At 44.6% G+C, this 104,703-nt stretch overlaps 1 protein-coding gene across 1 annotated transcript; it reads left to right on the forward strand.

The window, feature by feature from the left end:
• Window positions 1-22,234: 22,234 nt before the first annotated feature.
• On the forward strand, window positions 22,235-102,974 carry LOC136659095 (aldehyde oxidase 3-like). The gene is made up of 35 exons (XM_066636154.1): window positions 22,235-22,288; window positions 24,840-24,897; window positions 30,667-30,763; window positions 31,549-31,657; window positions 32,457-32,583; window positions 34,108-34,169; window positions 35,234-35,350; window positions 36,579-36,659; window positions 38,165-38,309; window positions 39,646-39,738; window positions 42,298-42,449; window positions 44,385-44,478; window positions 46,229-46,338; window positions 47,582-47,766; window positions 49,126-49,288; window positions 51,043-51,135; window positions 54,366-54,535; window positions 55,764-55,878; window positions 57,917-58,036; window positions 62,871-62,967; window positions 64,075-64,199; window positions 66,031-66,164; window positions 68,301-68,388; window positions 69,484-69,570; window positions 72,171-72,362; window positions 75,240-75,467; window positions 77,527-77,622; window positions 77,908-78,036; window positions 83,508-83,582; window positions 89,639-89,691; window positions 90,873-90,987; window positions 94,412-94,477; window positions 95,043-95,231; window positions 100,542-100,709; window positions 102,807-102,974. Exons 1-35 carry the CDS (start codon window positions 22,235-22,237, stop codon window positions 102,858-102,860), a joined length of 4,041 nt encoding a protein of 1,346 aa, XP_066492251.1. The 3' UTR covers window positions 102,861-102,974.
• Window positions 102,975-104,703: the final 1,729 nt, after the last annotated feature.

Genomic DNA, 104,703 nt, shown 5'->3' on the forward strand with positions numbered 1-104,703 from the left:
CTGAACTGTACATTTCAATAAATTTATATCTCTGTCTGTATCTATAGAAAATGCTATAAACTTATTGTTATCTACAAGAAACAACAATTGACGGAGATGCTATGATTGTTATGGAATGTTCTTACTCTTGAGGGTGAATACATCAACAATAGAACGTTGACAAGTAGTTCTGCTTCTGTGGGAGAACTCAATGGTGAACTTGGATGGGAGAAAAATTCTTCCTGGTTCTTCTGATGAGGGATAGAAAAAGCTCAGTGGTGTTGGTAAGACCACCACCACCCCGACTCGGGGGGTCATATACAGGGATTCTGCGCAGGAAGAAATGACTAGCGTGAAATTTTAGTTGGTGGGATGAATACCAAGCCTCCAAGGCTCATGGAAGGCCCATGAAGCCAGCAGCATCCCCCAATGGTGTCACTGGGGGTGCGGAGGGTGAGGACTGACTGCATCAGGTGACACACTCAGGGGGTATGACACCACTACTGACCAAAAATGTGAAATTTTGGTATTTTTTTAATAATACTATCATGTTATATATCATTTGATGCAGAATTCCATGAAGAATACAATGAAAAAACTTTGTTTAAATATATGTATTCAATCAAACAATATGCTCAAATAACCAGAAAGGAAAACACAACCGTCTTATATAACAAAGTGGATTTTCTTAGCTCAAAACCGACCAATGAGATTGCTATGATAGCCAATGAGGTGTTGTTATGACACAGCAGGGTGTTTGGCCCTTTTTGTTGCAATAATTTCAGATGCATCTCATGTGTGGTATCTTGCTGGAAGCTGAAAACAGCCAACTGCAGAAAGTGGCAAGCACAGGCATGGGGTGGAGCTTCTAGTGTAGCATTTGTAGTCAGGAACAATAATTGTTTTCAACAAATGTATGATTTTTTTCAGGTGAATGCGGACACTTAGCAAAACAAATGAGTTCATTTAAAAGCTCTGTCTATTTTATGTAATTACTCTCTTCTGTCTGCTGCAGATGTACACATGCGCTAATGCAGTGAAGCCCTGCATCCATTACATTGTCTTTCACCAATAAAAATTGATTAGATCAACAGGTCTTAAAGCATTTTTAGAAGGTTGTTGTAAGTAACTATATATGACCTTTTGTCATCTAAAATATGGGTATCAACAGAGACAGTGGTGTAACTAACGATCCTGTTGCCCATTGCAGAGCGCAAAATGATGCCCCTGAAATGACATAACTTCCGGGTTTTGAATTCATGCCCACTTTTCAAAAAGTGAGAAATAAAAACTGTGCCATGTTCCCCAAGCACCAGCACCTCCCCCAGCACTCAACCCCTACTACTGTCTGTCTAAGGCAAGCCCTGTATGTGTGTGGGGGGGGGAGGAAGCTGGGGCATATTCCCCTCCCCACGCCAAGAAACTGTTTTGGTTGGCAGGCAGAGCTCAAGTCCTGCAGCTGCCTCGTGGGGGGGGGGGAAGAGGCTGCAGAAAAGTGGCCAGCCCACTTGCTGGCTCACAGTGGCTGGGGGGAGTAGGACTCGGGGCAGGTAGGTGGGAGGAAGCTGCACCTGACTGACTGAGGCTCCAACCCTATCCGCACTTACCTGGGAGTAAGCCCCATTGACTATAATGGGACTTACTTCTGAGTAGACAGGCTGGGGCTCTGAGGCTGCACTCCTGTCTACCCTTTCCTGGGAGTAAGCCCCAATGACTCTAAGGGACTAACTTCTGAGTAGACATGCCTAGGATAGGCTTTGAGTGAGTTCATGCAGGAGGCAGTGGCAGCATGTGCCTCCCTCTTCTTCCTTCCTGCTGCTACAAGGAGCAAGGTGGAGGCTGTTGCAGCCCCGCAGAGGAAGCTCCCTTGCCTCAGCGCCCCTCGGTGGGGCGGCTGTTGGTTCTTGGGTGGGGGGGCTGCAGCGCCAGAACAGAGGCAGCCTACAAAGAACTCCCCCAGCCCCGCCAAGGTCTAGGGTGAAGCGGAGCTGGCTCTTCTGGCTGGGATCTTTCCCCACTCAGCTTCTGCCTGCCGTCACTGCCTCAACTGCCTTTCCAGCTCTGCCAAGGGTGGACAGGTGAGTGACCTGCCCCACACTCCCTTCACTTTCCCTTCCTGCCCAAGTGAGGGCAGCCCAGCTGGGGCTTCCCCAACCCCCTCCGAGGTACTTCCCTGCTCCCTCACAGTCCCAGCTGCTGGAGGGGGGGCAACAGTGTAGATAGTTGCCATGCCTGTGACTTATACTTGGCTGCACACGGCAATCACAGAGGACAACTGTTGCCCCCATAGTTGTTGCCCCTCCAGCCTCTGATGTTTCCCCTCCAGCAGCTGTAGCCTGGTGCATCTGCTACCCTCTGCACCCCCTTAGCTATGCCACTGCATAGAGAGATATAACCTACCCACAACCATGGTTAACCCCTGCTAACTGGTTAAGAGGCGCTTTTTCAAGTGGGTACTCCTCTTTTATTTAGCAGGGGGAGAGTAACTGGCCCACCTCACCCCAGCAGTGTCTTTTCTAGTGGCTGTCTGCTGGTGTTGCATCTTTTTAGATTGTGAGCCCTTTTGAGACAGGGAGCCATTAGATATATGATTTTCTTTGTAAATAGCTTTGTGAACTTTTTGTTGAAAATCGGTATATAAATACTGTTGTTGTTGTTGTTGTTGTTGTTGTCGTTGTCGTTGTCATCAGCCACCATCTCTTAGCCTCAGTTTCCATTCCCTTTCCACCGTGGAGATAACCACACAAGCCTACACTAAAAGGTTGTCATCATAAACCACCCTGTCAATATCGTGTCCTGCCAACTAGCAATATGGGGATAATGAAAGCTACAGAAATACCTGGGTATGGGATTGGAGGTGATTTTCATTGGATCTGGGCTTAGCCCATATCAGGAGGAGAGAAATGCATGTAGTTGAGGAGGGACCTTCATGTCTCCTGACCCGTCTCTGTTAGATGACAATAGGCATATGTTAGATCACCTTGGGGGAGCAGCTCTTTGTAGTGGGAAGAGGTCAGCCAAGTCAGTTGAGATGTGCTTCCATGGAGCCTGGTGGCTGGAAAATACCATCTCCAGACTAGCAAGTTTTGGAAATGTAAATTTTTATTTATAAGCATTGTCTACATTTTCTATATCTCTAAGATTCTACAGACTGTGAACCTGGGGTCCCGCAAGAAATGTTTCCAATTCGGCCCCACGGTTCCTGAGGCATGCCTCTGAGCACTCCCAGAGCAGAAAACCAGTAGTGGGTTGCAATCTTTATTTTTATATTTTCCGAAGCTTGGGGAGTACTGTGGAGGCTTCTGCAGGGCTCCCCACACTCCTGGGAGACTGCTGCTGCTGCTAAGCAGCATGAAGCCCCTGTTGCCCCTGGCAGCGGCGAGATCCTGGGGATCGCATTGCTGTGTTCCCCCCCTCTCCCACAAAGACTTACTGAGGCTCCCAAATTCCCAGAGAGTTGGTGTACCCACTGGCATACGTACATGCTAGGCAAGCCTAAATATTAAGTGCTTAATAGCACTTAAGGGCATTGTCAGGGCTGGAGACAGCAGTAATCTTTTTGGACATCCCCACATTAAGTGTTTCCATAAGGGAGTAGCACTGTTGAATCCCCCCACTATATATAGGTTTCTCAGTTGGGATTTAAATAATACATTGTTGATCTTCACAGGTCCACCGTTTTGAACCCCTTGCAAGGTTTGCAGGTCCCTTTGAAGCTCTTTCTCATTGGCATCACGTCAGCAATATGGTGTTGGGATTGGGGACTCTGTCCTAAATGCAGAATTGTGCCTTTTCCATAAGAACAAGATGATGCTGAGGCCTGATCCAGCTTTCATGCTGAAGGCAAACTCAGTTTCCATCATACACATTCCCTTCATTATATTCTTCCATGCATCCCAAAAAAGGGGGGGGGGAGACAGAACAATAACCTAAAAACTGCCCCAGTTTAGATGTGTCTAACAACAACTCACTGTGCAGAAGTGTAAACGTTCTTGAGGAATAACATGGGATCTAAAACATGGTAGAGGTGGGGGGATGTAGTTGTGAATGAACATTATGTCAAGAGTGGGAATTGTGCCACTTTTAAGAAAGTTAATAGAACTTTAAAGAAATTACAAAAACAACAACATACAGTTGGACTTCGGTAACTGTAGATACTTTAATCTACAGATGGTCATGTCTGGGAGGTGCTATGAGGCATGTGGAGACCACACATGGCCTCCCTGAGAAGGCCTGCTGGAGGCATTTTGCAGTGGTGGGGCTGGAGGGGGGCAGGGGGCAAATGCCCCAACTGCTGTGTCCATGCAGCGTTCTATACTCCACAGGAAGCCTTCTGAGGCTTCCGCCGTGACCTTAAGCAGTACTTCTGGTTTCTCGGAAGTTAAAGAATGTGGGGAAGTCTCAAAAGGTTTTCCTAGTTGTCTCCAACATTGTGCAAGCCTCTGGTGTGTTGGGTAAGCAGTGGGGGCGGCATTGCGGACCTTTGCCCTGGGGCATGTAGAGGGTCAGGTCTGTTACTGGCCTTTTGAGGCATTTGAAGGCCTCCTAGGGGCCTTAGAAAGGCACTTCCTGGAGGCCTTAGAAAGGTGCAGCCTCCCCGGGCCTCAGAAAGACTCCTAGACATGACAGGAAAACACTTTCAATCAGGTCCAGGAGGTCAAGTTAGGCTCTCCAGTTCATGTTTGGAACCCATGTTGAGTCAAATCCGTGGGTTTCGAACCCACAAAGATGGCCCACCTGTATATTACAAAAAGGAATTCCCTATACTTCAAATTTAATCTGTCATACTTTTTGATAGTATCATCCTGGTATGTTGGATTATTGTATTCTGTTCCATCATTTCTATGCCTTAGAATAGCTTTCCTACAGTACTGTGATTTCATGCCAGTCTCCAAAGTGACTGATCCTCTTTATGAAAATTAAATGCGCTTCTTTAAATGCTTTGCTCCAGCACAGTATTTTCTCCTGACTAATTACTTCTATTAACTGGGGCTGCCTTACAAAACATTAGCTGCTCAAGAACATTTATTTTAAAATTACTTTTCCCTGGATTGCAGCCATCAGCTCTAGGTGTTTCGTGTGTCTTTATCTGCAAGATCAACATAGAAACTGTATTACTCTTATTCATTAATTTTACCCACACAGTGAAATTTAAGAAGGTGAGAACTCACCTGCTCAGATTTAGTAAAGACAAACTTTCCTCAAGGGTTCTAGGATCCAGTGGCATAGCTAGGTCATTTGACACCCGGGACCCATAAATTTTTTTCACCCCATACGACATAATTAATTAATTAATTAGTAATTATATTATTTATTAATTAATTCACATTTTTATACCACCCTTCCTCTAAGCAGCTCAGGGTGGTGTACATGATTCCTCCCCTTATTTTGTCCTCACAACAACCCTGTGAGGTAGGTGAGACAGAGATAGTAATAGTCATGACGTGAAATAAATGATAATAATGGCCAGAAAATAAATGCAGTGAATATTTCCCCACAAGGAATGGATGAAATTTTGCAACAAATGGTATATAACATGATGGTATTATTCCTAAAAACCACAATTTTTGTCACTAGGTTGTCACTCCCCCCCCCCCAGGATGTCTCATTGGTTTCTTTTGAGTTAAGGCAGTGGTTCTCAAACCTTTAGCACCAGGACTCACTTTTTAGAATAACAATCTGTCGGGGACCCACCAGAGGTGATGTCATGGCTGGAAGTGACATCATCAAGCAAAATAAAATAAATAATTAAATTAAAATAAAACAATTAAATAATGGGAAGCCAGCCCTTCTCCACCAAGTGAATTGCCTCTGTAGCCTGCCTGCAATACACCCCCCAATAAATAAATCAGTGAGATTTTCAGCCCTCCTCAGTGCCCACCTTACCAGCTCAAGCCTCTGTTTTATTCTTAGGGTGGTGCTGCCTTCTGAAGCAGTTGTTGAGCTCCATTTTCATCAGATCGGGACCATGCAGCCAGCCTTGCATTCCCCTTTGCCTGACTTGACCAGCAGCCAAGGCACGTTTGCTTACTCGTGAGTAAACGTGACCATGTGGCTTACTTTCACTTTCCATAAGGCTCAATACATTTGTCTGCGTGTCCCTCAAAACGGCCACGGTGCCAGAAGATTGGAGGATAGCAAATGTCACGCCTATCTTTAAAAAGGGAAAGAGGGGGGACCCGGGAAACTATAGGCCGGTCAGCCTAACATCCATACCGGGTAAGATGGTGGAATGCCTCATCAAAGATAGGATCTCAAAACACATAGACGAACAGGCCTTGCTGAGGGAGAATCAGCATGGCTTCTGTAAGGGTAAGTCTTGCCTCACAAACCTTATAGAATTCTTTGAAAAGGTCAACAGGCATGTGGATGTGGGAGAATCCGTGGACATTATATATCTGGACTTTCAGAAGGCATTTGACATGGTCCCTCACCAAAGGCTACTGAAAAAAACTCCACAGTTTAGTGTCGACCCAATGTGCGGCAACAGTGAAGAAGGCCAATTCTATGCTTGGGATCATTAGGAAGGGTATTGAGAACAAAACAGCTAACATTATAATACCGTTGTACAAATCTATGGTAAGGCCACACCTGGAGTATTGTGTCCAGTTCTGGTCACCGCATCTCAAAAAAGACATAGTGGAAATGGAAAAGGTGCAAAAGAGAGCGACTAAGATGATTACGGGGCTGGGGCACCTTCCTTATGAGGAAAGGCTATGGCGTTTGGGCCTCTTCAGCCTAGAAAAGAGACGCCTGAGGGGGGACATGATTGAGACATACAAAATTATGCAGGGGATGGACAGAGTGGATAGGGAGATGCTCTTTACACTCTCACATAACACCAGAACCAGGGGACATCCACTAAAATTGAGTGTTGGGAGTGTTAGAACAGACAAAAGAAAATATTTTTTTACTCAGCGTGTGGTCGGTCTGTGGAACTCCTTTCCACAGGATGTGGTGATGGCATCTAGCCTGGACGCCTTTAAAAGGGGATTGGACAAGTTTCTGGAGGAAAAATCCATTGCGGGTTACAAGACATGATGTGTATGCGCAACCTCCTGATTTTAGAAATGGGCTATGTCAGAATGCCAATGCAAGCGAGGGCACCAGGATGAGGTCTCTTGTTATCAGGTGTGCTCCCTGGGGCATTTGGTGGGCCGCTGTGAGATACAGGAAGCTGGACTAGATGGGCCTATGGCCTGATCCAGTGGGGCTGTTCTTATGTTCTTATGAGGGAGGGACCTCCTTCTTGGGTGTTTTTTGGGGGCTGCTTTCATTGGATAGGAACCGGTCTGGTGCTTTGGATTCTTTTCAGCCTGCCCTTTCCGACGGACTAAGGGAAGTTCACCTACTTGCGAGTAAACGTCCGATAAGGCTCTGTTTCACCTTCCATAGGGCTCCATGCATTTTTTGGTTTCCGATTTCTTTGGCCATATCTTTTGATGGAAAGGAGATATTTTACTCCAGTTTTTTTTCGTTGCATTCTGCTGGAAATTCTACATCCAACAGTATATAGCATGATGGGGTTCTTCGTAACATCTGCAAGGTTAGCAATGTTGGGTCATTTGTGGTGTCATCCCCCCCGGCTGGTACCTGGGGCGGACCTCTCACTAGCTGCGCCACTGCTAGGATCACTAAAGCCAGATTATCACTAAAGCCAGAGCATCTTTTATCATTAAGAAAAAGTACTTTTGGAGTTGTAAGCATATGGATCATTCCTCATCTGAGACATGCTTATAGCTTAATCAGGAATTACATTCTGCAATAGTGGGGCCTCCTGTATTATATAGACAGGGTGACAAGATGTCATAACTGCAAAAGACATGGCATCCCAAAATGTAGGACATAAGATAATAAAAGCTAAAAACAATTTTATATTCATTTCATGTGGTTAATTTAAACACTATATTACTTATTAATACATTTAAAACTATATTACACATAATTTGTTACATATAATTTATTAATTACAAGAAGGTTGTGTGCTGCCCACAGGGGCCACTTACAGGGAAAAGAAGAAATTTAAATTATTTCCCAGGATACAATGCTAAAAATGAGGACATACTGGAAATAGAGGCTGTCTGGTCACCCTGTATATAGATAAATGAGGATTGCATGTGTCTGGGAAAACCCAGTGTGGCTTGACTTGAGTCGAGTCGCCAAGTCACTGTCCACCACAACTTGACTCAAAGCGAGTCATAACAGGGGCACTGTCTGAGTCATCATATCACCCTTTAGTGAGTCGATAGGACTCGAGTTGAGTTGCCCCCCTTTAAGAAGCCCGCCGTGACTCCGTTGAAAAAAACGGGACTGCTGCCGTGTGTGTGTGTGTGTGTGTGTGTGTGTGTGTGTGTGTGTGTGTGTGTGAAGTTCACTTTAAACACTCCATTGATGTCCCTGCCCATCTGTAAAGTGGGCAGGAGGGGTGGAAAGGATGGTGAGAGAGCAGGGACAGAAGCGGCAAGAGGGAGGAGGGTCACACACAGCAACTGCAAGGCTTACAGGGATGACCCAATCCTTGGCAGCTCTACTTAGAAATAGTTCCACTGCAGCCGGTCATTCAATGAAGCTTCCCCCTTCCAAATAACCATGGAGCTCAGTTTACAGCAGCCAACCTTGCAGTGGAAAGCACGATTGATGCTGTTAACCTCCCCCTTTCCCCTCCTCCTTTCTCTTCCTCCCTGGGCTTCTGCAGCCAATAAGGCAAGAATGGCCTTGGCTCCTCCTCCTGCCCTATTTCAGCCAAAGACAATATGAGAACACCCATCCTTCGTCCATTGATAATCCGTTTCTTTCTTCCTATCAAAGACAGCAAAAAGCCCGCTCCTGCCTCCCTTCCTCCCGCTCAGCTGGGAATGGAATCATTAGCCCTTCCCTGCTTTGTGGCTAGGACTCCCTGCTGCTTGCCCAGTCTGAATGCTGGCCCCACGAGGTTTTTCACATGATGAAAACAGTAAGCAAGCACACCCAGACACAGACTCGAGTCAACATGCATGGGGACGAGTGTCAAGTCAGGGGTGTCCTGACTTGAGTCTTTTTCAGAGTCTTCCGCATGCGTGATTCACAAGTTGCTGAGTCACCTCTGCCAGAACTATTCGTGCCAACTACCTGGGGGAAATAGCGGTAGATTGTAAAGGAGATTCCTTAATATGATGGGTGTAGGTGCCTTTTGTGCTTGATTTTGACCTAATTTTATCATTTTATCATTGTTTGTATCTTTGATGTATTTTTGGATTTACATGTTTTATCTTATTGTGATGGCTATTAGCTAATACAATAAACAATCTTTGACTTTGAGTCACCCAAAATCATACATTTTCACGACTTGAGTTTGAGTCACTGACTCGAGTTCCCAACCCTGTGGGGTAGACCAAAGCTATTCTATGTCATCTTGCTGTTGAGATCGGAGACTCTCTGGGATTGAGAGACAAAATTTCCCTTAGAGTTTCATCTAACGCCTGCTGTTCAGTAGAGGAGACAGAAACTTCAAATGTTTCTGTTTGCTAAAACTGCTAAAACCAAAGATTTGTTAGAATACACTCTCTTGTATAATACATAGTACTACCAAGTTTATAAAGCTCGTTCCCCAAAAGATTCACAGAAGTAGATGGACTTAAGAATTCACAATAATCAGAAATAGAACCAAGTACAAAATGGTTCCCAGTCTGTAAGAGGTATTATCTCAGGGGTGTCAAACTCATTTCATACAGTGGGATAAATAGCATTCATGATGAAGTTAAAAGTTCTTTTGGAATTTTTGACTACATTTAATGTTTCAACCTCACATATGTAGGGCATTGTCAAAAGGTGAATGGACAATGGGAGGGCGAAGCATTAGGAGAATCTAAACTTGCTGAATGTGGTCAAAAATCCAGAAAGAACTCTTTACTTCAGGATAATCCCAACCACAAAAGCCTCACAGCCCAATCCTAAACAGCCTGTTGCACCGGAACAGGGCAGACACCAGTGGCTTCTCAGGGGAAGGGGACATTTGTTCCCTTCCCCCAGGTAAAACAAGTAGCCCAACAATGGGGCTACTAAATTCTGCGGCAACCCTTGGGCTGCTGTAGAATCAAGAACTCTGTGTTGGGCCCAAAGCCCAACACGGAGGATCTGGATGCAGTGGAGTAGAGCTCCTCTGGTCCCTTCTCCCTTCCACCCCTCTCCTTCCCCAGCACGCCTACTCCCTGCCTCTCCTCAAGCTCCCACCTACCTCTCCAACACCCAGCGGTTCAAGCAGCCATGAAGTGGTGGAGCAGTCGTGATCCACTGGTGCTGAGCTAGCACCAGTGCTGAGGGCTGCAGATGTGCCTAATGGCACATTTGCAACACTTAGCACTGGCTGAGGACTGGTGGTAAGAGCTCCGGTTTGGGCTCTCAGTTCCTATAGCATTTGTGATGCCAGCTAGGACTGGAAGTGATGTCATTAAGCACCAAAGTGTGTCATTATTTCTGGTCATGACCAGAAATAAGCTCTTTTTTCCCCACTTAGGAACTCAGCTGCAAATTACAGAAGAGAAAATACGCAAACCTTGAGCATATTTTCAAGATACGGGAGAGATCAATTATCATGCAGCCTGGCCTTTCAGCAGTAACACCTCAGCCCAGCTCAGCAGCTAAGAGAGCAGCAGATGGTGGTGCTGGAAGAGCATGAGCACCAGATAAGTAGGTTCTGCGGGCCGCATCTGGCCCATGTAGGCCTTATGTGTAACACCCCTGAATAATCTGATTATCATAAGAACATAACATAAGAACAGCCCCATTGGATCAGGCCATAGGCCCATCTAGTCCAGCTTCCTGTATCTCACAGTGGCCCACAGCGGCCCACTATCTGCCCACTGTCTGAGAACATTTTTGAACAGAAGAAATTCCTGTGCTTTTAGAGCGGTTCAACTTGCTCCTGAGCTAACTAGACGTTGAGTTCTTATCTCCTTTATACAGTGGCGTTGCTAGGGGGTGCAGGTGGTGCGGGTAGTGCGGGCTGCACCGGGTGACAAGCACAGGTATGTGATGCACACTGGGGGGAGGGGTGACATGCTAAAATTTTGCTGGTTAGGAGTAATATTGTCATGTTATATACCATTGGATGTGGAATTTCCAGCGGGATGCAATGCAAAAAACCAGAGTGAAATGTCTCCTTTCTATCAAAAGTTATGACCAAAAAGCCGGAGAACAAAAAATGCATGGAGCCTTAGGGAAAGTGAAACTGAGCTGTATCACGCGTTTACTCATGAGTAGGCAACCTTGTCTTAGTCTTTCGGACAGGGCAGGCTGAGAGGAATTCAAGGACATCAGAATGGTCCTGATCCAATGAATGCAGCTCCTAAAAACACCTGAGAAGGAAGTCCCTCCCTCCAAGCAGACAAATGTATTGAGCCTATGGAAAGCTAAACTAAGCCTCGCATTCATGTTACTTGTGAGTAAGCAAACGTGCCTTGGCTGGTGGTCAGGCCAGGCAAAGGAGAATGTGAAATCACCTGAACAAATGGAGCTGAACAAATGCTCCAGAAGGCAGTCTCCAGAAGGCAGTCTCCTCCCCCCAACTAAAAAGGATCAAAACAGGGGCTTCAGCTGATAAGGTGAACTTTTTGATGCTTGCAAAGCCAGGTGGATCCTGACAGTGATCTGGTTAAATTGAATAGGACACTGGGTAGGGCTGAAAATCTTACTGATTTTGGAGGGGGGGGGCTATTGCAGGCAGACTACAGAGGAAATTCACTTGGTGGAACAGGGCTGGCTTCTGCTTATTTAATTACTTGTTTTACTTTAATTATTTTTACTGATTTATTTTAATTTGCCTGATGATGTCACTTCCACCATGATATCACTGCCGGTGGGTCTTAGACAAATTGTCATTCTAAAAAGTGGGTCCCAGTGCTAAAAGTTTGAGAACTGCTGCAATAAGGTGTCAGTAAGTTGACACCCTGGGGGTGTGTATGACACCACTAGTGACCAAAATCACTAAAATCACAGTTTGGAGGAATAATACCATCATGTTGTATATCAATCAATGCGTAATTTCATTGCAGAATGTGTTCTATCTTTGTTCTATTAAAAGGTACAGCCAAAAAACCAGTGGGGGCAGAGTGATGGTACATCACCATGCCCACCACCCGGAGTGTTGCTCCACCCACTGCATGGGTTTGGGCCATGAGGACCTCCAGAGACAATTGGAAGTGCTGCATGCAAATGCCAAATGCAAGGTGAAAAGAAAACACCTGACCTAAGCCTGCCCAGTGAGTTCATGACAGAGGTAGTTTTTCTTGGAGTTGGTGGCAACTCCATCTGCTGTCCAGAGGGGGCAGGATGCTGTCCAGAAGGGGTCAAGCTATGGCCCAGTGATTCTACTCTTTTTTTAGCTGTTCCCTCTGTGTTCCTTGTCGGGGGGGGGGTGGCCCTAACCCTTTTCTTCTGAGCACTCTCTCTCTTGTCCTCTGACCACTGACCTATTAAGACGGCACATAGCAGGGCTCTGATGTGTGCGCCATCTTGAGCACATGGCATACAGGGCAAGGCAGCTCTAGGGCTATTCAGTAATAGCTGAACCTCTGATCCTAACCAGATGCTGTAAATATACACTCAATGGGTTTATGCCAATAAAGGTCTTACTGAACTGAACTGAACACTCAATGGAACTGTAAGTAAATAACTTTTTTTTGCAACTTTAACAAGCCATTGCCTCTTTGTCTTTTTTCATTGAATAGCAGTCAGTTGGGTGAGGAGGTTCCCTGGGATGATACCCAAAAAGGGGGGGTTCACTGCTTAAGCTACTCTGCTTCCCCCCAAAGAGGAAACTACTTTTAATTTCCTCCAACAGTTTTGAGCTTACAGCTCCCTAGATCACAGCTCAGGTGCCAGTCACACAGTAGAAGAGAACATTTGATGCACCCTTGGTTTCTATTCCCTTTTGCTGTTTTTCCCCCAAAGGCATAAAGCCATTATCTTGAGTGTTCATTAGCAGTCTGTCCAACACAAGAATAAATGAAATTTGCCTGCTGTGATGCCTACTGGGAACCCAAGACATGAGCTAGCTCAATTGCCTTGCACAAAAATGCTGATCTCTGTTTGATTTCATTAGAGGTTCACACATAAAATGCTTGCCATGTAGAAGGTCCCTTTCATGCCCAAACAGATTATTCTTCACTGAGACTCAAATCTGATTCTGCCTGCAGCTTTTTCTGTGAAATATTGCAGACACAAGCCAATCCATAATTATCAGACACAAGACAAACTGTAATTATCAGCTTAACTCTTACCCTGCATGCACTGCTGGCCTGACCCAAGGGGAAATGGCTCTTGAAATGCAGCATCATTGTGCTTTCCCAGTAACGTGACAGGGTTTTTGATCTGCTGGTATATTCTAGTTCTTCTAGGGTTTCTCTTGCCCTACAGGAGTTAAGCACAAGACAATGATTTTCCAGCAAAAGATTTTCCCTTTTGGCCAACAGCATAAATTTTGACTCATTCATTGGCATCCTTCAGTCTCGGAAGACTATGGTATTGCCCTCTGAAAAGTGGTTCTGGAACAGCGTCTAGTGTGGCTGAAAAGGCCAATTCAGGAGTGACAATCCATATTCCAGTTTTATACACTCAGTTTTTTTTACTAACTCATGCACCTGATTACAATTGGGGTAGTGAAATTACCTTCATCTTCCAAGATGGTTCCTGTTACCTTCCAACCCAGAGGACTGATTGCCCCATCGCTTTCAGTTCCAAGGGCCTTTTTGATGGTGTCTTTGGTGCCTCCTCTGGTGACCTCAAATGTGCTTTTCCCCCTGCCAGCTTCCTATAACACATTTCTGCTTCTAGCAACGCTACCTGCTTCTTTTATTCCAGTTCTGCATTCCTGCTCCACCTACTTTGGTACCAGTTCCAGACCTTGCTTTGGTGCTAGTCCCCACACACGTACAGTACAATGATGGAAAGAGGGTTATAAAGCAAGCCCTTCATCTGCAAGGGAGGTAGTAGCCTCGAAGGTAGTTGAACTGTCTTTCACCCCCAAAGGGGAAGGGAGGAGGCAAGGGCCGTTAAAGAGAGCCGCAAGCCAGGGAAGTTGGCTGAGCAGCCGACACTGGTGCAGTAATGTCTTTAAAAATAGCTTTGCAAATTCAACTTTTTACTAATATAAGAGTCATAATAAAAGTATGTGTATGTGGTACTTATACACATACAGGCACACAGTTTAGGGAAAACATGTGACTACATTTTGCACAATTGTTGGCGATCCAGTCTCATTGATCCTTGGTTTCCATGTATGTAATGCCAAGCAATAAAGATATATAACATAAAATTTGCATTTAGATTCACTATGCTTGTTACTTGTGGTGTTGGATAGACAATTACCATTGTCTAATTATCACAATTAAACAAAATACAGTAAGTCACAATAGTTGAAAAGATGTTTATAATCAGAATGCAACTGGTTGTTGATAACAAACATTAATAATTTCCAATTATAGTGTCCAATTTCTTATAAACACAATTAGTTTTTGTTGTTTTTTCATGGTGATATATATGACTATGGGCACAATCCTATCCTGCGCCGGAACAGGCAAGCCAAGAGGCTTGCGCTATATCCGGCGCAGGATAGTGGCCATAAGCGACTGAGCCAGAGGCAAGGGGAAACATTTCCCCTTACTTCTAGGTAAGGGCCAATGGCACCTATGGGTCTCCTTGGACTGGCACCACCTTCCTACCCACCCATCCCTGGGCCGCCCACTACCCACCCTCCCGCTGCCCAGGAACGCCTCCCTCCCATATCCTCCCTGCCTCTCTGCCCCCCCGCCTACCTTTCATCCTTGTGTCGGCACATCCAAGCTGATGCAAGGTGCTGGGAGGAAGCCGGCGCAGAGACTTCGGTCAGCCTCCACAGGCCGGCAATTCTCGGAGCGTCCATCTGACTTCCTCCTGAGGAGGTGCAAACATGCCTTATGGCACGTTTGCAACCCTCCTGGACTGGCACAAGGGACTTGCGCCAGCCCAAGTCAAGGGCAGAATTGCACCCTATGTAAATGTTAGTGCCTTCATTCAAATAGGTAAGAAGAAATGGCAGAAAATCTAGCTGCAGAGAATATCCTATAAGCCTTGCTAATTGGGTAAGAGGCACTTTTTCAAGTGGGTGCTCCTCTTTTATTTAGCGGGGGAGAGTAACCAGCCCTCCTCACCCCAGCAGTGTCTTTTTTAGTGGCTGCCTGCTGGTGTTTTGCATCTTTTAGATTGTGAGCCCTTTTGGGACAGGGAGCCATTAGTTATTTGATTTTTCTCTGTAAACCATTTTGTGAACTTTTGTTGAAGAGCGGTATATAAATACTATTAATGATAATAATACTATTTTTCTCATTATTGTGTCCCCTATTTTCTAAAAATATTTGCTGAAGTAAAGCTTCATCACAATCTGACACATTAGTCATTTCCAGATTAGCCAACAGTAATGTGCTTAATCAAGTCTGCTCCGGAAAAATCTCCATAAGCACAAAACATAAGAACATAAGAACAGCCCCACTGGATCAGGCCATAGGCCCATCTAGTCCAGCTTCCTGTATCTCACAGCGGCCCACCAAATGCCCCAGGGAGCACACCAGATAACAAGAGACCTCATCCTGGTGCTCTCCCCTACATCTGGCATTCTGACTTAACCCATTTCTAAAAACAGGAGGTTGCGCATACACATCATGGCTTGTACCCCATAATGGATTTTTCCTCCAGAAACTTGTCCAATCCCCTTTTAAAGGCGTCTAGGCTAGACGCCAGCACCACATCCTGTGGCAAGGAGTTCCACAGGCCGACCACACGCTGAGTAAAGAAATATTTTCTTTTGTCTGTCCTAACCCGCCCAACACTCAATTTTAGTGGATGTCCCCTGGTTCTGGTATTATGTGAGAGTGTAAAGAGCATCTCCCTATCCACTCTGTCCATTCCCTGCATAATTTTGTATGTCTCAATCATGTCCCCCCTCAAGCGTCTCTTTTCTAGGCTGAAGAGGCCCAAACGCCGTAGCCTTTCCTCATAAGGAAGGTGCCCCAGCCCCGTAATCATCTTAGTTGCTCTCTTTTGCACCTTTTCCATTTCCACTATGTCTTTTTTGAGATGCGGCGACCAGAACTGGACACAATACTCCAGGTGTGGCCTTACCATCGATTTGTACAACGGCATTATAATACTAGCCGTTTTGTTCTCAATACCCTTCCTAATGATCCCAAGCATAGAATTGGCCTTCTTCACTGCCGCCGCACATTGGGTCGACACTTTCATCGACCTGTCCACCACCACCCCAAGATCTCTCTCCTGATCTGTCACAGACAGCTCAGAACCCATCAGCCTATATCTAAAGTTTTGATTTTTTGCCCCAATGTGCATGACTTTACACTTACTGACATTGAAGCGCATTTGCCATTTTGCTGCCCATTCTGCCAGTCTGGAGAGATCCTTCTGGAGCTCCTCACAATCACTTCTGGTCTTTACCACTCGGAAAAGTTTGGTGTCGTCTGCAAACTTAGCCACTTCACTGCTCAACCCTGTCTCCAGGTCATTTATGAAGAGGTTGAAAAGCACCGGTCCCAGGACAGATCCTTGGGGGACACTGCTTTTCACCTCTCTCCATTGTGAAAATTGCCCATTGACACCTACTCTCTGCTTCCTGGCCTCCAACCAGTTCTCAGTACATGAGAGGACCTGTCCTCTAATTCCCTGACTGTGGAGTTTTTTCAGTAGCCTTTGGTGAGGGACCGTGTCAAACGCCTTCTGAAAGTCCAGATATATAATGTCCACGGGTTCTCCCGCATCCACATGCCTGTTGACCTTTTCAAAGAATTCTATAAGGTTTGTGAGGCAAGACTTACCCTTACAGAAGCCATGCTGATTCTCCCTCAGCAAGGCCTGTTCGTCTATGTGTTTTGAGATCCTATCTTTGATGAGGCATTCCACCATCTTACCCGGTATGGATGTTAGGCTGACCGGCCTATAGTTTCCCGGGTCCCCCCTCTTTCCTTTTTTAAAAATAGGCGTGACATTTGCTATCCTCCAATCTTCTGGCACCATGGCCGTTTTGAGGGACAAGTTGCATACCTTAGTCAAGAGATCTGCAACTTCATTCTTCAATTCCTTAATAACCCTTGGGTGGATGCCATTAGGGCCCGGTGACTTATTGATCTTTAATTTATCAATGAGGTCTGAAACATCACATCTGAAACATCTGAAACGCAACAGCAAGGCTAATGATGGGAGCCCAGTCTCATTACCATATTACACCATTGTTTTATCATCTGCACCTGCTCCTGCTTTGTTTCTGGGCCCATGTCAAGGTGCCAGTTCTTACATGATAAAATCCTAAAATGGTTCAGGAGCTGTTTACTTAGGGGCCTGTCTCCTTGTGCATAAATCCACCCACATGCTGAGAGCATTAAGAGAGATCATTTTTGCATCCCCTCCTTTCTGAAGTGAAGTAGACAAGGATATATAATTGGGCCTTCTCACCAGCAGCACCCAGAGTGTAGAATTCTCTGACCCAGGAGGTTTTGTTCTATCCCCCTCTCCCTTCTTCAGTACATTCATTTGGAGAGTGAAGACCTATTTGAATGTGCTTTTCATGATTTTGTCTGAGGTTTGATGTTTGCTGATTTTCTGACTTTTTGTCTATTTTTGTGTTCAATTGATTTATTCTTCTTATTGTTGTCAGGTGTTCTGAGGACCCAACTGGAAAGGAAGATACACTACAGAAATGATTTAAAAGAACAATACAATTGTTCAACAGTTATAGTTTTTATTTATTTCTCTTTATATTCATAAGGGACTGTACTATCTAGTAAGCATTTTGTAGCAATTTTCTTTGCTGTCATTTTTAAAGGAAAGGTGTGGCGTGTTACTTAATCCCATATTTGTCAGCAGCTAAAACCTGCTGACAGCAAATTGCAATTTAGGTAATTGCTAAAAGTTGACTCAGTCAGCACACAACTTATGTAAGTTGCTTCTTTTCTTCAGTTATTTTTCGGGGGCGGGCACAATTTCAAACTTTCAAACTACCAACAATGTGTACTACACAAATATCCAAGCCCACTGAGATGGTGAACTTAAAAGGACAACAATTAATCAGCTGTGAAAACACACCTGTTGCCCTTAGTGTCTATAATTGGGTTGTGTTTTTTTTGTTCTGTAGCACACCTTGTTGTTCTTTTTATTTAATTCTTTTAATTATGAAGAAGTGTTCGATATGCTTTTATGTTGAATTATCATATGATGTGGATTCTTATTGCATTTTAATAAGAGCAGTGTAAGGTGCATGGGGAGTCTCATGTAAATGCCTCTTCCTTTTCTTAAATTGAAGGTGCCCTTGTTCAAGATGTTTGACTTTACTCAAGAGAAGAACTCAAATACTCCCCAGAGGGTGTCCTTTGCATCCAGGACCCAGATCAGTATAAAATCCCTGCAGTTTGTGACATCCAGGAACATGTCAGTGTCTCCTTGCTGGCAATTTCCCAAAGCACATCAGCAATCTATTCATTCAAGGTAAGGGTCTTCTGTCTCTCCATCTCTCTCTCTCAGCTATGAGTGAATTGTTCACATTAGTGAATCACAAAAGTGTCGGGAGAAAACCATTATGAGAGCATAAATAGTTAAAATTTCAAGCTCTGACTATCCTATAACTATATAGTTAAATGTTTAATCATATCATATATCAGAACCTTTATTGGAATAATAAATTTACATAGAAAACACAGCATATTAATAAATAATAATAATAATAATAATAATAATAATAATAATAATAATAATAATAATAATAATAATAATAATAAACTTTATTTGTATCCCGCCCTTCTCCCTGAAAGGGACCCAGGGCAGCTTACAACATATAAAAACAATTTTTAAAAGCATGATTTAACACAGATAAAAACATATTGAAAACACATTAACAGAGGCCATAAAAACAGTAGTCAGAATAAAGTCAGAATAAAAAGAGTATAAAACAGCAAATCATAGAGGAATCCAGCCTGTCAAAAAGAAACTAAAAGATGTATAAAAGTGTTAAAAAGGCCATGGAATCAAAAGGCTTGTTTAAAGAGCAGGGTCTTCAGGCCTCGCCGAAAAAACTCAAGAGAGGGAGCCATTCTCAAGTCAAGGGGAAGGGAGTTCCACAATGTTGGTGCCACTACTGAGAAGGCCCTATTTCTTGCCGCCGCCGCACAAACCTCCTTGGGCGGTGGCACTTGTAAAAAGGCCTTCTCTGATGACCTGAGTGGGTAGTGAAAGCTGCATCGTCGGCAAAGAGGAAGTCACGCAGACATTTCAGCTGGACTTTGGATTTTGCTCTCAGTCTGGAGAGGTTGAAGAGCTTTCCGTCTGATCTGGTCCGGAGATAGATGCCTTCTGTTGCAGTTCCAAAGGCCTGCTTCAGCAGGACAGCGAAGAAAATCCCAAACAAGGTTGGTGCAAGAACACAGCCCTGCTTCACTCCGCTTCGGATGTCAAAAGGGTCTGATGTGGAGCCATCGAAGACAACAGTGCCCTTCATGTCCTTGTGGAAAGATCTGATGATGCTGAGGAGCCTGGGTGGACATCCAATCTTGGGGAGAATCTTGAAGAGGCCGTCTCTGCTGACCAGGTCGAAAGCCTTTGTGAGATCTATGAAGGCTATAAAGAGTGGCTGTCGTTGTTCCCTGCATTTCTCCTGCAGTTGTCTAAGGGAGAATACCATATCAGTGGTGGACCTGTTGGCTCGGAATCCACACTGCGATTCTGGATAGACGCTCTCTGCAAGTACCTGGAGCCTCTTTAGTACAACTCGGGCAAACAGCTTTCCTACAACGCTAAGGAGAGAGATGCCGCGGTAGTTGTTGCAGTCACCCCTGTCACCTTTGTTCTTGTACAGCGTGATGATGTTTGCATCCCTCATGTCTTGAAGTACTCCACCTTCTCTCCAGCAGAGACAGAGGATTTCATGCAGCTCAGTGACGATGATCTCTTTGCAGCATTTTAGGACTTCAGCAGGGATGCTGTCTTTTCCAGGTGCCTTGCCAAAGGCAAGGGAGTCCAGGGCCACGTGAAGTTCTTCTAGGGTTGGTTCACTGTCAAGCTCTTCCAGCACAGGCAGGCACTCAATGTTGTTCAGTGCTTCTTCGGTGACTACATTTTCTCTGGAATATAGCTCAGAGTAGTGCTGCACCCAGCGTTCCATCTGCTGCGCCCGATCCTGGATGACCTCGCCTGTGGCAGACTTCAGAGGGGCAATTTTCTTCTGTGTCGGACCTAGGGCCTGCTTGATACCATCATACATCCCCTTGATGTTGCCCGTGTCAGCTGCTATCTGTATCTCGGAACAGAGCTGGAGCCAGTAGTCGTTAGCACATCTCCTGGCAGTCTGTTGGACTTTGCTGCGAGCAGTTCGGAGGACCTGCAGGTTGCGCTCACTGGGACAGGCCTTGTATGCTGCCAAAGATCTCTGCCAAAGATCTCCAGCAGCTCATGGATCGTTTTAGCAAGGCCTGCCAAGATTTTGGACTGACAATCAGCCTGAAGAAAACACAGGTCATGGTTCAGGATGTGGATTCACCTCCCTGCATTACAATTTCTGAGCATGAACTGGAGGTTGTCCATGACTTTGTGTACCTTGGCTCAACGATCTCCGACACTCATTCTCTCGATACCGAGCTAAACAAGCGCATCGGTAAAGCAGCTACCACGTTTTCCAGACTCACAAAGAGAGTCTGGTCCAACAAGAAGCTGACGGAACAAACCAAGATCCAGGTCTACAGAGCTTTTGTCCTGAGTACACTTCTGTACTGCAGTGAGTCATGGACTCTTCGCTCACAACAGGAGAGGAAACTGAGCGCTTTCCACATGCGCTGCCTCCGACGCATCCTCGGCATCACCTGGCAGGACAAAGGACAAAGTTCCAAACAACACAGTCCTGGAACGTGCTGGAATCCCTAGCATGTATTCACTGCTGAAACAGAGACGCCTGCGTTGGCTTGGTCATGTCGTGTCATGTCGTTGGCTTGGTCATGTCGTGAGAATGGATGATGGCCGGATCCCAAAGGATCTCCTCTATGGAGAACTCGTGCAAGGAAAGCGCCCTACAGGTAGACCACAGCTGCGATACAAGGACATCTGCAAGAGGGATCTGAAGGCCTTAGGGATGGACCTCAACAAGTGGGAAACCCTGGCCTCTGAGCGGCCCGCTTGGAGGCAGGCTGTGCAGCATGGCCTTTCCCAGTTTGAAGAGACACTTTGCCAACAGTCTGAGGCTAAGAGGCAAAGAAGGAAGGCCCATAGCCAGGGAGACAGACCAGGGACAGACTGCACTTGCTCCCGGTGTGGAAGGGATTGTCACTCCCGGATTGGCCTTTTCAGCCACACTAGACGCTGTGCCAGAACCACCTTTCAGAGCGCGATACCATAGTCTTTCGAGACTGAAGGTTGCCAATACAATACTGATGACCTGAGAGGATGAGCCGGATTGTACGGGAGTAGGCGATCTCTAAGATAGCCTGGCCCAGAGCAGTATAGGGCTTTAAAGGTCAAAACCAGCACCTTGAATTGGGCCCGGAAACAAATGGGCAGCCAATGTAGTCCCCGGAGAAGCGGACTGACCGAGTCAAACTGCCTAGCTCCAGTGACCACACGGGCCGCCACATTCTTATATTCCACAATTAACTAACCTGATCCACGATTCACCAATCATATGTTAAAATCAAGTATCATGTCAGAATCTCAACAGTTGAGAACCACTGTTGAGGTGTGTCTCTTTATGATCAGCTTCATATACTTGGCCACCACCTCTGATAAACCTGCATCCACCCCCTAAGAATATATTGAGTTTTAACCAAGTCATTCCAGAACAAACGGGTGTCCAGACTTAGAATAACAAACAAAAAAACCAATGCAGCTCCTGAGGGTTTGGAAATGAGAAGGCATAAAAGAGACAGTGTTGGGAGGAAGACCTGGAGAGGAAAGGAGTCTTGTCATAATATGAGAATTCTTCTTTTCATCTTTGGTATATGATTTATACTCACCTCAGGGCAGGCTTCAGTTCTTCCAAGACAATCCCACATATGCTTGCAGGGGAAGAGACAATAATCCGGCAGGAGGATATTTCAGCTGACTTCATCCAGGCTCCTCCTCCATACCTGTCTCCTTTTTATCTGGTTCTGGGAAAGACTGAAAATTGAATTAGGTGTTGAAACTAATATAGAAGTTCTAATTCTTTGCTGGTGTTTAATATCTTCTTTGACATCTTTCAAAGTTGTTTTTATATGGAAGAATGGCTTGTCCCCAGCAATCAGATGAGCTCATATTTTTTGTGAATGGCAGGAAGGTAAGCATTTAAAAAAAAAACTTATTTGGGGTACTCCCTTTTTTAATCCGGAGAAACCAGGAAAACTTCTCATATATACAAAAAAGGTAGTGATGTAATATGGAGTTTATTCCTGAAGAGGGTCATTACAAATTGATAGTTTTTGAACATGTTTTCCCTGGAGTCTTTTGACATTTCAGAATATAGCTTCTTACTTGTTTTTTGCCTGCTTAATAGTCATATAGTTGATTATTCCAGGTTAAATAAAATCATACTGTTGTTTTTGTTATTTACTTAGGCTAAGATAGAAGAACAGGGCATTTTCTCTAGTGTTTGAATGCACAAATTCAATTAAAATGAATAGAAATGGAACATCCAGTTATGTCACATCCACATTAGTTGGAAAAAAAAAAAAAGCTCAGCTGTTGCAGAAATAATTTTGTCTGGTGTAATAACAGGTTGCCTTATTATGTTTATGAACAAAAAGAAAAAGAAAAGAAATAGAGTAGGAGTTTACTATGGTCATAAATGAATCAACAGTGCAAGCCTGAGTTTAACGGAATTTTACCAGGTAAGTGTGTATAGGACTGCAGCCCAAATCAGAGCAATGCAATAATGGAATTTTCAAGTAAATTTATCTACAGCTCTCCCATATTCTCCCATTTATCTGCCAGTTCTCCCATATCCTTCCACTCATAAAGCAAGCCAACTGGAAATTTCAAATACCTGTACTTGACTAACAGCCCAATTCTGAGCTGCCCGGGGCGCACGGTTGCAGCAGCGCTGAAAATGGCTTCTGCTGCACCCAAGGCAGCCGCTGGCGGCACCTCAAGAGAAGGGGACTTTCATCCCCTTCCCCTGGGTAAGCACAGTAACCCTACAATGGGGCTACTTGATTCACTGCCAACCCAAAGGTGGGTGGTGAATCAAGAGCCTCCATGTAAGGTGGCGAGCCCTACACAAAGGCTTTGGATCCAGTGGAGCTTCGCCCCCGCCTCCTTCCTTCTCCGCTCCCTCCCTCCCTGATCCCTCCCCTGGCATGCCTCCCCCCTCTCCCCGCCTCCCGCCTCCCCAACAACCCCCTGCCTGCCCTCCACCCGCCCTCCACTTTCCTCCCCCCTCCCCAGAATGCCTTCTTTCCGCCTCCCCTACACCCCAACTTACCTCTCTGCTGCTCAGTGGTGCGCGAGACCACTGAGCGGTGGAGTCAGGCATCTGCCTGGCAGTAGCCTGGCGCCGGCCAGCACTAAGCTACCACTGGCACTCGCAGGGCAGTATGACCCGCAAACGTGCCTTACGGCATGTTTGTGACAGTGCATGTCAGCACTGAGCTGACACACCGAGCCCAAGATTGGGCTCTAAGATTTAACATTTACCCTTCACAATGAAAGTAATTGGTAGAATGGTACATAGTACTTTTTTTGGTAAATAATTGTGATGAATAAGGTTCTTATGAACAAGGAATAAATTGAAATACAAAAAAAAAAAAAGCAATATGACATTTAAAAAAATTAACAACTTTTGTTAGCAGTCTGGTTTTATCTTCATCGAACAGTGGTGTCAAAGTGACAGAGAGATGTGGAAAAAAATGGACAAACCATTAATTTCAAAGTACTATGACTCCATACTGCTGTATTCCTTAACCTTTTCTGAACATACTAGTATAGAAGGCAGATCTAGGTCTGTGTGTTTTTGCCAGTGGTTATCAACAGTGATGGCATCAGGTTGCTGGTGGCCTGAGGAAAGAAACCTGCACTGGGGCCCCATTGGTGCCCCTGATGGCACACTGGATGCTACCTCCACCACCAGTAGGTAGGTTCAGGGATTGGTCTAACCAGGTGGACTCTGACTGGTGTGAGTCAATGCCCAGTCTAGCCAACCTCTGGTTTTGCACCTGGTTAGCCATTTTCAGTGTAGGTTTATCCGTTCAGAGCAGCTTCTTCACACATGCCTTATCATGCAGGCAAAATTGTGATTGCTTGTTTGCCAGAATGACATACTCATAATCTGAAAACCAAAGGAACCATGCAGGATCTCCACATTAGTATGTCATTAGGTCTACTTTTACACAGTGAGAATGCACAACTCCTGAGAAGGTGGTGACGACAAAATGTTTTGCTCCTTCTATCACATCCTTGTGATTAAAATCTGAAGCAATCGCATGGGATTTGTAGCTCAGTGTATTTCTGAGATGATGAACAGGCCTGCCACCATTCACCAGAAGTTCTGCTCTTGTTTTACACTACCTCTGCTAGGATGCTACATATGTTTTGAATGAGTGGAGGCTCTGTGTGAAGGGACCTTGTTTTCATTCACTGGTTTCCTGTTCCCTTCTAACACTCTGGTTGTATCACTGTACCATTATAGTATCTGTGGCATATAGTAGCTTCCACTTGCATTGCTCTACTTCCTGGTTACTCAACTCAACTGATTTCTCTGATGCCTGTGAAATCTCATGTGTTTGTAATGCTGAGTAAGAGCAATAGTAACTGAAGGAAAACATTGAAAGCATAACCAATCAGCTCGTGAAGATGCATTTTATCTTGAGACTCTCCTTTCTTTTCTGATGCAGATGACAGAGTGGTATCCTGACCCTGAAGAATTGCTGCTTAATTACCTAAGAAAGGGGCGTATCCTTTGATGCATTTTTGGGTGACTATTGATTCAAAATGAAAGTTTATATTAGTTACAAAAACAACATCATTTGTGAAAATAAAGCTTTTATTCATTTTTGGGAGCTGTCATACAAAGCTAGTTTAAATGTGCTGAGTTTTGCTTTGGTGCTTTTGTAGTAATGACAGAGGAGGACAGCTCTCTTGTACCTTTTAATCGTTAGTACAGAAGAGAGAATCCTGGCTGGTGCAGCTTTTCTCATCTTGCACAAGTTGCAACTGTCCTAAATTCCTTCTTCTAATCTGCTTAAAATATAGGAGCCTCAAGGCGCAATCCTATGGGCGAACTGCTACTCAAAATGTGCTTTATGGTCGTTGTGAAAGAAGACATGCCATAGAATGCAGCTAGGCTGCTGCTGCAAGCAGCAAGTGACCACAGTTGTCCACCAGTGGCCCCAGGAAAAGCCCTGACACAGAGTGTGGGTGTAACAGGGCAAGGAGGGGATGGAGAAGAGTGTATTGAAACCAGGAAGGGGTGGTCTCGGCAGCCCTGGCTCCACTGATATCCTATACTCCTTCCCAGCCTTGATTCTCCTTCCTAAGTCCACTCAGACTTGCGTCAGCAAAATCACTGGAGAAGGTCTGAGTAGTCCCATTTGAGCACTGTTCAAAAGTTCCATTACTTGGAGAGACCTCCAAGACTGTTCCCCCTGCAGGATGCAGAGTGTACTCAGGTGGCATGGCTGCATTGGCAGGGGGGGGGCAGATTAGATAGGATTGAACTGTTTATCTTGTCATCTTAATTTATATCTTGGATTTTGGGGTTTTATGATTGCAGTTGTACGCTAATTTACTTGAGAGTAAATCCCATTGAAATCTGTAGGTCTTCCTTCTGACTGAACAACAACAGGATTGCACTGTGTGGGGCCTAATTCAGGGCCCAATCCTATGCAACTTTCCAGAGTTTATGCAGCTGTAGTACAGCCCCATGGTAAGGGAACAAATATTCCTTTGCTTTGAGGAGTCCTCTGTGACTTCCTCCCCCACAGCAGGATGCAGCACACACCCTGTTGGCATGGCTGCAACAAAGTTGCAGAATTGGATAGGATTGGGCCCACATTTAAACAAAACCAATTATGGATCAGGTCTGTAGCTTCAGGAGGATTTTGACAGACTGAACCTGATACAATTATTTTGTTCTGCTGAAATAGATATATATACTCTCCTAATTTTTATTTTTATTTATTTTTAATTATTATTCTCCTGCTATCATTAATATTTATATTGTGCCATCACTGTTCATGGTGCATTATATGCCCCATGAGGCCTACAATCTAGGATCAAACAACAGAGGGGAGGGAATGAGATTTACCCCTGCTAATTGGGTAAGGCACTTTTTCAAGTGGGTGCTCCTTTTTTTAGCAGGGGGAGAGTAACTGGCCCACCTCACCCCAGCACTGTCTGTTCTAGTGGCTGTCTGCTGGTATTCCTTGGCATCTTTTTAGATTGTGAACCCTTTTGGGACAGGGAGCCATTTAGTTATTTGATTTTTCTCTGTAAACCGCTTTGTGAACTTTTAGTTGAAAAGTGGTATATAAATACTGTTAATAATAATAATCATAATCATAATAATAATCATAATCATCATCATCATCATCATCATCATCATAATAATAATAATAATGGGACTGAGACAAAATTAAACAGGATTAAAATTGAATATACAATTATTTCACTTTCACATGCTGCAACTTAGTTAAAGTCACAGTGTTGACAAATAACAAATGCAAACATTTTAGGAACTGTAAAATGACAAAATTTAGAAAATATTTTATTAAGGCTAGAAAACACCCTAGGATAAAAGCTACTGGGGTGTATTCCAAGGCATAGTTCTAAGATCTGAAGAACTTTGATGTAAGAGGGGAGGGGCAATTTTCACCCCCCCCCCATACTTCTGCAGCACCCTGTACACATACCCAGATCTGCTCTGGAGGTTTGTGAGATCCACTGGACTAGGATATGAGGTTACATAAAAGGTTGTACAGGGAAGAGGGATTTCCCAAAAATCACCCCTTGGGGGGGGGGGTGACACCACAAATGACCCAACATCGCTAACATCGCGAAGGCTAGGAGTAACATCATCATGCCAGACACAGTTGGATGTGGAATTTCCAGCGGAATGCAATGCAAAAAACCAGAGTGAAATATCTCCTTCCCATCAAAAGGTATGGCCAAAAAACAGGAAACCCAAAAATGCATGGAGCCCTATGGAAAGTGAAACCGAGCATATCACTCATTTACTTGCGAATAGGCGGACTTGCCTTAGTCCGTCGGAAAGGGCAGGATGAGAGGAATCCAATGACACCAGAATGGTTCCTGTTCAATGAAAGCAGCCCCCAAAAAATGCCCAAGAAGGAAGTCCCTCCATCCAAGCTGAGGAATGTATTGAGCCCTATGGAAAGCAAAAGGAAGCCACATGGTTGCGTTTACTCCTGAGTAGGCAAACATGCCTTGGTTCCTGGTCAAGTTGGGCACAGGGGAGTGCAAGGCTAGCTGCACGGTCCCAATCTGATGAAAGTGGGAGCTCCACTAATGCTCCAGAAGGCTTCCCCCCCCCCCCAAGAATAAAACTGAGGCTTCAGCTGTAAGGTGAATTTTTACTTGTTTTTAGACTTGCAAAGCTGGGTGAGTCCTGATAGTGATATGCTTACTCTTCCCCCCTCCAAGCCTGGATCCCCCACAATCTACCTAGTGACAAAAATTGTAGAAATTGTGGCTTTTAGGAATAATACCATCATGTTATATACCATTTTATGCAGAATTTCATCCATTGCTTGTGGGGAAATATTCACTGCATATATTTTCTGGCCATTATTATTATGCATTTCATCTCATGACTCTTATTATTTCTGTCTCACCTACCTCACAGGGTTGTTGTGAGGACAAAATAAGGAGAAGAACCATATACAAAACCCTAAGCTGCTTATAGGAAAGGTAGTATAAAAATGTGATTTAATAAATAAATAAATAAATAAAATTACATCGTATGGGGTGACAAAATTTTATGGGCCCTGGGTGTCAAATGACCTAGCTACGCTTCTGCCCCCTCCCCCTTGGACATATGGAACTTCTTCAGTTGGTTGAACTATACCTTACATTTGCTGAACTTCCAATCATTTACATGTATCTTTCTTGTTTAAAAATTTATTTTAGGAAACTGAAAAGCTGACAAAAATTAGCAAACAATGTTATTTGGACTGGGAAGCACCCTGCCTGTAAAGCTGTTACAGTTCATTACAGAAGTCAGTTTCTAAAAGAAGATTTACAACACATCACAACAACCGATTTACAACACAACAACAATTTACAGTGTCTACTCAGAAATAAGTTGCATTTAGTATAATGGGACATGTTCCCAGGTAAATGTGTATAAGATTGCAATCTTACAGTGCAATCTTATACCTGCTTACTCAGAACTAAATCCAACTGTTTTCAGTGAGGCTCACTCCCAAGAAAGTGTGCATCAGATTGCAGCTTTAAACAGTTTTAATAAGACAGGCCAGTTTTATTACTTCAGATAATGGATAGTGAACCAAGAAAAGAATGGCAGAGTACAAGTTAGCACAACTGAAGGTTTCAACACCCTTAGGCGTTACTGTATGACTGGGAATAGACCATAGAGAGTATTTTGCAATAAGAATGTCCTTGCTAACTACTGAAATCAAGAGATAATAGCGATGAAGTTTTTGAGTATTTCCCATGGCATTAGTTTTAAGTTGATGCAACTGAAAAACAAATATTTTTTTCTATTTACCCATGCCTCTACCCACTTCTCTTTTACTCCTTTGTGTAAATTTCTAGATTGTGTGTCCTTTGGGCAAGGAGCTATCTTTTCACAACGTAAAATGCCATTATGCAGGGGATGGACAGAGTGGATAGAGAGATGCTCTTTACACCCTCACATAACACCAGAACCAGGGGACATCCACTAAAATTGAGTGTTGGGAGAGTTAGAACAGACAAAAGAAAATATTTATTTACTCAGCGTGTGGTTGGTCTGTGGAAGTCCTTGTCACAGGATGTGCTGATGGCATCTGGCCTGGATGCCTTTAAAAGGGGATTGGACAAGTTTCTGGAGGAAAAATCTATTACGGGTTACAGGCCATGATATGTATGTGCAACCTCCTGATTTTAGAAATGGGCTATGTCAGAATGCCAGTGCAAGGGAGGGCACCAGGATGAGGTCTCTTGTTATCTGGTGTGCTCCCTGGGGCATTTGGTGGGCCACTGTGAGATACAGGAAGCTGGACTAGATGGGCCTATGGCCTGATCCAGTGGGGCTGTTCTTATGTTCTTATGCCGTGAACATTGATGCTGTTATATAAATGCAAACAATACAAACAATAATATAAGGTTTATATTGGTAGTTCCCTCTTGGTTTCTCAAAAAAAAGATTAAGGGCCCAATCCTATCCAACTTTCCAGCACCGGTGCAACCACAATGCAGCCCCAGGGTAAGGTAACAAATGCTCCCATTCCTTGAGGAGGCCACTGTGACTGCACCCCAAACACAGGAAGCAGTGCATACCCCATTGGCACAGCAGCACCGGCACTGGAAAATTGGATAGGATTGAACTCTAAGGGTGCAATCCTAACCAACTCTCCAGCACCGAGGTAAGGGGAATGCAACTCCAAGGTAAGGATTGTGACTGTCCCCCAACTGCAAGATGCAGCACATGCCCCACTGGCACAGCTATGCCAGTGCTGGAAAGTTGGTGAAGACTGCACCCTAAGCCATTCTTATACTGCCAAGACTTAGGAGAACAGATCTGTGGCTTTCAATTGTTTTTATGTATCTCATTTTAGGAATTATGCCTTAAATATTTGTATTTTGCTATTTGTATTTGCTATTTGTGTCGTGCTTTTGTATGAATTTTATTATTGTGAGCCACCTTGTGGATAAAAAGGTGAGATGAGTGAATAACTACAACATCACAGCTAGAGCAAAAGATCATAATTCCAAACAATAAAATAACTTTAGGCAGCTCAAGCATCACAGATGATCTGCAAATATGAATTTTAGCAGGAAACGCAACCGAACAAAATCTAGTCTACTTAAGATGTTCAAATAGAAATATTCACTCTGTGATGGCAGGGGTGCCCAAACCCTGGCCCCACTTGCGGCCCTCGAGGCCTCTCAATGCGGCCCTCAGAGAGCCCCCAGTCTCCAATAAGCCTCTGGTCCTCTGGAGATTTGTTGGAGCCCGCACTGGCCCGACGCAACTGCTTTCAGGATGAGGGCGACTGTTTGACCTCTCGCGTGAGCTGTGGGATGAGGGCTCCCTCCACTACTTGCTATTTCATGTCTGTGATGCAGTAGTGGCAGCAAAGGAAAGGCCAGCCTTGCTTTGTGCAAGGCCTTTTATAGGCCTTGAGCTACTGCAAGACCTTCATTCATTCATATAAGTTCATCTTTAATATATTTATTTATGTAAACTTATGTAAATTTATTCAAATTTTAAATGTAAATTAATTCTTTTTTCCCCAGACTCAGTGTCAGAGAGATGATGTGGCCCTCCTGCCAAAAACTTTGGACACCCCAATCTATAGACATGTGAAGTGCCTCCCTGAATTTAGCTACTAACTAGTAACAAGCCTTTGCTTTATTTTCCTCTTTTCTTGTTTTTCCTCTCAGTGGGGAAAAATGATACAAAGGATTTCTGATTTTTTTTTTTTAAATATTCAACAAGAAATATTGTTTGTTTTCCTTAACAATATGTTGTGTGAGTCCGCCTTACAGGAACTAAGTATGGCTGTGGAATAGGAGGATGTGGAGCCTGCACTGTGATGATATCTACATACAACCCAGATACTAAGGAGATACGGTATCCTTAAGAAAGGGAAAGATATTGGGCATATCTAGTAGACTATCTAAATTATCTACAACTTTACGTCATTTTTATATGCGTTAGGTGATGCCACTTTCACCCAAAATATCCTGGAAATTGTAGTTTGGTGCTTAAGTGCTACTAATTCTCTCTCAAAGACAAAATGGCTCACTCACTCTTTGGATGCACTTTTCCTTAGTATTGAGCCATTTCAAACCTGACAATAGTACTGACCTCCTTATAGAGTGCTGGCAATTGTGGGTGATGAGGGCAAGATCTTGAGGCTGTGGGAGCCTCTGTAGTTATAAATTAATGGGGAGGGGAGCTGTATGAATACCAGGTTTCTTTTCAGAGCATCAAGGACTGGTTGAAGGTATATTGCTGCCCTAAACAAAATTAATGTTCCTTCTTCATCCTATCGTGTTGTCTCTATATGTGAGGGCAAGTTTTAACCCTCCTCAGTGCTTTTCCTGATTGTAGCTGTTTTCTCCCAATTTTTAACTGTATGAATAAAGGGCTTCAATTTGGAAAATTACGGGTGGCAGCCCACACTTGCCTGTCTGGGCCCAGACCCAAGGTGCTGGTCAGTGGTGGTGGGTGACAACTGTGTTCTTCTCAGTGAGTTTTCCAAGGTAGCTAGTGTCTTTTACATTCTGGTAGCCGAGGGTACATCCTGTACACTCTCTTAGATTGGGTTTGACCTAAGGGCATGCAAGCAGAGCTGAAGCTGACTTTGGCAAACACCATACTCTGGAATCCGAATTCTCCTTAACCTTTCAAAGGCATTACCCAGCCAACTCCTGTCTGCTTCCATTGTGCTCATTGTATGGTGCTGCAGTAACCACCGTGGAAGGAGTGGGAAGCACGAAAACCAAGCTGAATCCCATTCAGGTGAGAGTAAAAGATATGGAATGACCATCTGGGAGGCTGCCACTGGGTCTGGTCCAGAAATGTAACTAGTGAAACTTGATATGAAAATGAAATGATGGGAAAAGTTGCCCCTGCTCAATTTCTGTATGGCAGGCTGCTGCCAAAATTCCCAGGATCAGGGCCAGAAAAATAAAATTGATACATAGGAATCAAGTGATATGCACCAAAGGCTTGTGCAAGTGTTGTGCCTTTTTGACATTTTAAATTGTGCCCCAGATTTAGCACACAACAGCATCAGTGTTCAGTGTTCATCACCAAATATCCCAGGAAAAAGACAAACGTTAAAGTTCACAATTCTCTGGTCTCTGCCACTGTTTCCCAAACTGTGGGTTGCAACCTGATTGTTAATGAGTCCTGAAACTGACAAGCTGATAGCAGACAGAAAAATGTATTGAGCCCTATGGAAAGTTAAACTGAGCCACCCATGCATGTTTACTTGAAAGTAGGTGACTGTGCCTCAGACTACTTTGGAGGAATTTTTGGAGGCTGAGAGGAATACAGTGCAACCAGAATGGTCCTGAACCGATGAACACAGGCCCCAAAAAACACTTCAGAAGGAAGTCCTTTCCTCCAAGCCAACAAGAAAAATGTATTGAGCTCTAGGAAAGCAAAACTGAGCCGAACATGCATGTTTACTCAGTCTCCATTTTGGGTCCAACAAAGAAGATAGGCCCAAGATAGGTCCAAAGCAGGAGGTAGCATTTCTGAATGGCCCCTCAGTTGAGATGTGTTTCAAGAGACGAGTTTGTTTTTGTTCCAGCAAAGACTTGCAGAATGCCATGGTTCCCAGTGCGGCTTTTGCACTCCTGGAATGGTCATGTCTATGTATTCGCTGCTTAGGAATCGCCCTGAACCCACCATGGAGCAGATATCGGCAGCTCTGGATGGTAGGCTGATTTTCTCCAAAAATTTTCTTAGAACTTCATAGCAATGGTATATACAGTACAAAGAATGGGTGGGGCCTATCTGTGAGCAGAGTTTCTTGAATGTTCCTTCAGTCATCTTCAGTTCCTCTGTCGCCTTGTGGGTTGCATTTTCTGGTAGCTGTCACTTTACAGCAGGGGTCTCCAAACCCTAGCCCAGGGGCCAGATGCGGTCTGTGGAGAGCCTGTATCTGGCCTGCAGCCAGCCTCTGTTCCTCTGAGAGCCTGGTCAGCTGACCTAGCTGACCAAACACAACCAGAATTATGCTTGTGGGGTGGGGGAATGGGGGTCCATTTAAGTGTGTGCTTTATAACTTGGGCTGTGTTGGTGCTTGGAGAAATCCTGGACATTCGAGCCCATTCATTCATTCATTCATCTAAATTCCATCTCTAATGTATTTATTTAAATTTTATATTTAATTTTTTCCCCTCGACACTGTGCCAGATATTTGATATGGCCCTTTGGCCAAAAACTTTAGAGGCCCCTGCTTTACAGGAACATAGGAGGCTAAGGGCCTAATCCCATCCAATTTTCCAGTGCTGTTGCAACCATGCCAATGGGACATGCACTGCATCCTGTGGTGGGAAGGCAGTTAGAGAGGGCTCCTCAAAGTAAGGGAGCATTTGTTCCCTTAGCTCGGGGCTGCAATGTGGCTGCACCAGTGTTGGAAAGTGGGATAGGATTGGGCCCTAAGACTCTCCTTGGTGTGTATGCATTGAATGGGAGATTGCTTTGGAGTTTGCAGATGCAGTGGGCAAGTACTGGCCTTGGATGAACCTGCCTGTAATTCCATCATCTCTCACTGTGAAAGAAATAAGGAACAGTAATGGATGCAATGGCCACTCCTGTATTACTTCTTTACTTTTGTATATTCTTGTTCATCTATGTTGTTGTATCAACTAAAACTAGACAACATACTTTTTTAGAAGTTAAAAGTCTTTAAAAAAACACAAAAATGCCCAACACACACATATACACACAGAGAGAGAATTGTATGCATTCTTACTTTGGGAGTATGTCCCATTGAGCACAGTGTTCAAGACTAAGTAAATGTTCAAGATTTTGTTGCTTGAGTTTGGAATATGTTGAATCCAAACATTCATACCCTTCTAACTTCCACCAAAAAAATCATGCCAACATGAGTTAACAGTCAAATTTATACAGTATTCATAGAGGCATTTTTTCCCCTGCTTATTAAAAAGTCAGATGGAGATATAAAGATGAAACTAGCTCATCATCTAAATTTTGGGACTGTTCATTCTAAGGTTGAATAGTCCAGTTCTGATAATTTAGAAGATAGTAGTTCTCCAGTGATGCCATGGCAGGGTCAATCCTTGCAAGTGTGAAGTTCCTCTTCTCAGTCAGGCAGGTCAGCTGATCAAGTCTTCGTGAGGGGAGGGGCTCTCAGAATTCCCAGACTGGCCTTGCCTCCGAAGGCAAATAAATGTTTATCTCCGTGTTCTCATGTATTTGATCACTTCTTGCAGGTAATTTGTGCCGTTGCACGGGGTACAGGCCTATAATCGACAGCTTCAGTGCTTTTTCTCCGGTAAGCTACATTAATGAATATATCACTATTCTTTATCTAATTCATGAACACTTGACAATGTGCAAGTAGGATCACATTTGCAAATATGATTATCACCCGTCCCTAAGGGTAGCGTGTATCTGAAAATAGAAATAAAAATGTGCTACAATGGCAGAAAATGGTTGCAACGGTGCATATTTTGTCTTAAAAAGCAAAATTCTGCCCCTTCATGAAAACCAGAATTCTTTTAAAAATGGGGTGCTCAGTGAAAAACCTTGCTCTCTATGCATGAAATCTGGACTTTTGGATCAATCAGGCATTCTGTTGCATGTTGAATGCTTTGATCCTAACATTTTTGAATATCAGGTTGAGATATATTTTGAATATCAGGTTGAGAAAGGTGCATAGTTTGAAATACTGATGGCAGCTAGAATCCAGCTGATCTAGATGTAGCTCCCCATACTTCCCTATCACTATGGGAGCACTGTGCTTGGCTGTGTCCAGTCCAGGCTTGGTGCAGCTGCCTCATTTGGGATAGGAGAGGGGCTGTAGTTAAGTTACTGTGAAGGGGACTGAGCCTTTAGCCTAGAAGTCTTGGGCTGTGGATGGAGAATGTTCTAGCAGGCTGCATCTTCTCTTGAGACTAAAACAAGGGACAGTGATCCATGCATGACAAAACAGTTTTCTTCTTATCCAAGCTACACAATCTTGGTTGAACAGAGAGCATGGACATTGTTTGAAAAATGTTGTGTGTGCCTGTTCCTCTGCTAGAGGCCTGTGTAGGAGCTAAAGAAACAGTCATCATGGTTTAGAAAGTGAATAGATAGTAAGTATCATAAACTGCATATGATTTTCTTGCCCTGTATTAGTGTGTAGGATGATTGATTTGTCTGATCATGTGAGGTTTTGCTCTTTGTATTTTCTTCTGATGTAACATTTTGCAATAAGGACTGTTCAAATCTATGGAAAACTCTTAAACCTGAATAAGGTTTTGATGATAAGCAGGAGAATAGGCAAATGTACTTTTGAAAACCCCAACAGATTTCTGTGAAGCGGCAACAACAGCATTGCATTGTTTATTTTAGGAATGCTGTCCGCTTGCAGGCAGTGGGAAATGTTGCTTGGATAAAGGAGGAGAAGATGAGGAGGAGAAAGAAGGTGAAAGAGAAGAGCCATCGTTGTGTTCTAAGAAGGGAAACCGGGTGAGCTACTCCTCTGTCATTCCATATTTCTAATGAATGATCATTTGTAACCTTTTGCAAGTGCCAGTGACCTGATAGTGTCGACCATGAGCCCTCAGGACTAGTGACAGTGCCCGTTGCAGCATCATGAGGCAGGCATGGGGGTGCTGCAGAGGCCTGGGGCAGGATTATACCCCAGGGCCACAGCAATCTGGCACTTTTATTGCTCCTATCTGGTGGGATGTTGCTACAAACTAGGAGAAATGGATTGATTTACAGCTGCACTCAGTTGCACTCAGCTTGTCTAATATACTACCTAACCCTATCTAATTCACCAGGTGGCACCAACATGGCATCCACTGTATCCCGCAGGGGAGTTTTAGCAGGTTAAGGCTTCCTCAGGGGAAGGGAGCATTTGTTTTCCTCCCCCAGCGTAAGCCCCAGCTGCCACAATGGGTCAACTTGGACTTGGGCCAGCGATAATGGTGGTGCAAATCCATGTTGAATAGTGAAGGCAAATCAGGCCTGGGAAGGGAGTTTGGATTTGGAATGCATTACTGTTGCCAAAGCCGCCCCTTCCCAGGCTCGCTCGATCTTCCTTCCAGTTCTGCCCTTCCCCCGCCACCCAGCACAGCACTTACTTCCCTTGGTGTGGTTGGGAGGGGATGCAGTGCCAGTGGTATGGCACAGACCACTTCCCACTGGCGCCACTTCCTCTCTGGGTGTTGAAAAGCACTTTACAGCACTTTTACAACATCCAGAGCTGCTGCAGTGGTTGCTGCACCAGCCCTCGCCTTCAGTAGGATTGGGCAGCCCATCTAGAACATATTTAGGCATGTCCCTGGAAAAGCTACTGTTATATGTGGAATTTAGCATGTATCAGCAACATATGGAGTTCTGGAAGTTTATGGTATCTGCACATCAGTACAGACTTAATGGCAACTACATAGACTTTTACAATAGGCTAAAAGTGCTCAATGAACTGACTCCAAGGTATGAATGCTGCTGGGCCATTCCAAAGAATAAGCTGCATTCAGCAAAAAGCTAAAAGTACATTTTATCTGAAAACCACATCTGCTTGAAGGGAGGGAGGGAAGGAGGGAGGGAGGGAGGTCAGACGGACGGACGCGTCTCTAGGAGAGTCACCTGTGCATGCATCTGTACATCTGGATGGACAATGGTCACTCTTGGAATACAGATGCTGCTTTTCCACTTTCCAGAGTATTAAGCATGAATTTCTTCCCCACAGATGTGTTCAGGTCTATGCAAGCCGGAAGAATTCCAGCCCAAGGACCCAACCCAAGATTATATATTTCCTCCTGAACTAATGGTAGGAAAGAAACCTGTTACCTGTGCTTATTGTAATGGTTCTTTAAAAGACTAGCAACAAAAAAGAGAGAGAGAGATGACACCACATAGCATATTCATTTGGGGAGGGCGTGGATAGAATTCCTTGTTACTCTGACAAAAAATTTTGTCCTTATCTTAAGACTTTTAGTTAATATAAATGCAGACAGATGGTTGAACTTCCAGAGAGAGATCAGCAGACAGGATGGATTCCTGCCCATTCCTCTCTAAAAATACCCTGCCTTTCCCATCTCAGAGAATTGGGCAGGGTGTGGGATACTTGAAAGTGAGAATGCACAGATTGAGGAATGTTTGAATATCCCATCTTACTGACTGATTCTACCCAGAAAATACTTCCCAGGCAATAGCGTTTTGAGAGCATAACAGCGTTGAATATCCATATCTACCTCAACACATGCAATTCCACTCTGTGTTCCTGTTTTGCTGCTATCTTCCTACCTTGACCTCTTAACCAGAACATTTATTTATTTATCACATTTTTGTACCAACCTTCCTTGAAGTAGCTCAGGATGGTGTACATATTTCCTCCCCTCTTTTTGTCCTCACAACAACCCTGTAAGGTAGGTTGAGGCAGGGTGTTGTAGTGGTTTGGGAGGTGGACCTAGACCTGGAAGATCCATGTTCGAATCCCCCCTCAGCCACAAAACCTCCTGGGTGACCTTGGGCCTGTCACTTTCTCTCAGCCTCACCTACCTCACCTACCTCACCTTGTTGTGAGGACAAAAGGAGGGGAGCAGCTGTGTACACCGCCCTGAGCTCTTTGGAGAGAGGAAGGGCGGTATAAAAATGTGAAAAATAAAAATAAATAATAAAATAAGCCAAGAGATAGTGACGTTTCCAAGGTCTCTCAGGAAGCTTCATGGCTGAGCAGGAATTTGAACCTGGATCTTACATGTTTAAGTCCAACTCCCAAGCCACCACTAAACCATCCTGCAGATGGTTCAAACACAGAACCATCCTGCAGATCCTCAAACACAGAAATGTAGGGCTTCCAGTGTTATTTACTGGGACCGTGTGGACACAGGACCTCCTTTAATCACATGGCCCCTCTAAATTAGTGGTCTTCAACCTGAGGGTCATGACCTCAATGGGTAGCAGAGCCTCATTTGGGGGGTTGCGGCAACCTTTCAAAGCCTGTGCAAGAGAGGGCATGGATCAAATCCAATAGCGGTACTGCCTGATCAAAACCAAGTTCTTGGTATAATCCTGCACAGTCTCTTCTCACTGTCTTGCCCTGCAGCTCTTAAGGCTGGCCCTGCTCAGGCTGCTACCTCATAGGGTTGTGAAGACACAAAAGGTAGAGGGAAATGGGGTGGGGGTGGGTCTCGGGAAGTTGATTGGGTCTTGAGAAGGGGATCAGCAATAGGTCCCTAGTATCGACCTGTATGTAGGTTGGGTGGATGGGAAATTGCAACTGCTGTTGAGCTGGAGGTTTGTTGGAGGGTCTGATGTATTGTTCCTTCACAGAGAATGGCTATGGAGGATCAAGGAAGAACTCTGGTTTTCAAAGGAGAGAGGACTACATGGATTTCTCCTGCGTCACTACAAGAACTTCTTAACCTGAAGGCCAACTACCCCAATGCACCTCTTGTTGTTGGAAATACAAGCGTAGGTGTGTAAAGCTCTGCTGTGACTGAGCTCAGTATACAGCAGTCTCTCTACAGCCGATGAAAGCTGTAGGTGAAAAGAAGTTCTCAGCTGGGTCCCAACACTTATAAATAGTGTATGTTACATGTACACACACACCTTGGCAAGTGGCCCTGATTCATTAATTCCACTGGAAGCCTGACAAAGCAGTCATCAGTTGTTCATTTGTCATACAAAACACCTTAGACTAACTTCAATTAAAGCCAGAACCACTCTTTCAGTGAAATGAAGTGGTAAAGTCCTGATGTGCATTAAAATGGACTGTACCACTTCAGACAGCAAATATGGAATATTTTGAATGCTCTTTTACACTTTAAAAAACAACAACCAAGCAACCTCCCTATTAACAGAAATCTAACACACTGGGGAAAAGTCAATAGGCCAGTCCTCTCCTGCTGTGCTTGTTTTCAACCTGGTGGGGAAGTATTACAAAGGGAGAGTATCAAAAATATGACTATTCGATTTGAGGCATAACTAGACATGACAGCAGATTGCATTGTTAAATGGATTATTTGGGCAGCTCAGTCTTGTGAAATACTGCTGTAAGTCCTGGTATGGCATTGCTAAAGGCACACAGTTGTTGTGTGCTACAGGACTGCTGGTGTAAATGGCTGGAGGCCCTGAGCGCACACCAAGAGTCCATGCTAGAGCAGGTAAGGTGGCAGTGGGGGCAGTTGTAGGCAGTTTGTGGAAAGAGCAGAGTGGACAGAAAGCGGTTTGAGGGTGCGAGGGGGTGGATTTGGTCGTCAGTCGTGCAACCAGTATCCTATCCCCGCTCCCAACCCAATATCACTACTGAGGCTCCTTGGACCCATGCCAGCTATACAGCTGGCATAGCTCCAAGGAGACCCATTGGTGACCAGGTGGCTTATGGGGAGGCAAGCAAAAAACATTTTTACATATCTCTCTGAGGCTCTTTGGTTGCTCCACCCATAGAGAGCATGTGCTCTGGTGGTGCTGTTGCATTGTGTAGACTGGAGGGGGATAGGACTGGAGCAACAGGTGTGCAAAATTTATATAATCATGCTAGCAGTTCTAAAAATCAATGATATCTAGACGTGGCTGCTGCAGACCCACATCTCCAAGTGAAGCAGGCAGATGCTGGTGGGGTAGCTGGGGAGAAAGCAGTGGCAAAAGAATGGTTTGACACCCTCTGCCTGCTGCTTTTCCACCTGAAATCCCTGCTAGCCCCAATTTTAGAGCTCTTCAGTGAGACCACATATGAAGATTCTTTTCTGCTGTCCTGAATCTAGTTCTGCTCTAACCTTTCTGATGTTTCATTCTGATTTTGTCCCCTTTAGGACTCGATATTAAAATTTTGGGTGCTTATTATCCAGTTTTCCTTTATCCCGCAAGGGTTCCAGAGCTGCATATTGCCTCCATTGGAGACCGTGGTAAGTCTCTTGAATGTACCCAAGAGGCAAAAGGTTGTCTTGACTAAATCCTGGTGAAACTAATGGAACATGTTTGTTGTGACTTAATTTGGCTTCAGCAGTCTTAGGGCCCAATCCTATCCAATTTTCCAACACCAGTGCAGTCGCAATGCTGCCCCAAGGTAACAGAACAAATGTTCCCATACCTTAAGGAGGCCTCTGTGACTGCCCCACCACAAGATGCAGTGCATGCCCCATTGGCACAGATGCACTGGCACTGGAAAATTGGATAGGATTGGGCTGCCAGTCAGAACTAACTTTAGCGAGACCGAGGCCCTTGTGGGTAGGTAATTGTAATACAGTAGAACCTCCAAAGTTGACCACCTCTCTATAATGACCACCTCCTTAAGTTGACTTAATTTTCACAGTATGGACAGACACTGCATATACATTATGGGAGACCAACCTCTCTATATTGACCACCTCCGTAAGTTGTATCTTGACCACATCAACCATTGCACGGAGTATTAATTTACCCTCAGTAAGTTGCCCACTGAACGCAATACTGTGGGCCTGTGTTTTGTCTGGTTTGTCCCAACTTGGAAAAGCAAGACGCCACGCAACAAACCCTCCCCTACGCCTGCTAGCATGTGTACGAAAGGGTTTTTATAGGTGGACACACTGCACATAGCCAGTTAGTGAATCTGAGGAGATCCAGTGAAGGCCAGGCAGCCTAAGTAAAAAAGTGGTTTTTTTGTTTGTTTTTAGCTGTTGGGGCTATGTAACATGCTACATACAGTAACATGTGGACTGGCAAGGGATAGCATTGGTCTGCCTGTCTGCTATGAAACCAAGTATTTTTTTTAACTTACAATTTTTTTTTAAGCTTATGAATTTTTAGGGGTTTTTTAAAACACTGATTGTGGGTTGTTTATTCTCTGTCTCTTGATATAGATGATATAACTAGTAAGCATCACTAGAGGATCAATTCTCATTGATATTTGCAATAAAACGTTTTAAAAATCCAATCTAAATAATAACTTGGCCTTGCATTTGTTGTCCTGAGAGCTAAACACGATAATATTTAAATGCCTTTTTGCCTGTATGTTGACCACCTCCCTATGTTGACCAATTTCCTCCAGTCCCTTGAGTGATCAACTTAAAGAGGTTCTACTGTAATTGTATGCTGGTTTTTCAACAAAAACATTGCCTACAAAATCTAAGCCTCTTGTGGTGAGGCCACACTGGTGGTGCACCAACACTAGTGCCTCGAGGGCTATATGCCCAACCTGTCCTGGCAAAGCAACACTGATGCAGCCCTCAGTAAATGCCCAGCATCCATGGAAACACCAACATAGCCTGTTATTCTTTGAGAGGCATCCTGGTGTCATCATTGGTGCCACAGCAGTGTACCATTGCCATGGTATTGGCACATAATTAGTGTGACATCTATGTGTCATCACTGTGATGTCCAAGGAGCCCATCACCACATCCAACGAGCCCCAATATTGATGGTCAGAGAAGCATTTCCAGGGTGAACTAAGCAGAGGCTGGGGGAAGGCACAGGAGGCACAAACACTGCATCTGAAAGAGAAACACGCATAGCTGGGATTGCAGCCTGTCTCCTCCCAGTGGAGCTGTTGTGCTAGCTTTGTGGATGAAAAGGCTTTCCCCTGTGGTGGAGTAGAGGTTCCAATTGAGTGTTTGTGAAGAATACCTGCAGTCAAAATTCTGAGGATACAAATGTTAACGTAATAGCTTGCTGTATATGTTTTGAGGGGCAAGTAGTTATATGTGCAAAGTCCTCCCTTTGTGCACCAAGTGCCCCTTTGTCACGGTTCCCACCTCCAAAGTTCCCCTTTGAGAGATCAGAGAGCTATAGCCCTGTGCCACACATACGATCATCTGAACTGTAGTCTCCCTGCAGTTGGTTTAACACTAGAGTTGATTTATTATTGTGGTCAAATGTAGACTGTATCCTATGCTCCGCTGTAGGAAAGTGAGCAGAATAGGGGGTGGCAGGAGGTGCAATTTGCTGATGTTTTTCCCTTCCCCATTGTTCTTTATGGGGCTCCTCCTACCTATACCAACTCTGTCATTGGTTTAGCATTTTTCTTGCTTTGGGGACATGTCTGCTGTCCGGGGGGGGGGGGGGTAAGGATATGGTGTACGTTTATTCCTTCTTGTCCCTTCTACATCACACCCCACTCTCTGCTCCCTGTTTTGACTTGCTTGCCAGCAGAATTGCACTGGCATCTGGGTGATATCCAACCTATGTCAGCGTGGCATTTTTCTGGTGTTGCACCAACTTCTGTGGTGCATCCATTGGTGGACAGACTTCTATCCCAATAGCGCTGTCATTTCTCAAGGAAAGATATCGTCAGTCATTTCTGGTTGTTTGCACCCCAGTTTTGTAGTGAATGTGTTGCATATTACTTAGATATCTAACGGATTACATGCATGGTAGGCTGATCCTTGCTGTCTCTCTAGCAAATACCAGTTCTAATGCAAATTGGGTTCATAGATCGTAACTACTCAAAATGTCATATTTTTCCTCTGCTCAAAATCTTTTGGTTCCAGGGATATTGATAGGTGCAGCAACTCGCTTGGCGCAGCTGAGAGAAATCCTGTTAGACGTGGTTGCAGAACTCTCAGAGGAGAAGACAAAGATTTACTGTGCTCTGCTGAAGCAGCTGAAAACACTTGCTGGAGAACAGATCAGGAATTTGGCTGTAGGTTTTTCATGCTGTTTCCATTCACCTTGTATGTCCTTGACCTAATTTCTGGTAGCAATAACAGGTGAAGACAGACTTTTAAAGAAGGTCTGCTTGGCCCTGAGTCTTGTTCATGAAATGTATTGAGTCTTCTCTGTTACCCAGGGCCAGTTATTGGTTCATCAAATGCCCCACATGGATGTTTGAATTCTCATGTCTGCCCTCCACTCCAGATCCCAAGTGTTGCTTTACTCTCTTTCTATTCCCCACTCTTCCACTTGGTTTGGACATGCAGCTTAGTGGGACAAAACTTGGTAGATCTAGTCTGCTGCCACCAGCCCAAGGGAACTGGTACCCTGAAGGATTCCCTTGGCAAGGCCCGTCCTCAAGAATAGTATTCAGGGTTGCTATTACCCTCACCCTGACAGTAGTACCTGTAGAGTGGGGAGGCTGAAAAATCCACTGATCCCAGAACATGGCAGAGGCTTTAAACAAAGAGGTTTCATTAACAAATGGATCAACAGAAGGGAAAAACAGCGTAGCAGTGCAATCCTATCTTGTGCTGGAACAGGCAGGCCAGGAGGTTTGCCCTGTATCCAGCACTAAATAGGGCACCAGAGTAGCTCAGCTGAAGATAAAGGGAAACTCTTCCCCTTACCCCTGGATAAGCCACTGCAGCCTCTATGGGTCTCCTTGGACTTGCGCCCCCCTCTGAGGTGGCACAAGTCCATGGAGAGCAGAGCAACTTGAAGCTGCTGCTTGGGAACAGGGGTTGGGATCCGGCATAAGAGTCGGGTTTCAGCCCTGCCTCCCACTTCCCAACAGCCTGCCCCTGGGACCACCCTTTGCCTGCCCTCCCCTTGCCCTGGAAGGCCTTCCTTCCACCTCCTCCTCCCTCCCCACCCCAGAGCCTTGTGTCAGCCAAGCTTGGCCGATGCAAGACTCCCCCATGAATTTGGCGCGGAGTCTGGATTCAGCCTCTGCTGACCGGCATGCATCCTTGCGCCAGCCCAGCCAACTCATGAAGAGGTGCAAACATGCAAAAGGGACTTGCTCTGGCCCAAGGGTGACTCAGGATTGCGCCCTAAACAGGCTTGGTTGCTTACAGATAAAAGTCCCTCTAAATGGGGCTGGCTCTGCAGGAAAGCAAGCCCTGCTGGACTCTGGGCCAAGAATCTGGATCCCAGCTCAACCTAGCCTGAGCTGAGGGAACTAAGAGTTTCCTAACATCTGGAGGAGGACAGATCAATGTAAACATAGACTAATGGTCACTGGCTATTACTTGGTCACTTTCTATGTCCTTGGGGCTCTCTCCAGCAGCCTTCCTCTCAGATCCCCAGAGAGTGGGCTATCCCTGCCTTGCTCATTCAGAAGGAGAGAGAGAGAGAGAGCGCCAGCCAGCCAGCCAGTGGGAGAGAGAGAGCAGAGAGCCAGTGGTCACCAGAAAGAAAAAGTCACCAGGCCTGAAGAGGGAGGGAGGGTCCCTCCCTCCCTCTTCAGGCCTGGTGACTTTTTCTTTCTGGTGACCACTGGCTCTCTGCTTGGCTAGCTCCCTTGGAACCTGAAGCACCTCAGAATTGGAGGGAAATTCCTCCTCAATGAACCACAACTGTTTCATCATACCTTCAAACTATATTTGAGCAAATTTGTTCCACTTATTTGACAAAGTACGCAAAAAATGGAAAACTAAATGCTCAATCCTCTCCAACTTTCCAGTGTCAATGCAGCTGCAATGCACCCCCTGAGGTAATGTTCCCTTACCTTGAGGAGAACTCCGTCACTGCCCCACCACTGCAGGATGCAGCACATGCCCCATTGGCAAGGCTGCTTTGGCACTGGAAAATTGGTTAGGATGGGCCCTCAGACATTTACCAATGTGGTTGTGTTTTAAATCTGTACAGTATGTGCGAGAGTGGCAGTCGATTATGATAAAATCTTATTGTTCATCCGCAGTCCTTAGGAGGACACATTGTGAGCAGAGGGTCAACCTGGGATCTGAACCCTGTCCTAGCGGCTGGGAAAGCTATTCTCAACCTGGCATCAATAGGTAAAAGCAAAGGTTCCCATTCTGTACATTTCTGCATTGTGTACTGTAGACCATCAGCATTTGCAATGATACAAACAGATACAAATTATGAGAATAATAAAACCTGACAGTCCCATGAAATTAATATTCTGGAGGTCTCCTAATCTTAAAATCTGTTAATAAGTCTTGATTTAGACCCAGTGACAATGACATTTCTTTTGTAATTTCTTGGCTGACAACAATAGTATGTTTAGTGACTAGCACAGTGATTTTCAACCAGCGTGCCACATCATATTGGTGTGCCGCGAATGGTCCACAGGTGTGCAACAGGAAATTGGGGCAGGATCATTTATTAGTAGGGCCATTGAGGGATGTGAGCTCCCCATTGACAGCACAGTGTGCCTTGTCAATTGTCAAAAAAACTGATGGTGTGCCTTGAACATTTTCAAGCCTTGTCAGTGTGCTGTGAAATGAAAAAGGTTGAAAATCACTGGACTAGCAGGTTCCCCTGAGCCAATTTCAGACCAGAGAAGGTCAGTTTGGCCCCCTATCTCATCCCTGTCCAAGTTTGCATATTGACCTAGTATTGAGCACCAGACTTGCTAAATCACAACAATATTTTCTTGCAAGGTGCCACAAAATGGGGGACTTGAAGTGGTATGCAATTGAATCAGCTCTTCCCATTTACACCAATACTCTAAGTCCAAATTGGTCTACATATGGGGGTTTCTCTCTGTCCCCAGTAGAGCTTGCTTCATTGTGCTGACCACTGCCCAAAACTATGGACAGAAGCAATCGTGACATAAATTAGGGCAAATTGACATGAGCATGTTGATTGAATCTATGCACAGTTTAGCCTGTACTGAAGAGGGCTTATAGTTTTTCCATTTTAGCCCAACTCACAGTTCCATCCACATTTATACATCATTGCATAGCTGTCCATAGCCATTTGGGCATACAGGGAGAGTTTGTTTGTTTGTTTGTTTGTTTGTTTGTTTGTTTGTTTGTTTGTTTGTTTGTTTGTTTGTTTTGATTTGATTTATACTCCGCCTTTCTCCCTGAAGGGCACCCAAGGGATTGCATTGTGAGCTGGGAGAATGCTGTTGCACAAGCACAAGCATCACCAGACTCCTTTTACATGTTACCACTGTAACAAATACAAGATGCTGCCCAGATCTGATCAAGCTGTACTGTCAATACGTACATTTGGTTGTGTGAATTACTTCTTATAGAACCAGAAGTGCTCCATGACTGAATCCTTCTCAAACTCAGGCCTACCAAGTATTGGAGGCCACTTGGTAACATTCTAACCCTAACTGACTGCATTTAAATCAGGTAGGACAAAGAGCAATGGTGCTGCCCAATATTGTAGATTACACTCCTTCAGCCGACCCCTCAACCTGTACTAAGGTGAGAGAGAGAATCTGGGGAGCCTAAAGGGAGGAAGTTGGATTGGAGGAACTGCCAGGTTTTCTCATCACAGCCGCACATTTCTCTGACTGCTGCAGTGGCTGCAGTTAAGAGGCCTGTGCAGGTTGTACTCTCAACTGCTGTGAGCACACTGCCTTGATTTCAATGGGAATAGAGCTCACCTACAATGTTCAGAATGATTAATTGCCAACAGCCTTCTTACAAAGTTTATGTTTATAATTCATTGTTTCAATAGGTGCAGTGGGGGGCTCATGTTCTGCTTTCTCTTTCATTCATGGAATGGCTAAGATCAGTTTCTTTAAATAGCATATTCTCTGAAGATGGTTATTTTCTGTATCAGATGGAAGACGGCAGATTCCGCTGAATGGTGAATTCCTTGCACGGTTGCCACAGGCGGACCTTTTGCCAAGAGAGGTCATTGTCTCTGTTTTTATTCCATTCTCAAAGGAAGTAAGTACTTTTGTGTCCACATGCTTTCTGCATCCTGGTATGCTTTCCCTGGCAAAATTCTTGTATCCAAGCTGCTTTGCAGGGAAGGTTGATTAGTAGTGAGGACACGGCAGGCCCTGCTTCCTACTGTTTCTCCACTCCCACTCACTTTCTGTGGAAGCTGGTCTTCTGTTACAAAGGGGCTGTCAGGAGACAATTATATTTGTTTGCAAATAGTGTGTTGTTTGGTCCTGACACATCAAAAAGAAGTGTGAGGCTCAGGTGGCTATTTTGTGTAGCTGAATGGACTTAGTGTGACTAAGTGCATTCAAATAATTACTGTCAAATAATTATTTATTTGACGTTAAATAATTACTGTCCAGTCATATCCATGTCGGAATGCAGCTGCTGGCAATCAGGCTGAACTGACTCAACAGGTGAGCAAGAGACAGAAGGAAAGAGCAGCCTACCTGAGAAGCAGGGACAGGAAGTATGGACAGGAGGCAAGAACATAGAGTAGGTCTGAGGAAGAATCACAGAATCAAGAATACAGCTCCCAGGTAGCTCGAACAAATTCCTGAACCAGAGTTCTTATAAGAGTTCTTATAGTTCTTTATTGACCTTACTGCCTGACCTGGGTGCTACTGCCCTTAAGGTGGGTGGAAATATTACATGGGTAGCATCATAACCTAGAGTTTTGCACTTTATTGCCATTCAGTTGCTTCCTGATGGCGCTGCTGTCATCTTTGTTGAGAGGGACCAGGAGATGATGCTATAGGTAGATGGTGCGACAGTCCTTTGAGAAGTTCAGGCGACTTTCATAGGGGCGCTTTGCTACTAGGGCTTGGTTTGGTGTCAGCCACTAGGTTTTCTTCAGTATCGGAGCCTAGAACTTAAGCAAACAAAAATGAGTAAATTCATACACGGGAGGTCCTTCTGTGGAAAAATAATGAGCAAAGTGCAGGACAGTATGTCTAACAATCAAATGTGTATTTTGTCCTATACATGTATGAGTTGGGAAAGGAAGCACTGGCCACATTATTTAGTGAATGTACACTGGGAGAATATGTTGGACAATTCACAATGTTTTATCCTCGTGAAATTGTTCACCATTTCCTAAATAGACGTGTCTTCCAAATAGGAATTCTTTCACATGAGAAAAGGCAGTAGGGCTACCTCGATATTTATGTAAAAACAATTCAGGGACAGCAGTACTTGTATGGAAGTGAAATAACCACATTTCTCCATGTTGTGTTCTTTCCAGGATGAGTTTATATCAGCATTCAGACAGGCTGAGCGTCGCAGAAATGCTTTGTCAGTGACAAATTCCTCAATGCAAGTCCTTTTCCAGCCAGGCACTGATGTCATTGAGGACCTGACTATTTTATACGGAGGCATTGACTGTACAACAGTGAGTGCAAGGCAGTCCTGTCAAGCACTCATAGGAAGGTAGTATTTGGAGTAATTGCTTCTTAGTTACAGAGATGAAGCAAGAAATATTTCCATTCTAACCGTCTTCCACCCAAGCCAGGAAGATGAAATTCTCTGTACTTTGCATTTGTTTATAGGTTGTATTGAGAAACTTCTGATTTATTTGTTCTAAGTTGGCAAATGTCTTCCTCACTTCAGAATGTTGTTCTCTAAAACAGTGGTTCCCAAATTCCTACAAGGGAGTTGGGAGCAGTGTAAGTTGTTGTGGGGCAGGGGGGAAGGCAACAATGTGATCTCCAGGATCGCACTGCTGATGCGGATGAAAGTGCTTTTTTTTTTTTTTAACATATTTGCAGCCAATGCTGCTGTCTTGGGGATCTGGGAAGCCCTCCTCGGGGCTCGCCGTGCCTGCAAAAGTGTAAAAAAAGACCCCAGAAAAGGGCACTTCCCATTTTTGTCATGAAACCGAAAGTTTGCTTTTTTCAATTTTTAAACTTTTGCAGAGATGGGAAGCCCTGCAGAGGGTTCCCTGAACCCCCCCCCCCCAAATCCCCTGCCCCCCCCAGGACTGCAGCACTGGCTGCAGGTAAGGAATAAAAAAGCCTTCCCATCCCCAGCAGCAGTGCAATCTAGGGGATCGCATTGCTGCCTTCCCCTCTCCCCACCTTCCCTGTCTGGTGGGTCACAACCCACTAGTTTGGGAATCATTGCTCTAACACATTTTCACCAAATCACTTTGAGGTGGGAACGAGGAAAAAAATTGCATATGAATATGGAATAAAATTTAAGACTTCAAAACTTTGTTTGCTAGACAACTGATTTTTAAAACAATATTTTCTTCTTCAATCCTTCACTGGCATTTGGAGAGTAGGTTGTTCTTATTTTGTAAACTAGGAAATTAGAAGACTAGAATGAATGCCATATAATTCATGTCAAATAATTCTGACCCAGTTGGTGTTTCTATGGCCACAAGGACAGGGGAGGTGCATAGTCCAAAAAACTACAGATGTAGTAGTAACTGGAAATTTCCTATCATCCTAATCATTAATAATAAGAAAAGAACATTTATATACTGTTTTTTAACAAGATCACTAACATGGATGATTTCACACTAGTACCTCTTTTTGCCAATAAGATTGTAATGTCATGGGAAGCTCTATAACCCACAAAATAAACGAAAGGAAACTAAAGGAACTAGCCCTGGATCCTGTGACAGTTACCTGAATTGGCCTTGACTTTGACACTGGGAAGGCTATAGTGCGACCAGGCCAGCTTTTCTAACCTGTAAATAGGAAATCTTGGGAATTCAGCATGTGCTTTTTGAGGGGTTTTTCTGTATCTACACATCAGTGAAAGTGTCTACAATTTCTTCTCCAGAAACTGGAACGAGCAGATGCTTGAAGAAGCTTGCAGGCTCATTCTTGGAGAAATTATACTCTCTCTCTCAGCAATCGGTGGAAAAGTGGAGTACAGACGAACTCTGCTGGTCAGCTTCTTCTTCAGATTCTATCTGGAAGTGCTACAAGGTCTAAAGAACATGGTAAGTAGCCGACATCCTAATGTGTGGGTGAAAAGGCTTTTGTGGTTGTTTATTTTACAGAACTTGGATTGTCCTTGCTGAGGGCAATTCCTACAATCATCCCCTCAACCCTCACAAGCAACATGACTTGGGAAGCTATTCTGTGGACAAGCCAATTGTGATGTGGATGAGCTGGTGGACTAGCAACATCTGTTAACTAGTTCACATTCCTCACAGAGGTGCTGTTCAGAGCTAGTCACACAAGAGACTTTTCCACATGTGAGGAATCCCAGAGGTTCTTTGGTACTAGCATTACTAGTTCTTCACCAGCTTCTACAGGCCTTCAGTTACTGTTTCAGAAACATCTCCAATTGGTCAGCAAAAAAAAAAAGCACAGGTGTTATTTTGAATGTGAGAATTGATGGTGTTAAATTACTAAAATGAGGTGGTAAGAAAATAATATATGTGTGACGATCTAGGTATAGAATGCAAGATTGGCAGCTCAATCCTACCTAACTCCTCCTGCGCTCATGCAGCTGTGATAGTGGATCACACTGCAGCCTTCGGGGGAGTTTCAGGTCCCAAAGTTCTCCTCAAGGTAAGGGAACATTTGTTCCATTGCCTGGGGGTAGGTCTTTGTCACCTGCATTGGTCTACTTGGATCTGCATCTGCTACTTTGCTGGCTCAAGTCCAAGCGGAGCTGGGAAGGCAGATTAAAGCTGGGAAGGGGAATAGGATATCGGCAGTGCTGCTGCTACTGGTACAGCTTCCTTCCTGGCTTTAATCCACCCCACTCAGTGCCCTCCCCTTTCCACCTTCTCCCCTTCCTGTTCCACCCAAGCCTCACCTTTGTTGGGCTTACCTGTCTGGGTCTGGAGTGGTCCTCCTTAGAAGTGGCAATGCTCCTAAAATGGTCACCAGTGACCTGCTGCATGTGCTGCTGGAAGCCATTTTACAAGAGTGGAACTATGTTCTGCTGTTGTAAACTGCTCTGCACACTGTCCCAATTCTGGATTGAAAGGTCATTCATGTAAATACAGATCAAGATTGCTTGCCACATACATTTTTTACTTTCAACATTGAGGTGTAAACTGCTTGCCACCTAACTTTTCTGTTTTCAGCACTGAGGTGTAGGGCATTATGCAGTTGTACGCTTTCAACTACATTACTGTCGTACTTCATACTATTTTTTCCCTCACAACTCAGTAACAAAGGAGTTGTCTGAACTTTAATTAAGAAGTGGACGACTGGGCCTGGGATTCAATGAAAAAATGCTTTGTGGAGCCTTTAGTGATGGCTCAACATGCAGATATTAATAACTGATACATTTACCTCCATGGTGTGAAAAAACATCCCCTCCTGAGGTTTGCAGGACAAGCTGATGTTAAAGCAGCTTTGAATGCTCATTAGGGAGATAAAGCGGGGTATAAATAAGTAAGTAAATACCTGAATGAATGAATGAATGAATGCACAAGAATAAGCCAGGCTTACTGTCACAGGAAGTATTAGGATGTCACAGGTTGAGATCTTCCGACAGTAAGATTCTACCATAAGACAACTTCACATGAAATTTGTGAGGAAAGAGCAAAGTAAAAATGGGCAGAGGTTTCAGGGCTTATTCCCAACACCCCAATTGTTTTTTGATTTGTTTGTTTGTTTTGATGACTCTTATCATTACTGAAAAGCAGGCTAACATCCTGTGTTAACTTGTGCTTGTTCTCTCCAAAATCCAGCTTTGCAAATGTGGTAATGTTCTTAAATTGTCTTACTGTAGTATCCATCCAAGTATCCTGACTTGCCAGAGAAATACAGGAGCGCCTTGGGAGAGTTCCATGACAGACCGCCTCAAGGCATGCAAATATACCAGGTCAGTGCGGTCGTTTTCATAGCAATACTGTACATCCATAGATAGGGATGATACTATCCTTTTTAAGTATCTTTAATTTTGGTAACATTGTAATAAATCACCCTTTTCCTAGTACAGTGATCTACAGCTTTTCAAATGACAGGGGCTAGCAGCATTATGTACCGGTAAAGTCAGGAAATGTTCACATGAGTGATATACATTGTTTCAAGTCTAATCATGATAAAGAGCCTATGTCAGGGCTGTCCAACTTTTCATACCAAGTGGGCTGCAAAGATTAACAGGGGGGCCAACCCGTGGGCCATACACTGAATTAAATTTTCATATCACAATGTGTTTGCAATATATTAAATATACACAATTAATGTATTTGATTAAAATATATAGTTACACAACTAATAGATTTAATATATTTATTAAACAAATTTAATATGCAAACAGATGTTCACAAACACGAAAGCACTCCCAGTTGACCCCTGGCCCCTCCTTTGCTTCTCCCTCTCCTGCCCTACCCTGCCTCTGTTAAGCCTATGGGGTTATTCCCAGCACTGCAGCCTGCTCAGCAGTGCCGCACTGGGGGAGGGAGTGCTTGCCCCTTGCATGGGACCAGCTGTGGCTGAAAGACAGTGAAGCGGGCACCATCACGAGCGTTGCTCTTAAAGATATGCCCCAGCATGCCCACATCACTTGGGCCAGCAAGTGAACTTCTCTGTCACTCCTGGGTGGCGGCTGGGAGTTCAGAGTGCCTGACAAAGACACTAAGAGAGCTGTGGGATGTGCCATCAGTAGGGTAAGGCTGAGTTGGACCCAGGCAAATGCTTTTTCTTGATTGTTACCAAGGGCTGCCAAAAATGGCCTCAGAGGTTGGGTCACTCTGGCTTATGTAATTCAGTCATAGAGAGCACTCAGATAGAATGGAAATAGGTAGAAGTACAGCTTCTGGGCTTATACTGACAATAATGTAATTAAGGATCTAGTTAGATATGAGCCTATAGCCAATCCTATCTCCCCCTGCTTTCAGGCAAAAGTGACTTTCTGCCAGAGGAAGGAGGAGGATGCTGGCGGAACATCACCACTGCTGGCAAGGATACCAAGCCTGCCAGCATAATAGCTGGCAGTTGGGTACACTGACTGGTGGAGAAGACTCAGTCTGCCAGCACAAGATGGTTGGTGGTGGAAAGGACAGTGAAGGAAGTAGGAACAGGGAGGAAGGGAGTGGGATTGGCGGCACTCGTGTGCCTCCAGATTTTATCCCTCTCCCTTTCTGCTGCTATTATACTTCTTGGATATGCACCAGCAAAATAGCTGGAGCAGGACTGAGGAGACCCATAAGGAAAGCAGAGACTTTCCTCAAGGCAATGGAACAAAGGTCACCTTACCCTGAGGAGCCCTCTGCAACTGCTCCCCACCCTAGAATACAGCACACTCTCCATTAGTACACCTGCATTGGCAGGGGAGGAGTTGGGTAGGATTGCAGTATTAATTGCACAACTAGCCCAAATCAAGACTTAGATTTAATTATAATTAGGAAGTGGGGAGTTGCAAAATGAGGCAAAAACTACAGCAGGGGAGTGTAGAAGGTCTTTAGAAGTTTGCCCCCAACACAGTTTTCATCTGAATTGCATTCCCACACCATTTGTAAATGGGGGAAAAAAACCTTCTGCTGAAGCTCAGTGAAGTTGTTTTTTATTTAAAAATGGTGCATGGGGAAGGCATAATAGGGATGAAAACTGCAGTGGGAGCAATTACTAATCCTCCCTACTTCCCTACCATGATTTTGTCCCATTTCACAGCCCCCCAAATTCCTATTTATAATTAAATTAAACCCCAACTAGGGAACCTTGCACAATGAATCTCATATCTAGCTAGACCCTAAGTTCCCATGTTGTTGAGAAACAGCAGGAGGGAAGATCAGTGAAACTTTGTGAGCGGAAACCTGGAGGAGAATGTTTGGATTAGAATAAAGCAAGCAACTGTCAACATTCATTATGATGACACTGTATAGGGTGCTGTCAATAGCCCTCAGGGAGTGGTTAATAAGTCAATGCCAAACATGCCTTCTTTGAAAAAGAAACATGTTACAGTAATACCTCTCAAAGCACTGACTCCTTTAACTTTAATTTGCTATGGTGCTCTTCATCCCAAGTTGATTGGCAGCTGTTGTAGCCAATGGGAGCAGTGCATTCTGGGTAGGGTCAGCCAATACATTCTCTTTTCCTCCAATTCTGTGTCCTGTAGCTCTATTTCATACAGTGCTCTGCTTTCCAGAAACAGATCCCTGGAAAGATATTACTGGAAGTATTACTGGAGATATTAATGGAGATATTACTATATTTTTTAAATAGGTGAAATACCAGCATTTGTATAAGGGAGTTCCTTGAGTTTGCAAGGTATGGGATAATGGTCAGTTTGTTACTAAATGTTATAGTGCAGTAGTTCTCACTCCTTTAGCACCAGGACCCACTTTTTAGAATGAGAATCTGTCGGGACCCACCAAAAGTGATGTCATGACCAGAAGCGTCAGTATCAAGCAGGAAAATTTTTGACAGTCCCAGGGAGGATAGGATTGGGCTGTAAATTCTTTTATTTGGAAGTAAGCTTGAATGAAATCAATAGAAAAAAATGCTTCTTTGTAAATATTTTTAGGATCACAGACAAAGGAAAACTGCCACACAACTAGATGTCAGCAATCATTAAAGAACTAAGTGGTATCATTATAATCAGAGTAGAACTCCTGTGCTATGTGATAGAGAGTTTGCATGACCATGTTTTCTCACATACAAATGATGGTAAAAGAATACCACTACTGTATATAGATAACCAAGAAGATGTAATTGCCGTGGCCAAGTGTCAGTACCAGAAATAAAGTTAGTCAACAAGTGAAACAGAAATGAGACTGAAACAATCAATGCTAAATATCCATGAGTAATCAAAGAAATAAGAAATATAGACCAAGATGTAGAACCAGCCAAACAAGCAACAAAAATGGCACTATAACCATTAAAGTACAAAATCCTACCAACTACTGAACACTTGGACATATAAGACACATTTCATCTGGCACCTAGTAGATAACAGAGGTGATACCAAGCAAACCTGCCTAGCAAGGACATTCCATTTTCAGCCAGCACAGGCGAAAATCCAACTTCTTATTGTGACCATATGAATTCTGTAGGCATATTCCCCAGTAATCTAACAAACTATATAGTAAATGATTTCTTGTCATGATTCAGGATGTAAACCCTGATCAGCCTCCTCAGGACCCAGTGGGTCGTCCCATCATCCTCCAGTCTGCATTTAAGCACCCCACTGGTGAAGCTGTCTATGTTGACGACATTGCTCCAGCAGATGGGCAGCTCTACATGGCTGTGGTAAAAAGCACACATGCCCATGCAAGGATTGTGTAAGTAACAAAAAAAAGTAACACACTTCACTTCTGTGACACGTGAAGAAGCAATGACTGTATGAAAACACAGGGACACATTATAACAGATTCAGGACATATTTTAACTGCATTTACTTGTTTGCGTTTCATCAGTAGAGGGCTAGGACAAGGCTGAAGGAGTGGTGATACACATGATGTGGGTCAAAAGAGGAAAGCTCAGTTCTTTTAAATAAGGCAGAACACAGTTTGGAAGTTCAATGTGCCGGTTCAATGCATCAAACTCCCACAAGGCTTCTTTGCTCCAGCAGGCCATAATTCCTGCATGTACCTGTTGCAGTCAGTTTGCTAAATTCAGGTCCTGGGTAAGAAAATACAAATAGGATTTCCATTTCAGGGAATGGGCTATGTGTCACATAGCGATGCAGAATCATATCCCACACAATAGCTGGCAAAAAGTTCATATTTATTTTGTTTCTTTTTTAAATCATAAAGAGTTACACAAGTAGGGGAATCTGAGAGGAATTTTATCAGAGGTATGAAGTTTCTCTTGGACTCCTTTGCAAAAGGGGAGGGGTGAAATAGGGTGAGGGAGGGTGGAGACAGCTGGACAAGTGTTTGGAGCCCAGGTCTACCCATCCATGTGGTATCAGCAGCTAGATACAGTAATATGGAAAACCAAACACACTCCTAAGTCTCTCTAAAATCTTTTAAATATAGAAAATCATGCAGAAAATTAGCATCATCATATTTAGGCTCAGACTAGAATGGAAAGTGTACCAAAATTTGCTTCTGCAGCAGCTGTAGTCTTGCAGCTGTGTCCCTGAACTCCTTTGCACTCCTTCATAGTAAGCAGATCCACAAGCCAAAGAGCTACGGTAGCAGGCCAGTTTCCTCCCACATTTGACATCTGTGTTAAGGAGTGTCGTGTATGCGTTCCTTGGCCCAGCATATAAGGCTTGCCAATAGCTGTACTAGCTGCAGCTGCAAGCTCATGATAGTAACCCCAGCATCCCGTGCCGGCAACAAGTCTGAATAGGTAGGAAAATGTAATATTTCAGGAAATTTCTGGGCCGCCTCCATCAGTTCCTGGGCCCCCCTTTTGATCCTGGGCCCAGGTACAAATTACCCCCTTTACCCCCCTCACCTTGGCCTGTACACAAGTTTAAGGGTTCACCTTACCCACTTGTCATTTAATTGATACCAAGTTGGCACTGGAATTGGGTTTCTACTTCTGTATCTTCTCCAGATCCCTGGATGTATCAGAGGCCTTGGAAGTACCAGGAGTCGTTGCTGTGGTAACAGCTGATGACATTCCAGGGAAAAATGGCGATGGGAAAGAAAAGGTGTTTGCTGGAGATGAGGTATTTGGGGGGGGGGGTTGCCTTCAAAATATATTTTCCCCCACCACCAAAAATGCAGATTTACACACAACGTGCTTATTTAACACCACTAAACCACTTTTAAGAAACAAGCTAGCATGAAAGTTTTATAGAAGGAGAAATAATCACTAGCTATAAGTTCACTTCTCCCATTATTGCAGTGGGAAAAGTCACGTGGTTAACATTTAAGTTTCAGGCAAATATAAAATCATAGAATCCTAAAGTTGGAAGTTGCCTAAAACTTTTAGTTCGACCCCTGCATGTAGCAGGAAATCCTCCTAGAGCATCTCCAGCAGGTGTTTGTCAAGCCTCTGCTTGAAGATCTCCAGTGAGGGAGAATCCACCACCTCCTTGTCAATCTATTCCGTTGCCGAACCGCCTTTACCATCAGGAATTTTTTCCTGATGTCCAATCAAAATCCTTCCCATGCAGTTTCTACCCATTGGATCTAATTCTACTTTCAGAGGCAGTTGAGAACAAATTTATTATTACTATTACACTATTACTATTAACATTAACAGTATTTATATACCGCTTTTCAAAGTTCAAAGTTCAAAGTTCAAAGTTCACAAAGCTGTTACAGAGAAAAATCAAATAACTAATGGCTCCCTGTCCCACAAGGGCTCACAATCTAAAAAGATGCAAAGCACCAGCAGACAGCCACTAGAAAAGACGCTACTGGGGTAAGGAGGGTCAGTTACTTTCCTCCTACCTACAGCCCAATCCTATGAGAGCAGCACCAAAACAGCTACCACTGTATCCAGGCTCTGCGAAGCCACCAGGAGTTTCCCAAGGTAAGCCCCAGCCCCAGCAATGAGTCTCTTCTCATCTACGTCGGCTATTTTGCTGGTGCAGATGCAAGAGCCTCTGTATTGGGCTTTCCAGCCTTCCAGCCCAATACAGACTTCCAGATCCAGTGAAGCAGGGCTTCACTGGTCCCACCCCTCCCGCCCCCGTTCCTTCCCGCCCTCCCCTGCCCCGTTCTACCCACATCCCACCCTGAAACTACTTGACACTGGCTGGTGGTGCTGGAGCACTGGCTGGCCCTCCAGCACTGAGGTCCAGTGTCGGCGGTCCCTCCTCTCTGGGTGCCACGGACATGCCTTACGGTACATTTGTAACACCCAGCACCACTGGAGCTCAGCACTGGCGGATTCAGGATTGGACCCCTAGTCTGCACCACTTTGCACACACAATGCACAAGCAAACTGCCAGGAAGAGAATATGGTTCCTGCCTTGTAGATCCAAAGTCATAAACCCTTCAGCCAGGAGCTCAATTATCCTGGCAGCCTAAACACAACTATCAACTGAAAGAGAAAGGACTATTTCCCAAACACAGTTTGAAAGCTATTACCATAGAATAAAATCTATTGGAATACAGGTTGAGATTCATTATTCGAAAGGTTTCTGTTCCCAGAACTCACCTGGATAGCAAAAATTGCATTTAAAAAAATCCATTTAAAAAACAAAGTCCCTTTGCTAAGTCATTTAAAAACAGCCTTGCTGATCTTTGTGATGTAAAACAAAGTCATTAGGCAGACAATCCATCAATCAGTCTCTCTCCAGGCGATTCACTAGCAACCCCTCCCTTCACCCAGAGCAAAGTGATTTTCTTTCACTGCTCAGGGGGAAGGGAGAAGTCACTTGCTTTGAATTGAAGCTGCCCTCTCTCACTTTAAGGAGCCTATTGTTAAACTGTTTTCCTTTAATTTAAAGGGCTCTTCTCATTGAGCTGAGATAGAAAAATCCGTGGATAATTAGGTTATACCTGTAATCACTTGCATGACTATCTCTCTACAATAGTATGAAAAGCAGTTTTTTTTTAAACTGTGGTTTTAAAGGGATGCATTTTCCCCCTTCTCCAGGGATCAGCACATTCCTTCTCATTTGCAGTGGCCATTTGTGTTGAGTCAAATTCGTGTATTAAAAAAATCCGTGTATAACAAGGTTGAACCTGTAGTTCAGTCTGTTCACTATCCTATATAAAGAAGCCACTTTCCTTATGTTGGTTCTCATGCAGGTAACATACATTGGTCACATTATCTGTGGTATAGTAGCAGAGACCTATGAGTGCGCAAAAGAAGCCACGTGCAGAGTGAAGATAGAATACGAAGATCTGGAACTGATTCTGACAATTGAGGTAAAAATCAGCTTCTTGTTCTGTGTAATGTCAAGATAGCAGGAATCAGAGAGGGAGGCTGAGGTTGCTGCCGCACCGCCTCTTGTCTCTCCCTGTATTGTAACAGGCATGGTGCCTGTTACTATACAGGGAGAGACCAGAAGTGCAGCAGAGATTATGTCAGCTCTTTTGTTGCTGGGACGCTGTGCAGTGGCTTACAGCTTAGCTCAGCAGTTTGGTGGGGAAGGAAGGAGGAGGAGAAGGTGAAGGTCCAACCAGCAAACTTTTATTATGGGGGAAACTACAAATGCAGAGAAAGAGAATCAAAATAAAAACAATTTAATTTTAAAAAATAAACCCACCCACACCACTCACATAGGAGGAAAGTATAGAGGTGCTATGCATGTTGTGAGACCTCACATGAGACCAGAAAAGATGGAGGGGGTTTTGTGAGTAGATGGCAAGGCTGCGCTGAGGACCAAGACGTTTTGTGGACCAAGATGTTTTTACTGTTTTGTGTGCACTATGTTGATTTAGTTGCATGCTGTTGAACTCCTGTTCAAAATCAGGGTATAAAAATTTGGAAAAGTCTGTGAAGCAAGCCCAGAGGCTAAACTATAGCTGTATTTGTTTGAGAAGGGAAGCAGGGAAAAGGGCTGAACCTGCTTTCTCTGGGGAAGAGGTGTGTTGCAAAGTGGGCCCACAAAGGATAGCTGTCCAGCCTGTGTTCACACATGATGTTTGGTTTTTTGGCTGAGAAGGAAAAGGGGAAAAGATTGGAAAGGAAATGGACAGTTATCGGTCCTGGGTGTCGACTTTGCACAGTGGTTCTAGGAGTGCGGATGCTTCACACAGCACTGGCGGATCAGAGCAACAAATATAGTGGCAGGAAGGAAAGTGAGTGTGTGAGGGATGGAAGACACGAATGTTGGTGAACCATACTCCTTCTTATCAAATCCTGTGGGATCTTCTGTGGGGTGAGCTTAACAAGGGATATTCTTTTGTGGTTTGATGGCCCCTTGATAGCTAGCCCTAGCCCTAAATAGGTGTTGCTGTTGTTTTGTAACTTACCAAGAGTGCAACAAAAACTTTATGACAATCTCTGGAGGCCAGTTGCATCATTGGCATGAACTTCTGCATTGAATTAAAGGAAAGAGGAACTCTAGAAGGAGAGTGCTGCTGCTGTGAGCCTCTTCCAGTTTGTTCCCAAAAAGTGAAGCAGCAGCTTAGAGATGGCAACTGTCAGATGGGCTGGGGTGGTCTGTTTGCCACCCCTCCAAGAGATGACCATTCCAGGTTGCTTCATCATGGTAAGGCTGGCCCTTTGTTGAGGCTGGTCTTTTGTGTGGCTCATGACACAAGTCAGGGAGCTCCCAGGATGTGACTTTTGTTCTCAGGATCAAATGTGCTGTGCAGATAAGGTGCAGTTTCTCACATAATTTCCTAGAACAGAAATTGGGCAAGGCTTCTTCCAAGTCAGCCTGATAGTGTTTTGGGGGGGGGGGGTGCTCTGGCAATTATAAGCACAGCCTTCCTCTAGGCCTGTGGGATTTGAGGCCTCTTGCCATCCGTCTGTTTTCAAAAACACTGTACTGGTCTGGGTTGGACTCTTCTGGGAGGCACTCACTGCCATGTACACATACTTTCTTCACACTTTGAATAAAGGAAATAAAATTGCTTTCAGGCAGCATAAATCTAGTGTCAATCAAATCAAATCAACCTTTATTGGCATACAAACAAATTACTCCCTCCAGGTAGGAGTTAACCATACAGACAATTTACTGAGATCTAGCTCGGAACTTCTGTTCCACTAGCCAAGGAAATTTCACCACTAGCCCAATGACCTGAGGAGCCATCACTGAGGAGAAAAAGCAGTTTCTCTTTGTCTGAGAGCCCTAGTTTATTCTCAGCCATTTTCAACCTTTTTCAGCTCACGGCACACTGACAAGGCACTAAAATTGTCAAGGCACACTACCAGTTTTTTACTTACATTAAATTACTACATTACAGTTAATCTTGAATTAATAAAATTAATACGGTTAAATCATTACATGACAAAAAAAAATTGACAAGAAGCATGGAGAGGGAAGTATATGTGGTTTCTGAAAAGGAGGAAAAATTCTATGTTCAAATTCTTATCAAAAGTGCCAGAAAGTGTTGGCAAAGACAGGGCAGGTTGATCACATAGTGGAGACTGGGGGTGAGGGGCAGTGAGGAGACATGATTGAAACAAGTGCAGGATTAAACTGGGGGTGGGGGAGGGAGAGAGAGAATGGGAGGCAGTGATTCTGTATCTTTCGAAGGTGCTGACAAGTGAGGGGAGGGACAGTAGGAGAGTTGCTAACTGTGATTGTGAGATTTGGGGGGGAATATTCATGGGGAAGGGGGTGGGGTGGGGGAGAAGAGGAGAGAGAAGTGCCAATTGCCAGCTTGTGTATTTGAAAAAAAAAGAGTGCAACCAAAAGCCCAATCCTATGCATGCCTGCTCAGAAGTAAGCCCCATTATAGTCAATGGGCTTACTTCCAGGAAAGTGTGGATGGGATAGTACCCCCAGAGCCCAATCCTATGCATGCCTGCTCAGAAGAAAGCCCCATTGTAGTCAATGGGGCTTACTCCCAGGTAAGTGTGGATAGGATAGCACCCCCAGAGCCCAATCCTATGCATGCCTGCTCAGAAGAAAGCCCCATTGTAGTCAATGGGGCTTACTCCCAGGAAAGTGTGGATGGGATAGCACCCCCAGAGCCCAATCCCTTGCATGCCTGCTCAGAAGAAAGCCCACTGTAGTCAATGGGGCATACTCCCAGGAAAGTGTAGATAGGATTGTGGCCCAGTGCCCTTCCTCTAAAAGCCCCAAAGTGCAGGGAGGATCACTTTGGGGAGTTGCAGGCAAACTGGCAAGGAAAAGGGACTTTCAGGGACCCTGAAACCTTAGGTTGGGGGCCTCAGCAGACTCGCTCGCTATGTACCTGCTTGCCTGCTTCTGGCTCCCTCTTCTCACTCACTCCACAGCTCCCACCTCCTGGCTCCTCCAGGCTTCTCTTGTTGGCCGATCAGCATGCAGGCAGGCAACAACCTCCCTATGCCCAACCCTATGCATGTCTACTCAGAAGTAAGCCCCATAGTAGCCAACGGGGCTTACTCCCAGGAAAGTGAGGATCAGGTTGCAGCCTGAGTCGTGCTCAGTAGCAGGAGCAAGCTGTAAGCGGACTCTTCAGCTGTTGTGTGGGATGCAAAGGCTGCTCCCTTGCTTGTGCTGCCTGCTGTGGGAGGCTCAAAGCAGCCACTTCTCTTGCACGTGGGCACGCAGCTGCTGCCTGCCTCCTCTGATCCTGCGGCACACCTGAGGCAGCCTCGTGGCACACCAGTGTGCCATGTCACAGTGGTTGAAAACCGCTGCTCTAGGGCATAATCCAAATAGATGGCCTGAGAATCCTCAAGGTTTACACAGTAAAAGCAGATATGGGCTAAAGTCTTCACAGTGCCCAAGTTACAAGGGAGATAACGGCCCAATAATGGAATCTTACAGTATCTTCCCAGTGAAACTTGGGAGGGAGTGACATTAAATCTGACGCAAGAAGCTGCTTGGTGCTTCCTTGGGTCTGTTAAGAAGGACAAATAGAGGGCTAACTGACCAAAGGGCAATGGAAAATGGAAATATAAGGGGGATCAGAGCTTGGAAGCAGTAAAGAGTTTGAAACTCAATATCAAGGAGTCCTTGGTTCAGTATCTCAACCCTTCCAGCTCCGGGAGCATAATTAAGGCATCCAGGAAGAAACCCAGTTGTCTTACCTTCTCACACACTAAATTTAGCCTGTTGTCACGGTGTCTGATAACATTTGGAAAATAAGACTTACCGGGCACGTGTGGAAGCAAACATGCAACCAGTATTTGGATCTTGCTCACCATACTCTGGTCACCACCAGTGACTGGCCTAATTCCAGGTGAATTGCAGCATTAGAGGCACATCTAGGGAGATCCATCAGCTTCCTAAAGAACACGACTCAAAGGCATGGTCAACTGGTTCCATCCAAACCAGGGAGCCATAAAGGAGTTGTGGGATCACTTTCACTTTAAAAACCTTGAACATGTCCAGGATAAAACAGTGACACTGCTTGAAGAAAAAGTGAAGTGAAGAAACCAGATGGCCTGGAGAGGTAAATAAAAAACTTCTTTACTATGTCTCTAGGTTGCCTGGTCTGTGATGGGTTTCCTTGGACCTACACCAGCTCTTTTGCTGTCGTAAGTCTGATGAGACTCCTAGGGATGGGTACAGGGCAGGAATGGGGGATGGGATCTTGGATTGCATTGCTGCTGCCAAGATCCTCCCCCTCCAGACCCTAGGCTGGCCCGATCCCCGCCCCAACCCTCCCCAATCAGCTCCTGCTCAGAGCGCGATACCATAGTCTTTCGAGACTGAAGGTTGCCAAGGACGTACTTGACATGCTCCAGTGGGGCATCTTTTGAGTCTCAGCCATGGTTCTCTAGGTAAGTTCACAGCCTGTAGGTACTTTAGTGGTTACAGGATTCCACAAATTCTCTCTTTGCTTGAGTTTTATACCACCACATCCCAGTGTGATGATGGGCATATTTTGAGAAGCCAGACTTGCCAAGATTCTTTTTATTTATTTACTTAGTTTCTGAAGAGATTTTGTATTCATCCAACCTCTCGTTCATCATCACAAATATGTTGTCTCATTCATATTAGACACAGGCCAACACCTTTGCTGGAATTAGACATGTTCCTGAGAAAAAATATTGATAAGAACTGCAAAAGAACGAGGACAGCGGCAGTGGCGATATTTTTTGTGCTCTTCTGGGACTGAATTTTATGTTCTGCTTTCCCTTAAAATACAGGATGCAATTAGACATAATTCATACTTTGGAGAGGAAAAGAAAATAGAACAAGGAAATATTACAGAAGCTTTTCAGACGGTTGATAATGTCATTGAAGGCAAGTGGCTGTGAGCACTGGGTGGGATCTTAGAGTCAAACTAGGCATTATACAGAATGCATAACATGGAATGGTGGGTTTGGGGTTCTTTTTGGAGTGTTGGGGGGGCCATAAAACAGGAGGAGAGAAGGGGAGGGGGCAGGACTGGCGGAGCTCAGCTCAGCCAGATCAAAAGCTCCGTGTTGGGCCTCCTGAACTGACACAGGTCTTCTTTACTCTGCATCAGCTATTTAGCCGATGCAGAGTCGAGTAGCCCCATTGCGGGGCCACTTCCCTTACTCAGGGGAAGGGGATAAATGTCCCCTTCCCACAAGAAGGCATTGGAAACCACCAGCGGCTGCCCAAACTGCCATAGGATGCAGCGGCAGTCATTTTGGCACCGCTGCAGACTTGGGCATCAGGCAGCTCAGGACTGGGCTGCCCTTCAGTCTGTCCATTTACATTGCACTTAAACTTACCATAGCTGAGCTTTCCTGCAAGGGTTCATTCGTTTTGCATTTGATGAAAAGCTTGCCATTGGATAAAATTTATTCATTTAAAATATTTTTATATTGCCTTTCCCCTCCCCATCAGGAGTGCCCAGTGCAGCTTACAGTATTCTTTTTCCCCAATATTTTAATGGTAGTAGTAGAAGTTATAATAGCACACATGGAAGGAAAAGGTATCTGTTTGAATTCCTCGCTTGGTCTGTCTGCCTATAAGCTTGGCTGAATTGAAGATTTAAACACAATCAAGGCATTACAGTGGGGGGCGGGGGGAATAATGCAAAGAGAAAGCAATAAAAAAAGGAAGTATGTTTTGTTACAGTGGATTAAAGAGATCTCTGCCCAATGTACTGTATTAAGGTACAATTGTATAAGATGCAGTGCAGCTTTGTCCCGACATAAAAGGTACAATGCACAAACATTTAGTTTATTTAATGAGGCACCTCCTGACTTTCATGCTAAGAAGCCTGGAAACAAAGCACCCGGACATATTATGGGATGAAGTGTGGATTGCACAAGCAATGCACAGTATGTTCAGGTACAAATCTGGGGTAGTCATACTTACCTAGAAAAGTGGTCAAGATTAGCTTCAACCAGTTCCCTTTTGATTTGATCCTAACAGGTGAATTCCACGCTGGAGGTCAAAAACATTTTTACATGGAAACAAACAGTGTATTTGTCATTCCGAGGAAAGAGGATGGGGAAATGGATGTATATGTAGCTACTCAGGATAATTCAAAAGTACAGGTAATTAAAGGAATTGGTAGTCCACTCCCCATTGATACAAAAAGGTTTGGGTGAATTAACCCTTGAACTGGATGTAATTATTTTACAGTAACACATCTAACTAAAGAGGGGAATACCATCCATCCGTAGCTGCTGCTCAGTTTGTAATCATGATAAGCTGTGACAGCTTATGTAGCATTATGTGCAGGTTAAATTGAGAAATCCTTACCTTCCCACTTCCCCCATTCATACCAGCGTGAGCTTGAGATTGGAACCAAGTAACAGTTTGGAGTTGTCGTCCCCCAAATTTTAAAGGAGGTATGAGACAAGCATCATTGCTCTTTTCTGGTGAATCAGCTTTGCAGATTCTATAGCGTTCCAAAAATCTAAAACCGCTATGACAAAAGACAATAGTGAAACAAAAGACATGTGCACATACACCACCAGCAACAATGCCTCTATCGTGTTACTGTACTTTCAGGTCTTTTAAAAATGATCACTCAGATCCAATCTAGCTGTATGCTGTTTGGGAAAGGAAAAATAGGAATAGTGTAAATAATGATGCATCCAACCTTTTAATGATACTTCTGTGCATGTGATCATTTCTACTGTACAGCTTGCTATATGATTGTTTCTGTTTCGTGCTCTACTTAGGGTTGGTGGGGAAGGAGGAATGATATGTGAAAGCCTGGGTTTAATGCGTTTCAATAGTCATTTGGTAATTCATTGCGTTTCTATGGCCCTTTGCAAGGAACTGATGCTTTGGAAGGAAGCCTTTCTCTGCCATTGTTACAGTATGTCCCTCATTAAAGAGTCACAAACCTAAATGTGATTGGTCTAGAAAGACAGAAGTCTCCCAGTGTCTCTTTTTCTGAACTTTGCCCTAAAGCCTCACTCATGCACACATACATACCCACACTTTTTTATCTGCAAAGTGCTTTGCAAACATGTCGCAGCAGACAACCGTGTGCTCCTCCTGGTCTATTGGAGGGTTCTGATGGAGTAGGCTTTGCACAACACTGAACAGTTCTACTGGATGGCTCCTTAAAGATGCAATGGTAGCAGAGAAGAAAGTATGCTTCGCTGCTATCACTGCCACAGAATAGGCTCTATAATGAGCTCTAATCCATGTTTGGTTGGACTCAGCATGAGTTTTCTGCCACTGTCGCTCAAGATGTCTACCCAGTTGCTTCATCATTTTCAGCTCCTCAGTAAACCAAGGATCAGCTCTGAGTCTGCAACATAGCAGAGGTCGTTCAGGAGCAACCTCATCCATTGCCCTGGCTATTTCCCTATTCCAGAGGTCAGCCAGGATTTCAGATGAGTCATCAGCCTTGGCAGCTGCAAAATCCCCCAGAAAACCTTCAGGATCCATTAGACTTCGGAGGCCAACCATGCAATGCAGTCCCCCATCCCTCTGAGATGGTAGGAGGCTATAATAAGCCTAAACCTTACCAGGAAGTTATCTGAATGGTAATGGAGTGGTCTTAGTGTCCTCCAAATCCAGAACACTACTTCCTTGTTCAGCTATAAACATCAGGTCCAGAACAGGTCCCGCCTTATGGCTCAGGGCCAAGATCTTTCAGGACAGGCCCATGGTTATCCTGGCAGCCATGAAATCCTGAGCCGCTACAACCTCAGAGGCCTACATGAACATTGAAGTCCCCCAGCACTACAGGTCGGACCTAGGTATCTGTTTCTAGAAACCTTCGCCTGTGGATACTGAACCTGCAGATACCGAGTTCCAAGCCTATGCCTACAAAAGGTTCTGAGAGGAGATAGCATATATGTGCAGTGAATGCAGGCAATGAAATGCAAAAAATGCTGATAAACTGGAAATGTTTTCTTACAGGAATTAGTGGCTGCAGTGTTAAATGTCCCGGCCAATAGGATCATGAGCCACACAAGACGAGTTGGTGGAGCTTTTGGGGGGAAAATTACAAAGCCTCCATTTTTTGCTGCAGCAGCAGCAGTGGCAGCTCACAAGTAAGTGTTGTGTGTGTCTATGATCTCACTGGAACAAAGTACAGTTACAATGTTCACTGCATATTCTGCCAAACCAGGGCTTTGGGAGTGGGAGGAGGCTGTGGGATTTACTCATGCCTCTCTTCTGTGTAAATTCATTGGATTTCATCAGGGTTCATCAAATGAATGTATGAATCTGGTTACATTTTAATCCAGTAACTGCCATGCATAAAACCAGAACTGGGTACAACTGAAACTGAAGCTATGGACTGCATGTACAATTTCTCCTTAATGTCTTATGTGTCCCATAATTTCCTTTGTTCTTTCTCCACTCCCCGTTCCCAATTTTTTCCCCAATACTGCCACAGTAGTGGACTGTAGACTGGTAGATTCTTTAGAAGCTTTAGAAGCTTCTTTAGAAGCTAGAAAATAAAGAGAGTAGAAGAGTATATACAGGTGTTCAAGAACTGGCTGTCTTTTAATGGCAGTTTTCCCACAGCATTGCCTTTTGGCATTTAGCTTGGTAGACACTTGATTGGTGTCAGAGTGGGGACTTGTCTTGTATGCACAGGAAGTGTGGTAATAGACACTTGGTTTATGAATTTTGGTATCCTATATCCCAGCAGCGTGTGAATGACATACTGCATTTTAATCTTTCTATTGTTCTAAATCAGAGATGGACAAATTGGCTTGATTCAAGTCAAGTCAGGAGTCTCCACACCCTTTAACTCAACTTGAAAACTAATGTTAATGGGAGGACTTTCTGAGTCACCAAGACTGTTTTGGGGACTCTAAATCAGGGGTGTCCAAAGTTTTTGGCAGGAGGGCCACATCTTATCTCTGACACTGTGTCATGGGCTGGGGAAAGCAAGAATTAATTTACATTTAAAATTTGAATAAATTTACATAAGTTTACATAAATGAATATATTAAAGATGAACTTATATGAATGAATGAAGGTCTTGCAATAGCTCAAGGCCTATAAAAGGCCTTGCACAAAGCAAGGCTGGCCTTTCCTTTGCTGCCTCTGGTGCATCACAGACATGAAACTGCAAGCAATGGCAGGAGCCCTCATCCCACAGCTCATGCAAGAGGTCAAACAGTTGCCCTCATGCTAAGAGCAGCTGCGTCGGGCCAGTGGGGACTCCAACAAATCTCCGGAGGGCCAGAGGCTCATTGGAGACTGGGGGCTACCCGCGGGCCGGATTGGGAGTCCTCGAGGGCCACAAGTGGCCCCAGGGCCAGGGTTTGGGCACCCCTGCTCTAAATGACTCAAGTCCCAAGTCTTTTCCATTAAAGAGAAAAAAATGAAGCTGCTGCTGGACTGTATGTGTGGGAGTCATCTTTAAACACTCCCCTGATGTCCCCGCCCATCCCATCAGTAAACAAAAGCCATGCTGTTCTTCAAGTGAAGGCAGCAGAGCAGAACACGCCAATCCTGAGTAGAATAAAGCGCCCCTCCACCAAAAAAAGGAAGGCTGAGGCAGGCAGGCTTGCTTCAAAAGTATATCCCAAAATGCACCTGCCCTGCCTGTTTGTTCAACCAAAAGGAATGCTGCCTGGGTGCTGGGAACGCAGAAGAGAGAGAGCTTGTAGACCCACTGTTGCAGCATGGGAGCAAGTGATGTAATGAGCACGTGAGCCATGGGTGGCCGTGGGTTTTCTATCATTCCAGGAACCGCCTCACCTGGCTTCCCCCCATCTCCTCCTGTCCCTCCCTGCTTGCAAAATCCCACTTGTCTCTATGGCCCAAACTCACTTCCTCCCATCCTTGAGGCTCCTTCTCTCTCCCCTCTCTCCCTGAGACACAAAATCAGGACACATCCTCTGTCCAATGGATAGACCAGGGGACAAGAAGAAGCACCTTCCTCCCCTGTGTTCTGGACACATGCAGCACCCAGATAGTTACCGTTGATACTTGCCTACAGGGCGACAAATTGTTGCCAAGTAATCAAGTTTAAATTATCACCTCGCCTTATCTCCAAAGTCGATCAGAGGGCAGACCTTTTCAACTCTGACACAATCAATATCAGAGAGATTATTTGACTCTCCTACCAAAATGTTTACTCACCTTTGAACTGGCACCTGACCTTTGTTCTCCTAGCAGCATACCGTGATATTAGCATAATTTTTTGTTTGTTTTGTTGACTGGCTTAGAACTGGCTGTCCGGTACGTTTTGTCCTGGAACGAGCTGATGACATGATAATAACTGGAGGTCGACATCCACTTCTGGTAAAATACAAAGTGAGTAATACTGATTCTAGTGAGGTCTGTTGAGGTGACATACAAAGAACTCTCCCATGAGAGCCTGTCCTGAGCCAGAATTTTCATATCCACTGGGCTATGTCCTTGAGATATCTGTTTCTCACTCTTCTTTCCTCAAGGATTATTTTGTTCTAGAACTACGTAATGGATGGCAAACAGCGTTTAGCTATAGGAGTGCATGGTCCAGAGTAGTCTAACTAGCAGTGGTTCTCCAAGTCTTCTCACCCTCACTACCTGAGCCATGCTTGGGAGGGGTGAACCTTCTACATATGAAGCATACATCTGACCACTGAGCTATGAGTCATCCCTCCTTTGGTAATAGGTTGCATTGGAATCAGGCAATACTCATTAGCTTTACTGTTCATTGATGTAATTTCAGTTCAGCTGTACTTTAATTAAAAGATCCTTAAAATATAAGGATTGATATTATATGTCTGTATTAAATAGTTAGTTCTTTTGTATGCTTACCAAAATTAGATGCAGCAGTATTGACTTTTGTTCTTTTTATACATTTTATACAAAGGACTGGTTCCTTTTTTGTTATATGGTATCATTCAAGTTATGCAGTAGCTGGGAAAAATTCCCTGCTAAAAAGTATTGGGTGGGGAAAATACTTGCCCCTAAAAGTAATGGGTCTCTTGTATTTAGCCCCCAATTCACCAGTATAGCACTGTTTTCCCCTGACTATTTGCTGGTACCTCCCATTTGTCTTTTCTGTAGACTATGAATCCTTTTGAGACAGGGACCATATTTTAAAATTTCTTTAGCTGTGTAAAATGCTTTGTGAAATTTTTTTTAAAGAAAAGTTATATAAATATTCACCATCATTATCCTTACCTTGGTTGTAACATGCTGTGAGGAAAGGAACTCAGTAGAACAGTACTGTCACTAAAATATCGCATTGTTCCCTTTTGAATCTAGAAAAAAAAACTTGTGATAAAAATGACATTTTTAAATGTAGCAAAATCTGACTCCTTCGTTGTTGTAGTCCATGGGAAAAATTCCCCTACGCTTCAGAAGATTAGGAAGGGTTTAAAAATTTCTCATTACTACAATATGCTATTGTATGTTTAGGTGGGATTCATGAATGATGGTAAAATTACAGCTGTTGACCTTCAGTCCTACATAAATAATGGGTCTACCCCAGACCAATATGAACTGGTAAGTTTCTTACTATCCAAACCTATCCCCCCCCCCCCCACTAATGCAGCAGGTTTGCATCCTGCTGCATTCTGCTGTTTATCCTGAGGGGTGGACAGATCGAGAGGCTTGGGAAAATATTTTCCCTTACCTCTGGGTAAGCTCCTGCTAAAAAATGAGTCTCCTTGAATGTACCTCAGCTCTTGAGCTGCTACAAGTCTGAGAAGAGAAAGGGGGTATGTTGGGAGACCAGAAGGGGGATAGCAGGTGACACAGGTCGTGCGCACCAGTACACACCCCCTTCCGCCTCTGTCATGTGACCTGCCTTCTCCTCATTCTGCACCCACCACTACCTTTCCTGGTCTGGCAGGCCCTGCCACCTGTTACGGCAGCACTTGCAAAATGGCTGCAGACGGAGTGCTCTGTTGCCTTCCATTTTATGACAGCAGTAGTGTTTTCCACTGTTATAAAAGGCTCCATTCAACATGTTGTAAGAGGCTCCCATTCCTGCATAGTTTTGGGCTGTTACTAGAGCACATTCATAGGTGGAAAATGGAGTTATGTCCTGTTTAGTGGGGGAGAAGTAAATTCTTGGGTTTTACTTTTTGAAGCAGAATTGCAACCTTTAATGAGCCATTGTTAGAGCTGACATACTGACCATTTAAGCCAGACCTGCAAATCTTGTGATTGACCGTGCAAAATGCAATGTAAGTCATGCATGGTGTTCTTCAAAGGATTGATAAACCTCCTGGGTTTACTTGCCTGTCTGGAATTGCAAAATCAGGATAGATGTTAAGCATCAGACAACAGTTACAATACATGACTGATGGGCTATGTTTGGATTTGTAGATCTCAAACTGAGCAGGCTTAACTTAAGCCTAACTAGTAAATACCTAATTTCATCCCATTAGAAAAAATTGAATTAGTAAAGCTAAGGGCGAGTTAGTCTTTGGATTCCATTTTAACATCCTACATGCAGTAGGGCAGGGGAATGTGTTTTGGCTCTTGTGTGCATGTTCCACTATAGATAAGAAGAAATGGGCAACTTCTATGTACGTGCAAGGAGTATACACACACCATGTATTTTCTGCTTCCTTTTTCTCCTTTTTTTGGACAAACAGCCCAGTCCTGAGCTGCCCAGTGTACAGGGCTGCTGCAGCGCCAAAAATGGCTGCTGTGGCATCCTGAGTGCAACCAGGCAGCTGCCAGCAGCTCCTTGGGAGAAGGGGACATTTGTCCCCTTCAGCCAGCACAGTATCAAGAGAAGCCTCATGTCAGGCCTCATAACCCAACACAGGTCTCCGAATCTGGCCGAGCTGAGCTCCTTGGGGTTCCACCCCCTCCTGCCCTGCTCAATCCTCCACCATGCTTTCAACCTTTGCTCCGCCCTCCCCGGAATGCCTCCTCCCTGCCTCCTTCCACACCCCAACTTACCTCTCTACCAGCAGGTGCTTCGCACAAAGTGCCTGCCAGCAGATTGCCAGCCTCTGACCAGTGCTGTCCCAGCGCAAGCTCACGCTGGGCCAGCTCCAATGCTGGGTCAGTGCTAAACTCCACAAACTTGCACTGTTTGCAACAGTGCATGCTGATGGTGTGCTGGCACGCACTGCATAGGTTTGGGTCCAAATTCTATAAGATGCAACTCATACTGTAAGATGCAACTATTATTTAGATAATAAATTACAGGAATGGGAACTCAAGTCAGTGACTCAGACTCGAGTCACGAAAATGAGCATTTTTCGTTGACACGTTGACTTGTGAGTCATGCACATGGAAGACTCTGAAAAACACTCGAGTCAGGGGCATCCCCATGCATGCTGACTCGAGTCTACTTCTGTCTGGGCGTGCTTGCTTACTATTTTCGTGGCATGAAAAACCTCAGACCGGGCGAGCAGCAGGGAGGTTCCAGCCATGAGGCAGGGAAGGGTTAATAATGCATCTGAGCAGGAGGGGAGAGGCGGGAGAACGCTCTTTTACTCATCTCCCTTAGGAAGGAAAGAACCAATGATCATTGAACAAAGAATGGGTGTTCTGATACTTTGTTTGGCTAAGCCCAAGGGGGTTCTTGATTGGCTGCAGAAGCTCAGGGAGAGGGAGGAGGCAGGGAAGGGGGGGAAGCAGTTCACAGCAATCACACTTTTCACTGCATGGCTGTTGGGGAGGAGTAACCCTCATTGAATGACCAGCTGCGGTGGGACTACTTCTGAGTAGAGCTGCCAAGGATCAAGTTGTCCTGGTAAGCCTCACATTGCTGCATGTGACCGTCCTTCCTCTTGCAGCTTCTGTCCCCGCTCCCTCGCAGTTCCTCTCAACCCTCCCATCCTGTTTACAAATCAGCAGGGATAGCAGGGGAGTGTTTAAAGAGAACTCTGACACACACATAAACACACCCTGGCAGCAGCCCCATTTTTCACGGCTGGCTTTTTAAAGGGTATGGGTCAACTCAAGTCCTTTAGTGTTACAAAAGAGTGACCCAACAACTTGAAAAGTGCCCACATTATGACTCATTTTCTAGTCAAGTCACAGGGGTGGTGATTCTCTACTCAACTCGAGTCAAGCCACTCTGAGTTTTCCCATCCCTGATAAATAATATGTATTCATTATATATCCCAACTCACTAGATACTGAGCTTTGTTGTGCTGAGAAGTTTTAATGCTTATGACATCCCCAACTTCCGATGCCGTGGACGTGCCTGTAAGACTTATTTGCCATCAAACACTTCATGTCGAGCAGTTGGTTTCGCAAACACAGGCATTGCTGCAGAAACATGGGTGTCAATTGTGGCAGACTACCTTGACTTGCCGCCTGACAAGGTAAATAAAGGAATGATATGGAGACAAGTTGGGGGCCTCTGTTGTGATCTGGGGTGGAATTACTATGGGCCATCTCACATATTAATGTTACCAAATTCATATTTGCAGAGATAATGCAAATGTGATTCTCTGCTTGCTGGGGACAATTGGTGGGAGGGATAAGTGCTTAACCCCTTCTGTGTCTGCTGGACCTTCTCTGTGAACAGATGTTTCTGTCCTGCGGCCAGGGTTACTTCTCGATCAGTTTTGGAATGTTGCTGGGGAAAAAGTTAAAATGTTTGGGAGGGAGGTGATGCAGCAGAGGATCACTGGCAGAAAAAAGAGTTTGAAACATTTGGCTCTCAGGGCTAATTCTTCCCTGCAAATCCCATTCCCCTCATTAGCGTTACAAGGGTTGAGAACCATGAGATATCCTTTCCCTCATAAACTATAGATGCATCCAGTGGTATAGGAAATGGGCAGGTGGGCAGGCCTTTAACATCTCATGATGGTGTGCCACGTGAGGCACATCCAATATGTCACCGGCAGTGGGAGCAGGCAGCAGCACCACCAGGTATGTAGAGGGCATCACTGCCTCCTCATGTGTTGGTGGCTTTGTGACATAGCTATCCTGTTCTTGGAAGCTTAGCCTCCAAAGGAGAAGGAATGGGGCAGCAGTGAGAGTCACCACACGAGTCCACTGAAGCAGTAGTGACACCGCTGGTTGTATTCCCAGTATAACCTCAAACACACAGCCCCCAAGCTTATGACAGATATTAAAATAAGCTGAAAATAAGCATCATCATATATAAACCCGTATATTACAGGTTTGCAATTTAACCCTGGGTAGGTTTTTATTATTCTTATATTATTCTGTAATTCTTCTGTTATTTTCTTTTTCCTAAGCAGCCTGTCTGCTTAGGATAAAATGCAATCCTCTGAGTTAAAAGGTTATGCAAATGCTCCCCCAGGTGGTAAAAGCATGTGTTGCAGGTACTCCAGTGTCTGTAGTCCATAGTTCCATCACGTTCTTTCAACTGTCCTTTTTCAACCTATTGTGGCAAGTTTTTATGGTCCCAATCCAAAAAGTTGGCTTCAAAGCAAAGGGGTAAAAGTCAACCAGTTTTTTTCTGGATCAGTGACATTTAGGCTGAATTCTAGAATGATTTTTTTTGGGAAAGCAAAAGAACCAAAGGCCATTGTTAGGGAGCAAGGATTGTTAGGCTGTAACAAGACATTCCTGGAAGGAGTTAAAAAAAAAACAAAAACCTGCAAGCTTTTAAAAACATGTAAATCAAATTGAGACAATATTCTACTATACAGTCCAGTAATTGTTTGACAATTAATTTTTCATGAAATTCGGCTGCAATATATACACATTTTCCTGGGAGTAAACCCCATTGAACACTATGGGACTTACTTCTGAGTAAACATACATAGGCTTGTGCTGCTGTCCAACTTTTCTGCTCAAACTGATGGGAAGGTAGTGGGGAAAAGTGTTGGAATGGTGCTATTCCTTTCCCTTGAAGACATTTCTGGAGCCACTGTATTTCGAAAGACCCATTAGAAAACTGAATTTTTAAGCTCATCCTTCATGTTCTCAGGAAAGAGCTGGGAGCTGCATTTTGCTTCTGCACAACTGGATAACAGTGTTGACCTTCTGCTGCAAAAAACCCCGCAACATTCAAATGAGAACTCCCAGTGGGGAACAGAGAGTTGTTAAGAGAATGAAAATCAAGAGAGGGATAGGATAAGAGGGTTTTTCTTCCACCTTCTCCTGAGATGCTAAGGAATGTGTTCTCATTTGCACAGCTGATTCTGCAATCATTCTCTGTTGATGGGTCACTCTAAATCCATGTTTACAGATACTTTTCCAACCAAGTGGTAGGACTGCCATCATTTTGTTCTTGCAGGACTCCTTGCATGCTGTAGTATAACTTATCTTTCCATAGAGATGCAATACAGGGGTATGTGGGAGAGTCACCTGTTGGACCAGTGCCTTCCATGCAGCAGTTCAAGGTCAGAATAGTCTCTAGTGGTTCTGAAATCAAACTCTTTTGACTGAAAGCTACCTCCAGCAGGAGAAGGGAGCAATAAGATCATAAGAACAGCCCCACTGGATCAGGCCATAGGCCAATCTAGTCCAGCTTCCTCTATCTCACAGTGGCCCACCAAATGCCCCAGGGAGCACCCCAGATAACAAGAGACCTCGTCCTGGTGCCCTCCCTTGCATTGGCATTCTGACATAGCCCATTTCTAAAATCAGGAGGTTGCACATACACATCATGGCTTGTAACCCGTAATGGATTTTGCCTCCAGAAACTTGTCCAATTCCCTTTTAAAGGTGTCCAGGCCAGATGCCATCACCACATCCTGTGGCAAGGAGTTCCACAGACCAACCACACACTGAGTAAAGAAATATTTTCTTTTGTCTGTTCTAACTCTCCCAACACTCAATTTTAGTGGATGTCCCCTGGTTCTGGTGTTATGTGAGTGGGAAAAGAGTATCTCTCTATCCACTCTGTCCATCCCCTGCATAATTTTGTATGTCTCAATCATGTCCCCTCTCAGGTTCCTCTTTTCTAGGCTGAAGAGGCCCAAATGCCATAGCCTTTCCTCATAAGGAAGGTGCCCCAGCCCAGTAATCATCTTAGTTGCTCTCTTTTGCACCTTTTCCATTTCCACTATGTCTTTTTGAGATACGGCGACCAGAACTGGACACAATACTCCAGGTGTGGCCTTACCATCGATTTGTACAATGGCATATTTATCATAATGTCATAAATATTTCATAAAACTTTGTATTTATCATAACTTCACAAATGTGTGCCAAGGCATAAATGGTGCTTGGTAGGTGTTTGGTGCAAATAACAGGATCTTGCATGTCTTCTTTTGAAGGTAAGGGAGATGAACATGTTCAAAACACCTTCCTTAACTCCCTATAAAGAAGAGGTTGATCCCAGAAATTTGGTCCTTTGTTGGAAAGAATGCCTGAAGAAGTCTGATTACTACAACAGGAGAAAAGCTGCAGAAGAATTTAACAGCCAAAACTACTGGAAAAAGAAAGGAATTGCCATTGTTCCCATGATGTATACACCTGGAGCTAATCATACATATTATAACCAGGCAAGCTTTTAACATTCTAGAGATCTTCCCTTCTAAAAATAAAGCAGAATGATCAGAGGTTCCAGTATAACTAAAGTTAATCATCTTATCTAAATCCCATTGAGAACAGTGTGAGTTCAGTTAGTTAACCAAGTAACCTGTTGGTTGCCATATGATATGTGGCATTAGGCTGTGGTTCTAACAGCATTTTATAGAAAATAAGCCACATTTATGTCAGTGGGTCTTATTTTTGTGCAAATGTGAATAGGATTCAGCTAGAAAAGACTTACAGCCCAATTTGAACCAACTTTCCAGAGCTATTGAGCTGCCTCAATGCAGCCCTGAGGTAAGGGAACAAACATTCCCTTAACTTGAGGAGGCCTCTGTGTCTGACCGCCCCATCACCCCATTGGCACAGCTGCATCAGCACTAGAAAGGTAGTTGGGATTGCACTGTTTCACTTGCCCTTCTGCCTACCTACTCACCAGTACCAACAAAATGCCATATAACCTCCACAACAAGAAATTGTGTGGCACAGGATAATCAAGTACTTAAGTTATTAGAGGTGGGGCCTCTTTATCCACAGATTCTGCATCCACAGATTTGCCCCACTGCAAATGCAGAACCCCCAGATTCCCCCCCCCCCCCACAGAACTCCCAGACTGGGAAGTTTTCTGAGCCTTGGAGAGGCCACACACCACCACGTGCAGCCTTTCTGAGGCTCAGAATGGCTCCTGGAGTAGTTTTCGGACAACTTCCAGAACGGAGCGGTTTTACATATTCCGGTTTTACTGGAAATCTTAATAAAAAACACTCCAGGCACCATTCTGAGCCTTAGAAAGGCCACACATGGATGCACAGAACAGCTCCGGGCATGACTGGGGCAAAGCCCTGATCACGTTTGGAGCAAAGGTGGGCATTTGTTATCTGCGGTTTTTGGTATCTGTGGCAGGTCCGGGAATGGTATGGTTTGGAGAAAGCAGGCACAAAGCACTTCTGTTTTGCAGGAAGTGCTTTGTTCCCACTTTTAGTGAACATTTCAAGCCTCAGGGATGTTCCCCGCACCTCCTGCAGCCTGCTGCAGCCCTGCATTCTTGAAGTAAGTGCAAAGCACCCTCCCTCACCCCCCCTTAGCGATCCTGGGGATTGCGTCACTGCCCTAGCCCCTCCCCTGCAAGAACTTACTGAGGGAGTAAAGCTCCCTCAAAGTTTGAGAACCTCTGCACTAGGGGTTCTGGAACGAAACCCCAGTGGATAATGATGGATGACCGGTACATAGGAGTGAACATAAGAACAGCCCCACTGGATCAGGCCGTGGGCCCATCTAGTACAGCTTACTGTATCTCACAGCGGCCCACCAAATGCCCCAGTGGATAAAAATCTCTAATGACAGGAAGATAAAACCACAGAAGCAGCACCACACAGATCCTATAAAAATGATTAAAGAAAGGTGTCACCAGGAGAGTCATCCCTCCTTAAAAGCCAGTCCTAACTAACTCCCCACCTGGTGATGCAGCAGTCCCAGCATGGCACCTGCTACAAGCCATGGAGGAGTTTTGACCTCCAAGGACCTCCTCCGAGTAAGCCCATGGTGCATGGTCTACTTGGACCTGTGCTAGCTCCATAGCAGGCATAAATCCAGGTGGACTCTGGTTGGAGAATCAAGGTCAGATAGGTGGTTAGGGTTTGGTGGATGCCTCTGCTGCCAAACCCACCCCCTTCCCAGTCCTGGTCTGCTCTTGTCCCTGCCCCCATTGCTGCCCTGCTTCACCCACACACTCCTACCTCATCTCACCCCGGGTCACACTTACCTTTGCCAGCAGGTGTCCTGTGGCCACAGGTGTGTGGAGCCAGCCATGAGCTCTGGTGTATTTCCCTTTGCAACAGCCAGAAAGTGCTGTATGCCACTGGAGCAACAAGTGTTGCTGGAGCACTTGTTCTGGCAGCATGCAGTGCCTATAGGATTGGGCTGCAAGCGAAATAAATGTCTTTTTAAACCTTGCCAGAAACCACATTGAGAGGGGGCAGGATTTTTATTCATGAATTAAGATTATGGTAATCATTTTCTGCTTTTCTATAGGCTTCTGCTCTGGTCAATATCTATCTAGATGGATCAGTGCTGGTATCCCATGGTGGGTGTGAACTGGGACAAGGAATATTCACTAAGACGTTACAGGTAAGACCACCGTCTAATGCCTGTATTTAGAATAAAACTAAAACATGAACACTAGTTGCCTGTATACTTTTGCATACATGTTCAAGTTTTAAATGCAAAAATAGAATAGCTAAATAAGTTCCGGTGTATTGCAGTTTTTGAGCAAATCATAAATTTTCCAGCTACAGCGACTGGTTTATATATTATGTGTCAAACTCTAATCACAAATGTTGTTTTCTGCTCAGTTTGAAACTCTGTTGCAATTTTTGGCAAAAATTGTAATATCTTTTTCTTCTAAAAATAAAGGTTGCCAGCCATGAATTAAAGATACCCATGTCTTACGTACACCCATATGAAAGAACGACACTCACAATCCCTGAAGCAATTCCCACTGGAGGATCAGTTGCCACAGAAATCAATGGGAAAGCAGTCCAGGTTAGAATGTGGTTATACTTATAAGTTTGTATAAATAAGATTTCTGAGTATTGGAATCTCCTGAAGTAGAATTTAAGAACTTTTGCTATGCATTGGTGTAGTCCCTCATTGTCCTGAAGAGCCACACAGCTCACACTGGGCTGTTCTGACTAAGGAGCACAGGGTAGAATAGAGAAGGGTACTGGCAGGAGAAGAGGAAAGACTATGAGAAGAAGGTGAAGAGGGATTGGGGGAGATGAAGGAAAGAAAGTCTGAAACAGAAGCAGGGAACAGGGAACAAAGTATGCAGAAAGTTTACTAGAAGATAAAGAGGCAGGACGAGGGGAAGACAGAAGGACAGGCAAAACTCTGCTGGACACAAACCCAGGCGATAGACTCCTCCTCAGGGGTAGAGGGGCAAAGCTTTAGGCTGCAAGCTCCAAAAATTTCCACATTTGTGACCCTAAAGGGAATGCCCTGCTTGGCCCAGCCATTCTTCCCAGGCAATGTAAAGTGGTTCCATGTGTGCAGCCACCCTTGAGGAACTAACAGGAACAAGAACTAAGAGGTTCTGGGACAAGACTTTTGGCCTGGTGTATGGCGCAAACAATAATAAAATGTTGCAGACAGCATGTCTAGGTACAGTGTCTTGGGGATGGAACCCAGTCTGCTTATTCTGCCCCCTTGATGTTAAGCCTGCTCTGTGGAAGTGGTCAAGGGGGCAGGGGCTCTGACAACAATGTCAGTACTTTCTGAACATATACAGACCCTAGTCCAAAGGTCATTAGCTGCCTCACGGTGATACTGATGGTGGAATTTAATTTGTCCTGTTGACTTCCGTGATATTACCAAAGAGCTGGTTTTAGGGGAATTAAATACTCAACTCTATTGGAACAGAGATCAAAGACTGGATAAAAAACCAGGGTATTGCAGAGATCCCCTTCCATTAAGAAATAAATTGAGAGAGATGACTTTCACAGTTTTATTATTTAAAAAATGGAAGATATAAATATTGCATCATAAAGATACATTTGTTCGCCCTAATATTATGCTTGTTGTTGCTTGTCATGTAGAGTGTATTTGGTTCATCCAAAGAAATCAGGGCAAAGGACCACTTTAAAGGAAAGAATTTTTAGGTGCCCCTTCTTTTCTATCCCAGCTGCCAGCCACTAGGGTCAGGGAGAGAGAAAGGAAAAGGGGGGTGGCAAAGAGGCAAAGTAAAAGCACAATTTAGCTACCTGAGTTCCTGAAGGGGAATTTGGAGTTGCCTCACAGGGATCCAGAGGGTCTGAGCTGCATGGAATGACTGGCCAGTTGCAGCACACACACAAGGGATGGTTGCACGCAGGAAGAGTAACCGTTTGCTGCTCAAGATCCTGCTGTATTTAAGAAGTTTTGAGTTGCTGCTAAGTGCAGCTCTGGGAATAAGCTAATTAACTATACCCATTTCCCAAACTTTTTAGCACCAGGACTCACTTTTTAAAATGGTTGGTCTGTGGAACTCCTTGCCACAGGATGTGGTGCTGGCGTCTAGCCTAGACACCTTTAAAAGGGGATTGGACAAGTTTCTGTAGGAAAAATCCATTACGGGGTACAAGCCATGATGTGTATGTGCAACCTCCTGATTTTAGAAATGGGTTATGTCAGAATGCCAGATGCAAGGGAGGGCACCAGGATGAGGTCTCTTGTTATCTGGTGTGCTCCCTGGGGCATTTGGTGGGCCGCTGTGAGATAGAAGAAGCTGGACTAGATGGGCCTATGGCCTGATCCAGTGGGGCTGTTCTTATGTTCTTATGACACTCTATTGGAACCCACCTAGCTTTATATGGCCTATATATATGTATATCCAGTTTCACCTTATCTGCTGCTTGAGCCTTGAGGATAAATTTTTATCCTTTTTACTATGGTGGGGGGGACCGCCTTCTGTAGCATTTGAGGAGCTTCACATTCATCAGATCAGTACCATTCTGGTGGCCTTGTGTTCCCTTTTGTCTGGCGTTTGAAAAGAGCTGAGGAATGTTTGCCTCCTCATGAGTAAACATACACATGTGGCTCAGTTTCGCTTTCCACAGGGCTCAATACATTTTCCTTGTCAGCTTGGAGGGAGACTTCCTTCTTGAATTTTTTTAAAGGTCTGTCATAGGATCAGGACCTATCTGGTGGCGTTGCGTTCCTCTCAGCCTGCCCTTCAAAATGGACTCAGGCACAGTCACCTGCTCATGAGTAAACATACACATGCAGCTCAGTTTCACTTCCATAGGGCTCACACTGAACTATACTATCAGGAAGGAAGAATGGGGCCCTGAGTACCCTGTTTTAGTGTGCAAATGTGTGACTCAGTAACTGAATGGGTTTGGGCTGAGGGCTTATGTGCCTGTTCCTAGCCCACAAATAAAAGAGGATGTGGGAAGGACAGGGGATGTTGCCCAAGGCAACATCTGGGAGTAGCTAAATGCCAACCTATATGGATGGCAGCCTGGCATAGTGAACTGTTTCACCCAGAACACATACAGACAAAATGGACACTGCCTTTCAGAGCTATAGGCTAAATTCTGGAATCTTGGGAGCTAGAAAGAACTAAAATACTGGGAGTAGCTAAATGCAAATTCTCCTATACCAGAGGGATGTATGGGGATAGGATGGCATCACAGCAAAAGCAGATAGGAGCAGGAGATTACCTTGTGACATTTTGGGTGCAATCGAAACTGCGCCCTATGCTGGCCTAAGTCCCTTGAGCTGGCCTGGGAGGGTCGCAAATGTGCCGTAAAGCACATTTGTGCCTCCTTGGAAGGAAGCCAGGCTAGCACTCTGAGAAGTGCCAGTCTGCGGGGGCTGATGGAAGCCTCCGCGCCAGCTTCCCCCCAGCTCCTTGCGTCAGCTCGGATGAGCACCCTTAAACAGATAAAATGCTGATACACAGAGAAGCAGGATGTCACCTCCCATTATGGCTGAAAAGAGTGACCTGCTTGTGTCTGCCTGAATTTAGCTTCTCCTCCTGCAGCTACAGCGGGGCAGAGTCTCCGTCCATTATGGTGCCAGTTCTCAACATCAGCAAGTTACCTCCACTGCAGAAAGTAACTCAGCAGTGTATTGGGTGTCCCTCCTCAACCTGCAGATTTAACAGGCTTTTGATTTCACTCCATCCCCCCCCAAAGGAGTCACAAGGTGGGTGCCCCAACCCCATTTCCCAACACCATCTAAATATGGAAATTATATTATGTGTTTAAAATTTGTGTGGTGTGTGTTTGAAGAATACATGCATACTCTTTGAAGCTTTGTGTTCTCTGAGCTAAAAGAAGAGTCTGCATAAAGAGTCCTTGAATTGAACCCCTGCGGATAACAGGAGCCCACCTGTACTTGAGTCTTTAACTGGAGGCATCATAGAGACAAAACTGCATTGTCTTTCTATTATGCCTGCTTCAGGAAAAAAGTAAGACCGAGATAACCATCCTTGGTTTTCCTCACCAGCCATATGGCACTTGGAGGTACACTGCCTCTAAATCTAGAGGATCTGTTTCTAGCTGGTGGAGGTAATCTAGGGCTATCCCCTTATGTCTCCAATCCTTATTAATAATCTATATATAATGACCGTACAGTGGGCCCCTGCAATGAACATTCCTTAGAAATTCCCCAGATTAATTGAAGAAGTCAAAGTTGATTTTGTTGTTGTTTTATCCTAGTAAGTTGGTACATGGCTATGGAAGGCATTATGAAATGCTCCTGCACTTCACCGTTTACCACTATACCACTACTTCGCCATGATGTCCATGTCCCTTCTGTCATCTGGCTTGCAATCTTAATGTCAAACCCTACTGCTAGCAGACATTTCTTGCAGGGCTTTTGTGCCTTTCACAGTTGTATGTTAGGCAGAAATTCAGTTAGTGGAGTTTTTCTCTATCCAAGTATCATAAATATCACCGGAAATATCTCTCCAGGCTTCTTCTATTTGCTTCTTTTTTATGTCACCTTTAAGTAGAAAGCAGCTACAAAAGATCAATCTCTTTTGGACCAGTCATTAGTTATGCAGCCTAGTTCTTTTTCTCATAAACATAACCCAAACCTCTTTCATAATATATGGGCATTGGGCAGGGTCTATTATAGTAAATCTTTTTGTCACTTGTGATAGTACAGCACTTTTGGCATTATTACAGCTGGGGAAAATGTTACCTGTTTAATTTGTGCCTGTTGTGCAGCTGTTAAAGGCACAGGTGTTACCAAAAGGGCTGTTTTGTTTAGGGGAATTATTACACTGCCCTTTTTGGAACATTAGGATCATAGGCTGGATGACAAAACAGCGTAATGCAGAGAAATTCCCTTTTGCTTCAAGAGGAGACTGAGAGAAAGATAACTTTCAATAAAAGATTATAGTTTTATTACAAAAGCACAAAGGTAAACATAATGCACATGGAGAAATGGTAAGTGTATGTTTCTTGGTCCTAATACTTGAATTCAATGTACCTAGCTTTCATGGTGGTTGCGTGTGAAGTGTATTTGGTGCATCCGAGAAAATCAGAAAAAGGAAGGGTTGTAGGGAAGGATTTTAGGGGTCTCTGTTATGCCAATCCCAGATGATAACTAAAGATGGGGAGAGAAGGGGAGGAAAAGGGGGTGAAGAAGGGAAAACGTTCCAGGCACAAGATAGTTACCTGCTTGTAGAGCCAGTTGGAGGGGGGGGGGCCTGTGGAGAGGACCCTCTGACACAACACAAATGTGTTGGGCCTTGGAGAGTGAGAGAGCATGTGAGAGGAAGCCCTCTCTTACAAGAGGTTGGGAGACAGTGCTGAGCTGGATGGTAGCTTGATTGCTAACACAAGGCTGGGTGCTTGGAGTATGTATACATTTGAATGGGGATCAGTTATCAGCAAAATTCAATGAGGTCAATGGCTGGCTTCCTAGAAGGGGGAACTTAACAAATACTGAGTGGAAACAATACAATGACTCAGCAACACAAGAAGGCAGTTCAAGTTTGCATACAGTAATGTAGGAGATGCTTAAAGAGTGATTGGATTAAAACACAAGACTTCCTCCCTTAATGTGTGACGGGGGGGGGGGGGCGGGTTGTGTAACCATGAGCTTCTGTGTAGGTACAGTACAATGAATCAGTAACACCAAAATTATTTGCATACAGTAATGTAGGAGACACTTAAACCGTGATTGGATTAAGACACAAGACTTCCTCGCATAATGTGTGACTATGGGGTGGTGGTGGTTGTAACCATGAGCTTGTGGCTTGACCAGAGTCCTGGAAATGTGGCCTGTATGCTGGGAGAACAGTTTAGCTTGCATGTTTAGCTTATAACCAGATATATAGAAAATCGCAGCTAAAAGGCAAAAGGGGATTTTCACGTAACACAGGAATCTTGTTAGGTAAAAGAGGCAGTCTTATAGTATCCTAATTTTTATGCTTGCAAAAATAATTAAAAGAATATTAGAAGATAAAAATTTGATGTTGTTGTTGCTGAATTTGTCCTCTTTGCCACCTGTTTCCCCAGAATGCTTGTCAAATTCTCCGGAAGCGCCTAGAGCCAATAATAAAAAAAAACCCAGAAGGCAAATGGGAAGACTGGGTAAGCACCATTTTGTACTTTTAAAACTGAATGAAGTACCTGCTCATATCACATGTTCAGGAGGACAATCACTGTTCCAGTTGCTGCTAGTCTAGACCAAGGGTGTCAAAACATAAGGCCCATGAACCAGATGCGGCCTCTGGAAACAATTTATCTGCTCTCTCTCCCCCGCCCCCATCATTAGGCGCTCCCATGGTAATAACACAGGCCTACAAAATTGAGGGTCAGAAATGTTTTTCCCAAACATTATGGTGGTTTGATATGAATTTGGGGTGCCAATTCCAAAAATGGCATCCGTTTTGCCCTATCACATCTAGTTTTGGAGACACGGCATAGCCTCATTAGTGAATGGCTCAAGCAGCTTCCTCATGATAGGGCAAAACAGATGCCATTTTTGGAATCGGCACCCCAAATATACCCAGGAATTGGTGTAATGTTTAAGGAAGCAAAATGTGTGTTGGCCTGTGTAATTGGACTCTGTCATTTACCATGCACTCCCCAAATAAATACAGCCGACAACCGGTATGGAATTAAAATGGGCCACTTTTATTAAAATACCAAACATTGTAACAGGGCAACAAAAGGGGTTAAACAAACCCATCCCAAGTGCGGGGTTCTAGGCGGGGGAACACTTGCGTGGCCAGTAACCTGATCATCACAAACACATCACCCCATCCGAAACAGGACTGGGTGCAAACACGATCCAGGCCAGAGCCTGGTCAACAGGGATCCTTATAGACCAAAGACGGCACCTACACATCGCAACAATGTGGCGCAGAACCTTGGGGTAAATGCAACTGCAGAATAACTACCCCCCAGGCTCCCCAGAGTGTCGCAGCCTATACTAACAGGCCTAGTGTTAATGAATGTAGTATTTAAATGCACCAGAGCACCATCTGCAGATGCACTTGATGTCCTGGGGCGAAAAACCAATGCGAGCCGCTGCTGATGCTGCCCCAATTCTAAACAAATGAAGCCCATATAGTTCTGTCCCCAAACCCAAGTGAGCCAATGCCCTTTTAAGAATGGCCCGAAACTGATAAATTGTGAGGGGGGAACGATCCAAATGTTGAAATAGCGGGCCCGCTCCTGAAGGAGCCAACAAGGAATACTGTTCCGTGGCAGATACAGGGCAAAGGTACCACATAGGAGCCCGTTTAAGCTGAATTCACTGCCCATGCCCCGTCTGGTCAGTCTTGGACACCCTCAAATGAAGGGACAAAATCCCCCCCCACACTCTCAAGGAATAGAGGCAGAGCACCCATTAGGTGGGTTAATAATTGCAAAGACACTAGCCTTGGCAAAGGCCTTCACATTGGTGCCTATCTGCACAGGGCTACTGCACCTGGTAAATGTGCAGCAGCACTGCCATACCTGTTAAGCAGGTTACTAAGGGCATCTCCCCACTTATGAGGAGTAGGGACAGCACACCCGTTAGGCATGGTTGGTAACAGAACAAAAGCCCACACTCTCAAGGAATAGAGGCAGGGCATCCATTAGGTGGGTTAATAATTGCAAAGACACTAGCCTTGGCAAAGGCCTTCACATTGGTGCCTATCTGCACAGGGCTACTGCACCTGGTAAATGTGCAGCAGCACTGCCATACCTGTTAAGCAGGTTACTAAGGGCATCTCCCCACTTATGAGGAGTAAGGACAGCACACCCGTTAGGCATGGTTGGTAACAGAAAAAAAGCCCACACTCTCAAGGAATAGAGGCAGGGCATCCATTAGGTGGGTTAATAATTGCAAAGACACTAGCCTTGGCAAAGGCCATTACATCTGTGCCTATCTGCACAGGGCTACAGCATCTGGTAAATGTGCAACTGCACTGCCATGCCTGTTAAGCAGGTTACTAAAAGACCTCACCCCAGCCTCAAAGAGTAAGGGGAGCAAGCCCCTTAATCAGATTATTGACAGGACCTCCTGCCCACTCTCAAAGAGTAGAGGCAGCTCACCCACTAAGTGGGTTAATAACTGCACAGACTCTAGCCTCAACCAAAGCCCATGCATCCCTGCCTATCTGCACAGGGCTACCATACCTGGCATTAAACATGTAGCAACACCTCGCTGGGGGAGATGCCTCCCTCTAAAGGGTGCTAAGACACTGTGTAAGCAGTGGAGCCATGAAAGCCAAGGGACAAACTAACCAAACTTCATGGTAATCCCTTGTACATGATACTGGGCAATAAGCCCGTGGCGATCAACCACCATAGGGGCAGCTTTAATAAATTCCCCTTGGCACATTAATTTGAAAAACCCCTGGTGAAGTCCTGGCATCCTGATGCTCCCTACTGGCAGGAACTGATGGCCTGTGTCAGAGACCAGTGACAGTGGGTAGAAGTCCAAGTGCCAATGTGCAGCTATTAGACAAAAGGCTGACCTGGCATGGACTAGGCCACTATACTGATAGGGAATACCACCCTCAACTGTCACCTGGGCCTCCTTTGGTCAGTCTGACATCTGGAGGTGTCAGGGTAGAATATTAGAGCCCACGTGGAATTAATATAGCGCAGTGGCACCCCCAACTTTAGCATCAAGACTCACTAAAATTAAGGCTATGCCAACCACTCAAGCCTCCGTGGTTATAATGGTTATTTGCTCCTCCCCAAATAGTGGTTTGTTTCAATTTTAATGCATATAGCCTAGCCACTTGACAGTTTTATGACCCATCAAAATTGGGTTGGGACCTATTGCGGGTCATGAAGTCAGTTTGTGAACCATAGTTAAAGAATATTAGTGACTAACCTGAAATAGACCTTATAGAGCATTAATGCCCAGCCTGCAACCATTGTTGCAACGCAAGTCAGGCAGGCGCTGATCCATAGGAGCATCTTTCCTCAATCCTTCAAACAACTTGCAAATCCAAACATCCACGGTGCAGCCTCTCCACCCTAAAGTTGCAAGCAGAAGGATGTGGCAGCCAGGTGGGCGCTATTTGACCTAACCGCCAGCCCCCCTTTTACCTCGCTCAAGTAGGAATGACAATGGTCTGAGGGGGTTAAAGCCCCCTTTTCCGGGAGGGAAGTGGACTTTCAAAATGTGCTGAAGTCACAGATTCCTTCAGGTAGCTGACTCAGGTGAATGCAACTTGAAATGCCCAGGTAGCATCTAGATTCTGTTCAGGCCATGATCCGAGAGCCATAAAGGCATGCACTCAGACCTCTTGTGGGCTTCTGTAGCTACCAACTAAAAATGCTCCTCCTGAAGGTGTTGGCATTGCTGTTGTGTATTCCCAGAACAAGCCAGGTTGAAACATTTAAGACTATAGCCAGGTACCAGGAGTAACAAAGCTTGGACCAGATTCCCAACCTGGGGCGACCCAGAAGTCTGGTGATTAATAACATGAACCATCGCCTAGTTGCTGCACTAGCAGTGGGCTGAATTTGGCGAGTTCATCAACGTGAGGGCAATCACCATAGGAAAAAACTCCCAGAAGGTCATGTTTGTGATACCCTCTTTTTCGTGGTTGGGTGACCAGGGAGCTGCACAACCAGCCCTATATACACTAAAAACAGACACCACCTGCAATACTAGAATGCCCGCTAGATAACTAGATAGCTAGATACTAGATAGCTCCGCTATCCCCGAGACAGACGCTCTCCTAAAATGTTATGCCATTGAGATTTGAGCAAGTCAAAACACCTGTGTCTGTCCTCCCACATCACAACTGTCACCCTATGGGAGGGGCAATGCAGGAGCCTTGTCAAGCTGCAGATTGGTAAATTATGGGAAAACAAGGTTCCCGGTATTTCTTGAGGGAGGAAATTACTCTTGAGCGCTCATTAACCCTTCTGAGCCAAATCTGTGGGGGGAGGAGGGGGGGTTATAGGTGATGCCTGGACACAGGCTACCTGCAGCCTAACTCCCTCCCTGTGATTTCTCCTGCTGTTAGGCTTCAAAAACGAGTAAGAGATGCTCTCAAAGCCCTGAGGCTGCAAATATCCCCACCCTTTACTGGGAGCAAGCCTCATCAACCAAAACAGAGCTTACTTCTGAGTAAGCTACTTCTGAGCCTCATCCACCAAAACAGAGCATACTTCTGAGTATACCTGCAAGGATTTGGCTCTAAGTTCCTCCTCAGCTGAGGAAATGGGGGATGAAGGGGAAGGTAAAAGGGGGGGTGGCCACACCACTCCCACCTGCCCTCCTTCCATTGTGCTACAGTCCCTCAAAAAGATGTGCTACTGCAGAGCCTGCCTCCCCCATACCAGTGTTCTAGTTTTAACAGCTAGGATACAGAGTCCTGATGGGCTGCCAGGCCAAAGGCCACGGCTGTGCTCAGGTCCTTAATGCTTCTGCCAGGCTGTGGTGCTGTCAATGTAAGCAGCAGGTTATTTGCTGGTCGGAGGCAGGAGCTTGCACCCAGGCTCCAGCACAAATGCAAGGTGGGCTGGATCCCGCAAGCCTGCACCTGACAAAATGCCGCAGGCTGGGCGCTGCTCAATGAGCAACTTCACGGTCTTCTCACCCATAGCCTAACCTGGGAATGAAAACATGTAATGAGGGGCCCCCACCCCCAGAGCTCTTGCTTTAACAGGTAGGATACAACTGCCCCTTAAGGTGCAGGGTGGCCTCTGGCAGCTTGGATCTCTTCTCAGCCGGCCACTCTCCAGCGCTTAGGCACAAGCAGGGCAGCCTGCATCTCTGGAGAGATGGGAGGGTGGCAGAGGAGTCAGCTCCTAAGCCCCCAGCTGGTGCACTCATCCACCCAAAGGGGGGAACCCAAAGGGGGGGAGTGGTTTCCCGATGCACCCCTGCCTGGCACTGTGCCTGGAGAATGGGGGAGGGGGTGGCTGTCCAATCCTGCCCCCACTCCAAGGCACAACCCCCCTGAGCCTCAGAGGGGGGGAAATGGCACTGGGCGCTAGTGCCATGAGGTGCCACAAGGCCAAAATGGCCGCACGCTCATAAGCGCTCTCCCCGCTCAGCCGCCCGCCACGGCGACAGGAGGCTGAGGGGAAAGGGGCCCGCTCCACAAGCGGCTGCTGGACCCCATCAGAGACAGAGAGAGCGAGCGCCTTGCACTCCATCGCCAAGCAGCCTCCTGCTCCCCGCTCCCGGCAAGCGTCTGACTTGGTCGCTTGTCAGGAGCAGACTGAGCAGGCCCTTGCCCACGTGCACCTGGGCTGCTCTCCCATACCACCCCCTTCAACCAGCCAGCCAATCAGCTGGCAGCAAACACCTGCTGCCCGTTGATAGGGGGGAAAGCCTGGCAATCACTGCCAGCGCTCCAGGGAGGCGCGCTAACAGCCCTTCTTGAAATTATGAACAGGATTTGTACATTTTGTCTTCTCTCATTTGCAGCTAATGAGTTTCTGTGCAAGAACCAAGCACTTATTTCTAGCCATCATCTGCTTAATGATGTCACTTCCTGGTTAATGATGTCGCCTCCGGCCCCCAGCAGATGCCATTAATTATATTCAGCCCACTATATGAAATGAGTTTGACACCCCTGGTCTAGACAGACCATCAGGATGGTCACAGTAGGCCAAAGCAGTGTTACATCCAAACCTACACAACAGGAAGTACAACTTCTAAATAGCACTTCCTATTGCTGTTTGTGTCTGGGTAGTGCCCATGGGCCTACATAATATTAGCAATGAGTCTGCTGAGAAGCTGCATTCACCATATTTTGGGCACATATGCTATTTTCTTCCTGGGACCAGACTCTGGGGAAACACACTTTTGTTTGCAGAAGGTGCAAGTTTCATACAGTGCTGATTGGCCTACCCTTGTGTTAGTCACATAGCAACACATCATGCTATTTGAAGCAGCTTTAAAATGTTTAAAAACCATTCGAAATTAAAGCACTGAACAAACACTGAACCTGATTAACTTGCAAGGGGACCACATGCATTGTGGGACCAAAGCAGACTGTTCCCACTGTGGCCATGTGGCTGTTTACAGGGGAAAGACCTGCTTGCCTTTTCCTGAGAAGCTTCTCATATCAAGGGCATAGGAAGCCACTGTGTAGTCTGTGCCTCTGGAAAAAAACATCTCTGTTAGATTTGTATCTCTCTGTTAGAAATGTCATTTAATCATGTGCCTCTTGTAGATTAAAAAGGCTTTTGAGGAAAGCATCAGTCTCTCAGCTACTGGTTTCTTCAAGTAAGTAGTTTATTATCATTTCCTAATTGTTGTCTTTGGGTATCACAAGCACAGCGATATATAGTCAGTACCAAACCCAGATCCTGCAGTTAATGCCAAATGCATATATTTTGGAACCAGGAGTGATGTTGCTTTACTCAGAGCCCAAGAGGTGTGCAATCAGAAGAGAAGTTATCAGAGATTGTCTCCTGATGTCCTGTTCATAGTTAGCAAATGGACACATCTGGGGCTCAAACGTGCAGTAGGTCAGCTGGGCCAGATCTTGTAGAGTGCAAGTGGTAAAAAAATTGAATCAAAGAGGCATCAGGAACTGGGATGTGCTGAAAAATCCACTGTCATAATTTAAAAAGTAGGCAAAGGAGATATTAACAGTTGTATCATGACTTGTGCAAGCAAAAGGATGCTTGGCACAAGGGCTTCCCCACCCCTCCTCCCCAAGGGAGGTAAAACTTTACCTAATGGTCAGGAGAACAGGTAAGATGGGACACAGGCAGGGATGTTGTGAGGAGGACGGAGCAAGGAAATCCCCTTGCACAAATTTCCTTCTACAAATGCAAGCCAAGAGACAAGTTTATGATTACATATCATTCCCAGGATGTATTTACAACATTATTATATTGATTTTTTTTTTTACATTTCTGTGTTTTCTGCCTTGACATTCAAGGAGGTTTACAATTTTAAAATACTGTATTAAATCAAGAAGAAACATTGCATAAAATTGACACAGTTGTCTTAGATCGGTGGTGCTTTCTTCAAGACCTGAAGGCATGAGCTGCCTCTGCCTGAGCTCTTTTCTTCTTTCTTTTTATCAAAACACACAGATCTTAAGTAGCCTCTGGGACAGTGGGAGAGGGAGAGTGCAATGTAATAGATTAATACACAGTATGTAGAAAGGACAACATCTGGCTCATACCAGCTGTAGTGCATATTTGGGCCAGGCACTGGGGTAAATCAGATATAACTCCAGCAACAGCCATTACTCGGTTGAATCCTTCTATGGGGCACAGCAGGAAGTCCGTGACCTGACAAGTTTCTGTTCTCTATTTCACAATCAATGCTGGAGCAGCACAGAACACTCCCATGATCTGGTATATTCACATTGTTTCTGTGTTCTGTTGAGGCTGTTATTGCAAAAGTGAATATTCAACATCTAAAAGTCTCCATTTTTCCTCACCTATCAGAGGATATGTCACCAATATGGACTGGGAGACAGGAGAAGGCCATGCTTTTGCATACCAGATTTTTAGTGCAGCTTGTTCTGAGGTTGAGATTGACTGCCTCACAGGTGATCATAAGGTAAGAAGTGTGCATTTCTATCTGGCAGTTTATAGATAGATGCAGGGCTTTTTTTCTAATGGAACGCGGGGGACGGAGTTCTGGCACCTTTTTGCAGGGGCCCCTCCCCTTTGGAGGCATTCCAGGGGGGAGCAAAACAGAGGCATTAGCTGGGTGGGTGCTGGGGGGTGCAGGGTGGGTGGGTGCCTGGCCCCTGCCTGACCACACAATGCCCCCTCCTGCCCCCATCTCCAAGCTCTCGCCTGAGCCCAGCCCCCCTCCCCCCCCGCGCTCTGCTTCCCCGCGCAGCTTCCAAGCTGGTGGAGGGTGCGGGGGACACGTGCCGACGCCGAGGAGGAGGATGGACAGCCAGCCAGCCAGCCAGGGAGACGGGCTGAGGCACCCATGGAACGCCCAGGTACTGGCTTGGCAAAGGAGGAGGGAAAGGAAGCTGGCTGGTGCAGCCCCCGTGCCAATCTGCAGCACGAGCCTAGGTGTGTCTACTCAGAAGTAAGTCTCATTGTGCTCAAGGGGTTTGCTCCTGGGAAAGGGTGCATAGCCTTGCAGCCTGAGAGCCCAAGCCTATGGATGTCTACTCAGAAGTAAGTTCCATTGTGTTCAATGGGGCTTACTCCCGGGGAAAGTGTCATAGCCTTGCAACCTGAGTAGACAGGCAGAAGAAGGGCTCTGAGGCTGCAGTCCTCTCCACACTTTCCTGGGAGAAAGCCCCACTGCCTCTAGTGGGACTGACTTCTGAGTAGACAGCCATAGGCTTGGGCTCTCAGGCTGCAGTCCTCTCCACACCTTCCTGGGAGGAAGCCCCATTGACTCTAATGGGACTGACTTCTGAGGAGACAGGCACAGGATTGGGCTCTGAGGCTGCCATCCTATCCACAGTAAGCCCCATTCACTAAAGTGGACTTCTGAGTAGACATGCATAGGATTGGGCTCTTAGGCTGCAATCCTAGGAACTTTCCTGGGAGTAAGCTCCATTGACTAGAATGAGACTTACTTCAGAGTAGACATACCTAGGATTGTGCTCTTAATCCTGGCAGAGATATATATCTGCACCCGTTTTCACATGCTAAGGGCAGGTGAAAAGGGATTCTACGTGTGTACAAGGTGCTGTCCAGCCTTGCCAGAGATCCTCCTCATCCTTCCCCCACAAGCATGCCCTCCGCCACCCAGCGTTTGCAGCTCCTCTCCAGCAATGCACAGCAGCTGCTCAGGGCAGCACATACAATTGCATGCCAAGCGCCTTCCCAAAGACACAGAGTATTCTGATACCTGAATTAAACCATATTTAATCGCTTGTTTGCAAACGTGGCTGTTTCTATGTGCACCTAAGGACACCTCTCTTGTAAGAATTCCTTTTTTGTTCTTACTCCCACAGTTGCTTAGAGTAATTTTACTACATGGAACTCATGTAAGCCATTTTTCAGAATCCATTCACTGCTTCCTCTCCTCGAAGCAGTGCCACACTACATACTACACGCTACAAGTGCACCTGTACAGTATTTTTCCCCATGTGTAGAAAAAGTAGCTAGGGGGAAGGGGATGTGGAGATTGACAGCCCAATCCTATGCATGTCTACTCAGAAGTAAGTTCATCTTTAGTGGGGAAACACATAAAAAATATTTTATTTCTCCAATAAAAATGGTTTAAAAATAAACAAACAAATAAATAAATAAAAGATTAACAAGTTGTGAGTTCCTGCACCTTTTTTCTTACAAAAAAAGCACTGGATAGATGCATGATTGAATAGCTCCCCTTCATTCTGTGTTCGGTTATGTACTATTTGTGCATCTGGGGAATTTTCCCTTACCAGACATTTTGAGGGCTGACAATATGGCTGAATTTTTTAAAGGACCAAACAGTGGACACTTGGACATGGGAAACATCAAAGGGGATCAGCTTAGAGAGTCAGATCAAAGCATGCTTCTACTTATGATACTTATAGGCATATCCTCAAGGACAGCTGATCCCAAACCTTTTTAGCACCATGATGAGCTCACCCTCTGCGGTGGGTCACAACCCAATGCTCCTTGTAGTATGGCAAAGCATTATTGGGATCTCGCAGAGGCCACTTTCGGGTTGTGTCAGGAAGTTGCTTCCAGTCGCTTCCATGGGGCATTCTGGAACCTATGATGGTCAACGGTGTGGTGGACCTGGTGTGATTTGGAAGTGGCCTCCAGAGGATCCCAATAATGTTTTACGATGCTACAGGGAGTGTTGGATCGTGACCCATTGCACATCAGGTTGCGACACACAGTTTGGGAAATGCTGCTCTAGGGGATTAGAATTAAGTACAGCCTAGAGCAGTGCTTCCCAAACTTTGTAGCATTGGGACCCACTTTTTAAAATGACCCACTTTTTAAAATGAACCACATAGCTTCACTAGAAAAAAAGTATTAAAAAAGAAATATTTTATTTATTAATAATAAGCTAATTAATTAATTAATAATTGGGGTTCTATGTTCCCAAGACTTCTAGATACCTTACATATATTATGCATGTGTAGACATTTGCTAGACTCTCCCTAGAAATGGAGTTCAAGGACTTCCCTCAAATCTTTACAGACATTCCAGGGTACCCAGAAGGCTGGAAAGCAAGAAGTGCCGTTAGAGACTTCCAAGCCAGACAAAAGACTGAAACTGGGTTCACATAAGGTCTACATCATGCCAATTACTAGAGAAAATTTGAAAATGTTACATTTCAATTTGGGGTATGAAGATTATCTCATACATCAGTTTAGCATCCCAGCTGCGAGAGCAGTCTCTTCATCTGTACTACCCGCTGCTGCAATTGTCTTCTGCAAACTGGGTGAGAGGGCTTGCAAAGTTTTTTTTATATTTCAGAAACTTTTCATGACCCACCAAAAATTGACTCGCTACCCACTGGTGGGCCCTGACCCACAGTTTGGGAAACACTGGCCTAGAGCATTCTGTTTATACCCCAACTTGTTATAACACCCTTTAACTGGAATGGTCTTAATAGTGCCCTAGATGATCCATTGGTTGCATTAGAGTATGGCTTGTTTTTGTGCAATGCTGCTTGGAAATGGATTCATCCTATGTTCTTTGACACAATAGACCCTCAAGGTTCCAAAGCTATGAAACAGAGAAGTACAGTAACTCCACATTCAGATCAAAATATCAAACATAACTTTTTCTACTGCTTGCTCCCATCATCAGGGGAACTCAGCTGATAACCATTTTCAGAGACTTACAAGGGCAAGCACAAAAGGACTTCCATCTCAGGACTCTTAAAGTGTGTGTGTGTGTGTGTGTGTGTGTGTGTGAGAAACAGAGAGAGAATCAATTTTTAGAATTTGTATGGATATTACAAACTTTATAATTACATTATGTGTTAGAGGGCCAAATGTCTTCAACCATTTCTTAGATGTTTATAAAAATACATACTGATGATATTTTGTTTTAAATAGAACATCCGAACAGACATTGTCATGGATGGTGGTTTCAGCATCAATCCAGCTATTGACATAGGGCAGGTATGTACCAGGAGTTTCAGCTTGTACATCGATACTTTTCTGAATGATCGTACCAAATGATTGCCTTACCTTGAGGAAGCTTCTGTGACCTTCCCCCCCTGCCCCGCCCCCCCCACAGGATGCAGCACACATCTTGTTGACATGGCTGCATAGGAAGGTGGGATAGGAATAGGCCCTGAGTCTTATAGTCTGTACAAAACTAGTTTTAATACTGTGCAGTGAGCGGAGAAAGTTTATGACTAGATAGACAATTTTAGATAAACAATAAATATTATAATGACAAATGAAGTAACATCTGCATGGATAATGTCTTTTTTTTCCTCTAGCCGTTGTTTTAAAAAAAATTTTTTTTAAGAATGCATGTTGTAACCAAAGGCCATTACCCTGATGTGTAACCTGTGTAGTCCTATCCCTAAGTCCATCCCATTTCCCTGTCCTGTATCTGTAATAAATAAACATTTAAAAAAGAGAAAGTTGAGTTTAAATTGTGATTACAAAAACTTAATCTCCTAATAGATGTTATATTGAGATACATTTAAAAATGCAATGTCTTTTTAATCCTCAGGTTGAAGGTGGTTTTATTCAGGGACTCGGACTTTGCACAATGGAAGAAATAAAATTCTCCCCAGAGGGACAGCAGTACACGCTGGGACCAGATACGTACAAAATTCCTGCTGTTTGTGATGTGCCAGAACAGTTTAGAACCTACTTGTTGCCCAATGCAAGAAACCCAATTGCACTCTACTCCACCAAGGTAAACCAATTGGATATGCCAGTGTTTCTCAAACTATGGGTCGGGATCCACTAGGTGGGTAGCGAACCAATCTCAGGTGGGTCCCCATTCATTTTAATATTTTATTTTTAATATATTAGACTTGATGCTTTCATGGTATGTGGCTGCATTTAGGAAAAATTTTTAACATAAACTTTTAACAGGTTACTATGTATATGCTTTTACCAATGACAGTAAATGGGACTTACTCCTGAGTAAGTGTGGGTAGGATTGCAGCCTAGGATTGTTAAGAAGTTTCCTGCTTGATGATGTCACTTCCAGTGGGTCCTGACAGATTCTCATTCTAAAAAGTGGATCCCGGTGCCTAATGTGTGAGAACCACTGAGATATGCAATTAACATCTCAAGGAATGCTCCATACTAATTAGTTGCTGTTACAAAGCTTCTCTAGATAGGGAGCAGTTGAATTCATGGATGTGGTGGTTAGTTTGTTGAAAAATCTACATGGAGCTACAGGTTGAGTATACAGGGAGATACAACCTTAAGGTGTGGGTTCCATTCCCAGTACTCATGTGGATGGCACTATAGCAAATCAATTTAAAAAACAAAGTCCCTTTGCTCAGGTGATTTAAAAACAGCCTTGCTGACCTTTGTGATGTTAAGACAGAGTCATTAAGAGGACAATGCAACAATCAGTCTCTCTCCAGGCACTTAGAAAGGATTATTTTTCTTTCAGGGAGGGGTCCCTTGGAGAGAGAATGTTTGATGGATTGTCAGCTGGCTGCCCTCTCTCTAACTATTGTAAAGGACTGTTTTCCTTTAATTTTAAAGGACCCTTCTCATCATGTTGAGATAAAAATCTCTACAACAGTAAGAAAAGCATTTTAAAGGGGTGCATTTTCCCCCTTCTCCAGGGATCAGCACATTCCTTCTCATTTGCAGGGGCCATTCCTGTTGAGTCAAATTCATGTATAAAAAAAATCAATGTATAACAAGGTTGGACCTGTACACACTCCAGCACTGGGGCAGGAGGAGAAGTGCATTACTTCCAAATAGAACTAAACAAGAGGAACAACATGACATGAAATTGTTGCTGGGACAGAAGGCTGGATTATGTAGTCACTGTAACTGTTGCAAGGTGTTGCAAGGTTCAAAAGCAAGACTCAGTAGTCAAGGGTGATCGTCTGCAAGCTTTTATTCCGTTGCCAGCAATGGGCATCTCAAGGGACTCCTGTCTAAAGCATTGAGAGCAGGTATCAATCTTAACCAGACCCTTTATAACATTTGGGGTCCTTTGTTTGAAGATTTGAACTTCTCATTGGCTGAAGTTTGACATCATAGATGGGGCTAACTCTTAATAGGCTGTAGATAGCCTTAGAGACACTTGATTGGTGAGCTTCAAGTTACAGGTTTCCAAATAAGGTAAAATTATACAATTAAACATATTGAATACAAAGTTTTCAAGAACCAGTAGAGTGTGCTATAACCTTATTTTATTCAGAACTGGTCTTTTAGGCAAGACTTCAGACCTATTTCTTGGCATACATCTCCTTTCCTGATTAGGATGGCCTTGCTTGAGCCACCTGTCTTATCTCTCCTACATTCCTTCTTCTGTTCTCAGCAAAACACTGTGGGGCTCTCTGCCAACCTCTGTTAAGCAAGGTCCTTTGAACTATCCTTTAACAGTTTTACTCTATGTACTTTGAGTACATTTAAGGGGTCTATAGTGGTATACTTTTCATATTTTTTAACATAAAACAAGCCAAAACTTTCACTGTATATAGGATTTCTCTTAAGAAATCCTTTTCTCATTTACCTTTAAACACATTACATGTTCTCCATTTCAGTTGCAACTCAAACAGAGGCTTTCTCAAGAATGTGTTTATCTTATTAAATGTATTCTTTTCTAAACTTGTCTCTGCAGGTGTCTGTGTCCCGCTAGCTAAAACCCTATTTCAGCCTGCCAACTGAGAAGCTTTCCCTGTAATACTAAGGCTTCTTCTGAGCTGTCTGTGACAGATCAGGAGAGAGATCTTGGGGTGGTGGTGGACAGGTCGATGAAAGTGTCGACCCAATGTGCGGCGGCAGTGAAGAAGGCCAATTCTATGCTTGGGATCATTAGGAAGGGTATTGAGAACAAAACTGCTAATATTATAATGCCGTTGTACAAATCTATAGTAAGGCCACACCTGGAGTATTGTGTCCAGTTCTGGTTGCAGCATCTCAAAAAAGACATAGTGGAAATGGAAAAGGTGCAAAAGAGAGTGACTAAGATGATTATGGGGCTGGGGCACCTTCCTTACGAGGAAAGGCTACGGCGTTTGGGCCTCTTCAGCCTAGAAAAAAGATGCCTGAGGGGGGACATGATTGAGACATACAAAATTATGCAGGGGTTGGACAGAGTGGATAGGGAGATGCTCTTTACACTCTCACATAACACCAGAACCAGGGGACATCCACTAAAATTGAGTGTTGGGAGAGTTAGAACAGACAAAAGAAAATATTTCTTTACTCAGCGTGTGGTTGGTCTGTGGAACTCCTTGCCACAGGATGTGGTGATGGCATCTAGCCTGGATGCCTTTAAAAGGGGATTGGACAAGTTTCTGGAGGAAAAATCCATTATGGGGTACAAGCCATGATGTGTATGCACAACCTCCTGATTTTAGAAATGGGCTATGTCAGAAGGCCAGATTCAAGGGAGGGCACCAGGATGAGGTCTCTTGTTATCTGGTGTGCTCCCTGGGGCATTTGGTGGGCCGCTGTGAGATACAGGAAGCTGGACTAGATGGGCCTATGGCCTGATCCAGTGGGGCTGTTCTTATGTTCTTATAATGTTGCATATATGTGTGTTTTCCCATCTTGGCTTGCCGTATATTTCTGCCAAGAAGGAGTTTATCTAGTTTGAGATACAACTCCCTTTTCCAAATTCCACAGTCTGTGAACCTAGCAAAACAGCCTTCTAAGCAGTTTCTCTGTGAGACTAATTATGATTTTTAGCTTGAAATGGCTTTCACTATTCTATGTGTTTCTATGCTTTAATCAAACCTTTAATTAAAAAAATAATAAAATCAGGCAGTTAAAACTTACTTCTAATAGCTACTATATGTTGGTTACATTTTAAGGACAATTTTAAAGCTTGGAAGAATAACTGACAGGCAAACATGGTGATATCCTTGGCACTTCTGTGAGACTTCTGTGAAAATAGCAAACAGCTTCTAAAATAATTCTTCCAGTATTTTAATGTAAGGCTTCTAGCTACACTGTCCTTTGCTCTAAAAAAGCATGAAAGAATAACAATTTTAAAAACTGTAAACTGTCTTTGCTAAGATTGGTATTCTTCTGCCAAATAATGCCCATCTGCTGTTGTTATCTGTTTTAGTTTGCCATTCAAACAGACAGCCTCAAAGACAGGAGTTTCCCTAGTATTTCTATTCCTTTCTCTTATCTTCTCCTCCTCCTTACTTTCAAAGGGGAGCCTAGTCTAAAATTTGTGTTGTTCTTCCAAAATTCATCTCTTGCCAGTTAGTAACCTTGACATTTAGCAGAGCTTGCCAATTCAGCAGAGCAGCCAGTTTTCAATTTTTAAGCTTTCCCCTAAATGAAAATGGGGTACTTTTAAGCTTTTGAGCTTTTGCCCTAAGGGCATATTACCCTGGTCATTCTGTCACCTTCTATCACAACTTGTTTAGAAGAGTGCTCTCCAATTTGGAGCTATACAGCAAGGGAATCTCTAGCTGCCAAACCATTAAGGAATTAGGTATAAACTGTGGCATCATACTTGAGAAAAAGTGCACCTATTGTGCAAAAAAGGTGTGGGCAGAAAAATCACTATAGTCAAGAAAGAACAACATCCACTTAGGTCTAATGTACAGATTAGAGCCCAAGATTTCCACAGAGTCATACTTAATGGCTTTGTGAAATGTTAGTTTTTAACACTTATCCTGGTGGTACTTCAGTTATTGAATAAGGAACAGCCTATACCCATAATTGTAACTGGAAGAATGAATCATTGTTTGCATATAATGCTGGTAAGGGAGAACTTACCACACACAGAGTCCAATCCAATGCTGGGCTTCTCACAATCATCATCAGCTCTAGCAACATAAAAGCTGCACTGCCATCACATGCTTCAGAGCTGCAAGTACAAATGGCTGGAGGCCCCATGCAAGCCACTGGCTCTGGGATGCCCCGCTGGAACAGGTTATGTGGTGGTTTAGGGAAGGGTCAGGGCAGGAGGGGGAAGGCCTTGGTGGCGGCAGCACATGCCAAGATCCTATTCCCCTTTTCTCAGCTCAACACACCCCTTGAGGCTCTTCAGGCTTACATCAGCTATAAAGCTGGTGTAGGTCTAAAGAAATACATTAGAGGCCAGGGGGCCTTTAAAAGATTTTTACTTCCTTGTCCTGGGCAGTTTGATTGCCCTCCCAACCACAGTGTGCACTCCGTGATGATGCTGCATACTATGGAGTTCCAGAGGATAGGATTGGGCCAAGCTCCCCTCATATGTGATTGCAAATACCTTTAATGCTATATAGCACTCATCTGCACTCAGAAAAAAAATTATATTCTTAAAACGGGGGGGGGGGGGAATATCTTGAGCCTTTGGTTTTGCTGTGGTGTATAGCATATATTGTGGTACGTAAATGTTTCTTGAAGTTAGCATTAATGCTACAGGGAAAATGGAATACTGCTGCTCTTAGATGAGAGAAAAAAATTATTCATTCAGGAGCTGTAAAAAGAATCCTGCCTCTCTCAAGCCCTAGTTGTTGTTTGTTTATCCTGTGTAAATTATCTCATGTGCAGTGAGGAGATACAGAAGGAAACTCTTGAAAATGTCCATATTTTTCCTCATACCCCGTCCACCCACCCACCCACCCCCCGTCACCTGGACCAGCAATGCAACACAACAGGAAGCTGTGGGAGGCTCGGCTCCGCAGACAGAACTCCTGTACGTGCTTTTTGCATACTTGAAAAAGCCCTCCCATCCGCCCTGAGCCTCTGGTGTTTTTTGTGTCATGTCTGACCTCCCAATCCAGAAGTAAATGGCAATGACATCATCACCAGTTACTTCCGATGATACTTCGAATAGGTGGACCTTGCAAAATGGTACGGCAATGGATAAACATTGAGAAATGCTGCTTTAAAGGTAGATCTGAGAAAATAAATGTACCATAATGATAGTCTTTGTATTGGGCCAGGCCAAGCAGACCAGATCCTCAGCTGGACTAAACTGAAATGGATGCACAATCTTAATTTTCACCATGTCCTCGTTTAACAGTGAATCTTTCACTTTCCTTCTAATCCAGCTTTGGGTTCCTTCATTTCCCTGCAGGGTTTGGGGGAATCGGGGGTGTTCCTGGCATCTTCTGTGTTATTTGCTATAAGGGATGCCGTGGCTGCTGCCCGGAAGGAAAGAGGATTGAATAACGTTTTCACAATGGACACTCCACTGAACGGAGAGAAGATTCGCATGGCCTGTGCTGATCAATTTACAGAGATGGTAAAGACCTTCTAAAAATTTCTCTTCCTCTTGTGCTGCCATTTTTAACTGTCTATGTATCCAAGACACAGACAAAAAAGGCAGACAATCAGGGTACCTGGACTCATTTGGCAAATCAATGGCAGAGCACCAGACTGCTTCTGCTGTATCTAGGATATTTGGAGAATATTGGACTGTGAGACTTGCACAGCAGAGCTAGTATACTGTAGGACAGTGGTTCCCAAACTTTGTAGTGGTCCTAGAGGCTGCTGCCTTATTACAAATGTCTGATTTCTGAATTTCAGACTGTTTTGTTTCAGAACAAATTTGTTCCAGCCCTCTCTTCACGAGCCTCTGGGAGCTACTGAACTTAGATCCAGGGTCTTGTCACTGCAGTTGCTGTCACTTTCCCAGTCACTGGAGCAGGTGCAGCTTTTCAGGTTTCAGCAGGGAAAGCTCAGAGAATTTGGTGACAGAGGTGGCAAGAGTCACATCAAGATTCAGTAAACTTGTCAATGAAAAAAATGAGTTTTAAAGGTCCTCTTTGATATACTGAAAATTAAATTGCAAAAAAAAAAAAAAGCAATCTGCTTTAAGAACATTTCTAATGGTCACTTTTTAAACACCTTGTACTAATTACAGATACATAAACTCTTCAAGGAGTGTCAAATGGCTTAAACATAGTGGTATAAAGGGAGGATATCTTCCCTAAATGGAGCCTCTAGTTTTAAAAAGACACTCAAGTACAGTGTATACCTACGTATGACCATATCATACAGGTTTTGACACAGTGGCACTTCTCTTATTAAAATGAGTTATAACCAGGGATGTGCTGGAGTCACAGTGACAAGTCCTGAGTTGAGTCCCAAGTCTCTGCCCCCGACTTGACTCACCCATGAGTCATAGCAAGTGGCCGTTGCGACTTATCCAGACACATTTTTAGAGTCATATTGACTTGTGTTAGAGTCTTTTTGAAAAGCGAGTCAAGCCATGATTCATGCGAGGCTCAGCAGAAAAAACAGGGGTGCTAGTGGTGTGTGTGTGTTGGAGTTCTCATTTAACACTGCCCTGATATTCCCATCCTATCTGCCGTCTGCAATGTGCTGAGGTCCTTCACTTCAACCACCCTTTTCATTTCATTGATGTAAACAAAAGCTCTGCTATTATTTGAGTGAGTGCAGCAGTGCAGAAAGTGAACAGTACCTTACAAACCCCAGTGATGACTCCCCCCATTCATATAATGAGTCCTGATTCTGCCCTCAGGAGTGCCAAGCAGCATGTCACAGACATGGACCAACAGGGAGGTGTCCAAGCTTGGCAAGGCGTAAGGAAATGGACAGCATGCGGGAACAAAAGCAGCAGGTTGGAGGGTTGCTCACAGCAGCCAGGAGGTTTACAACCCAATCCTTTGCAGCAGCTCTACTCAGAGGTTAACCCCCAGTTAACTGTGGAGGACGATACTAGGACAGCACACTTGTTCACTGCAGCCTACAGTACACAGGGGCATAGGCAGGGGTGAAGAACTGCCATGGGATGTAGGCACACAGGCAGTCATAGGACAATTAGGTGGGGATGACTGCCTCATTCCTTCCAAGATGGACAAGACAGCCCACTTCCCCCATGTCCTGGCTGCTCCTACCTTCTTCTGGTTCAAATCTTGGTGCAGCTTCCCTTCTTCCTCCACCCCCTGCCTCCTGAAGCCACCGTATCCTCCTCCCACCAAATCTGCTGCTCTTGCTGGTTTAGATGCCAGCTTCCAGATCACCCAGGATGAAGCTAAGAAAAAAATAGCAAGCACGGTACACACACATATAAAGGGCCTATGTCTTTGGCCCAAAATGATGACTCTCAGTGATTCAAGTCTATATGAGTCTTTATTTTTTTAGAGTAAACCCCCAGGTCTCAAGGCTGTCTTTGGCCAAAAATGGTGAGTCTCAGTGACTTGAGTCCCCCGAGTCTTGAAAAACACATGTTTTCATGACTCGAGTCAACTATGCAAGTCACAATTCCCCACCCCTGGTTATAACTAGTGTTATTGATTTTGAATGTTCAATATCAGTGAATGTAATTTTATTTCGATTATGCAACAATGTTTTAACTCTCTTTCTCATGTTTTAGATTCCAAAGGACAAGCCTGGGACCTATGTACCATGGGCTATTGCAAAAATCTAGGCCAGCAATCCTACACATGTGCACTCCCTTGGAAGTATATCCTTTTACATGGGCAGCCCAATCCTAACATGTGGTGGCGCACCCAGGCTCCATGGCCGGCAGTGGGACATATCTATCTATCTATCTATCGATCGATCGATCGATCGATCTTATAATTGAATATTGCTGAACAAAACTCTACTGCCGGAAATGGTGATATACTAAAATAAATTCTTCTCTGTTGTTTTGTTATACAATAAACATTTAGTAATCTATGAATTTCAGCAGAGGTACATTGGGTATTAGAATGGTGCAAGTGACAGAAAATGTAGTGCCAAACTGTACATTTCAATCAAGTTATATCTCTGTATCTATAGAAAATGCTATATATTGATTGTTATCTGCAAGAAACAACAATTGACGGAGGTGCTATGATTGTTATGGAATGTTCTCACTCTTGAGAGTGAATACATCAACAATAGAATGTTGACAAGTAGTTCTGCTTCGGTGGGAGAACAAAACGGTGAACTTGGATGGGAGAAAAGTTCTTCCTGGTTCTTCTGACTAGGGACAGCTAAGTGGTGTTGGTAAGAAGAGTGGGGGGTCATGTGCAGGGATTCTGGGCAGGAAGGAATGACTAGCACCAAATGTTAGTTGATGGGGAAAAGATCAAGCCACCAAGGCTTGTGAAGGGTCCATGAAGCCAGCAGCACCCAACCCATTTTTATTTTGGGGTGTTCCCCAAAAAGGTTGGAGCAGCATGTGTGAGATTTCCATTTCTTTTTTGCTCCATGTTTCAGAGCAAAGTGAGAGTCCACCTTCTCTTCTTTATAGAAATTGGAAGGAGTGAGCTTTCTTATGTTGGATTGGGTTTCTTGGACCAGGTAAATGTGGCAGGTGGGGAGGAAAGAAAGGACTGGGCACAGACAGCACTCATTTGGTTTGAAATCTCTTACCTGTCTACTCCTTGCCAGTTCAGGAGCCTTTTGCTGCATTTTGCCCAGGGACCCTGAGAATACTAGAGCCAGCCTTTCCAGGATGCCCTCAACTACTTTTCCACGTTTAAAATTTCTGTTAAAAGGTTTGAGTACATTTTTTAAAAAAATCCTACACAACCACTAAGGGTGCAATCCTAACTATCTGTTAGGGTCGCAAATATGCCGTAAAGCACATCTGCGCTAGCAGGTGTGTTGGCTGGGCTGGCGCAGGGATGCGTACTGGCCCATGGAGGCTGCATCCAGCCTCCACACTGACGGGTAGGGAAGCTTGTGTTGGCTGAGTTCGGCCAACACAGGGGTCTGGGAAGGTTGGGAAGGAGGCGGAAGGGAGGTGTTCTGGGGTGGGGGGAGGGCGGTCAGAGGGCATTCCAGGGGACAGGTGGGTGGGCAGGGAGCGGGAGGTGGGGCTGGGACCCACAAGTCATGCCGGATCCCAACTCTGTTCCCTGAGCAGTGCGGAACACTCCAGGTTGCTCCGTTCTCCTCAGATGTGCTTCACCTGCTGAGCTGGTGCAGGTCCAAGGAGACCCATTGGGGCTATGGTGGCTTACCTGGGGGTAAGGGGAAGAGTTTCCCCTTGACTCTGGCTGAGCTAATTCTGACCCCAATCTTGCGCTGAATACAGTGCAGGCTTCCTGGCCTGACTGTTGAAGCACAAGATAGGATTGTGCTGCACATTGATGAAATGAGGGATGCAAAAATGAGTGCAGTAACCACAGAGACAGAAGAGCAGGTGACATGCTCCATGGCTCCTAGCATTATTTCGTATCTCATCAGTCTCTGTTAGAGTGGTTTGAGTGTCTGCAATCAAGTGTGAGCATTGATTTGAAGTTTTGAGGGAACAACGGTGATGGCAATTTAGGGTC

This window comes from Tiliqua scincoides, chromosome 1, assembly GCF_035046505.1.
Source record: "Tiliqua scincoides isolate rTilSci1 chromosome 1, rTilSci1.hap2, whole genome shotgun sequence".
Classification (NCBI taxonomy): Eukaryota; Metazoa; Chordata; class Lepidosauria; order Squamata; family Scincidae; genus Tiliqua; species Tiliqua scincoides.

Coding starts and splice junctions, on each gene's coding strand:
- LOC136659095 (XM_066636154.1), top strand. CDS start 22,235: ATGGCTTGTCCCCAGCAATCAGATGAGCTCATATTTTTTGTGAATGGC. Junction 31,658..32,456: donor CCAAGCTGAATCCCATTCAG/GTGAGAGTAAAA, acceptor TTTTTGTTCCAG/CAAAGACTTGCAGAATGCCA. Junction 66,165..68,300: donor GCAGCAGTGGCAGCTCACAA/GTAAGTGTTGTG, acceptor TGACTGGCTTAG/AACTGGCTGTCCGGTACGTT.